The sequence below is a fragment of the Sparus aurata genome, chromosome 19 (genome assembly GCF_900880675.1).
Source record: "Sparus aurata chromosome 19, fSpaAur1.1, whole genome shotgun sequence".
NCBI lineage: Eukaryota > Metazoa > Chordata > Actinopteri > Spariformes > Sparidae > Sparus > Sparus aurata.
In genome coordinates, this window is record NC_044205.1 from 24,216,217 (window position 1) to 24,360,395 (window position 144,179).

General features: G+C 41.3%; 5 protein-coding genes across 5 annotated transcripts in view; all 5 read left to right on the forward strand.

Annotated features, from left to right (window-relative positions):
* LOC115570390 (membrane-bound transcription factor site-2 protease-like) overlaps positions 1 to 14,162 on the forward strand; it is a 14,214-nt gene extending 52 nt beyond the window's left edge. The window contains exons 1-11 of the mRNA XM_030398940.1: positions 1 to 267; positions 1,688 to 1,836; positions 2,316 to 2,454; positions 3,190 to 3,293; positions 4,217 to 4,344; positions 7,470 to 7,588; positions 8,010 to 8,190; positions 9,230 to 9,336; positions 10,570 to 10,768; positions 11,244 to 11,319; positions 12,321 to 14,162. The exon at positions 1 to 267 is cut by the window's left edge and continues 52 nt beyond it. Of these exons, the coding sequence (XP_030254800.1) occupies positions 193 to 267; positions 1,688 to 1,836; positions 2,316 to 2,454; positions 3,190 to 3,293; positions 4,217 to 4,344; positions 7,470 to 7,588; positions 8,010 to 8,190; positions 9,230 to 9,336; positions 10,570 to 10,768; positions 11,244 to 11,319; positions 12,321 to 12,543 (1,500 nt within the window). The 5' untranslated portion in view covers positions 1 to 192 and the 3' untranslated portion in view covers positions 12,544 to 14,162. The remainder of the gene's footprint in view (positions 268 to 1,687; positions 1,837 to 2,315; positions 2,455 to 3,189; positions 3,294 to 4,216; positions 4,345 to 7,469; positions 7,589 to 8,009; positions 8,191 to 9,229; positions 9,337 to 10,569; positions 10,769 to 11,243; positions 11,320 to 12,320) is intronic.
* Positions 14,163 to 18,603: 4,441 nt separating this feature from the next.
* phex (phosphate regulating endopeptidase homolog, X-linked) lies at positions 18,604 to 38,780 on the forward strand. Its single transcript, XM_030397478.1, has 22 exons — positions 18,604 to 18,955; positions 21,747 to 21,803; positions 21,894 to 22,055; positions 22,821 to 22,904; positions 23,398 to 23,624; positions 24,720 to 24,788; positions 26,785 to 26,901; positions 27,101 to 27,184; positions 27,885 to 28,027; positions 28,205 to 28,298; positions 30,260 to 30,388; positions 30,655 to 30,756; positions 31,896 to 31,973; positions 33,446 to 33,549; positions 33,635 to 33,693; positions 34,031 to 34,085; positions 34,554 to 34,621; positions 34,723 to 34,853; positions 34,987 to 35,052; positions 35,881 to 35,985; positions 37,347 to 37,423; positions 37,527 to 38,780. The coding sequence occupies exons 1-22, from the start codon at positions 18,832 to 18,834 to the stop codon at positions 37,627 to 37,629; spliced, it is 2,238 nt and encodes a 745-aa protein (XP_030253338.1). The 5' UTR covers positions 18,604 to 18,831; the 3' UTR covers positions 37,630 to 38,780.
* A 12,942-nt stretch (positions 38,781 to 51,722) lies between these two features.
* Positions 51,723 to 66,831, forward strand: ptchd1 (patched domain containing 1). Its single transcript, XM_030399080.1, is given in 6 exon segments — positions 51,723 to 52,469; positions 57,690 to 58,404; positions 64,387 to 65,117; positions 65,327 to 65,374; positions 65,376 to 65,423; positions 65,425 to 66,831. Coding segments are annotated over 6 exon segments (2,961 nt in total). The 5' UTR covers positions 51,723 to 52,055; the 3' UTR covers positions 66,430 to 66,831.
* Positions 66,832 to 70,841: 4,010 nt separating this feature from the next.
* Positions 70,842 to 87,970, forward strand: LOC115569817 (uncharacterized). Its single transcript, XM_030397984.1, has 20 exons — positions 70,842 to 70,944; positions 71,645 to 71,964; positions 74,375 to 74,472; positions 75,068 to 75,393; positions 77,754 to 78,012; positions 79,454 to 79,501; positions 79,599 to 79,682; positions 81,533 to 81,589; positions 81,672 to 81,745; positions 83,836 to 83,907; positions 84,007 to 84,044; positions 84,135 to 84,274; positions 85,610 to 85,721; positions 85,803 to 85,861; positions 86,886 to 86,953; positions 87,034 to 87,074; positions 87,253 to 87,292; positions 87,399 to 87,433; positions 87,621 to 87,748; positions 87,845 to 87,970. Exons 2-20 carry the CDS (start codon positions 71,945 to 71,947, stop codon positions 87,964 to 87,966), a joined length of 1,821 nt encoding a protein of 606 aa, XP_030253844.1. The 5' UTR covers positions 70,842 to 70,944; positions 71,645 to 71,944; the 3' UTR covers positions 87,967 to 87,970.
* Positions 87,971 to 100,906: 12,936 nt separating this feature from the next.
* Positions 100,907 to 106,896, forward strand: LOC115569818 (adhesion G-protein coupled receptor G2-like; the record flags this gene model as incomplete). Its single annotated transcript, XM_030397985.1, has 14 exons — positions 100,907 to 101,050; positions 101,140 to 101,276; positions 101,373 to 101,529; positions 101,658 to 101,813; positions 102,076 to 102,198; positions 102,354 to 102,399; positions 102,483 to 102,586; positions 102,967 to 103,091; positions 103,173 to 103,441; positions 103,575 to 103,674; positions 104,017 to 104,303; positions 104,430 to 104,531; positions 104,983 to 105,102; positions 105,203 to 106,896. Coding segments are annotated over 14 exons (2,001 nt in total), but the record flags the coding sequence as incomplete, so codon positions are not given.
* Positions 106,897 to 144,179: the final 37,283 nt, after the last annotated feature.

The following is a 144,179-nucleotide window of genomic DNA, read 5'->3' on the forward strand; positions in this document are numbered from 1 at the left end:
TCGTTTCACACACAGCATCTCTGAAACAAACCCGTTACCAATTCATATTTTATAAATAACATTTTGATTTTTATAGTGTTGCTCATGTGTTACACCTGCGGCTAGCTGCGTGATAAACAGCGGGCGGACGGAGTGATGGAGGCGGCGCACTTAGCTTCATTCTGTCCCCGGAGGGTCTGTTGATGCAGCACCATGATCCCTGTGCCTCTCCTGGTGTGTGTGATGGCAGCCTGGTGTGCTGTCTATCTCGCCGACACACTGCTCAGGGTGAATATATATACTCCTTTCACTTGGTGTTTAGTCAGATATCGGCTCACATGCGGGGATGAATGAACGTTAGCAGACGTAGAAAGACCGTCATGTTAGCTAGCAGCTAGCTCAGGGTACCATAACAACATCACGACGTGTTGATGGAGGCAGATACTCTCCCTTTGTTCCTGCAGTTGTTGTGGTTCACAATTTAACGGTGTTGGTGATCCATGACAGTCACAAAACTACAACTAGCTACACAGTTTAACACCACAGGACGTGTTGAACTGTGTAGCTAGCTTAAGACATCTCCTGACCTGAGTAGCAGGTGTGAATCTGTGCAACAGTATCGGATAAGTAATAAGACAAAGACTTGTTGGAATAAACAATAAATATATTGGATTAAAAAAAATACTATAATTAGCCTAGCTGAACTGTCCAATTGGTGACATTTTCTTTCCATGCAAAATAAGTGGAAGAAACTAAATATCACTAGTGAAAGATCAACACTAAGTTCCCATAAAAACTGTACCACAGTAATTTATGTATTAAACATTAGCCTGGTTAGCTTCCAAAACAGGGTTGTTGCCAGAATTTTAGAAATACTGAGGTCAGGCCCCCACCCATCCATTGAGAACATTTTAAAGACTATAGTATAAATCTACGCATCCATCTATTATCTAAAACCGATAATTATTTTCAGGGTCACAGGGGGCTGCAGCTGATCCTAGCGGACATTGGGCGACACCCTGGATAAGTCGCTAGTTCATCACAGGGCTGACATATAGAGACAAACAACCATTCACGCTCACATTCACACCTATGGACAATTTAAAGTAACCGATTAACCTAACGTTTTTGCATGTCTTTGGATTGTGGGAGTAAGTCGGAGTACCAGGGGAGAACATGCAAACTCTGCACAGAAAGGCCCTAACTCAGACAGGTGTGCACAATTAAGTGTATATTGTGTAATGGGCAACAACCTGTTGGTCTACAGATTAGTGTTTGGTCATGTATGACAGTTGGCAGTCCCAGCTGCAGTGTCTCTGGTCTCATAGGCGTGTTCGCTCTACCCATGACATGCACTTCTGTTGTGGTCAGCCACATCGTGATGGTGCAAATGAGCTACACACCTGTTAAGTGATTGGCTGTTTGCGTGTCACTCCGAGCTGGCTCCATTATCAAGGAATATGACGGGCTAGTTTGTTTTTCCTATCAATGACATTTCTATCACCGATACATATCGCTATCGTTTCATCTCCCAGGCCAACGTCTTGGTCACTGTCCTTTAACAACCAGATTTAATGTGTTCTGAGCAAAAATGTGTGAATAGAATGAATATTCTCGCTATTTTATACCCACAAATATGAGTATCGGTATTATCAGCATTAAAAACACAGTACGTTACCTGTCTATACTCTTTGATTGTCTCCCACAGACATCAGTGACACATCGGATCAGCTACGAGTCATGGCTGGCGAGTCGAGGGCTAATGTTGTCACCTTTCCACTTGAGGTGGCAGACCACCATGTTCAACCGACTGTTTGCATACTGCGCCCGCATCAACCCCCGAGCCCTCTACCTGTGGTGAGGACTAATGTTATCTTCAACAACTTATTCTGTTCCTGCATCTCTGTACTTTCCTCAGTCAGCCGTTCATGTTCCTGCTCTCTATATATATTCAGAACCAGTATCAATGCCAAAAGTACTTTTACTGACATCATTTGATTGGTTCCCAGTTGTAAAAGAGACTTTCGCAGTTAAAATTACACTTGTTGAAATATCACTTCGCGATTAACTGTAGAGCTGCTCAAACGTTAATTTCCTGAACTATGACAAATTGTCAGCGTTCCGCCATCACTCAACGTAATGTTTGCTGAAGTGAGGATTTTTTTTGTGGGTCTGTTCTCATTACTTAATGGACAAGTGGGCGAGTCGCCCAAAGTCTTGATTTATCCTTTAACCACAGTTAGGCTGTCGCACTGTGCCGTATTTCATCACAAAGCACGGCCGAATTGCTCCGCTTGAAAATGATTTCTCTGTGGTATCGACACGTTCTCTCCCAGGTTCAACAGTGGTCTGGTGTTCGGTATAGTTGCCATGCTGGGATCTGTGGTGCTGCTTGTCAAGACGCTGCAGCAGACGCTCGCGCAGATGACCACAGACAACCCTCGGATGGGAGGTCAGCAGACCCTGCAGGTGGTGGTACGTACACACCGAACCGGACATCTGTGAGCTTGTATAAGAAATTCACACCAGGGGGGGAATTACGCAGATTCAGGATGATTTTTCTCCAAGTTTCAGTGTCCTTGACAACATTAAAATGTGTTTCAGACTCCTGAGGTGAGATAAATCAAGTATTCACTTAAATAATCCCTTAAATCGATTTAAAGTACTTTGTATCTTGTTGTTACACAGGGTCGGAGATTAAATCGAGTTGGGAGCATAAACGTCCTTGAAAGTTCATACAGAGCCTGTGTTATTCAAATGAGGGTCAACAAACGTCCTCTCATTACGAGAAGGGCTCTTATTTAGCATTTTTCTCCCGTCCCTTTTTTATTCATTGAGGTGTCAGATCGCCGTGCATTAATGTGAGCGCTCTCCCCGGCGGACCACTGCAGGTGATTCATTGGAAGCTATTAGGGGGCCATTTATAACTGCGTATTCAGCCTGGAGCGCCACAAAATGCATCACGCAGCAAACGGACCACACAGAAAAAAGCACCGCCTCAGCAGAACATGAAGCAATCAACACGAGGGAGGAAACCAAAAAAAAAAAAAGAGCAGGGAGGAGGTTTGGCTGTGAGGCACAGATTTATTACACCACAGTTTAACGACAGTTCCACCTAAAAAGGGTTTAAAATAAAAAGGATAAACAAGTTGATATGACACCCGGTTGTGTTGCTGTTTGAGTGGTTGCTCTTCTTTTTTCTGTCTTCAGGTCCCTGGTGTCAATCTGCCCACCAGTCAGCTGGTCTACTTCTTCAGCGCCCTGCTGCTCAGCGGAGTTATACATGAGCTGGGCCACGCCGTGGCAGCATTGAGGTGAGACAAAAAAAAACGCAGGTTGCCATAACACACATCTGTTACCATGACAACCGGCAGAGCGAAGAGCAGCCAATGGCTGATCAGACAGGAGAAAAAGTGGGAGGTGACCGATGTGAGCTCATGTAAATGCACAAGGAGCGTAAAGGGTGTGATGGTTTTCTGCGACAAGTTTCCACCTCATCTCGCTCCTCCTGTTTGTTCTTACAACAGGTGTTTTATCTGAGTTTGAGTGGCTGTATCCGACCAATAAGGTGGCTTCTAATATCTCTAAGAACATTACCTACACTACACACTACAAACCAGTGAGAAGAGTGCAGTGTATAGAGTATTTTTAAAAGAAAAAGAGTCAAACTTCTCTGACTCACAGCTTCTTTAATGACATTTTTCAAAATTTTCGGACACTTTATAGACCAAACAAGGGATTGATTAATGGTGGAAATGATTAATTAATCCACAATGAGGGTAATCTTTAGTTGGGGGGATTTAAACAGTACACACAGTTTATAATATATCTGTAAAATTAGCTACAAACCTATAAGAAGAGCACAGTGAAAAGACACTTCATAGAGCGGTGTAGCGACATCTCATGTAGACACTTGTTAGCTACTGCATTTTTTAAGACATGTCAGTGCTTAATCATTGAATTGTGGGAAATTTAATGACATTCATGTTGCAGAACAAAATGTGTAAATCTCTTAAGCCTGTGGTGACCTCAGACCTTATTTCAGGCACTCAACTGAAAAAATCCATTAAAAAAACTAATTGACTTTGACCTCCCGCAGCACTCTGTTGTGAAATACAAACCAAACACGACGTGTTCGTGTAGAACCCCAACAGTAAGACGCTGACTGTGAAAATGCGGTTTTAATATCTCTTTCTCCGACCTCTTTGACCGCGTCATGTTTTTCTGCTCCTGGCAGGGAGCAGGTGAGAGTGAACGGCTTCGGCATGTTTGTGTTCGTGGTGTATCCCGGGGCGTTCGTGGACCTCTTCACCACACACCTCAACCTCATTTCACCCACTCAGCAGCTCCGCATCTTCTGCGCCGGTAAGATCATCATCATCCTGATTATTTTGCCTGCTAATGTGATCACCGCTATTAATCACAGTTATTTCAAGCGTTTTTCGTTAAATACCGGGTTTGTGTTTTGCCAGTAAAGGTCACTCTGAGGTCTTTTTATATCTGAACGCCAGACAGCTGCTCCACATCAAATCATTTCACTCTGCAATTAAGAAAATTAGATTTTAATGAATTGATGGTGGAGCCGGCAGCTATTCACGCATGAATGTGACTGATGTCTCCTGCGAGCCACCGTAGGGAGCCAGTTAAAGCCTGATTATTTTTTTCGGTGCGGTCTGTGCGAGAAGAATGTTGCAGTTTTTTGTGATTAGAAAGCGTTCGAGAGGGCGGCAGAGAAAATGCTTCATGATATGAGATGGCGCAGAAACAATATTACGTAAACTCAAAGATCAGTTAGAGAAAAGGGACAGTTTATTTAGATAGAATTACTTTAATGATCCCAGACAGGGAAATTATTTCTTTCTCTGAGTAATTACAGAGGAAGTGACATTATCACAGCAGGTGCAAATTTAGCGTTTATTTGCTGGGGTTTGGTGTAATAGTGTAACAAAATGAACCGTGACAAGAACCAACATGCTGCGTAGACATCAGATCAAGATCATTTAAGCTGGTGTGATGTTGTTTTTACTGATTTTTGTCAGTTTTACTGGTGCTAATGACTTTGAGTGGTCGGCTTTTTCAGTCAGTTGAAGATATCCACCTCTCCATACTAATTTTGTGCTAACCACAGACTAGCTTTCACTCCAAAACCAAAACTAACATCTGGCTTTGCCTTCAGTGGGAAAAGGTGCGATGGGCATTCACTCCCGGGTCAAATGACTCCTCAGCAGTCAGAAGTTATTTTTTATCGGCTTCAGCTTCGATCCTGAGTGATGGAAACTCAACACCCGAGCGGACACGCTAATTTTCCCCCCTTTTTTTTTCACATCGACGCGGAAATAGTTTTCTATTCAAGCAGCACTGAGACATCGTTCAGTAGGAGTTGAGTTTGAAGAGAGACTAAAGTTAAAGCTATAAAAAACAGTTTTAAAAACCTTCATTAAGCCGCTAATTTTGATCTATTAATGTTTCTGTTGATGAGAAGATGGTTAACAGCCATGAAGGGAGGGAAATGCAGGGCTAAGCCTCCAAAAAACAGGGGAGCGGATGTCAGGACGATTTGGTGGCTAAAGTCCCGACACGTACGAATGTGTTCATCAGCTGTCAAAGTGTGAGAGAGCATGAACACACACTGCTTGGTTCTTCCGCCTGGGAGCCTTTAGAGGGCAGCGAAGAGCTGCTGTAAAAAACGAAACAAAAAAAACATATACAGTATCTTTTGACCAGGTTAAAAGAATTCCTCCTCTTCTGAATGTGACAAGAAAATTACGGGAGTGGGCGACGGCAGGCAGCGAACTGAGACGTCCAATCAGCTGCTATGATGAGAGAGCGAGTGAGCGCGGGGGGGGGGAGAGAGGGAGAGACGCTGTTCCCATCAGGGGGGAGGTGACATAAGATCATGCTGTGTTTATTTATCTGCCTCTCTCTCTCCCCACAGCGGAGGTCGCAGCAGGTTTCTCTCACATAACATGTTTATTATTTATTCCTGGAGAGGGAGCTGACGCAACTTTTAATAGTTTGTTTACTGAATTAAGTCCGAATGGGAAATATACGCGCCCTCCCGGCCTAAAATTAGAGACATTTTCTTCACTTTAATGTGGATGTAGTAACCAGCGATGCCGACACTTTTTCAGACGTCACATTTTTTTTTCCCAAGAGAAAAGAATTTCCTCGAACCTTCAGCTATTCATTTTCACATTTCCTGTCTCTTGATGCTGCTGTCGCCACGTTTGACGGATGGCTGTGCTTGTTTTTTTTGTTTTTTTTTTAAGTTTCAGGAAAAATAGGACTTTAAAGTTGTGCCTTGGCCTCATCAGGCAATGAGACATTTTCCTCATGTGGTTTTTGTGAGACGGATGGTATAGAGAGTTATTTTTAGTCGGCGGTGGTTTCTGCTCTGCCACGACATCCTACGCTCCTACGACATGTGGAAAACAAGATTGTTTCAGTAGATTCAGCATGACGTGTTGGAAAGGTTCATGCTTTTTATAGTTTTCAGAGTTATTTTTGTGACGGTTGAAGCCTTTGTTTATATGGAGGACTGACACTGTCAAAATCAAAAATAATAAATGAATAAGTAAAGTACAAAAAGCATAAAAAAGCACAACTACATTTATGTTTCATGGCGACCAGCGTTTATCTGCATAACTTCCACCTACTAAGACAAAGTGGGGAAGTATTATTTACATGATGATAATGTTTTGTTTTTAAATATTATAGTTATTATCAATACCGCCGTATTGTGACACCCCTAGGCTCCATTAAATAACCAGGGTTCGTACGGGTGCTTGAAATCCTTGAAAGTGCTTGAATTTCAATGTTGCGTTTTCAAGGTCAGAAAAGTGCTTGGATTTTAGTTTAAGTGCTTGAAAGTGCTTGACATTCGTTCACAAAATTGGGATCAGACTGGATAATTAATTTCTGAAGTTTTTGCTATTATGAAACATAATTTTAGATGTTTACAGCATAATACACTGTACACAATTGTGATAAAAAGTGAAGAAAAAAATCAAGAGAATATATATTCCTGTAGATACGTATTTCACCCCAGCAATAAGGTGCTGGAAAATCTTGAAAATAGCCTTTAAAAATGCTTGAAAAGTGCTTGAATTTGACCTTGAAAAATGTGTATGAACCCTGAATAACTGAACCTGTAGCTGTCAGATTTTACGGTGCTCAGTAGAAAGAAAACATGATGTGAAATGTAAAACGACGACCCAGACATAAATAAGTAGGGAGAAAAAATGCAAAGATGAGCCAGAAATGATTCAGAAGCCAGAAAATACATTCATAAATAATGAATACATTAAGAAGTTTAGCAGACTGGCTGATCTGTTGAGGCTGTACAGACTAGATCATTAATAATTAATGCTTAATACTCAATGAACAGTGAGTGTTTTCTTAGGTTCATTTAGTTAATTTCAGATCATGAGCGCAAATTTGTTAAATGTAATATTTTAGAACTAAATAATGTTTCTGTTTCCTCTCTGTAGGAGTGTGGCACAACTTTGTTCTGTGTGTGGCAGCGCTGGCCTTCCTCTTCCTGCTGCCCATCCTGCTGTTTCCTGTTTACTACACCGGTGCCGGCGCGCTGGTCACCGAGGTCGTCCAGGTCAGTGCAGCAGGTGTATTAATATCATTACAATCAGTGCTAAGTGATTTATTCAGATAAGCTGAATGTGAGTTTGTTTTGTTGTTGTTCATCCAAACTTTATGTGTGTTTGTGGAGGAGCATTTTATTTTCACATTGACCTTCATGCAACAAAATGTAATAATCCGTCAGTCGTTATGGAAGTCACTGCAGCATTTTGTCCAATGTCACAATAAATAATAACTTTATTTATCCGATTTGTCACCATTGTAGTAAATCAGCTACGATCAGTTGCTGAAGTAGTTTGGTGTGAACTCATTGGCTGTAGTTGTGGGAAAGTGTATTTCTTAATCTACGTCTCCACCCGGAGTTTCCAAACTAATGCAAGACCAATTATTTATCTTTAATATCTTTGTCTTTAATATCTTTGTCTCTGGCGCAGGGCTCAGCGGCCGACGGTCAGCGGGGTCTGTCAGTCGGGGACATCGTGACGGGGCTGGAGGACTGTCCCGTCAGGGGGGTGGAGGACTGGAGCAGCTGCCTGTCTCACCTCTCTCACACCCCACAGACGGGTTACTGCGTCCCCGTGTCCAGCCTGCAGCCCAGCTGGGCCCACGGGCGAGGTGAGGGTGCTTTACGACGACACGAGCTGATTGTTCTCCAAGTTCAGTGAAGACTCAGCCGTGTGCGTCTGGAGCTGAGTTGTGTTATAATTGGCTCATAAATTGATACTTTTCATTGATTAATTAATTAAAAACTCACTGTCAAAATCAATTACCCTCTGTCCTGCTTCAACATTTAATTGGTTACCAACTCAAAATGAAGTCAGGTCAAACCAACAGAGCTGCAACGGGGGCTGTGATTGGCCAGCTGTTAACTGAGTTAATGATGTGTGAGGCGAGAGCAACAGCTGGCCAATCAGAGCGCCTGTTGCTTCTATGTGCTCTGTAATTATTCCAGTGGCACATCGGACTAATTATTATTATTATCAGGTACGTATGTTTTACCCTGGGAAGTCTGGAAAACGCTACATTTGAACTGTTTTCTTTTCAAGATTAAGAAAAAATGCTTGGATGCAGCCCTAATTTCATCTTAAAGGTGTAATACGTATAATTTCTGCTTTTAAAAGTCTAAAACAAGCAGACCATTGTTTTATATATTGTTGATTTGTGAGCCTGCATTATCCTGAATGTTTCCGAGACCCCGAGTGGTAGAAATTATATATTTTGCTGAACTTAATTAAAGACAGAATCTCTCATCTTCCCTCCATTACCTCACCACGTAAAGCATTTTCACCACAGCCAGTACTAAATTGATATCATTTCATTAACCACTCAGGATTTGCTGCACACTAATTTATTGTGCACATTAATATGTAAACAGTCGAGTTGTGTGAGTCCACAGTCGGAGGTCCTGGTGACGGACGAGGAGTCAGCAGGATCGTCTCCGTTATGTCATAAACCGTCCGATACGCTGTCCTTGTCTAATCGTGCGAGTAGATTCACCAGCTGAGAGTCAAACCATTAAACCTCAGCGTCATCCATCTTCATGTGTCCGACGTGACACCAGTTGTTTTTTTTTGCGATACTCTATGTTCCAGCCTGACACACGCAAATCTAATCACCCGGTGACTCTGTGTCCTTTTTATTTTATCTTTCAAAGCTTTCAAGCGTCTGGATGGAACGATGGACTGCTGCAGCAACAACAGCCTGACAGACCTCTGCTTCTCCTACATGAAACCACAGGGCAGGAACGGCAGAGAGAGAGAGGTGACACACACGCACAGACACACATACACACACAGAGACACACACACACCATTACAATCACAGACACAGTAACAGGTCGGATGGGTCTTCTAATGATTGCTCCAGCATGTGAGCAGTTTTCTAACTCTTTCCAACCGTCGAGCATATTTATATATTTCTTCTTCCTTTATTTCATTCACTTCCTTTTATTATTATTTTTTTCACTTTGAGCTGCTTTGTTTTTGCAGCTTCATGAGTTTAATCCAGACGGACAGATTAAACATTAGCCCATCCAGATATAAGAAGGAAATTAAACGAGTTCTTTTTCTGTTGGATTTTCCTCGATTTACTCATGTTTTGCTCATCATTGTCAATTTTATGGAGGCATAGCAGTGCCATTAAAAAAAATAATACATTTGTAGAAAGAATAAGAACATTAATGTGGAAATATACAGTAAAAAAGAAAACAATTAAATTAGATAAATGCTGAAATATGAAGACAAATAAAAAAATAATTAATAATAATTTAATGCATTTTTCTTTTTTCATTTATTCATTTAGTGTTTTCTGTTTGTTGATATATTTTTAAAAACATGGTTATTTATATTTTGCATTGGAAAATCATTTTATTTACTTTTTTTTTTAAATGTTATTTTTCCCCCCTCTTTATTTTTTCTCTCTTGCTATTCCCTTTCTTCTAATAATTTCTCTTAAATGTCCACATTTCTTGTTTAATTATTTATTATTGTTTTATTTTTCTTTATATTTGCTCATTTATCTTATTTATTTCCTCACTATTATTTAATAGGCTTTTTTAAGGCACTCCTGTGATTCCACGTCGTTTTATTTTTTCTCTCTTGCTTTTCACATTTTATTTATTATTTTTATATAATTTAATTCTCTTAAGGTCCACATTTATTTTGTTCTTATTTTATTTTTTTCCCTTTATATTTGCTCATTTATTTTATTATTATTTTATAGATTTCTTTGTTTTTATGGCTTTGGGATCAGGTCAGGGTCGTAGAAAAAGACAAGCCAGCAAGATAACCGACGTCACAAATGGACACAAGAATAAGAAGTGCGATATTAAAAGTGGTTTATCATGAATAAAGACGTGAAAAAGAAAACAAGATAGCGCAAACCGTCAAGGAACAAAGAGATGGATGGACAAGAAAGCAAAAAAGAAGGCAGCCAACGTTTGAAACTATAAACTCCTTCCTGTTTGTGACTTCTCTTTTCCCTCTGCGGCCGCAGTACGCCTGTATGCCGGTGCGTAAGATGGTGACGGGGACGCGAGTGTGTCGCAGCGAAGCCGACTGCGCCGCGCACTCCAACGCTCCCAGCGTTTGCGTCACGCCGTCTCTGGAGAACCAGACTCGCTTCATCCGCGTCACGCACCCGCCCAACACACACATGCTGTTTGTGGGTTATCCGCCTCACCTTCAGTACTCTGGTACGTACGGGATGTCGAGGTTCTGTGTTCGTATCGGTGTTTAGTGTTAATTGCTGTTGAAAAATTTTTAAATGAAAGAAAACTCTCACTGAAGCAGAAGTTTTCAGGCATTTCGAAGTAAATTTGATTTGAATGATTGTCAAAGAATCCTAATTTTTCCTATAAAGTCAGAAATAATGTTCTTATTATTTCTTTTTTGGAAATATTAAAGCAAAAACTGGCACATAATTTCAGTGAGTTGCAGCAGCTCTCCTCTGGAATTACTCGTATAATTACTGTTTACAGTGTCGACGTCGAGCTGACTCTCCAGTCCTCATTGACGTACGATAAATGTGCAGGAAGAGGCTTGTTGTCGTGTCTGCTGCTGATTCGACAGTTATCTGTCTATAATGATGAACCGCACAACCACACAGTGTTTGTGATGAATCCCTGCAGTGTGACTCTGACACCTCCTGTGTTTTTGGTTCTCTCCCAGTGAGTCTCACCAACTTCGTGCCCCGTCTTGGTTTCCTCCACCTGGATCTGCCCATCTTCTTGGAGACCTTCTGCAAGTATCCTTTCATGGTTGAAGGACTTCGGTTGTAATCAGATGACGGAGCGAGGAATGAAAAGTGAACGCTGCTCTTCTGTCAAAGTCATTTATTAAGGATTTGAGCAAACGATGTTACAATTTAGGGTAAGACTGTGTATGTGTCGGCTGACGAAGCACTATTTACGCTCGACTTGTGATCAGAACTGATGAAACAAGGTAGTTAATTTGTGTTTTCATTCGTTGGTCTGACCTGTTTTGTCTTCTGGTGTTGTGTTGACGCTTTATACTGACCTTCACCTGCATCCTGTGGTGCAGTTAAAGGTCATTCTAGGAGGCACAATACTAACAGGAGGGCGACTTTGACACAAACGTCAACACACATCTTACTCCGCATCAGTGACGGGGTCAGAGTGTCATTAAGCGTTTGGGTCGGCCCCACAAGAGTTTGTGACCGGCTGGTCCAAATGATAAACGCTTTACTAAGGCAGTATTTTAGACTTTAAGGCAATACTACGTAACATTTGAAAACTGGTACTAGATTCTTTTTCAGTCACAAGGCAAAAAGACTGTAGAGTACTGATGCAGAAAAAAGTCCCTGAACGCAACATAACACACAGTAGACAAGGTTAAAAAACAGTCATCGTTAAAGGTTGATGTCATTCGACACCGCAATAATATTGTAAATGGATCATTTAGTGAAACAGATATCCTGACAGCCCTAATACAACTAATGTATAAGCACTGAGTAGAGTGCATACCTCCACCAAGGCCCAACAGTCCCCTTTTAATTCAATCAAACCCTGATCCTGTATGAAACCTGACAGACAAGAAATCAGATTGTACTCACTCATCGATACCAATCGCCTACATCTGCCTGATGTGTTTTTTTTTCAGCAGAAAATGTGTGTGAATGAGCTCTAACTCGATGGGTGATCAGTAAAGTGTGTGTGTGTGTGTGTGTGTGTGTGTGTGTGTGTGTGTGTGTGTAATCAATATTCTCTTTAACCTCCTGCCTCTCAGGTATGTGGTGTCCCTCTCCGGGGCGTTGGCAGTAGTAAACTCAGTGCCGTGCTTCGCTCTCGACGGTCAGTGGATGCTGAACGCCCTGCTGGAGGCCACGCTGGTCACTGTGGTAACGGACCGACAGAAGCGTGAGCTGATTGGTTTCTTCCTGCTGCTGGCGGGCAGCGCCCTGCTGGCAGCCAACGTGGCTCTGGGCCTGTGGATGGTCACGGCGCGGTAGCCTTTCACAAACGCTGAATGAAATAAATCCTCGTGTGGACTGAGAGTCGTGTCTGACACGCGTGGACCACTAAACTGTGAACATGCAGGAAAAAAAGAACTAAATTACCCAGAAGTGCTGCCCTGTTTCTGGAAACTGTGGAGCAGAATGTTTCTCTGCTTTTTAAGGCTTTACTGGACCGACAGGGAAGAAATAAATACACAACTGACTTCCACCTTGTTGCCACCATACACACAAAAGCACATACACAATAAACAAAGAATGCACTTGCTGTAAAGCACTGTCCCACGTGACTGTTTACAAAGACTGCACAATCTTTACAAATCTGAATACCTGTAATGTACGGAGGACCGAGACGGCCGAAACCAAAAGTACACACAACTGAATTAATGACTCAGTAAATAAACATTAAATTAAATGCACAAAGAAATAATTTTGAAATAAAATGTAGGTATTAATTTTGTTAAATGTGACAAAAGATCACATTAAATTTTCCATTTTATTTATAAATATATACATTTGAACTGTGTTTGTGTATTTATACATCATGTACGAGTAAAACATTTAATTATTGATATCGGCAAATATTCAGAAAATTTTTTTCGTTCAGTCCTATAAAGTGATTTTAAACACTTGTAATGTCACGGAGGCAAGATATAACAATAACAATAAACTTTATTGTCCTAAATGCCATCAGCGCACTGTAACAGTAAACTTTGCCCGGAATTTAATAATTAATGGTTACTCGGAGCGACTTTTTCAGCATTAGTCATAAAACAAAAGTGTTTGTCTTGATATATGTGTTGCTAGACCAAAATCGGGCCAGTTATAGTATCGTTCAGGTTGTAATTATTTTTTCTTGGCTTATCCCTCTTTTGTTTATTTATTTATTTATTTCCTGAAGCTTATTAATTTCCTCACTTTCCCTTTACATTCCTGCTTCATTATGCGAACAATGGGGCTGTCACTCAAAGTCGACATCAGAGTTCATAGATCAACATTCAGGCTCACCAGAAAATAATAAATCATCAATAAATTAATAGATAAAATGGAAAAGCAAATTTAAAAAAAGAATTAATGCCTACGTTTATTTTTAGTATTATTTTTGGTGCATTTTAACGTGTGTCTTGATAACTATTTATATATAGTTTCTTGATTTTGGCAGATTCGGTCCTCCATACTTCTGTGTTTCTGAAGGGTTTTGATGGTTTGATGGAACGACGGTCAGGTTTCTGTGTCTGTTTTGGCTTTTGTTGTGCTGCAGAGAGAACAAAATGAATCCAAGCCATCTTTGGACTAAAAAAAAGCCTTCATTTTATCAGCGATTGCATGGCAATATTTTAATCTTGGGACTCCACATCTATGTTGGCAAATAAACGAAACTACCTAACATTAATGTATTAAAGAGAACTGCCTCGGTCGGTGTGTCCTGCACATTATTCAGTCAAGTCAAGTGTCTTTTCTCCTACCCGGGTATTGTAGTGGGAAAATGAAAGTTTTCTCACCTTTTCTTAGAGTGTAAATTTAATTTTTATTTCTCTCGGCCTGTCACTGTCTGTGGTTTTTTTGTCAAAACTGTGGAATAAAGGTCTAATTTAATTGAAGCGCTCTTAATAAAACACTTTGTTCTTGTCTCATTAACTGAATCGTCACATTGTAGTATCGTCGAGGCGCTGGAGCAGAAAACGACCTCACCTACAGTAACGGGAGCGACTGAAAAGGTCTCTGTGGGGATTTTCTGGAACAGCTTTGCTGCACATACCCATCCCAGGACATAGAATACATCCTGGGCAGATCAACAGTAACACATGTTGTTACACAAACAGTCACACCTCAACTCAGTTCAATACAAAATACATTCTTTGTTCCTTAAAGGGCGTCTTGAGCAGGCGAGCATGCAAACAGAGAGAAGATTCACACAGACGATCCAGTTTTCAGTGTATTTGTCAAAAAATATGGCATTTCTGTCATAATGATATGAAATATGTCTTTCAAGGAGAAGATTTAATCAAGAATAAATATCAAATGTTTCTAAATAGCCCTAGAAAAGTGACTTTATATGTTTAAAATGCATCTAATTCAGTGTAGAAGGTCACATTTAATGCAAAGTTTCTCTTAAGCTGGTGTGAATAAATTAAATAACTGGATGTGTGATTTATCTCAGGAGACAGAATAATCTATTTGAAATGCATTACTTTGATGTATAATAACTGAATATTAAACAGGTTATGTTAATGTAGAAGTTCCCCATAATAATGGAAAAAGTCTGCATTAATTTTTCATTTAATCTCTGCATATATGTGAGTCTTTACATTGAAAGTATGTAGTAAAATTACAACGGCAAAGAAAGGTTAAAGGAACAGTTCGGCCAAAATTGAAATTCAGTCATCCTCTGACCCTCACGCTGATGAAAAGTTAAGGGAAGTTTTGTAGTCCAAGAAACATTTCTGGAGCTTCACAGCGAAACAATGTTGCAGCATTGTTCTAAACAACAGAAGTAGATGTGGACTTGTTTTAAAACAAAGTAAAAATCAACTGAAAAAAAACATAAAATGGATCCATTCAGCTTATCCAACAAAAAAAACCCAGAGATTTCTGCTTAGAAAAGGGTAATAATAACATATTTTAAAATCTATTTGGGATCTTGGGGCTTCTGAAAAACTTACACTATGCACAATGAACTCCACATCTACTTCGATTATTCAGGAGAAGTCTGCAACGCTGTTTGTGCTGTAAAAGCTCCTGAAATGTTTCGTGGACATACGTAACTTCACTTTCCATCAGCATGACGGTGAGCAGATAAAGACTGAATTTTTCATTTTTGGGTGAACTGTTCCTTTAAAACTGTAACTACATAAGGGTTTATTATAAACTTTTTTTGAAACGGGATCATTTATTTTTGTTCACTGTGCAGTTAAGTCTTGGTTTATATTATATATCTGCTCACATGAATCCAGAAACAGATGTAAAACTGTATCGAACTCATGGCCTCTGTCAGTTTCCTTGCTGACTAACATCGTTTATATTTAGTATCATTTGAAAAAGGCCTTGAAAGGTGTTGAAGTTGCCTCTCTGAAGCACAGTGGTGGCCCGATGTTCCTCCTGGAAGCCTCCACTGCGGATCGTCTTTCTAATTCTATACTCCCCAGCACATTGGCACATTGTCTTCCTCAGACACAGACAAAAGCCCACATGCTGCACTTATAGTAAGAGCTCCACACCGCAGTGTTAATTTGGTGTTTTCAAGGAGTTGTGCAGTGATTACGTTTCCTGACTGTGTGAGCGTGAGACATTGACACGTGGTAATTTGAAAGGGTGTTTCCCGCAGACATGTAAATGCTGAACAACCTTCAGCGCAGCCACTGAGGTGTGTTTACCAAAGATGAGCAGACACTTCTGTCAGCAGGTTCAAAATCGTTGCCTTTTGGGAGGCTTTATCGCAGAATAATTATGGAAATATGTGGAGGATGGGACGCTGTTGCATGCAGCAGTTGGCGACTTGCGTGTGTGTATGTTTTTGTTCAGATAAGACTTTTCGAAGGCTGGTTTTCTTTCCTAATCCATGTGAAATGATTGTGTATACGTCCTTGCTTGTGTGTTTCTGTTGCTTATCTGGCGCTAATGACAGCCTGGAGGGTTGTTTGGGTAAACAGACATGGGAGGGCGATGAAGAGGAGGAGGTAGAGGGCATGAAGGAGGCATGTTCTAGCTGTCGGCTTCATATTGACTGATGGGCCCCTGATGTGACCTCCTGTATGTTAACAGGACTCGCCATGCTGACAGCCGCTGTAGCATGTGTATGTTCAGTAGGGAAATGTTTATCATGTTCACCTTGATTTTAGATTTTAGCAGGCTTACATTTGCTAATTAGCAGTAAATGTTGCTATGGCTAATGGGAGTATCCCAAGTTGTCAAAGTATTTGGTCATAATCCAAAGTTTCGGCCGAACTGGACCCCTGAATTTTTATCTTGCGCCTTAAAAATGACAAAGTAATCAATCATCTTCTGGGGATCATGACTCTTTGTTCATAAATTCATGAAAATCCATCCAAGAGTTGTAGTGTTTCAATAAAAACAAAAATGTCAAGCACACTAGCACTAAAAGAAACATCTGGGCTGTATTTATTCCTTGGAAAATATAAATGTCTGTATACAATTGAATGGCAATCCCAAAGTTGTTCGGACATTTCATTGTGAAGCAAAAAACAACTTGTTAGTGGTGCAACAGGAAAAAGCAAGAAATTACCTAAGTGAGTGGGGTTTATCCTCTGGGGGCCATGATTGTTTGAACAAAATATCAGCAATCCATCCCACAGTTGTGGAGATATTTGAGGGACAAACACACATTTCAACCTCCCTGTTGCTCTTAAAGAAAAGTCAGGGGATCGCCAAAGTCAGTAGGGTTGATCCTCTGGGTACCATGAATGTCTGTACGAAATTTCATGGCAACCGATCCGAGAGTTGTTGAGACAATTTAGTAAAAAGTGTAAATGTCAAGCTCATGGTGCCGCTAAAGAAAAAAGTCAAGAAATCATCAAAGTTGGTAGAGTTCATCCTCTGGGTACCATGAATGTCTGTACTAAAATCTCATGGCAAAAATCTATTGAACAGTTGTTGAGATTTGTTGGTATAAAACATAAATGTCCACCTCATTTTGGTGCTAAAAGAAAAGTCAAGGTATCAGCAGGATTTATCCTGTGGGAAACATGAACGTCTGTATTTAATTACATACTAGACGACATTAGGATACGTCATCTGGGAACCATGAACATTATTACAAACATTTTGAGCCAATCCATGTAGTAGATGTAGAGATATTTCACTGAATAAGTGACGAGTTTGACCTCCTGGTGACACTGGAGGAAAAGTGAAGAGATCACCAAAGTCACTTGGGTTCATCCTCGGGGGACTATGACATTTCATGGCAGTCTATCTGATATTAGTTCAGATAATTCTGTCTGGACTGAAGTGATGTACCAAACAGTGAGAGTACAAGATGACAAGCTCATGCAAGAATCCATGGAAGTCACCAATCAGTGTCCAATGGAGAACTACCAGTGGCCAGGTTAGCACAGATGCTGCTGTAGTTAGTATTGGACTGTATTTCATTGAAAGATGAGCAAAGGTGATGATGGAAAAAAGTTTCTGCTCTTCCCCCAGCTGACCTCAGCGAGAGCTCGATTTTTCCAATCGCCTGTGTTGTACGTGATCCAGAGGTGGTTCGTCCAATCAAGAGAAAGAACTACTTTTCAGCTCATGTATCGGGTGGGAGTCACCCCGGGAGAAAAAAATTAAAAATTAGACGCTAAAACAGCAGCAGAGAAAATCACAATTGGAGCAAAGAGTCCCAGTTGAGATGTCAAACAATAAGAACAAAACAGGACACAAGTGAATGTGACTCACAACGGGGAACAATAGCGTTGTGGTCAATGTGTCCGCTTGATGAATGGGTGTTTTCGGCAGCACAGGAAATCACGTCTATATAAGGACATTGTGGCCGACGCCCCAAACCCTAATGAGCACGTGTGGATGAAGTTCTCACCACAGCTTTTGGGGGGGGAGAGGATGAGGACCAACCAGGAGCTGTGGTGTAGCTGTCACCACCACCTCTGTCTCTTCAAAGAAACTATCGACGCGTTCTGACAAAAACACTGATGTGTTTTTACAGGCGGCGGCGACGTCATCATCATCAGATTAATCAATTGTAATCAGTACTGCGTGTGTGTGTGTGTGTGCGAGTCTAATTTTGTTCTGGTCTACTGACTGTCTGATCTGATAAATGTTTCAAGCAGAGCACCCTGCTGTTTTGTGCATGAGATTAGCAGCACACACACACACAAACTCACTTCATATGTACGGTACTCACGGGGCCCTGCAGCCTTTAATGGTCCCGCAGTAATACACAGATAATGTTCGGCTGATTTTATTAAATGATCTCTGTACATCACTGGGAGGCCCGGGGGAAAGGGGAGGGTAAGGGAGGAGAGGAGGAGTGCTGTGGGAGAGGAGGAGTGATGGGAGGGAGGGAAGGAGGGACAGTTTGAAGAGCCGGGGTGAAGTTAGAGTAGCTACAGATAGACTGATAGCAGCAGAGAGGCAGGAAAGTGAGTGAAGTCAGGAGGATGTCACTTTAACTTTTTGGGGATTTTCATTTTGCACATAAATTAGATTTAAAATTTTTTTTTCCTGATTTTGTTGCTTTCTGGGCAGTTTTTCTGCAAAGTAAGATTGTTCTGGAGAGTGTGTGTTTTTCATGTGTGTGTGTGTGATATAGTGCAGTAAGCAGCTATGGAACGGGAGTGTCTTGGCGGCAGCGGGGTTAAACCCGAGAGCGGCAACATACGTCTCTTTAAGGTCGCGCTGGCCATGTGTGTGTGTGTCTGCGCCGCTCTACTGCTCGCACTCATATTGGGTAAGTCCAACACACATGACATTGCACACATTTTTTTCCCCTCTTTCCTCAACCTGCATTGTAATTTGCAAAGGAATCTGGTGGTGAATGTATCGTAAGGTCCACGGATTATAGTACACGCATAGACTGTAAATAACTGGTGGGAGAAAAGGTCTTTGTGGAGGGCTGGCGGGTAACTTGTGTCAAACTATTTTTGGTTCATATAAGGTTTCAAACACACCCACATGCACATGAAGAAAAAAAAAACACACAACCTCTCCGTATGCACTGTGGGAGTCAAGTTGAACTCTGAGAAAAAAAAAGAGGAATGTTGACACTTTGTGGGTTTTATTTCCAGCAGAATGTAAAATTAATTAGCAGGAAACAGTGTGGTAGAGTAATGAGAAGGGTGTGTTTTTTTGTTTATTCACAGGGGGGCAGCGCACATTAATTTACACTGACGTTTAAAAAAAAAATGGCTTAAGAATACAGTAGACCTGCCAGAAACAAGTGATTTGCTCCAGTAGCGCAGCCAAAAACCAGACAGAAATGATAGTTATTACACACTGTGAGCATAAAAATAAGAGAAAATGTTACAGTGTGAGTGAAAATGAGGCAAGGCAAGCTTATTTTTACTACTTTACACGAGACACATGATGGTTCAAAGAAAGACGAGAGCATGAACAGCATATAATGAATCAAATTTTATAAACCGTAGCCCAAGTTTTGCCAGATTTAAGTTCCTCCAGTTCCTCTTTCAGTTCTTTATTTAAACAGGTGGGGTTTCCAAATGTTTGTTTCTGTCAGTGAGACTGGAAAAATGCAGTAATTTCTGGCAACTTCCCTTATTTTATTCATACCCACACATCTTCAGGAGCACATATATACATCTCTAAAATATGTAAAGAAGCCAGCTTGTCAAGTGCTAGCTATATTAATAGCAAATACATTAAACGCACGTATGATTTTGCCCAATAATTCAAACTTTTCGAACGTTTTTTGGAACTTACAAAAAATCTGAGTCCCAATAATCAGCCACTATTTGCTTAGACAGGGAGTTAGCTTAGCTTAGCTTAGCACGGAGAATGGAAGCAGGGGAAAATACATTGTCCTGCTGTTGACCGTGGATGTAAGATGACAGCTGGATCTACATTCATTCGTCTGAGAGCTGGTCAGTGGATCATGAAGCTCCACAGTCCGACTGGCAAAAGATACAGAAGTAACCACAGTTATCCCTTAAATGTTGAACTGCTCCTTTAAGAGTATTCGTGTTGACTGTTTCTGCAGTTCAGTAGTTTCAGTAGTTGTGATGATGGCTGTGGTCGGGAGGGGGGGTGTGGGTGTCTGGGGTGGGGTCGGCGTTGATTGTTTTCTTTTGCTATTGAGGGAAGCCTGAATTCTTGTGGTGGTATTGAAGTGTCGTTATGTTATGTGCCCATGTATGCACCACCAACCCTCCTCTGCTCTCCAGCCATGCGAATGACCAGACACAAGAATTTTAAGTAGTTTGAGTTTTTTTTTTCCCATCTTTCTTCATTTTTAATGAGTTTAGAGACAGTGGCTTTTGCATTTGTTCTTGTTTGTTTTGGTGGCCTGTTTGGTATCCGAGTAATGAACCTGAGGTTTGCAGTGACACTGGAGCCTCAGACATCTGTGCATGTGTGAGTGTGTTTTCGTCGGAGCTGTCGGGGTGGAGGGGGGTTACTGAGGTTGTTCCAGGCCAAGCGGGTCGTGCAGGGCTGAAGTTCCAAGCACTTCCACTCAAAGTGGGCTCCGCATTAAGCAGCTTTAACTAGACAACAAGACCAGTCAACCTCCGAGGTCAGACATTGCGGCGCAGCTCGGTAACGCTCCACTCATTCGTTCACAATAGATTCAGTTGCTAAATATGCCCCGTGGTGCCTCTGTACGCCCTCGGAGCCACATCACACAGCAGTGGTTTCTGCAGCGGTTAGAAAAAGCAGGAGCTCGTTCACCTTCTAGGAAAGGGAAGTGAACGGGTAAACCTGTGGTCACACTGCGAGGAGCATAAACAATGGGAGGCTCTGTTCTGTCGTCTTGTGGCGCTCTGATTAGAAGCGTGTGAAGCAATTTTTGACTTGACAGACGGCACAAATAAAGATTATGTGGTGCATCGAGTGATATCACACGGATACGAAGTTACGTGGCGATTGTAAGTGGAGGCTTTTCGTCCGCGCAGGCAGGCATGAGGTTAAAAACTGAATCCACTGACTGTTTACTCTGTTCCTATCCAGCTGTATCAGCTGCACTTTGGTCTATTTTGTCCTATTAGATAAAGAGTGGATTGTGGGAATCTCCCTCACAGACTTTCCTCTGATAAGCTGTATCATTTTGGGTCACATGAAAGTATGATTTGCAGACACGGTTCTCTGTTCTTCATTCACTGATAGCGTGTTATGATAATAATATATAGAAAATAACTCTACGTTAAGGTGCAGCCTTGAGGACAATGAATTGTATTCCTTCAGGTAACAGGTAATGTTTTTCAACGCTGTTCTGATGAACCACATGCAAAGGTGAAGTAAGCGAGGTTTCCATGAACACACATGATTGTTGATCTATACATGAAGTAACCTATTAATGCAAATACCACTGGTAATGTATTGATTATGTTTATGCTTTCACAAAATCTACATTTGATGATTTACTGAGCAAAGCGATAAATGTCCCAACACTTCCTGACAGCCACCAAGCATTAGAGGACTATTTGCGTATTAGTGTGAAGTGCAAAAGAAGACGCATGCAACCTAAGTGCTCTACAAATTAATAAAAAACATTTCTTCTCCCTCAGTTGCTCAGAAATCCAATCAGGAGGAGTTCTGTCTGAGCCCAGAATGCATCGAAGCAGGTGAGGAGTCTTCTTCTACCGGATGTTCAAAGCTTCTTATTCGACTCGCCGGGTTGTGGGTTTCACTTCTTGTCTTCTTCCACCTCACAGCCGGGTCCATTCTGACTAAAATGGATCAGTCCATTAACCCCTGCGACGACTTCTATACTTACTCCTGTGGCGGTTGGTTAAAGGAGAACCCGATCCCTGAAGATTCCTCCTCGTATGGCATCTACCCCTGGCTACGGCAGCACGTAGACATCAAACTCAAAGGTGTGCTTGATCATGAATTTCCCAACAATGCCTGAGCTCATCCACCTTGATGAAAACAGGCTGATGTAGCCTTGAGTTGCTAACCTAGTGTCAAACACAGTTAAAGACCAGGCCACAGAAGTCCAGTGAGCTCACCTCCACACCCCCAGATTTTTTTAAATGTTCGAACTTGTAGTCTTTAGGACCATCCAACACTGATAAACGTGACATCACTAGAGGAAATGCATCAGAGTTCACAGAGCTCCATCTGGAGCCACAAAAAGGCTTTATACATATTATCACATATGCAGAGGCTGTACACAGAACTGGAAAGTCAAATGTGTAGGAATTAGTGGCATCTAGTGGTGAGGTTTCACATTGCAACCAACTGAATACCCCTCTTCTTAACCTCCCCTGAGGTGGTGTTTGATTTGTCCAATCTGGGCTCCTGTAGCAGCAAGACCCGCTCCCTCCGTAGATATAAAAGACTCATTCTAAGGCGACGAGAATGCAAAGATTCTTAGTTTCAGGTGATTATACACCAGTGAAACATAATCATGAATATTATGTTAGATTTTTGCTGCTAAATCCTTCAGACTGAACCCCAAAAGTATATAGTCAGTGGAGTAACTTGTTATTATTAGGTACCTACAAGGTGGTTATTTCACAAAACCAACCACGGATTATGTTTCTTCCACAATGAAAAACAAAATCACCTATACAGGATGTGTTAAAGGTTTAATTCAGGTAAAATCTTTGTTTACACTGTTTTCTTTTCTCTGTCAGAGTTATTAGAAGCTCCTCTGGACCCTAAAGAACTGGAGGCAGTGACGAAGGCCAAGATTCTCTACCGCTCCTGCATGAACGAAAGTGAGTCTTGCACACACATACTAACATATTTTTGTTGTTAAAGTGGACATAGCATAGACACAACCCATAATTCCCTGGAGACTTAGCTTACCATTATTCTAACCCAACCGTAACAAGGGAGGTCAGTCGCCAAGTCGCCATAATGTGACGTTTTTGCGACCTGATTCTGTACCTTCTTGTGGGGACCGTTGTTTACATAAGGCCTTCGCCCGGCTCCTAACTCATCCTGAATCATCCAGACTACATGCATGACCCCAAAACTCAACCTGACTTAAATATAAACCTAAAACTTTCTGAAAAAGTTAGAACCAGCCAAAAGGTCCCCACAATTCAAAACGTCCCCACTTTGCATGTATACAAACAGGTCCACACAAAGATACTGCAAGTCAAGAGCCGACAAAGACTCAGTGATTGTCTAAATGGTAGATATAGGTCATCAAACAAAATGCTGTACATAATTTCACTTTCTTCTTTTCTCTGTGTGTTTACATAGCTATACTGGAGCACGTGGACGCCAAACCAATGCTGAAAACACTCAAACAGGCTGTGTTCCGGTGGCCCGTTGTGGGGGAAGGGCTCGGCGGAGACTACCAGTGGTCCGCAGAGCACTGGAGCCTCCTGAAGACTCTGGCCGAGATGAGGAACCAGCACAGTAAGAGCGTCCTGATACGACTGTACGTCTCCCCCGATGACAAAAACTCCTCACACTACATCATCAAGGTAAGACATCGACAGTTCACTGTTATATCTACTTATTTGTGTTTGTCTACATATTTAGAGTTTATCCTTTGAGTGATGTGGAGATTAAATAAAAACTATCCGTTTTGTTACTGTTGGTTTGTACCACACCAGCTGTTCCTTCTGTTTCCAGGCTTTATTTTATGACCTAAGCTAAGCTAGCCAGCTGCTAGCTCCAGCTTCATAACCGTTACATGGATTGTGTCACGTCTAACTCTGCAAAAAAAATGAATTACTATGTTTCCCCGAATGTGGAAGCATTATTTTCTTAAGGCAACATAGTTTTTGTTAGATTTCAGCCAATTTAGTGCATGTTGTGAATACTTTATATTGCTACAGAAAATTATCGCAAACACACTGTCTTTTTTGCGGTAGCTGTTGGTTTCTCTTGAAGCCAGAACAGTTAGGAAATGGACAAATATACCAGACTTACAGTAATCCACCACCACTATGATTTTATCAGATATTTTCACATTGTGTGATAATGCATTTGTTCGCAGGAACTCTATTGAAAATGTTCCCTGCTGCTGCTTTCAAGACAGCGTTAATGGAATCACAATACTCAATTTGAGAGGCAGTGTGATAGTGTGGTTGTAATGTTTCCTGCCTTACAATGGTGCCTGAAACAATAATGTCTCTTTGACTAAAAATCTTGTTTTGCCATTTCATGCACCTCGTGGAAGCCATAGAACCAGTGTTACACAAGAACTATTTAAAAGAGCTGGGCGTTTCAAACAACTCCAGCTCTTTTTTGTTTTTGGTTAAGCTTGACTGCTAGCTGCCAGTGATCAGATCAGATTTGTGGTAATGACGAACTCATGTTGTAGATGCGATACCCTAAACAACAGATTTGGGTTAGCAGTCTGAATAAGGCGGAGATGTGCAAGTGTCTTAATAAGGACTCACAAAATATGTGATGGATTACTTTCAGATTTTAAATACATAGATTTTTGTACGATAGAATTGAGTGCAATGGGTTCCTGGAAGGTAACCAACAAAAAGTTACAAACAAACAAACTCCCAAAATATAGAAAAAACAGCATCAGAGGCTCACCTGTGCTCTCTGTCTTCATGTAGCTCGATCAGGCATCCTTGTCTCTGCCCTCGAGGGAAGACTACACCACCAACTCTTCCTCTGCCCTGGCGGTGAGTTTCTCCTTCATCTCTCAGCCCTTTTACTTGTCATCTGAAAGCTTCTCTTCCTGCAGCAACAATTTCCTTCCTGTTTGAGTGATAGATTGCAGCAGAGGAGAATGTCAGCCCTTGAAATACCAGCTGCTAATGTTGAGGTTTTATATCAGACTCAACACACAGGTATTCGCAAACAACAGACAGTCAGAGACATGAATTGTAGAAGAGCAAGTTGGTGCAGATTGTAACTGTTATAGGCCAGAATAACAAAGTAGAGTATGCAATGGCTAATTTTCTGATATCTATAAATATACAAGGGGCTACATGAAACAGTGACAAGAAAAGAAAAAGAAGACAAAGAGAAGAAAGAAAAGGAAAAAGCTCAACTTGGTTGAAAGAGGTGCTAAAGTAGTTTGAAGGGCCTCACATTTTTAATTATTAGCCAAAAATAGATATTTTTAACCATCTATAAACTTGTAATATGTTATTGTTTATTTCTACTATGATACTTTTTGTGTTCTCAAGTTAATAATGATCTTAAGAGAAATGCAATAAGACTGCAACTCAAAATCTGACGAGAAATAATTTCTCTCTCAAAGTATATTTTATTATTTCGTAGCCAACACATCTACATCATATATATTAGACAAAACAAAAAAATATTTACAATAATACCTCCTGTCCATCCCAATCCCATCAACCCAGAGAATATTTACAACAAAACTACAAATAAATACAAACACATAACATGCCCATTTTGAACCAATGAATCTTCTGGGACCCACCCAAAATTTCAGTCACATGTTTGAGATGTAGATTATGTATTTTCCTAAAAATAAATGAAGAATAAGGCCTTATTTAACTCCCTTGTTTTATCAGTTATGACTACTTTTAAAGGGACAAAGTAAATCATAAATAACTTACAAAATTAAAAATGTTTATGCAGCTATTATAAATTCACCTGTCCACTGTTCTATGACAAAAACAAAAGCAAGTCGCAGGTAAGACAAAAGGTCAGCTTAACGCTAAAACGAAGCTGAAAAACTCAAATAAGGAGAGTATTTAGGTCGTTGCTTCCTTTCATAGTGAACATCCTTGGTACATGTAAAAGAAGATGTGGGATATAGTCAGTCAATCAAGGTTATTCCCTAAAGTAATTGTCTTTTCTACAAGATTAAGGTAGGACTCCATATTTGATTAAATTTCCTTTCACTGTTAAGGAGAAGAATCCTCATCATTCCATTGTACTACACTTTAAATTGCAGCTCAGACTCAATCTATTTAAATAATATACATTTTCTGTCGAGTAACAAAAGTTTCCCTAAAAGTCATATTTAGTTGAAATGTCCCCTTATTAAGATTAATACGAAAAAAGGATGGATGAGCATTTACATTCCGACGGAAAATTAAGTTCCCACTGAAAAACTGTCCCAGAAAGAGATTTAATTATCGGACAAGACCCAAAACAATGTGGATTAGAAGCAGTATATAACTTTAACATTTTATGCACAATGGAGAGACCTGCGAGTTGAATTTTCTTGACAATGATTCAATCCTTTCATTCAAATGAATCACTGCTCGGGAGGAAGCAGAGCATTTTACAGAACTCAGACAGAAAGTGTTCACTCACTCTTTTTTTTTTAACAGGAATTCCTCCACATTGTGGATAAGATTGTTTATTGTCTAATACCTTTATTGATAAGTGCACGCATGTGTGCATTTTCTTTTTATTCTTTCTGTTTTCTGTTTGAGTGGTTAATGATATTCAAGAGATATTTTCTGTTTCTTTGTATCTGTCCCTTAAACCAGTTTAAGTATACCAGAATGCCTCTTGCTGATATGGCATCACAGTCATATCTGAGTGTGGATGTAAGTCTTGATTAATGTCTGGTGGCGTCTGTGTTTGGTAGCAGCACTGACAGTAGCCTAAAGCAGTAAAAGAATACATGATGTTCATCTTTCTTCCCTTTTTTCTGCCTCCCTCTCTCTCTCTCTCTCTTCCTCTCTCCAGTATCGTGCCGCCTTGCTGAGTTTGATGGTAGATGTAGCCGTCATGCTGGGCGCTCCAGAGAAAGCAGCGCTGACCCAGATGGAACAGGCTCTCGCCTTCGAGACCAAACTGGCTCATGTAAAGACGTCATGTCAGATAAATATAATATATCACTTAATGTATAAAGAGGATTTGATGGGCCCTCGGGGGGCTCGCATTGTTAACTTTAAAACATAGCAGTGATTCATAAACTTCGCCAGCAGTATAAAGGTAAATTATCGTACTTTTTAATTTATGATCAATCACGTTGGTTAAACATCGCTCTCTGTGTCTGCAGATCCTGATTCCCTATGAGAACCGCACCAGTGAGAACATGTACAACAAGATGTCACTCTCTCGGCTGCAGCGCTCCATACCAGGGGTACTTTAAATACAGACAGATGCATAAACAACTGCAAAATATATTCATCATAAACATATTGACTGAAAAGGCAGAACATCCTCAATTTCACACACGTTTTTATGCTCACTCAGTGTGCGTTTTGCATTTTTTTGTAATAGTTAATGCACTTAATGGGAGTTGGAAACACCCTCCCCATTTGTATACATTGTTTAGACTGCCACTCTTTAATTACATTATCTCGTCCCGCCCACTGACAATTGACCGGTGAACCACCTTTCATAATTGCATTAAAAAGAAAGGATGGAAACAAGCGTAACAAAAATAACATGTGAGATACATCTGGATGAACACACAGCTAATAGATGTAAGGTCCCATGAGGGAAACCAGAAGGGGCGTGGGTTCGGTTTGTCTTTCCACAATCACCTTGGGTTTGGTCTAATGAAATGTGAAATGTATGTGAAAATATTCCAGCTGTACACGCCCATTTCACCCACCGCTGATACCCGACTCTTTGTCATTGTCTTGATCGAAGACGCTGTAAATCGCCTCCTTACCACCTCCATTTGAATTCTGTCTCTGAAGCTCAATGATAGTAGGAATGAAACATTGGTGGAGTAGTAGTTTAGTACCTTTAGTTTAACAATATATTTCTTCTTCTTCTATTTTACTATATAAGTCATGTTCACTGTATATGTTTCCTCCTCTGATTGTCTGCAGTTTGATTGGATCAGTTTTGTAAAAACTGTGGTGGAGTCCAAAGTCGAGCCGGTTCGATCCATCCACTCCTCTGAGCCCGTCATCGTCAGAGCTCCGCACTACTTCAAGGAACTTGTCAAACTCATTCAAAACACAGATCCCAGGTACACACACACCCTCACACACTCTCTCACAGCTAGACAGAGAACACACACAGACTGATGAGCACACACTGGAGCTGGAGGGCTCCTGCCTCTCATTATAAGTACATTATAGTGTATAATGAGATCACGTGTAGGCTTTTAATTAATTTCCCTCCTCTCTCTCTCTTCTCTCTCCAGGACTGTTGCTAACTACGTTCAGTGGAGGGCAGTTTTTTCCAGGATCACCACTCTGAGCCGTCGTTTCCTGTACAGATACCTGGACTATGCTCGGGTTCGTTCAGAGAGAATCTATAAAATCTATGTCCATGATGGGTCGAATTTTAGTTTTTAGATTAGCTGAGGAGTAAGATGATCCTTCATGGGTTCAGAGGCAAAAAAAAAAACAGTTTAATTTAGTAAGAATTGTGCTGTAAGAATGCTTTTAACATGGCCTTTTGTCTTGTTGACATCTTGCAGACGGATGGTTTGCATACATACGGAAAGTATTTGGCTGTGAAGCTGTGGAATTTGGTTTAAATCACACAATGAGGCTCGAGTGTAAACAGGAAAAATGAGTCCTCAGGAATTCAGCTGCTGACATTTGTTCCTTACTCTAACTTGAATATCAACTCTGACAACACAAGATTTTCCTTTAATTAATCCTGAATTACTTCCTCACTCAACAAACCATAAATCTGACGTAAACTCAAACTAATTCAGGGATATTTTTAAGAACATTTTAAAAGTTTAAAAACCGAGGTGACTCCCTTGACCCGAGCCTTTAATGTACGGCTAAAGCTCTGAACAGTAAACTGCCGTGCTTTGTGCTCATTTTCTTTTCAATTAATAGAATAATTAAAGTCCTTCAGGTCCTAAATCAACAAACTATTCAATATATAGATATAGATTCATGTCAATGTGAACAAGGCTTTGAAACAACGTGTAGGCCTTCACCTTGGGTAATAAAATGTACAAATAACTGAATAATTCAATTCCAAAAAATCCAAACAATAAAAAACAACCATCAACATACTTCTTACAGTCTTACTGTCCTCAGGCCTCATTTATAGACTGAGAGTTTGTTTCAGATCATTTCGATAGTGTACTTAAGTTCAATTCAATTCAAGCAAATCCAAATCACATTTCTATTGTAAGCACTTGTGACAAATATCAAACCTCAACTTAATCAACTTAAATTGACAGCGCCTGCTTGGTGTTTTCCCCTTATGCAATGCCAGAGCAAATCAAGGTTTTGTCAGAAATAGCCATGGAGAAAATCAGAGAAAATCAAACTTTTTGGAAGATGAGTCCACCGTGATGTTAGAGGAGACTGAAGCCAGACAACATGGTTAATTCAGTCACACAAGCTCCTTGGGAGAGTGTCACTGTTGCATATTTTCTTGCAAAAGCTTATATGTGTCCCAAACTGCAATACCTGGACATAACCAGCAGGAAAATCACTAAAGTCGAGTCTCGGTTTCCAAGTCAAAGTAGGGATTTCTGTACATGAATGTAAAGGAACAAGTTATGGCCACAGGATATAAATCAAACTGTGAATTTTGAATGACTGAACATACACTTTTTCCCTCCTAAACTCCCTTCTTCTAGTACGAAAAGCCTGAAATTAAAAAAAAAATGTGAGCAGCAAACCCACACTCTTTTCTCAGCATCTGTTTTTATGTCCTTAAACCTTCACAACAGCAATTAGAGAGCCGGGAGAGTCAGTCAAACTTGTAGCACCGCTCCAAAAAACACAGTAAAGAACCTTTGAACAATTACAAATAAAAGACAAGTGAAATTGAGGACAGAAAACAAATCAGGACATGTAAATAATACATCTTAGGCCATTTAGTATGTAGTTAGTCTACATATATTGTCACTTTTGCAGTTGAAATTAACTGCTTACATAAAAGCTGCTTTGAATCTTGTCTCATATCCTGTACTCCTTCTTTCAGGGTGTTTTAGCTTTTCTCAATCTCTGTTTTTATGTCCTTAAATGTTCCTGACAGTAATTAGAGAGCCGGGAAAGATATGTGATTTGAGTGGCACAGTCTCCATTTTTAGAATCTCAGACAGAACTCCAAATTAACTTTATAGCATGAAGTAAGCACAGATTATGTCATATGTAAAAGAATGTTATACTTAAAATAAATATCCATGTATCAGTCTTGATTCCCGGGTTGTAAAACAGTGTAATTGTAGCTGAAGAGACAAAAAGTCACCTTGCATCTGCGTCTCTCACGCCTCCACCAGGTGACCACAGGAACCACCTCTCTGACCCCGCGCTGGGACAAGTGTGTCAACTACGTGGAGAACTCGCTTGTTTATGCCACCGGTCGCCTCTTTGTCAACACACACTTCCAGGAGGACAAGAAACACATGGTGCGTGGGACGTCCACATCATGACATCACCTCCAAAACTGTGGCCAATTTTCAGATATGTTTAGTTGCGTGTGGAGTTGTAATTTGTCTGCACGTTGACTGGAGATGATGTCAGACTTTTAATGCTCGCTTGGCGACTCGTGCTTCAGTGTGGGTGTGTTTGTTTACGTGGCGGTGACAGTAAGTGTTGTATTTTGTTTTTGTAAATGCTCTGGTTGTTTTTATATGGAAGTCACGTCACACCTTGTATTGTGTGTGTTGGTCAGATGGAGGAGCTGATCGCGGGCGTTCGCTGGGCGTTCATCGACATGCTGGAGAAGGAGAACGACTGGATGGATCAACCAACGAAGAAGAGAGCAGTCGAGAAAGTAAGCGCACCTGTTAACTTCATCGCCATGTTTCTCCAAACTCCATTATTATTTAGGTGCATCAAAATATAAAGTTACGAAAGGGTAAAATATGTAAATTATCTATTATTTAATTTTTTATTTAGATGTCTTTAAATGTCCTGATTTGCCTTTATTTTCTGGTATTGACAAAAGTTGCAAAATCATGTAGAAAATACTTGTGAAAAAAAAAACCTTAAGGATGCATTAATATTTAATGACCACTTGGGGGCAGTGCATGCACAAAATCTGTCTATTTAGCTGCTAAGTGCTTGATTTTTCTCTAACTAGCTGCACACTAAGTAGCAGATGGCACAACAAATAGTCATGTGATCCAATGAATCGGTCTCTCATTTAAACCATATTCTCTCGACCTAAAGCGAACTTTTTTTGACCATGTGAGGAAAAATAGCTGCTAAATGGGACGTCAAACGGAAACAGTGACATCAAAGAGGCTAAAAAGTGTAGCAGAGCTGCAGAGTGCTCTCCTCAACAGGAAAACAACTATTTGTTTCACTGGTAATTCAGGTTTTTGTGTTTTTTGTCAGTGGCGACCTCTAGTGGCCTGTTACGGCAGCAAGGGAGGAAGTCAGGACTGGTAGTATAAAGAGTGGTCAGGATAAACAAGCACAGGACTTTTAAAACAAGTCACTGTTCATGTACATTGTGAAACCAAAAGTGAGTTATTTTTTGACCTATTCAGTTGTTTGGGTATGAGGGTGTGTTGGAATTCTCTGAAAATTCAAAATGTTTTCATGGAGTCCTTTTCTCCTTGAACAGGACTATTCTGCATTCACCAAACACACATATTGAAACATTTAAGCAAACCACCTTTTATTACCACCACAAGTAATGTCAGACTTTCAGTGTTTTCAGCGTGTCACACAAAAACCTAAAAATCCCCATTATTCAATTTAAACTAACCTCTTTATTGTTCCCACTGGCTCTTCTTGGAACAAAACCATTTCTGGGACTCAGGGATGTCTGTTGTCGGGACACCACGACTCTTTCTTGCTTGTCACGCTGCTTCAACTCTTTCTATGTTTGCACATACTGAATAAGTTACTAACAAATCAATGTATAATTTAAAAAGCTGTTTTTCCTTTGTTGTCTCTCTTAAGGCTCATGCAGTCTTGGCTAAGGTCGGCTACCCCGAGTTTATTCTGAACGACACCTACCTCAATGAAGATTTAAAGCAGGTTTGTATACTGTAGCACTGCTGTAAGATAGTAAGCAAAGCAAGGGGTAAAAAAATGGGAGTAAGGAATGATGACTTGGGAGAAATAACCATTCAAGTGATTCGTGGGCTAAACGAGCGCCCACCAGTTTGTCTGAAGCTGTATTCACACAGGACTACCATTACCACTAGACCACATCCACAAGGGTCAAGAAAGGTCTGTATTTTTCTCAAACTCTTCATGAAATGGTTGGTTGTTAAGGTTCTGCGTAATATCAATGTTTCAGAAGCGTTGGCAGCCACATTAATAATACAGTTTAGAGCTGTTTTGCCCACTTTCTGGTTGCGTTACAGGCATAAATACACACTTAGATCAAGTAACAGATGCTTTGTGGCTCGACTTGAATATGAGATCCTTTTGTTACTCTTGTACCACCAACTTGAATGTCGTACGACCAATCTCAAAGAATATGGTCATGAGTTCTGAAAAGAGAAAACAGATTGTAGCAGTCCCATTATGTAGTACCTGCTATCTTTTTAGTTTCAGTTTCAGTTTTTGAGTTTCAAGGTCCCTCTGGATTGATTGCAGTGGATTCAGATCACCTGTGTGCAGAGTCTGGAGACTGACCCATAATTAATGAGTGGATCAGCTTGGGGTATTCCCCTCCTTGCCAATCAGGGTGTGACGACGGCCTGTCGTGAAGGCTTATAGATTGTCATTCTGACTAACTGAGTGACTGTCAAAAGTCACAGTTCAATGAGGCTACCATGCTTCTTTGTGCATGGTTGTTGCAAGGCCTGGCGACTTGTTTGTAGCCATTTTCTGCCATTACCACCACAACAAAAACACAAACTGTGCCAATTCACACAGGACAAACACATGACCTATGTGTGTGGTGAAATATGGTAGCCATTTTTTTATTATTTTTATTAACATGATCTATTTGCACAGGTTCAAGATAGGATCCCTACAGGTATTACGATATCCTGGAGGTCTCTTGGTAAAACTAGTCTTGTACGAATGGGGCTGAAGTCAAATTATATTAATTCTGATGCGTTTAAGTGGCCAAAATCTGAGTTTAAAACACTCAAAACATGAGCTAACATTATAGATAGATAGATAGATAGATAGATACTTTATTCATCCCCTCAGGGAAATTCTATAATAATTGAAGCTTCTGTAAATCGCCTCCTTACCACCTCCGACTGTGAACAGACCCAGTCTGGTGTCCATGTTCACTGGGAAGCATCTGAGCCCTGTTACTAACGGTGTCTGCCCCTGTGATTCGAGGCAACGGTCAAAGCTGACTCAACACAGCCAATAAGGCCACTTAGCTCCAAAGCTGACTGAGCTACTTTCTAATGGTAGCTAGTCGCTACATCAAACAGTATTGTGAGCAGCAGCTACAGTGGTTATGCGGCCCTCAACACTTTTGGAGACATCATTTAATATACTTAATAACAGTGGGTGTTTGCCTTTGTGTATGTTTTTAGCTAGCGTTCAATGAGAAGGACTACTACGGGAACGTGATGCAGACGTTGAAGTTCATCGCCCAGTCTGATATCAGCTGGCTACGAAAGAGCGTCCCGCGTACAGAGTGAGGACTAATATATCAACCAGCTGTGTCATATCTGGTGCTTTACTCATGAACGTGCCTTTTATTATGTGTCCTTGTGTTGCAGGTGGTTTACTAACCCAACAACAGTGAACGCCTTCTACAGCTCGTCCACGAATCAAATCAGTAAGCTACAATATGTGATTGATTACTGAGATGCACATTTTTTATTTAATTATTCTGAAATTCAAGACAGGACGACGCTACACTGCACCTCAGTGATTTCAATTAAGTAAAATGGCTGAGTGGGCATTTCAGTGTCAGAAATGATTAGAATAGAATTAGAATAAACCAAATCTGACAGGATTGCTTTCTAAAAAAGGTGAAATGTGATCTGTTTTATAATAGTTTCTCCTGTAAGAAATTACACTTTTTTATCACAAATAACTGAGCCTCACATGGGGTGACGTAGAAAGAAAATGAGCCTCTGAAAATAATTAATATTTTTGATCTTCTCATTTAGGATTCCCTGCCGGGGAGCTTCAAAAGCCTTTCTTTTGGGGAAAAGAGTATCCGAGGTGAGATTAAAGCGCTGTGACACGCTCAACTAACAGACCAAAGAAATGCTACCTCATGCTTTACTCAGGAGCTCTGAATAACTAACCTGACATGAACCTCAGACAACCACAGAGGGGATCTGTTGTGTTAAGGCCTGGGGATAAACAGCACAGGTTTATACCTCATGCTCTACTTATCATGACAAATATAAATATTTCACAACAATACATAATTTAGTCCTCAATACTGTCAGACATTAGGCTATACAAGTGTTGATGAAGGTTCTCGGTCATCCAGGTCATGGTCATTTCTATGTGCTGTATCATCGGCAACTGGACTTCTTCAGTTCTATCTAACTGGGTTGTAAACTCTGTGTGGGTGTTCATACTTATTCCAATATGTACTTGTTCAAACATGGACAACCCTTTCATGCAGCAACAAATTAAAGGAGCTACTTGACTTCACGTCATCCTCTCGTCTGTTTCCAGATCTTTAAGTTACGGTGCCATCGGGGTGATAGTGGGACACGAGTTAACGCACGGCTTTGACAATAACGGTAAATGCTGATCGCCAATAACAACCTCAGATAATACATCCACAAAAACACAGTAATTTCGAAAAAAAAATGTTGTGGTTTGTGATTCCTCTCATGAGCAGGTCGCAAATATGACAGCAACGGCAACCTCGACCAGTGGTGGAGCAACTCGTCCGTAACGGCCTTCAATGAGAAGACCCAGTGTATGATTGACCAGTACAACGATTACCACTGGGATGAGGCAGGCCTAAATGTGAGAAAAGAATATGATCCCAGCACAGATATGCATATTTAAAGAAGAATCCAGTCGTGAATGTTCTTGGATAGTTTCCAGAATTACCCTTTTGTTAATTAATGTGTTTGCTTTGTGGATGTTTGTTCCGTAGGTGCGTGGCAAGAGGACCCTGGCAGAAAACATAGCAGACAACGGAGGAATAAGAGAGGCTTTTAGAGTAGGATCTGTTTTCTTTAAAGAGACTCACAATCGCATTGTCAAGCAAAAATTGTTAAAGGGATATTCCGGTCTAAGTTTAATCCATGGTCTATCACACCGTGAAACTGTGTTAGACTCCCTCTCGAGAGATCAAGTTTGCAGACCGCTAACTAATGTAGTTTTAGCATCCTCAGAAACGACCGCACGACAACAATACACTGCAGTAAATGGGTCCAAATGTAACACCATCATCAAAAAGCCACAAATAATGCTCAGAACAGCACCAAACTTCAGCAACATTAGAAACAGGGTCCCAGCACATATTTCGAGGCATCAAACATTTGATATCATCCCTACAACAAGCAAGGCTTCTCGGGTGATGAGATTCGTTCATATTTTCCGACAAAAACGGCAACTATATCAAATGTTCTATGCCTCGAAATATGTGCTGGGACCCTGTTTCTAATGTTGCTGAAGTTTGGTGCTGTTCTGAGCATTATTTGTGGCTTTTTGATGGCCGTTTTATATTTGGACCCATTTACTGCAATGTTTTGTTGTCATGCAGTCGTTTCTAAAACTACGTTAGCTAGCGGTCTGCAAACTTGATCTCTCGAGAGGGAGTCTAACACAGTTTCACGGTGTGTTAGACCATGGATTAAATTTACACTGGAATATCCCTTTAAATAGGCGCATATAAAAATGTTAATTATGATTTTACTGTATTTATAAGTCACCTGGATCTCACAACTCAGAGTGTCCTTGTTGAGAAAGGTCTATTTATAAGACCTCCGAGCTGTCATGTTAAGAATTCCAGCGGAGGAAACTTTCTCTTTTTATCCGTGTGCAGGCGTACAGGCGGTGGGTAGATGAGAGCAGAGGTGGTGTGGAGGAGCCTCGGCTGCCTGGAGTCGGACTGAACAACAACCAGCTCTTCTTCCTGAGCTATGCGCATGTAAGGACACACAAATACACAGATGCAAACTATTTTTGTCACGCTGCCAGTGTTTCAACCAGGAACAGCACTTCTGTTGTCATGCAAGGGTAATGTTGAGGTATACTGTGTTCAGTTTTGGTCAAGTTTCTGTCTGAACTACTTAAATCTGTTTCTGTTTATGATTAAACAGTTGAAACAATGCAAATGTTTACTGACATGGAAACATTTATCTGATTGCTTTGGTAACTACCTACCTTGCAGATTTGGATTTTCACAACGAAATATAATCAACATATTCATGTGTTACAATATTATATGTTATATATGTTGTGTTATTAAAATTAGCATCACCTTTGTCAAATGCAACACTGAAGTGATGATGATAATAACATTTTAACATACAGTATTATGAAATGGCAATTTTGCACAAGGTTAGCTTTTACTTTTGGCGCTTAAATTGTATTTTTACTTCACTTTGACTTGTAACAAAGTATTTATATGCTCTTGTACTGCTACATTTATTTAATGGTCCCTTATGCTTATTTTCAGGTATCTATAAGAAAATGTTAATATGCTTCAACGTTCAAAAACCACATTATTTTTCTAATTTTGTCCGTCATTGAAGCGTCTCTAGTCACCCTCTAAACACTCTGTTTTTAGTGCCTGTCTCTTTAAGGCCCAGTCTTCTCTGATTGGTCAGCTCTGACAGGCCTGAGCAGTCATCGCCCACCACTGCTGTACTGTGGGCGTGGCTGACGGGGGGATGACTGTTTAGTTGTGACATCACAACTTTTAAAGCCGGCTTGTTTAAAACCACAGTTTGGGAAACTCACTTACTACAATATGGGGCCTTTAAGTAAAAGCTGTATATGAAGAAAAACACACATACTTAATGCGAAACTTCCGCCAAAATGCATCCTTTGTGTAAAAGCATAATTACGACGAAAGAGGCACTTTTAAGATTTACGTATTTTCGTTTTTTGGGTCAAACTCATTTTCAATCGGAGTACTTGGGGCAAATTAGCGATAGCATCAAAATCTCTATTTTTAAAACAGTAAGAAGGCTCGACACAACATGAAACTTTGCTCGTAGTATCACCAGGGTCTCTACACATGAACACGAGCATTGAGAACATTGTTTATGTACACAGAGTTTACTAAAAAGAAAGTTTTTGAACAACTCACTTTAGCAGTAGCTTGTTCCGCTAGCTGCCGCCCTGCCAGCCGAGCAGTATTCTCTTTCGTCGTAATTATGCTTTTACGCGAAGGTTTGACACGGGTACATTTCCAAACAAAGCCTAGGTTGCATTTTGGTGAGAGTTTCGCTTTAATGCACTGAAACAATCAGATCACCCCTCTGATCTGTTTATACTCTGTAGGTGAGATGTAACTCATACAGACCAGAAGCAGCAAGGGACCAGATCCAGAGTGGAGCTCACAGTCCACCGAAATACAGGTGAGCAGACACACACACACACACACACACACACACACACACACACTGATTAATGCCCACAATCTTGTCAACCTGACCTTTTTTCATCGCTGTTGCCCTGCAGAGTTATCGGAGCGATGAGCAACTACGAGGAGTTTCGGAAAGTGTTCAGCTGTCCCGAGTCGTCGGTCATGAACCGAGCGGAACAGTCCTGCCGGGTGTGGTGACCCTTGACGTCAGCTTGACCCCCTCAAAACCAGTCCAGAGCTGCCAGCAGGACATCTGTTCAACAGAGGCTGATATTCCTGGACTTTGCCAACGTATTAACATGTTGTGGGAATAATGAAGCACAATGAAGCTGAGTTGTTCTCACAGATAAAGATGCAACCTGACATATAAGCATGTCAGGGGTACGAGCCCCTGTCAGCGGGCTTTTGTATAGTGTTACTGCAACAGAGATGCATTCAGTTCCGACTGAAGACGTTTTCTTACGGACCATAATTTATATGGATTATAGGTATGTTGGGAGAGATTTTCCACTAGCCCTACATGTGCTTTAAGTGCGACTTCATTAATCTAGAACCATTCGTATGGGAGCAAAACATTTCTATATTAATGTAAAGGTACGACATTTTTACAGGAAACTGATATTTCAGATGTTACGGTAACTGTCAGGTCAATATCTGTGTATTTTAATTAGCAGGTTTGATGTAGATTTATTAATGTTCAAGCGTAAGAAGAAGCAGAGTGAAAAATGCAAACTAGAATACGATGTTTGTTATTTTACAGTCTGATTATATCTCATGTTAAGTCTTCAAACCTCATTTATCCTTTTTCCTTTTTTGAGGGGAAAATAATTGTGAACACTTGGTATCGTGCAAGAAAACTTATATCAACCTGCTGGTTTATTTTGGAGACATAATGTGTATTTTTTTTGTATTGTGTTTGTGTGTGTCCGTGTGTGTGTGTGTGTGGGGGATTTGCTTTGATATTCTCACTTTGTTTTACGTCTTTCTGTTTCGTGTCAGACATTTATATTCATTTCTCCTGCAGTTCTGCCCCGAGGCAAATGGAACTTGCGGAATTACAAGCACTCAAACCACAACATGCACTCGCTCCATTTGTCTTTCTGTCTCCTTCGCTCAAGCGCTCTGCCGAGGGTGCACTCACGCGTCTGCTTTGTTTGAAATACGCAATGTTGCTCTGAAATGAAGGAGCGTGTTTTACATGACAAGATTTCAGAAGTTACGGTCAGATGATGTGAAGGTTGCGTCTTCTGAGCTGTTGTTTTATCAGGAATCATCGTGAAAACACAACTGTTAACTCCTGAAGCCAGTGTTCAGGTGATGCTTTGTAGATTAAAACAATTGACAACAAATTTATCGTCATCTGTTTCTTTTTTCACTTTGAATTTGTTTTTCGAAGCACTCGCACTCACAAACTGATTCCTCTTGTGTCTAAATTGATCTTTGGCACTACCGAACGGTTGCCAGCTCTTCGTAGGTTCCAACTTTGCCTAGTTTTAACATTAGCTGCCAACTGAGTGAACACTACGTTAAATTAAAAAGAGTCCCACTATAGAAACCAGCTGTTGGTTAATATTTAAAACTAAACTAATTGAAATCAAACGTACAACTTACTGCCATACGTAGCTAATTGAACTGGCTAGATCGTGAGGTACGGGTATTGTATTACCGTATTGATACTTACCATATTTTCCAGACTATAAGTGGCACTTTTTTCATAGTTTGGCTGCCTGCGACTTATAGTCAGGTGCGACTTATATATCAAAATATATATATAATTTAACTTGTTTTTAAATGGTAATTCATACTGACTGACGTGAACCAAGGAGTAAACATTACCGTCTACAGCCGTGAGAGGGCGCTCTAGGCTTGTGACAACTATATGCTGCTCCTGTACCACTGAAAAAAAATGAACTGAAACATTAACTTAAAGACAACTGGGAAAGACTGAACACAAAAAAAATTTGTTACGTTAACATACCGGACACCTATTAAGCCTGTTGTTCTGTGTGCTTTTTTTTTCCTCTTCATGACGCATTTTTTGATTGATGCGACTTATACTCTGGAGTGACTTATAGTCCAGAAGATACGGTAAATACAGTCTAATAATGATGTGATGATTTTAAGTCACATTTCACATAAATAACTATATTCTTCAAATTATAAAATATTACACAATTGATGTAAGACAAAATAACTAAAGTAGGAGGGGTGAACGAAGTGTTTCTTGAAACCAAGAGTTATGAGGACTCACTGTCGGTCCTTTTCTTTATAACATGCATAAAACAATCGTAATTGTTATCCTGATGTCTCGGTGGCTAACTAGCTAGCCAGCTAACGTTACACTTTAATTGCTGTTTTCTGCAAGACAGTCTCACATTTTGACATATTTCATAGCATATCAAAGTATTTGTAGCATTTTGAAAGTAGCTGATTGTTACCAAGAATTCAGGAACTGTTGCACACACACTTTGTATTGGATTTGCACCCATTAACATGATGGTAACAAGAGGATTAATGAGAAAAATAGATTGTATACCAAACCTGTCACATCTTCTTTTGAATAAGAAATCTGTTTTCATTAATATTAAGAGTTAAGTTCTGAAATAACATAAAATGAATATCAAATCTAGATCATTTTTGAAGTTCCTCGATATGTTCCATGTGTTATTGACACAGTAGGGCCGGCTGCATCTCCCCATTGATCGGACAATTATTTGTATAACTGATCTTATATTCTGTAAATGTCTTGTTTTATTGACTATCTGTTTTAAACCCAAAGATATTCCGTTTGCGATGATATAAAACAATAAAACACAGCAAATTCTTGCATTTTTAGAAGCAGAAAATTGATAATTGACAAATTTTGTTTCAGCCATACAAACAGCATCACTTTAAATTCAATTGAAACTGCATATGTAAAACAATGTTGGTACTTAATTTACATTTTATTATCAGCAAGTGTTTTCTCTATATATTTTTCTGACTTAATGGGATGGTTTTTTGCTTTTCCATCGTTGAAGTAAATCTTTGTGTCTGTCTTCTGTGATTTTGGTGCGCTGTATTGCTGTTTTGGGTCGTGCATCTTTTTTTTTGTCAGGTTTTAATAAAATGCAGAAACATTACGCTGTTGCTTCACCTACTTTCCTGTGATTGATAAGCTGAGAGAGTGAGAGAGAAGCGGCAGTCAGTGGATGGAGCGCGCTGACGGATGGACCAACGACAAAGAGATTGGGATTGCATCTGAAAGCGGGTCCATTTATTGATTTTCCTCCACACACACGCACACACACACACTCATATCATCATCATCTCATTCATGTATGTCAGCAGTTCCCATGGCAACTTGTGTTCATACAGGAGGCTCTTGAACCCTTCACTGTGTCTGTCCCTGTGTTTTACATCGCCAGGCAGGGGGTAACATTAATGACTTGTATCTGTGGCAACACCAGCGGCAGGGTCATCAATACACACCAATTAGAAAAATAACAGTCCCTCAGTCTATAATGGCGTTGTGTGTACTCTGTGTGCGTGTGTGTGTGTGTGAGAGAGAGAGGAAGTGATAATGAGCAGCGATGTCATTTTTCTATATGTGTGAGCAACATCATGAATCAGGCCGCTGGCAGCCCGACTCACGCTCTGACATTCATTATCAATGGCAGATTCGACCATTGACGTACATTAAAAAAAATAAATAGATGAAACAACTGTTGTTTGCTCTTTTTTTTTGTTACCTTCTCTTACCATCACATTGCTACAAGCATCCATCCACTTCTGACACCCAGACTAAACATTTCTGAATTGTTGTTTCTCTCTAGTTTTGATGGTTGACAGCGTTTCACTTCTAACTTTTCAAGCTCAACTCTAATATTTCAACGCTGCATCTATAGAAAATAACCAAAAAAACGTGCAGGAATAATCCAAAAAGTGAGGCTATCTCAAGAATAACATCTGCTTCTTCTCTCCCATTGACGAATCCAGAGAAGCAGCAAAGAATCGAAGCTTCTGCGAATAGTGGGCGTATATTAAGGTTTTGATTCCGAGTGTGTAAAAATCTCATGTTTGAAGGTTTAAACTGATTCCATACGGCCATTGTTAATCACGGACTAACACGAGGATCAGTCCCTGAAGCCAACTTGATGCACTGTTAGTAGAGCATTTAATAATGAGTCTGCCGCCTGCCTTGGTGCTATTACTTCATTGAATTGTGATAAATCTTCTTTAATGGCCGGTGTAAAGATGACAGCTATGGTGATTAAACCCCTGATTTGTCACCTGGACCCGGTCCCTGTTAAACAACTCCACACCAATCTGCACACATTAGTAAATCACGTCACAGGGGGGGCAAAGATAGACCTCAACAATCTGTAAATAAGAAGAGATTAGACGCAGACTGTGGCGACCGGGTCAATGAGGAGGAGTTTTTATTCCTTGAGTGTTTGACTTTTTATTCCGCTGCTTCTGAAGGAAGATAAAGAGTTGTTAGGAAATTTTGTCGCTCTTTAAGTATGTTTGGTTGTATTTCAATATCGCAGGCAATGTTGCAAATCAATAATCAGAACTGGTAATACTGGCTTTTTACAAAGTATTGCTTCAGCCAATATTGGATGAGCCAAAAACTACGGTGGCCCTCAAGTGCAAATCACAACAGCAAAAAGAAAAACACAACGACATTAACTTCTACAGGAAGTTGTGTTTTGTGAGTTGTAGTTGTAGTTTTTGTTATTTGCTGTTGTGTTTTCCTATTTGTTGTTTTTGTGAGTTGCTGTCATTCATATTTGTTGTATTTTATATTTGTTGTATTTTCCGACTTGTCGTTTTTTTGTGAGATTTTATTCTCATTAGATTTTTTTTATTTTTGCATTTTCCTGTTTGCCTGCTTCCTGTTTCTGATTGGCTCTTGTGCTTCCTCTTTAGTTAATTAGATTTTTAATTTGCGGTTCTCTTTTTCCTGTCTGTCTGTTATTTTTTGTGAGTATATGTTGTTGTGTTGTGTCATTTTGTCTTCATACTTGTTGTGTTTTCCTTTTCTTTTGTTGTGTTTTATTCACCGTTGTGTTGGTTTTTGCATTTGTGTTTTTTTCCTATTTGTTGTCATTTGTTGTCGCGTCTTCTCTTCATTTAATTTGATTTCCAATTTGTGTTCCCTGTTTGTTACTGTGTTTTTGCATTTGTTGTGTTTTCTTGTTTCCTATTCCAGTTTGTGGCTGTATTTACATATTTGTCGTTGTGATTTGCACTTTCAGAGCCACCGTACAAATCCGACACTCGAATCGGATTTATCATCTATAAGCTGTTTTTATATAATATTTCATGTTTGTATACATTATCACACTATACAGTCTTATCATTTATGATTTATACATCAGTAGTTCGATATTTGACTACATATGTTTGAAATAAGAGTCTTATCCATAGCTCCCAGCCCCCCCTCCGGTTATATAAAGCCTGCAGATTTGCCAGGCCGAGCAGTAAATGGCTCGCGAGTGGATGTCAGTTTGCAACAACATCAAAGTGCTGCATCTATTTCTGCCGTCAGAGGCTCAAACTTTGTCGGCTGCCCGGACCGCAACATGCCGCATCTTTTCATGTCCTTCAAATTCTCCTCACGTTGAGGCAGTGACGAAAGGTGAATGATCCCGAGACACACGTCCAATCACTTTAACATTAAAATTTGCTATCAAGGAAATCCACTAAGCACACACTGACATTCAGTCCAGACGTGTAGTTCTTGTTTCTAACCAATAGAGGGCAGGAAATCATGCCTTCAGGGCCTGTTTGAGTTGATGTACATGTTGCAGATGGGCCCAGTAATCACACAGATTAAATTTAGCTCTTCTTAGATGTGAAAATGCCTCTTCTCAGATATCACGCGCTGACCTTTCAGTGAATCTGCGTTTCCTCAGGCCCTGTCAAAGTCATCGGGCTTCTCCCAGGTTTTCTTTACAAAGCTTGTGGCTCTCAGCTGCTTCGCTCTTCATCTTTTTTTTTTTTTCCCCCGCCTGAGATTGTGAAGGGAAGCAGAGACCGAGCATGTGCTGTGCATCTGCATCTGCATCCATCTTCTCTGTTTCTGGCCTGTAAACTGTAATCAAATCTTGAGTCTCCACGAAGCCACGGAGACGACTTTACTGCGTTTCTCATCTCGTGCCCCTCCTTGTGACCTCCCTCCTCCATCACCCTTCCATTTACAGCGCGCTTCCTGGCCTCATGAGCTAATGTCTAAATGACATTTAGAAATTATGAATGTTGCTGACCACCGAGAGGATGCAGAGAATGGACAGAAATAGCAGAGGGAAAAATAAGGACTGATAAATTGATAGATGGAGATGCAGAGGATGGAAACTGTGGAATAAAGCGCACTCAAACTCTCTTTTATAGACTTTTAAATCTAAGTTTTAAACATTGTGCTGATATTGAAGATGTCTCCCTTAATTAAAACCTCCAAAACGTAACTGAAATTGCCATGTTTAGTGATTGTTTCTGAATCCTCATACAGATGGGAAAAAATGTCTGGTGGGGATGCCAAATTGCACAAAATGCCAAGGAGACATAATGTGGCTTTGTAGTTGCTCCAATTGATATTTGATGTGTTTGGACGATGGATGAAATGAATCCACAGGAAACGAAAACTCTCAACTCTACAAAATATTTTGGCATCTTTCAGCTCTTTGTTTTGGTCTTTGGTTCCCTCTCACCACATTCATCAACCCAGTTTTCAGATGCCATAATTTTTCATTAAAACAAATCCCACTCTAACCGGTGAACATATTATGAGTATTTAACAACCAGATATTCTTCTGAGGAGAAGGTGGAGACCAAAAACAGAGCTAGAAGAAGAGTGATTATTGGATCTGCTTACTCATTCACCTTCTCAGCTCGATATGGTGACAGTCCCTCTTGTCTCATTTCTTAGATGTACATCCCTGACTCCATTCCTCGCATACTCTCCTTCTGTCTTAATCCCTCCCCACTGAGATGTGAGCAGAATGGGCAAAGGAACAGACAAGAGGAGGGAAACAAGATTTCAGGCAACAGGCGCTGAACAAAATGAGACATCTGTGCTTGTGAGGGAGCCATATTTTCAAGCAGCATCAATTAAATATGGCGTGTCGTACAGCTGCATCACCTCTCCATTGTTTTGTTGTGGTTTGCTGCTGTATTTTATGATCTCTGTCAGATGAGCAGAACAGTGTTTACGACATCTTTAATAATGTTCACATTGATTTATATTAATGTGCATCTTGTATGTAAAGCTCCTTCCCCGTTCCTAGTGTTCTTCCAGCCAATCAGCTCCTTCCCTGTTCCTCATGTTTTCTCAGCCTATCAGCTCCTTCCCTGTTCCCCATTTTCATCCAGCCTATCATCTCCTTGTTCCTAGTGTTCTTCCAGCCTATCAGCTCCTTCCCTGTTCCTCATGTTTTCTCAGCCTATCAGCTCCTTCCCTGTTCCCCATTTTCATCCAGCCTATCATCTCCTTGTTCCTAGTGTTCTTCCAGCCTATCAGCTCCTTCCCTGTTCCTCATGTTTTCTCAGCCTATCAGCTCCTTCCCTATTCCTCATTTTCATCCAGCCTATCAGCTTCTTCCCTGTTCTTCGTGTTTTCTCAGCCTATCAGCTCCTTCCCTGTTCCCCATTTTCATCCAGCCTATCAGCTTCTTCCCTGTTCTTCGTGTTTTCTCAGCCTATCAGCTTCTTCCCTGTTCTTCATGTTTTCTCAGCCTATCAGCTCCTTCCCTGTTCCCCATTTTCATCCAGCCTATCAGCTCCTTCCCTGTTCCTAGTGTTCTTCCAGCCTATCAGCTCCTTCCCTGTTCCTCGTGTTCTTCCATCAGCTCCTTCCCTGTTCCTCATGTTCTTCCACCAGCTCCTTCACTGTTCCTCATGTTTTCTCAGCCTATCAGCTTCTTCCCTGTTCCTCGTGTTCTTCCAGCCTATCAGCTTCTTCCCTGTTCCTCGTGTTTTCACCCTCTACTGTGTTTATCCACATTTCTCCTCCTGCACTTCATCCCCCTCTTAAGTTTGTATTTCAGTCCAGTCTTCATTGAGTCATCTGTTGCATTTCTCTGATCCTGGTGTTCCTTGCATTGCCAGTATCCTCAACAAAACTTAATCCATTGCATTTGTCCCTTTTGTCTCCTGCATTTGGGTCCAATCTTGACAAAAATGTGCTTTGTTATCTGGAGATATCAACATGAATTAACCATAATGCACGATAAAAACAAAAGCTCATGTGTTTTATATATTTAATGATCTAATCTTTGAAGTACTTTTCTTATAATAAATCATCTCATTATCTTTTAAACAACATTTCCTGTCGAGACTCTTTTAAAAGTAAATTTTTGGAACATGTATTCCCAACCAACCTATATGTTTAATCATCCAAATCCTAAATAGGACCAATGAGGTTATTTTACATAAACCAAACTAAGACTGAAACTACTGATGATGTAGGAAATACACAAATATCATCTATATTGAGACTATTTCAGGGACAATAATTAGGGTTAAAATGTTTCAGTCTGAAAGGTGAAGATTTGCAACTGAAATGGGCTCCATTATTCAAATATGTTCACAGATGTGTCAGGAAGACAAAAGTTTTAAAGTGAGGCGTTAATTACAGTAATTTCCATTTAAATTAACGACTCCAGCCATCACAATTTGAGTCCCCTGGGCTGAAGTTCCTCTAATTGTGTAGATTCGCTGCGTTTGAAGTCACACCTACATTCTGAGATTGTATTTAAATTAGAGGAGCTGTCAGTTCAAAGTGTTCATGAAGGTTTACAGTATTTTGATTTAAGACATTTTCAGGTTGAAACTTTACCGGATCATACGTGCGTAAGCGGTCTGTTGGAGTACTTTTACACTCAAGGATGGTCGATCTGCTGCGTCCTACGCGGGCGACCATATCTGCTCGCCATCACGGCGGATGGATGGGTAAATAAATAATACAGAAGGAGGGGAAATAGAAATGAAAGGACAGACTCTTTATTAATGGATGGCCTCCACCAAAACAGATGGACTGGGGGGATGGGAGGGGTGGAAGACAAGGAGGGTTGGGCAGGTTCCTTCGGGGAGTAGGAGCTCATAAAGAAAAAGAGAAGAGACGCCTTATTCAAGAATATCTGCGTCCATATCGCTCTCGTTAATTATGGAGGGAGAGATGTCAAGCAGACGGATGACAGCCCGTCCGAAGTTGGAATCAGAGGTGCTCTCCACTTTGCTTGGCTTCACCGTGCCCCTCATCCGTCCGTCTCATGCGCCTGAGTGTGTATAAGTGTAAGTGAATTTGTTGACTGCAGTTGTTTTTATCCCCCGGAGGATTTCCCTGCCTTTTTTTTTCCGCCCTCCTTCGAATCTGTAGGTGCAGAAAATAGCCTGGCACGCTTTCAAAGGGATCCATTCATTCTCTCCACTTTCTACTCACACACACACACTCACACACACACTATTTCTGATTCCTATAAATCCTTTAGCGACACTAATTAGTACTTTTGTTATCAGAAAACTGCCCCGAGCCCCCTATATCTCTGCAGTCTTTCATTTTCTATTCTGCTCTTCCCTTCTCCCCCCGGGAGACACTTACTCATTCATTTCACCGCCGCTCATCTCTCACCGGACTGGTAATGGGGATTAAAGGCTAATTGAGGCTTAATTGAATAATGGATAAGAACATGCATAGGCACATGGACGCAGATGTTTTTTTCTTTTTAGTTTTATCTAACTTTTCGGAGGAAGCGTTCGTCATGGGAGCATTGTTTTTCTCAGAGTGATTAACCCACAGTTGCATGTTAACACCTCGGCTGAGCGGTTTGCCGGTCGAGACCTTGAGGACGAAAGTTATTTTGAGCTCGACTGCTTCGATTTAATCTGTAAGATTTTTGGTATTTATTTTGATAAAGGACTCCCATCTTTGGCCCGCTAAAAAAACCCCATCCCGTTGAGCCTTCACGACCATAAAAATCATAAATTTTCCGCAGACAGGAGGAGAAAAAAGCAAGTCATCGTCCTTGTGCTTGATGGGATAATCCAATTATCTTTATTGAATAAATGAATTATATAGGCGTGTCACCAATACATAATATGGAAACATGACACAAAATTGATTTGTTTGTCATTCTGAGAACATTGAAGCTTCTTTCAGCCCTCATCTAGCGTTACCACAGACTTAACGAGCAGATTAAAGGCCCAGCAGTCTCCTTTTGTACGCATAGACGACAGCAACCTAAATACGCCTGATTTCTTTTCATAAAGATCCGTCAATTATGCACTCAGAAATCAACAAAAATGTCGAAAGAAGCTTATCTACCCACGTGAAAGAAAGTGAGAAAATATTCCTGGTTCTGTCCCTTTATCGGGATCTGCACCAAAAGTTAAAGGGGTCTATTCTGGGCCGAGACCCGTCCTCCATCCAAGTTCTGTGGAAATCTGTTTAGCATTTTTTGAGTAATCCTGCTCACAATCCAACAGACGACAGACACGGGTGAAAGCAAAACTTCCTTTTTCATGTATGACCCTTATAAGCCGTACAATGCTAGTTAGCTAGCTAGTTGCTCCATCCAGTCCATGTCAAAAGCTCTCATGTTAGCATTGTAAACACCAACACTCCTCCGGTGCTCTGGGATCACAATCCAGGACGCTAGCTGCACTGCTAACTGAGCTAAACAGTTAACAGCAGCTATAGCTAGCAGCAGGTAGGTAAATTACCCTATTTGGTTTGAGTATGAATTCGACAGGTGGTCAGTTTTTACACACTGCACCTTTAAACAACAAAACATAAAATAGCTCTTTTCAACTCACTAGTTCTTAAGTCAAAATCTTCACTTAATCTGCTAAAGCTAAAGCTAAAAGTGTTAGCACACACACTCTGAGGTGGATGCACGAACTCGATTTCAATTGATTGATCAAGTCTACTTCAATTGTGTCGGAGAAGGCTGCATCGCTGTTTTGCTGTGAAGCTCCAGAAATGTTTTGTGGACTACGAAACATCACCCGACTTTACGTCAGCATGAGGTAGAGCAGATGCAGATTCCTATAAGGGACATAATCTGACACCACGGTACCGTGAAACTTATTTTTCTGAGACGCTTATAGCTCTGTGAAAATCTCACACTTTTGCAGCCTTTCTTGCCAAACATGTTGTTTCTTCTGAACCCGAGCATCATGCAGAGGGAGTGCAGACAAAGTATTTGTTTTTTTGTTTTTTAATCCAAACAGCCTTTAATTCAGATTATCTGGGGAGAGAAGACGGAGCCATTAGTTGGTCCCATGCAGACACACTAAAGGCTGTTTGGCTGTTCTGTTTCATGGGTCTTAAAACAAAGCCGGACCAGCAGAGAGACAGGCGGAGTGTGATCTCGGCCTGTCTTCACTCATTATTTTTTCCACTGTCTCTCTCTCTCTCTCTCTCTCTTTCTCTCCGCTGCTTTTAACGCCACTCGGTCAAACACCTCCACACCATCAGCAGATTGGGAGTCAGCAGGTGTGTGTTTCTGTGCGTGTGACAGAGAAAGGAGAGTGTGTGTGTCGTGTTGTGTGTGTGTGTGTGTGGTGCATGCGTGCTTTGGGGGGGGATGGGTGGCATCACTATTGCCATGGGAACCACGGCTTGTAAAAAAGAAAGTCTGGTTTCTATGGCAACGTGCTACACAACAGCAAAGCCTGAGAGATGCCTCGTGCATCTGCAACCAGGCTGAGGACACTTAACGTTATGTATAATTATATTGAGTCAAATCAGGCAGCTGCTCAGATGCTGCAGGACAAAATCTGCATTTTATCCTGCAGGAGAGGCAGTGAAGATGTTGTCATAACGCCCCTGACGACAGGTTTTTAATGATTTAACACCAATAGAGTACCATAAAATACGACTCTTTGGGCTTTTTTTTTATGATACTAGGGGCTACAAATAGAATAACAACCCTCCGCAGTGAGGAAAGAAATATTAAGTAGCATTAGTTTTCAAAGACAACCCTGCTGAAAGAAACAGCATAGACCAAAATGATTTCCATGCTGGTCTATGCTGGTTAGTGCTGGTTTGGTGCTGTTTAGATGGAGGACCAGCACGATGAAGCTGGTCCACCAGCAAAGTCCCATTAATTATGATGGCCTAACAGCAAAGTCTTGGGGTGAAGTTGCTGGTGAGCTGGTCACCAGCACCAGCATGGGAAGTTCCCTGTGCCCGAATCCTGTTTAATCAGCATCTTGATCTGCCACACCTGTCAGGTGGATGGCTTATCTTATTGGATTTTAACAAATGTGTGCTCAAAATCTGAAAGAAGTAATTATTTTGTCTACATATGTATATATTTGTCTCTCGTTGTGAAAGAAATGGGAGCAAAAACAAAGTGTTGCATTCATATTTTTGTACATTTAGTGCAGTATTTACAGTTTGTTTTGGATGCCCTGAAATGACCCCAAAATCTTGCAGGTTTGAAGTTGGTGGTCAATAAACTTGGTGTACTGTGACAACCTCACTGACTCTGTGTCCTGTATTGGACTTTCACAGCCAACTTCACTGCTCCGATATATGAAATAAGCTGCTGACACATCCCATGCTGCATCCCATCACCAACAGACCATGCTGGCACCATAACAGCACCAAAATACAACATATGCCGGTCTGCTGGTTTTTCGTGCAGGGAAACCAGCAATTTTATAGAAATGAAAGCTGCACTAAGCATTATTCCTCTATTAAATTGTCCATATGCACTCAAACATGCACAGAGCAGGATACTCATGCTTACCGAACATGGCAGAACAGGGTACGCTATCACTTCTAGCATGTAAGGGAAAGGCTAATACGACCAAACAGGCCGAACAAAGAAGAAAAGAAAGATGCATAGTGAGCCGTGCAAGTGTGGTGACGGGATTGCTAACTGCAAAATGGACAGGAAGTTAACTAAAATGACGACAAAGCTAACAGCAGCTTTATGGTATTTTTAAAGGTGTAGTTTGTTCAATATGGCCAGAATTTGAAGGAAGCTGCTGCTCTTTGCTGGCTGCAGCTAGCTAATGCACGCACATAAGCCATGTCAGGTTAGTCATTTTTCTGGTGTTGTACGCTCAAAAAAATGGATCCACTCGTCATTCACACTGTTAGCTTATGGGAGAAAGTCTTGCATCGTGCAAACTTCAGTAATCAACATGGCCGCCAACTCGACACAGAAAGGGTACTAGAAAAGATAAAAATCACAATAAATCTGCTCATATCGACTGCAGTTATTTGAAAGGTAAGCTCATCAGTTATGTCAGCTTTTAATATACAGAAGCAACTCCGCAATGTTTGAATTGCGGGTTTTGCTGAGCGTTCAACGCGACAACATCAGGACTGCAGGGGCTAGCATGCTAACTTCAGTAACGTTAGCCGTCTCCGCGATAAAAAAAAATGTCAAAACTGTTGTTTTTCTACACTCTGGTGATAATGTAAGCTTATTTTTTGTGAGTGTTTTAGACTAAATTGCTCCTTTAAAGACACTACAAACATCAACCCACAGAAATATTTGCACGTATATAGTTTTTTGATAGACAAACATTATTTTTTCAATAAATATCGTACAAATGTACGTATAAAACATTATATACTTTGACTCTGACTGTATTTAAAATATGCTCTATTGTTATAAATCTCCCACACAGGCTGTCAGTCACTGGTGGACAGAGTGTGTTCGTTTCTCTGCATTGTACCGGCGCGGAACGGAGAGGGGCGGGGTCGTGAGGGCGGTGCAAGAAAGAGAGAGAGACCTCGAGAGAGACAGAGAGGTTAGGGGAGAGAGAGTAAAAGAGAGAGGGAGGGAGGGGGGAGAGAGACGGTCCCCGGTTTGGAAAGCCGGTAATTAGTGACGTGCCTTCCCAAAGAGGAGAGCAGTCGCTGCTGGGAGAGCAGCCCGGTGGAAGATGAACCGGGGCTCCGTCACACCGCCGGGGCGATGAGGAGCAGAGGACGGACGACAGAGAGGCTTCTGCCGCAGAGGAAACCCACATAAAGCTGCTCTGACAAACAGCTCGACCGGCACTCACCACCCCACCCACCGTGACCACCCATCACACCAGGCTGAGTGTGTGTGTGTGTTGGGGGGACTTGATGCAGGGAGGAGCTGGACGCACGGACCACGAGCCGGCAGGAGAACATCTCGGTGTGAATGCGTCTCAGATGAGCTCCGTCATCACCGGGTCGCCCTCCCTCCCCCCCACTCCCCCTGTTTAGGTATGTACAGCCTGGCTTCAGTCAGCCACAGTGTGTCCTCAGTGCAACCTGTCCGAGTGCACAAACACAACTCCTGACTCGGTGCCGGAGCTTTTCTCTGCGTTTCTCTTTTTTTTTTTTTTTTTTCTCCGCTCCTCTGTTGCGCACAGAGCCATGCAGCCGGAGCGCAGCAGGGTTGTGGCTGTTAAATGTAAAGTAGGCTCTCAGTGTGCTCTGAGCGGAGAAGTGCTGCCTCATTAACAGATTTCTGTCTCTGCGCTCCTCCAGCGGATGAGAGAACCCGGGGCGAAGCGGCGCACCTGTGACCGGAGGAGGCTCGGATTCCTCCCCGGCTGGTGACCTCCTGCTCCGGGAGATAAAATCCTCCCCACGCCTCCAGCAGCCTGACACAGACGGCGCCCACCGATGCGTCCGGCGGCCCCTGATGCTCGGCAGTGCTCCGGGGCTTTCCGGTCGGTGGGAGAGGCTCGAGCCGCGGCCGCGCGCTAGGATGCTGCGCCAGGTGTTGCACGCGGGCCTGAGGACCTCCTTCCACGCGCTGGGCAGGTTCGTGGCGGGCCACCCGGTGTTCTTCGCCTCGGCGCCCGTGCTCCTCTCCATCCTGCTGGGGGCCAGCTTCAGCCGGTACCGCGTGGAGGAGGACGTGGAGAGCCTGCTGGCGCCCAAACACAGCCTGGCCAAGATCGAGGGCAACCTGGTGGACAGCCTGTTCCCCGTGAACCGCTCCAAACACGCGCTCTACTCAGACCTGCAGACACCGGGCCGCTACGGGCGCGTGATCGTCACCACGCGGAAGGGGAGCGTGCTGGACCCGGTTCACCTGGACACCATACTGAAGGTAGCACACGCGCATGAACACGTCTGAAAAGACAATGATAAAAGAGGAGGGATCAATAAAAAGTGTGGATACATTTTATATTTATTATCTTACATTTCTGGCTGTCATAAAGGGGCATTATGTAGTTTTTGAGGAGAAACTCAAACTTGAAATTTTAACATTTACAACATTAATGAGGTAATTATACAAACTCAAGTACATTTATATATTCCATAAGTGTATAAACGAGCTGTTTTCAGAGAAAAATAAGGTCTCAGAACACTTGTTTGAATAAAAACAAATTGTGCTATCCTTTATGCTCAGTTTCTTTATTCCGTTTATTCACTCATGAAAATTAAGAGAGTTTGACTATTAATTTGTCAATGAAGATAAAAATAACATACAAAGTGCACACATTTTGGTGAGGATGTTTGCTACTTTTTCTATAATACACAGTATACTTGAATATTTGACCATGGATAGAATGATCAACCAATCACCAGGGCCAGAATTGTCATTTTTCTGATTATTGGTAGCTACATAGCAAAAAAAAGTACGAAAACACTTCCTGTATCATCCCTTTAGAGCCCGACCGATATACTATATATTAGCTATATTAGCTACGATATATTATCGGTTGATATTAGTCTCTCCATGTCTAAAAATCTATGAATTTTAATGGGCTCTGACAAACAAAGTGGGATCAATAAAAAGTGCTTTAACCCTCATGCAACTGTTGATACATTTGATGATTTTCTAACTTTCACTGTTGGATGCTTTTGGCCATGTTTGTACTTCAGAGTTACCAAAATAAAAGCACCATCAGTATATTTCTCCTCCTCAGTTGGCCTCGCCTCAAGTGTTTGTGTGGAGCTGTGTTTATATCCTGCAGATGCTCCTTCAAATTCGGAGTGTCGCATTGATTTTTGTGCACCAAAACACAAAATAAAAATTCAGATATGTAACAGTCAAGTGAAACACTAAAATATCCGCAAGTAATTTTGAGTAGTCTACACGCAGACAGCCCAGTGAAAAAATAGCCTTCAACTAGGACAAATGCTCATAATAAGTGGCATAATTTATGGCTGTCTTGCAACCTCGGAGACTCAGATGGCACACATTTGTACACAGTGCTAGAATATTCGACGAGGCATACACTGATCACCAGAGCTCGTATTGGCAGTTTTCCGTGTAAAGAAAGTGAGAAAACAAGTCCTGGATCTGTCCAATTTTATAGCCCTACTGATATACAGTTAGCTGTACAGTTGGTCTCTGATAGTTATCGGCAAATACGTTGTCCAATATGTGCTGATAATAAACCTTATTTTTTTGATAATGCAGAAAAATATGTGTGGGTTTATTTGGAATGATTAGTTTGTTATTTCAGTGCACCGATGTAATTTGAGGCAGTTACGTTTATTGTTAAAATGTAAAATATCCCACCTCTGTTGCATATCTTCGATGGAAGTGTTTGATAACCACATTTAAGGGATCGATATCAGCCCCAAAAACCAAGTATCGGTCGAGCTCTCGTCCCTTCATCCGGATCCAGACAGGAAGTTAATGGGGTCTACTCTGGGCTTAGTGTCGTGGAAATAATTTCAGGAGTTTTTGTGTAATCCTGCTGACAAACAAACAAAACACAACCTCCTTGGCGAAGGTAAAAGATGAGGCTGTTTTAGCTCTAATGTAGCATTTATTATGTATGCATTCACCACTGTGTTATCTCACCCAATGTCCCGCCCACAACGCTATCTAATTAAATTGTAAATTGAGTAAATTGTAGTTACATTCTATCTCTTTACAGCCATTGATTTATTATTGTCAAATACAGTTGGTCCATTTTAAAAGATTTGATATGAGCATTAGGCCTTAATGGACCAGTAATAGGCCATTAATGGGAGTGCAGCAGCACTACAGTCCATCAGGGCAACTGTGACATGTCGTGTTTTAATTTCTCACAACGACAATGTAACTTGTCTTCTTCTAAAGTTTAGCATCAAATGACATTTCTAGTTGTCACATGTGACATTGCAAGTCACTGAGTTTTTCACAACGAAAGCCTTGTTTAGAAATTAAGGGTTTCTGTCCACTTAAACACAAGAGGGCTTTTAATTTGAAGCTGATACAGGAAGTATCGGTAACTGTTACAGGGCAAACAGGAGCAGGGAATCAAAACTAGCCTTCATACTGCAGACTACAAAAACTGCATTTAGTGCTGATAAGCTGCAGCATAACCTGAATCAACTCGATACTGATGAGAGTTTTTCTCTTGTGGACTTCAGTCTGTGTACATCATACCAAGACATAAGCACCTCGCCACATACGGAGCTGAGCTAATCGGCTATCTGCTATGTAGCCACATGCTGCTAGTTCAGTCGGTTGGCACAAAACCAGAAACCTTCCGGACCCTCATTTCGGGAGGTGGACACATCGGTCGATCCGTGTTTTTGACAATTTAGCTTCGGTGCCTTTTAAAGTCACAGCAAATACACCATAAATTGAGCTGCAATGCATCTGCAGAGTCGACTTAGAAAACAAATCAATTGAAACACATACACACACACACACACACACACACACACGGAGGTAAAGGTCAGTGTCTGCAGGCCAGAGCACATATGCAAACTGTCTTCCTCCTCCTTCTCAGTGATTGATAGTCATTGAGCAGAGCAACACCGTCGCATCTTAAATAACCCCGTCCAACTCTTTAGTTATGAGACAGAGCAGTTTAATTACAAAGTGGAGTTAGCTGCTGGAGCTCAGAGGCCTCCGTCTCTGTGTTGGTATTCCTAAACGGATTTATGAGTATTAGCTCGACACCCCTGGAGCAATCGGCCAAATGATTTCATGAAGTTCTGCGGTTGTAATCAGAGCTTGCTGACTAATACACTAGAAACACTCGGCTCTATAGTGTAGGCTTTTTGTGTGTTCACATAATGCGTCCATGCATGTGTGTGTTTGTTAAATATGGTTATTGTGACCCACTTAACATGTGTCCTCAGAGGACTGCCACCGTTGGAGACAGGCTGCTTCAGAGCTGTGCATCATTTACTGCGAAGAGGCTGCGAGACACGCGGTGGTGCATAAAGAGAGCTGTGAGAGGAAAAAAAAGAAAAAAAAAATCCCTGTTACATAATCTTACACTCCCAGCCTGCCTTGTCGACTTGTGCATCAGTCTGTGAGTTTCCTACGCTTCCCCAAATGTCATCGTACAACCCTGTGAGAATAGGTTTGAACCTGTTGCACGGGAGGACAATCGCAGCGATAGCCAGTATGAGACAGGAGTATCACAGTCACAGAGTTGTGAGTCACGCCCAATGATTTCATCCAATTTCAGTTAAAGGAAGCAGTAACTCTTCCTCTTCTATTATGGATATGATCCTTTTAGATGATTCATTGGTGTCTGTGCAGCTTTGTGAGTCAAAGGATGCTCTTTGATTCTGAAACAGAAATCAACCTTACCATCGACTCTGTTGTTCAGGGAGATGAGTTTTCTTGTTTGCCCCATCTTCACTGGAAATACCTTGGTGTAATGTCACTTAGTATCCAATCATCCAGAACAGTACACAACCGAGAACAACAGGGGCTCAGAAGTGCAAGATGAATCTTAAACTGCTTGGTTAAGTCGTGACTCTACGACTGCCAGTCTGCCAGACTGCAATATCTTATCGACTGTAGGGTGTGCTGTCAAGATAATTTGTACACATGTGCAGGGTCCCAAGAGGGTGAAGCGTCCTGACCATCAACTATCTTTTTCAGAATTGCTTGAAAAGATTGCCTACTAAGCATTGCCTTAATTGTCCGCAAGTATTTAACTGTTTCTCTCTCCGTGTATCTGTCTGCTCGGTTGACTTTCTTCATCACCTGTTTGTTTTATAAAGTTGCCAAAACACGTTTTTAGATTTCTTCACCCCAGATTCTGTTTTCACAGCAGCAGGTAAGCTGCATGTGGAGTGACGATTATCGTTAATTATGCAGCCCGTCAAAAACCCAATGTGCTACTGAGTTAGGTTGTATCAACCAGGTGCACTAATAAGCTTGTACGAAACAACAGCATACGTAAACTGGTAGTACCGGAGAACATCCCTCTCTCTCAGTAACCGGGCAGATTGTCCAGCAGACAAAAGATAAAATTAAAAAATTGTTAAAATGCCCAAGTGAAGTATATGTGTGGGAAACACAAATGTCTACATTTGAATGTCTAGTTCTTTGGTTTATGAAAAAAATACCTGCAAAACTAATAATATATTCCCATCAGCCTCAGCTCTACTTACCACTACTGTTATTAGCAAATCTGAAGATTTAAAAATGTAACCTGCAAAACATGCATGTTTAAATTGTCTTTGTGAGCATGTTAGCTGCTAGCATGACTTTAGACACTTAGTTTGGATAAAAGATTTCCACTGTGGAGTTAAAGTTAAATCCTCGATCCAAAATGTATAACTCCCAAATTCAGGTCGTATCACTAGACAAGAGCTGAATCTGATCAGTTAACGATCAGGAAGTGTTTATAGATGTAGTTATTCATCTAAACTCATGATGGGATTCGGATTGCAGGGGTGTGGATAGCTGCAGTTAATATAAAAGATTGTGACTTTAAAGTTAATTAAGTGATCTGAGGCACCTCGATAGGATATTTTAGTGTCTCACCAGGTAGTTGCAATAAATAATAATGACAGATTGGGATTTATTGGCAGTAAAAAGTGAGGAATTTGGGTAAACCTCATTACAAGACGGTGGAAGGAACGAACTTTGAAAACTCATTAATTTTCAGGTGACATTCCCCCCCCCCCACACACACACACACACACACACCCTCCCTCTCCGAAGTCAATGCAGTATTCGGAGGCACGAGAAAGCTCTGTCCATGATCACTGTGGCACAGACTGGCATCAGGCCTGTTGCTTAGTAACCAGCGCTGTGGATGCTGGCACTGTTGTCCTCTCTATCTCACACACACATACACACACACACACACACTCGCCCACATCTCCCTCTCTCTTATTCACGAGTACAGCTAGAAATTTGTAGCACACGAAGACAAATGAGCCGTGTTCACTGTCGTCCTGCAGTGAAAAACTTTGATGGAACTTTTTTTCTTGTGCTCTTGCCGCAGTTTGTTCATGCTTTCATCACTTTGTTATTAAAGTGTTTTTGATGAATAAATCATGACTTTATTTCAACTATCATCTGTGGCTAACTGTCTTCCGTGTTCGTGCGTGTTTTCTCGTCACGCAGCTCCACAGGCGTATCTACCAGATGCAGGTGACGGTTCCGGCCACGGGCCTCAACAGCTTCAACTACTCCTTCTCCTACCTCTGTCTCCCCGACGACAAGAACGTCTGCATCATCGATGACATCATCCGTGCCATGGAGGAGATCCAGTCAGCTCGCACATCCAACCGCTCCATCCCCATCCTGCGGTACCCAATCACGCAGCTGGCGGATGGGCGGCAGGCGTACATCGGCCACCAGCTGGGCGGCGTGCAGGGTTGGGGTCCCAGCGGGACGGTGCGAGGCCCTGGGACAGGAGCCAGGGGGGAAGGTGTACGTTCAGCCCGGGCGTTGCAGCTCACCTACTACCTCCAAGCCCGTGGCGGCCTGATGGATCGGGTTGCCAGTCAATGGGAGAACGCCTTCTGCACTGAGTTACAGCACTTTGCAGCGTTGCATCCTAAACTGGGGCTCTACCCGTCCACTTCCTCTTCTCTGAGGACAGACTTCCAGTTCTCCTCGGTGCTGGCGCATCGCCCCTTGTTGGCCAGCCTGGGGGTATGTGGGGTGCTGGCCATCCTCTGCTGCTCTATGAGGGACTGTGTGAGGTCTAAACCCTGGTTGGGACTGCTGGCTCTGCTGTCGATCACACTTTCAGGCCTCACTGCTGCTGGGATACTCAACCTGACCGGGACCACCTACAACTCCACATACCTGGGCATCCCTTTCGTCATGCTAGGTAGGTTTAACAACAAATACACAATATATACTCTTAATTCTATATATTCATGTGTTTATCTTCCATTTGTCTGATACTGGCCTCTTGGTTCAGAACATTTTTTGGATCTACACTCAAACTTGTTGAGTGCCTTGAGAACAAAAATCCAAAAACATTGGATCAAAGCTCAGACAAATCAAAGGAAAGTGCAGCTTACACATGCCAGGTTGCTGCAACGGTGAACATTGCCATTTCTTTCATATCACAGTGTTCACCGTCTGCTTTTTCAGTACCTGTGATGGGTTTTGCAGATGCCAGCCTCAGGCTGGAAGCCATTTCAAAGTAGACAGAACATCAAAATGAGTGACATGTGGCAGGGCATGAACCTGGTGTACTGAGAGAGAGAGGATGATGGTACGAACAATACATTTTGTGACTCAGGGCAGAAAGTTGATAAGAAATAAGACATTTTTGGGTTCTTGAAATGGAGTCTGGAACAAATTCAGAGCTGGAACCAGAAATGTTCACAGTAGAAGTAATGCAGTTACTTCGGTTACGAATGAGTGCAACATGCTGATCGTCTCTGGGAAGAGACAGTTAAAATGTGCGCCTGTATGCTCAGTTCTTGACATGGTAGGAATACACATCCTATGAATCATTAAAGTTGAAACAGAGAACACTTTACCCCCCTAGCATATCGAGATGTTAGTTAAAAATTCTAGGAGACAGCCGTAGACAAGCACAGATATTTGTTTCTTTTGTTATTGGCCTCCTCACAGCTCCTGGTTTGTTTTCTGGCTGCTAGCGGTAGCATTAACAAGATGGCTACCACTAGACTACCACTTTGACCTAGAAACCCTGATCTCAGCGCTATGATGAAGGCAGAGTAAAACAGCTGTTTGTATAATTAAGTAGAGAGGGTTTGTGACTCACTGATCTAGAGGAGAGAAGACCAGTTTTCGAGCGCTATCCATTGAGTGAATGGCTTTTGTTTTACCCAAGTGTGTATCACTCTCCCTCTTCCCTGTCTTTGTATCCTCCATCAGTGAGTTTCTTTTGCTTTTGCAGTGTCGAGTTTCTACAGTTATTCCAGCTGTTCAACGGTTACCTGGGGATAGCGACCGGGGAAAACAATGCCTCTTCTTGTTTTGGTTGCTTCCGTTCCTTCTCCGGGAAGAATCCCACTTGGTTGCAGACAGAAAAACACAGTGAAAGTGAGGCAGAAACCAAGCTAAACGCAAATGATGTCATTTTTATATAACCACAACACTATATTTTCCTCATTATAATATAAGCTTAAGCAAACAAAAGTTGAGTATTTTGACTTTAACAGTACCTCATAGCAGTTTTGCACTTGGGATGCACCAATCAGATTTTTTTTTCTTCCAATGACAAATCATATTCAGTACTGATCCACCACCGTTGCTCTCTTTTTCCTGAATCTAAAATAGTCACTGTCTACGCCACTGTGTGAAACCGTCTTCATTTTTTATGGAAGGCAACATTAGGCCAGGGATCACTGTGGCACCAGAATCTGAGTCAGCAGCCAACTGTGACTCAGTGAATGTAAATCACAGCAGAAAAACAGAATTTTATGAAGCAGTGAAGAAACTGTATTTACTGCGGATCGATCAGATCATGGCCTTAATAAGGTGAGTATTCTCCATCTATATGGGATTCAGACTTTGTTTAAAAGATTAAACATAACTCATGGAAATATTGCAGAGTTGACGTCACAGCACTTAGGACCAAAGTCCTCAAAGGGCCGGGCTGCAAATCTGCAGGGTCGACATTTTCAGTTAATTATCGGAAATAAAATACTTTAAAGGGATTGTAAGTCTTACACAGGCTGCAGTGGTGATAAACTTGCGGTAAATACTGGTATTTTTTTGATGATTGTGGTTTGGGTATAAACTTCTAAATCAAACCGTCTTTGCTCTTGAAATCACACAAGTTGTTTAAGCAAATCACTGTGAGTGCACCTGCAATCCTGATTATTCTGTAGCTTGAATCTGGAATAGAAATCATAAAATATGTATCTACCTTTTATTATTTACCAAGTTAAGTTGGTAATTTAGTTTGTTTGCACAATGATGAAATGAAGGAAAGGGTTTGAGAGCAAAAAAAATAAACCAAAATGCACAAAATAAGGATGAAAGTGATAGAATGAAATGAAATGCACGCCACATGTGTGAAGACGCTGCAGTTTATCTTGAGTAAATACTGTAGGATGTGCTGTACATGACCCCTCACGCACATGTAGAGTATACCATAATTACTCTGTGACGTGGAGGAGGAAAAGCTGCTGTTAGTCTTAAAATAACTGTAGAGAGAGCTAGAAGAGACGGGGGAATAGAGACAGAGAGGGGGCTCGATGAAATATCACTCCAAATGGGGATGGAGGGAAGGATTCTCTCAGCAGAAAACAAAGTTAAAGTGTAGTTAGAGGGAAGGAAGGGAGGCTGGCGGGGAGGATTTTTCAAAATCAAGTGGGCAGACAGAAGAAAGTGGGAGGAAGTGTGAGGAGAGAAGGAAGGATGTGGTTACACAGCAGAGAAAGAAGGAATATAGAGTACATATTCGTTTTGAAAAATGTGGTTTTGTACCAATATTTTGCATCTTTTCTCTTTCAGAATCAAATAAAAGAAGTGTTTTATAAACGGCATATCAACTTGCATGAGACAATGATGTGCTGATGGGAACAAAAAGCAAAAAAATTGCATCAAATTAACTAATTTCTGACTGGAAGTGTGTAAGTGGGTAAGTTTTCTCATAAAAGTATTCCATTTTAAGACAAGGGAACAAAGATGAGCTTAAATTCGTAAATGCACTTCATTCAAACTCAACATAAATCACAGTTTTTTTCCCACAATCACCTCTGGTTTGACCTTCCTCTTACTCCTCCTGTGTCCCTGCCTGATGGGACTTCTTGTCTCCGGAGGTAAATCGCCTCCATACCTCCATACTGTATCCCCCATCTTCAAACTGGTGTCGGTTCATTTTGGAGGATTTGTTTGGTTCTGTTGCCCACAGTGGAAACACTAACACAAGTTGATACAAGCCAGTCAGGGATAGGGCCACTAGCTACATGGCTAACAGAGATAACAAGCTAACAGCAGCTAGTAGCTAGCAGCAACGGATCAAGATAACTACCAGCTGTTAGCGGTTAATGTGGTGAAATGATGCCCTCTAAATATTAACCAGGGACCTTCGACAGGTGTTCTTACGTGATGCACTTAATAACTGTCCTGTAACATGTATCAGAGTTCTACCTATATTGTAAATGAAGAAACTATACCCACCATACTGTTTGTATTACAGTTTAAAGTGTCTGAAATCCATTTTGTGACACATCAGTATTATAGAGGGACTAAAAGCATTCTGGCAACAAGACTCATCTTTTATATATGGGTCTGTCCACATGTGTTTGAACCGGGATGTGTGTGTCTATTTGTGTGTGTGTGTGTGTGTGTGTGTGTGTGTGTGTGTGTGTGTGTGTCTGTGAGTGCACATTAGCCTGTCTCAAGCTCTGGTAAATATCAAAATCCTCGGGCAAGTGCTCTCTTTCTGCTCTCATCTTCTCTCTCCTCCACATTAACCTCTTTACCTCTTTCACTGTCTAATTCCCTCTCTTACACACACACAGACACACACAGACACACACAGACTCACACACACACACACACACACACAGCAGAATCACAGATCAGCAGACTTTCTCAGTTGCACCCACGCCTGAAGTGTCGGTACGTTGTGCCTCTGCTAAGGTGTTAAGCGTTACACCATGGTGAGGTCACTGGAGAGAGAGGATGGGGGGAAATTTGTGCCACCGGTGACTCACGGGCGCCATGGCAACCACAGGAGAGGAAACCATTAAAAACCATCTGCTGCACATGTACAGTATAAACATGTATGTGCAGGCACATGAGACTCAACTGGCGGTGCTCTCAGAGGACATTGATCGGAATTATTGAATCAAAAACATATTAAAACATTTATGTGATTACTGATGTTTTCAAGCTATGAATCTATCCAGGAAGGAGGCTTTGTCTGTATGCATTTGTGGGATTTTAACTTGTTCTATTCCCCAAATATTTTACATTTGTTTTAATCGATATCTGTATGAGAACTGGGCATAAGTTAAACTCTCATTATAATAGTTGATTAATCGTTTGAGTTATTCTTTAGGCAGAAAAAGTCAAACATTTGCTGGTTCCAGCCTCTTAAATGTAAGAATTTGCTGCCTATATTCGTCATTTATGACAGTAAGTGAAGAGTCTTGTTGGCAGGACAAAAAAAGCCATCTCGAGACATCACGTTATCCTCTGGGAAATTGTGTTGAGCATATTTCACTGTTTTTTTTATTGACATTCTGATGCCCTGCTGCTGCAGTGTTCCAATATCTCAACTCTGATTGTTAAAGTCACAAGAAAACTCCATTTCCATGGTGTGCTACATCCGTCATTTCACATATTTCCAGCCCAAACAGGATTGAGGTGTGAAGTTATGCAGAGAGACCAGTTCAAAGGCAGGCAGGCGGAGTTATTACACTTCTTGTGCAACGTTGTGTTTCTCCAAAATGAGTAAATCAAAGCCAAGCGGGGAGCAGTCAAAGCATTCTAGAGAAGTGTTGGTTAGAAATTAAGAAGCATTTCTGTTATTTCTTTAGAGGCTGCTGGAAACAGGCTGTTCAGTATAGATTCTCTGGTAGCGTGAGTGGTTTAAAGATCCAGTCTTAAGCCTCCTGAACTACTCACAGACTCATTGAGGCCGCCCAGATAATAGCAAACATCAGATCTGGATAATTACAGCAGTACTTTACAAACCCCAGACCACAACACCCAATGAATGAGGCACCCCGGAGTGTAAACTGTAAACATTCTTGCCCTTGAAGCTAACGTTAGCGAGCATAATACTGTTGATGGCGTCTCCCCTCTCATCCTGACTCCTTTAACATTTCTTTTTTTTATTCCTGAAACGCGTTACTGCAGCAAGTTGCTGCACCACACTGATGTCCATTTTGTTTACGTCTGTTTCCCCACGAGAGGAATCACATGTGCAGCTTCAGTCTCAAAGCCAGGAAGCCACACCCCCACTTTTGCACAAAGCGGCAGTATTCGCTGTTAATTCAAAAATGCATTAATATTAAATATGTAGCTTGTCCACATTACACCCAATCAGACACTGCATTTCCTTTGGTCCTCAGCAAGAAACCTGCCAGGTTTGAAATATATGGGATGAACGGTTCTTGAGATATTCGAATAACAGACAGACAGAAAGAGAATCCTTATAGTTGGATTGTAAAGTCAAAGAGATAACTGTTTTTGAGAAACTCTACATCTCACCATGCCTGATCTTTGTGACAGTACAGTTGAAAGGTATGCTATCAAGCAGTAAGTTTAGTGAAGCGTAGCTAAAGTTCAGTTAAGTTCAGTTCAGTGGCAGCTTCTCCCTAAAGAATAGAAATACATTGTTAAACTTCTTCAAACATGGAAGGCTGATCCAACAAACCAAACGTTGTGATTCAAAGTTCTCTTTGTTGAATTTTAATGATTGACGTATTATCCTCTGAACTTATTATGGTGAATTAGTTGTGTCTATGCAGACTAATATTAGCATTCATTAGCAGTCATGTCCCAGCTGTGTGGAGGGTTTTTGTGTGTGTTGGAAAAAGCTGCCTGCTGCTGTTGGAAACAAGGTTGGCGAGAGCCACCAGGGTGTAATCAAGTCATCCAAGGAAAAAGGAAATAGGTTATTTGGAAATTAGCTAGTTTCTATGTTTGGAGACTGAGCAAAATGCTAAATTTGTGGGCTGTAAAACCAAATCAGTGAGGTTTGAAGCAACGTCTTTTACATGTAGTCATTTAATCCGTTCTTGATGTAAACATATTGATTAGTTTAGCTTTAGGAGTCATTCGTTCTGGATAAATCGTTAAAATAACACAATCCCCTTTAACCGAACTATACTTGTAAGGTGTCATACCTGTTCCTGTCTCCCATCAGGTCACGGGCTCTTCGGCTCCTTCGAGATGCTGTCATCGTGGAGGCGAACGCGGGAGGACCAGCACGTGAAGGAGCGCGTGGCGAGCGTCTTCGAGGACGTCATGCTGCGTTTCTCCGGCTCCACCATGCTCCACCTGATGACCCTCGGCCTGGCCGCCTCGCCGCTCACCAACATGGAGGCTGTCCGGCTCTTCTGCCGCACCGCCGCCTTGGCTGTCACCATCAGCTACGTTTACATGCTGTCCTTCTACAGCTCCTGTCTGGTGTTCACCGGATACTTAGAGACCGGGTACAGGCACGGCTGCTTCTGCCGGAGAGTCCCAAAACCGGACCGGCTGGACTCTAAACCAGCCTGGTACAGGTGTCTGATGCACACTCGCTACCAGGACGAGACTCAGGTGACCAACCCGCCGCACGGGGTCGGGCACAGTCACGCTCACACACCGAATCCTAATTTAACTCACACACATGCGCACACGCACCCGCACACAGTGAACAACCCTGCTGTGCACGGACACAGCCATGTGGCCAACTCCACACACACACATCCACACCCACACCCACACACACATTCCCCGGCCAACATGGACCCCCATCCTCAGGACTCTCACCTTCTGCTGGGGTGTGTGAGGCGCTGCTACGGAGACTGGATCACTAACACCTACGTCAAACCCTTCGTGGTTCTGCTGTATCTGGTTTACATCTCGTTTGGACTGATGGGCTTCCTGCAGGTGAGGCAACAGTACAGTCATTTTCACGGATGTTGTTCTCACGGACGTCTTGTGTTTTTATTTTATGTTTAGCATCTTCTACCAAGCATTCAGATGGAGAAAAGACAAGTGCAACTGCTAAAATGGAACAATGTGAAAAAGGGATGCAGACTGATAAAGACCGTAATGTTCAGTTCAACTTCTGACTGATATGTTTCTGTTGTCGACAGGTCTCCCAGGGTTCAGACCCCAGTGCACTGGTTGCCATGGATACAGCTAACAGTACTGTACACCCGTGCCCAGCAGCGTTACTTCAGCTCGTACTCCCCCTGTCATTGGATTTTACATCTATGAGAGCGCCCCCTACTGGAATTCCTCTGTGCAGCGGGACTTGCTGGAATACGCCAAAGGCTTCCAGCGAATCAGCTGGCTGGAAGCTTACCTGAACTACCTGTCAGACCGCAACCAGTCCACCAGCCAGCCGCGGGAAAACTTCACCCACACGCTTCGTCACTCCTTCCTCCGCGAGCCGCAGTTCGCTCACTTCGCCGATGACATCATATTTGCGGAGCGCGGTCAGGGCGAAGAGCCCGACGTGGCGGCGTCCCGAATCTTCCTGGTGGCCAAGACGACAGAGAACAAGCGCGAGGAGATGTCAGTGCTGCTGGACACGCTGCGACGCCTGTCACTGACCTCCCGCGTCCGCTTCCTGATCTTCAACCCCTCCTTCGTCTACCTGGACCGCTACGCTGCAGCGGTCAGCTCCCCCCTCAGACACTCACTGCTGGCGGTGCTCTTCCTGTTAGGTCTGTCCTCGCTGGCCGTCGTGGAGCCGCTGGTCTCCGTGTGGCTGGGCCTCACCCTGCTCTCCGTCCAGTTCGGGGTGCTGGGCTTCATGACCTTGTGGGGTGTGGAGCTGGACTGCATGTCTGTGTTGTGTCTGATCTCAGCCTTGGGGCACTCGGCAGACTGCAGCGGCCCCCTCCTCTGCGGTTTCGCCTCGGGTCGGGGCGACAGCAGGACTCGCTGGGTGAGGGTGGCGCTGGAGAGACACGGGGTCCCCTCTCTACAGACGCTCATCTGCTACAGCGCCGCTCTGGTGCCTGTCGGCTCTGTGCGCTCCAACCTCACACGCACACTGTTTCGCTGCCTCACCCTCACGGCCGGATGCTCGGCTCTGCACACGCTCGCGTTCCTGCCCACCCTCCTCACCTTCCTGCCTCCCTCCAAGAGCCGGGGACACCGGCCGGATGGAGAGGGGCAGAGGCAGGAGGTGGAGTGTGTTGAAATGAATGACAGCACTCGAGTGGTCGACCAGATAACTACCGTCTGAGCGTTTGTGATGGGATGTTGTCTGAGCAGCTGCTATGAATCCTGCAGGCAAGAGCGCATATACTTGAGAGAGAAAGATAGGGTGCGATACAGAGATCGAAGCTCAAGAGGAAACAGATTCAGCCAAGTACAGAGAGTGGGAGGATACTGAAGACAAGAACAGAGAAAGATCAGCAGAGGTCAAGCCTGTATGTGACGTCACCACAGAGGAAAAAAGTGCCACATTTTTCACCAAAACTTGCTTTAGATCTGATCACATTGTTTGGCTACTGCTATTTGTTCGCCATATCAAGTTGCACAAATACAGCTACAATGACATGAGGCAATCATCTGTATGACCTGAAGTATTTCTACTTTAATGCTGGACAAATAAAGTCAATTAAAGAAAACATGCTCAGAATTGGTTCTGGCTATGATGCAGGTTTTGCATTAATAATCATTTTTGAAACATCGGAGAGAAAAAAAAGAGTGGTTTTAGGATAATAATAATGGCTCCAACCTTTTCAGAGCGCTCTGTCTTTGAAGTAAAAGCTATGCATTTAAGGTAATGTCACATCAAACACTGAAGTGGCTGTGTAATACTTTGACATTGGGGTCATGGATCAAACAATGGAAACAACACATTTCATTCCTTTAGAAAATGTTAAACTGTTGCTAATAAGTCACAGTTGTTGCTGTATAAAATGGTCGGTCCATTTAAATTTGAAACATGTCTCACCTGCCACTGATGCCTCACATGCAAATGGTTGTGGTGTTTTCAGCCCAGATTAGTGGAAGTGAATGGGTTTTTGTGGTTTTCATGCAACACTGTCCTACTTTGGGACTCTTTTTACTGATTACCCATAATGACTTCCCTCTTGTGTCCCAGTGCTAATGATGCTTACTGTATGGGCTGAGGTAACCGACTGGCATCATTTTCTCACTCCTCTTCCGCCTCATATTTTGTCTAATCTGTCCAAATTTGATTCAATCCAGCCCTTACAGACACAGTATGTTCTTTATGTTGCAACTTCCAGTTTGGCATGTGTTCTGGTGAGCCTTAGGCACAAAAACCACATGGTTATTAGGAAAAGTTCATGTTTTGGCTTACCTGGTTCTGTTGGCACAAACATGGCTGGAAATATACCCAATATTCGGAGCCAATCAACTCAAAATCACCACTAAAACAGATGGAAAGTGGAATTGGATGGAAAGTGGCTGTCTTGAACAGTGATCTCTCGCTAGGCAGCTGTCTTCCCTTGCTGTTAATGATCGGAAACATTAGCACAGATGTTTGAATGCATCTCAATCATTGGTCTCTCGCTTGGCAGCCATCTCACCTGGCACTAATGTTTAAACATTGTCTTGAAAAGCCATCCCACGCTTGGCAGCCGTCTGGCTAGCACTACTATTTTAACAGCATATCAAACAGTAATCTCTCGCTCGGCAGCTGTCTTGCTGAATACTAAGGTTAAAATCATCATCTCGAACAGTGGTATCTTGCTTGGCAGCCGCCTGGTCAAACACTAATGTTAAACAGTGTCTCAAACAGTGGTATCTTGCTTGGCAGCCGCCTGGTCAAACACTAATGTTAAACAGTGTCTCAAACAGTGGTATCTTGCCTGGGAGCTATCTCACCTAGAACCATTGTGGTCTCTCGCTTTGCAGGCAGCTTGCCTAACACTACTTTTTAAACGGCGTCTCAAACAGTGGTCTCTCGCTTGGCAGCCATCTTGTCGAGCACTACTATTTAAACAGCATCTTGCACAGCGGTGTCTTGCTTGGCAGCTGTCTCGGATAGTACAAAGGTGGATGCGCCATCTCAAACAGCATTGGGCAGCCGCCTTGCTTCCCGTTAAGGTTAAACGCTGTCTCAAGCAGCGGTCTCTCGCTTGACAGCCGCCTTGTCTTGCCGTCATAACACCACAATCCTCTCCACCTCCTGTCAGTGATAGTCAGCTTATTTACATTTAATCTGACAGTGATATGATACGTATGACACCTACCTGTGATTTGCAAAGACATACAATGCCAGCATTATATTCTGTCTACTGGGCTTTCTAACACAGTGCTATTTACAGCCGACTTTACCATCGTAGATCGTCAATATTAAGACAAAAATAGTTGGAACTGTCTACAAGTGTTAGTCAGGAAGCAACAATATGTGCATGGAAAAGAATACTATCTCCTGAGAGCACATCAATATAAAACACATCACTGTAAAAATGCCCCCTTACGGCCAGAAAATGTTTTTTTTATGTTTTTAAAACCTGGTTACAGTTTTATTCCCTATAAATGTCAGAACGATCAGAGCTTTAAAAGTGTTCAAAGTATTACCATGAGAGCTATAATCAGGAAATGTCAGCAGGCAAACGAGTGTTTCTCCTCCCGTCTTTCCGACCCGTAAATCAGTTTGAATGAAAGTATTCTTCTCTTTCAACCTCCTACGATTCTTCACCCTGAAGGGCAAAATACAGGTCGCCCTTTTTTTTTTTTTATTCCTGGATTCATCTCTGAGAGGTCTGTGTGTGTGTGGGAGTGCTTTCTTTTGTTACTCCAATGCTTCTCTCTGACACTTGAATGAAAGTATTGTTCAGGCTCTGTGCAGCCGCTACAACCATTAGTGAGACGAGGGTACGATCCCTCACCGGCTTCCCACCCAACGAGCACCACCAGTTGTTTTTTTTTTCTCAAGGAGCACAAGCACGACCGTAAAAGCCGGAGGGGGACTGTGGGCTGCTTCGACTTTTGTAAAACGTGGTACTTACACGATTACGTGGCTGAAGACAATCCTTTCTAAATATACTCCGCATACAAAGGGAAGGGGGATGCTTTTGTCGAATTACATAATGGGGGATTTTCTAAACTCGAACATCCTGGAAAACAGTGATTCTTCAGCCAAAAAGTCAAACTGGTAAATCGAAATCAACCCTTTCTTTCCACAACCAATAGCCTATTGGTTTGCACTAAACATCGAGCTCTCGGGGCGCAGCGGGACCGCCAGTAACCACTTGCAGACCAATCAATTGTGCTGTCAATCCAAACACAGTTTACGGCTGCTTCCGCTGCATCGCTGTTTAGGTTCACAAGTAGAGTAGATCAATAAAGAGGGGGTGGAGTTTGATGTGAGATGTAAAACAATGGGCTGCGATTTACTTAAAATGAGAAAATCAATTTTTTAAAAAAGGTAGTTGATCGAAGGACTGAGGCGAACATGTTGCTCATCATATGAATTTGGAATATTTGTGGAGGCATTTCTTCATCAGAGGTCATACGACGGAGATTTGTTTTGTTTTAGTGTCTCCCATAGATTAAAGTACAGCTGTCAGCGTCCTCTGGCCGCCAAAGCAAGATTAGGTGACATAATGTTCCTTGTTTTTTAAGTTTCTTGCCCAAGAGCATAAACGTGTGGGTTTATTGTGTCTCACTTTGTGAATAATTCTGGATGAAAAGCTTCTGACGTGTTTACGGCCACGTGGATGTGGGAGCTCAGGGTGCTTAAGGCGAGGCTGCAACATGTGCTGAATTGACAAGAAGGCCTGAGTAATTAAGAATGTGTTAGAAACAGCACTTCATAAAGCGTATAAAGTGTCAGCTACGTCAACAACTCACAAAATTGAGCGATTTCATAAGGGAGTCTGGGGAATTTCCCTCACTGCATCTCCTCGCTGTTGTTGACTGTAGTTGATGTGGCCTGTCGTACGTTGGTGCTCAAGTTTGTCATCTGCGCTCTCAAATTGTTACACATCATCATTGATAATGATCACATGTTATCCTGGCCATTCAAATTAATACAATACAGTAAATATGTGAGCAGGAAGGATGAACGAACAGCGGCAGGATCTTCCACCGGATGTGACCTCACCTCCCTGCCTTTTCTTGGAGACAATCGTGGGACGAATATTGTCTTGACATCACATTCACACATTCAAAACTCAATAACAGAGTCACACAGCACAGCCAAGACGCCTCGTTCTGCAGTAGAGAAGGACATTTTTTTGCGAAGATGTAATGAGTTTTCAGTTTGAATAATTTGTCGTGTCTGGCTGTGCCCCTGCAGAGACGAGAAAGAAGATGTTGCCGGTGGGAATTTGATTCGCTTGAGCTTGAGCTGTGCTCACACACGCGCGCGCACACACACACACACACACACACACACACATTTGCACACACACACAGTAACAACTAACTCGCCCAAAAGTGCTGAGTCACTGAAGACGAGCAATAACGTGCCGCAGTCCCGCTCTGCTCCACTGATCTGATACCGTTCTGTTATCCCTCAGTAAAAATGAACAAAAGGCTGACACTTGATCTCCAGTGGAAAGCTCGCTGCAGTCTTTATTGCCCCCTTGTGGTCAGTGTGAACTACTTAATTATCTAGATACACACACACACACACACACACGCACACACACTGAGAGACAAGTAAAGACACACTGAGATTTGAAGCGCTGTGTCGCCCCGAGGCTCCTCTTGTCTTGTTTGGATTCATTTTAGGTCTGACGTCAGATGCCGTTCCTCATGTTCACAGCCACCGGTATGTGTGTGTTTGTGTGTGTGTGTGTGTGTGTTAGAGAGTGAGAGAGAGAGAGAGAGGGAAGATGTGTGACCGGTTTGTCAGCCTGAATCCAACATTTCATACTTAAGCCTACCGTGTAATTTCTGCCTGTTTCTGCAATTTGCTGCATCCCACATACTTCTGTGCACACACACAGACACTCAGGTATGCACACACACACACACACACACACACATGCACACAAAGCAGATAAAGGCTAATACACTGTCCAGGAACTGTCTGGTCCTGCATCCTGTAATACCAGCTGCTGCCCCCCAGTCACACTGAGACAGAATAACACAGATATACAACATATAGACAGACAGACAGACAGACAGACAGACAGACAGGCAGGCAGGCAGGCAGATAGATAGATAGATAGATAGATAGATAGATAGATAGATAGATAGATAGATAGATAGATAGATAGATAGACAGACAGACAGACAGACAGACAGACAGACAGGTAGGCAGGTAGATAGATAGATAGATAGATAGATACATAGATACATAGATAGATAGATAGATAGATAGATAGACAGGCAGATAGATAGATAGATAGATAGATAGATAGATAGATAGATAGATAGATAGATAGATAGCTTAGTTTATTGTCTGTATTATCTCACATGTGTCTTCCCTCCTCCCTCTCCTCTGTGTGGGGGTGTGTCATCATAAGGTCGAGTGTCTCCCTCGGGCATGTCACAGTTCAGAATTTCTGATTTCCTGAACGCACCACCCCGACACGCTCACGCACCAAACTCTGGCAGCCGACCGTGCAGACGATGCTCTTGTGTAACAGACAGGTGGATACTGGAGGAGCGAGGAGGAGCAACTGAGGACAGCGAAGAGGAGACAACACAAGTCATTTCACTGGTCGATGGATAAAGAGGCAGCACGGGAACGATGGAGGGACAGGTGAACTTTGTGATTGGAGTGAACGGGAACACAAATCCACACACTTAAACCTGTTCCGCAGATGCTTTTGAAAAGCATCAGGTAAGCAACTCAAAGATTCCCTTAAACTGTTTGTCAAATTGTTTAAGTTGTGGACACCAAGCTTAAGACAAGAACTTGATGAAAATGTGAATACTCTCTGTAAGGTGCACTGTGTGAAAACTTGAAACCAAAGACAGGAGAGGACGAGGAAACACAAAGCAATACTTGAAACATCTCCACAATGTTGCTAGTTCAAAGTCAGACTGTGGGAACCTGACGAGAAGAATGACAATAACAGCGCAGCTCCTGTGTAGCCCCAAGGGTTCATCTACTGTTTCTTTTCATGATGCAACGCACAATACAGATCATAATCACATCCTAAAGAAAGAACATAGTTTCACATATATGATCTGGGGTTTTTCTTAAACTGGGCTGCACAATTTGAATGATTAAAGTCTTAATAATGTTTGTTTTTCGTGGGTCAAAGTCAGTGACGGACTCAATGTGTTTAAAGGGGCAAGGGAGGAAAAAAATTAAAGGGCACCAGCTGAAGATGGAGGGGCAACAGTGTGCACCCTAGGGGCACTTTATTTTTTCTCCAATGGAAGGGCACCTTAGAGGGTACTTTATAATGTTTTCTCCATTGGAAGGGCACCTTAGAGGGTACTTTATCATATTTTATCATGTTTTCTCCGATGGAAGGGCACCATAGAGGGTACTTTATCATGTTTTCTCCAATGGAAGGGCACCTTAGAGGGTACTTTATCATATTTTATCATGTTTTCTCCGATGGAAGGGCACCCTAGGAGCACTTTATAGTTATTTTTTCCATTGGATGGGCACCTTAGATGGCACTTTATAATGTTTTCTCTGATGGAAGGGCACCCCTGGGGGTACTTTATCATGTTTTCTCCGATGGAAGGGCACCCTAGATGGCACTTTATAATGTTTTCTCCAATGGAAGGGCACCCTAGGAGCACTTTATAGTTATTTTTTCCATTGGATGGGCACCTTAGATGGCACTTTATAATGTTTTCTCTGATGGAAGGGCACCCCTGGGGGTACTTTATCATGTTTTCTCCGATGGAAGGGCACCCTAGATGGCACTTTATAATGTTTTCTCCAATGGAAGGGCACCCTAGAAGGCACGTTATCATGTTTCCCCAACTTGAAGGACACTCTAGAGGGCACTTGAATACATTTTCTCCACTGGAAGGGCACCCTTTGGGATACTGTATCATGTTTTCCCCACTGGAAAGGGACTCTAGGCGACACTTTATAATGTTTTATCTACCAAAGGGGCATCCAAAGGGGCTTTTTTTTTCAAACACGGTGCACTTTTAGGGGGCAACTGGACCCTGTTCAAGTCCAACGGTGGTCCAAGAAAGAAATTTAACCCACTTCAAGTATTAATCTCCAGCTCTGATATAAGATCTCGAAGGAAAAGTTCCAGATAAGTGTAGATCAGATAAGTGTGGAAACAAAGTGACACTATTGGTCTAGTGAAGAGGGAATCAGATCACAAACTAACCACAGGGAATAATTAAATTGTATTTGATGTGTGTCTCTGTACATAATTTAAGCCAATTAGTGACACATCTGTCATCTTGTGAACCCTGACGATCAACATTTTATCATCAGGTTCCAAAAGCAGACACTCCCTGTATTACAGAATAATTTAGACACACAACAATTGATTGTTAAAAATAGAATTCCACAGAACAAACAATATGTCTGAAAGTAAAAATAACTTTAAAAAGGTACGTGTGATCCAACTTTTCTTATTTCCGTAGAGGATGAGAGACTAAAGGGTTGTTTCTTGATATATGGAAGTATTGGAAAATGTCTCCAAATTCAGAAACCTAACTTGTTATTGGGGCAAAATCAGTTCTCCATGCCGAAGGTATAAGGTTGTAACACTGCTTTAATAAAAGCTGCTTTATAAATGAACATTGGAACAAAGATCACAGTCAAGAGTAAATTGTGGTGTATGAACTAACCGTGGCACAAAAAGTTAAAATACAAGCGTGACACACAACAATAACCTGTAATTTATGAAGGTGTGAACGCAGTGAGGTGTAACCCAATCTGCTGTGCCCACCCCTGCCCTGAAGTCAATCCGTCAGCGCGGACAAAGCCTCAGATAATATTAGATTCGTTTCATTTTACCTGTTGAAAAGGAGAATTACCGCGTAATTCCGCCTCTGACACAATGATACACTGTGATCTCACCCACACCTGCTAAACACCTAACTGCACGGTAAAGGGGACGGTGGAAATATGGGAAGAGGAAGCTGGCAAGCAAACGCATTGTGATTTTTGGTCACACTAACAAGGCTTGGATGGAAATGTTAATGTGAGAGCCATAAAAGGTGAGAGCGAAGTAGCTGATATGAGCCTCGGTGCGTAAAAGTAAATGGAGAGAAGGATGTCTCATGTCTTGTGAATTTAAGTCACCTTTTGTTTCCAGGAGGATGTATGGCCTCGGCTTTGAACGACAGCGGAGATGGACACATTCTTTGGCTCTAGTCATCTGGCTGTGGCTCCTGGCAGCTACTCCACCCAGAGGTAATGACTGATTCACACATGAAAGCAAAAGGAGACAGAGTTTCACGTATATAATAGTCAAAGAGGTTACAGAGTTCTAAGTATTGATGTTGAATTAAGAGGCTTTTAACTTGAAATGACACCAGATGTTATCCGAAGCTCTTGTCTTGTTTGCTATCAGTTAGCATGTTTAGTTGACAAATGTAGGACCCACGAAAAAGTAATCGTAGTATTAATATAAAAAGCTAAGAGTCTAAATCTTTGAGCTAAATGCTAATGTCAGCGTGCTAACATGCCCACAGGAACACATGCTAAGTGGCAGTGTTTACCAAGGTGTTGGCTAGAAAATGGATGATGAAACAAATTAAAACTTTTTCTTTAAGTTTTTGGAGAAAACAGTTGTGTCACAGCGCAATGTGATGTTTTCATAAGGAAGTACACAGCGGCCATTTTCCTCTATTATCAGGCTCAGAGTGATCAGACATTTTTTAGATAAAACAACATATTTGATAAGCTGTTATAACTACGGTTAGACCACAGCTAACGTTAGCATTTTATAGTGTTAGATGTTAGGAAAACCGAAAATAAACTGTCTCTTGTTTTTCATCCATTCCAGCGGTTGGCTATTTCCTGGCCGACACCAAAGCAGTATTAAATGGCTGTGAGGACCACTGGACCCTGCAGGACAGGGCCGCCATGCCGCTCCTCTTTCAGATGACCGTGTGCGTCGACATCCGCGTGGTCGCCCCCGGAGCCTGGGTGGCGTTCTCTTACAGCTCGGTCCACGCGCCCAGACCTGAGCTGGGTCTGGAGGGAGATGACCATGCGCTGTACGGGTGGCTGCTGAGGGTTCGACACCGATTTCCTCTCCGGCTGTCCCCACAACACTGGCACAGGGTTTGTCTGAGGCGGGACGTACGGCGCAACTCCTTTAGCCTGGAGGTAACACTCGTCAAGGACCTTGTTTTCTTTAAGGATTAATAATACATGTTTTAATGCCAACATTGTCATTTGGAAAACAAAAACCTATATAATAGTGAAAGAGGAGGGGTTACGGAGTTTTAAATATTGAATTCAATTACACAAAAATGTTTTTTTTAAAGCTCTACAGTTCTGATAGTGGTGTTGTCTTGTTTGCTATCAGTTAGCATGTTTAGCCTGTCCAAAACTACTTCATTACGAAAATGAAAAAGTAGTAAAAGTAACAATATAAAAAGATGAAAAACGTAAAGCTATATGCTAGCAGTGCTGTTGATGTGCCTAGGTACAGCTGCTCTGAGCTAAATGCTAATGCCAGCATGCTAACACCCAACACAACAAAACTAAGATGTTTGAAGTATTTTCTAGCTAGCTGTTAGCTTTAAACGCTTGAGTACAAGCAGGAAAAGAGTAGCTGCTCTTAAAAATAGGTGTATTAATCAAAGGTACCACAGTGTATGTAAGTATATGACTACTTATGTCGTGCATATTTACCTCTGGGTGCTCCATGAGGTCGACACAACATCACAGTGTTTGCAGAAACAGAATGTTTACACAGCTCAGCATGTTGTTCTTGTTACATACCTCTGACTGTAGGAGGGGTTTGGAATGAAAGACAAAACAGTTCACTGTCCAACAATTTAAGACAGGCTCTCTGAAACATCTGCAGTGAAATTGAGAAGATTTTTGACACAGTAAAATACCTCACAGATCATGAGAATCGACACTGTGCTAACTGTTCTCAGCTATACCAGCTAGTAACACATAAATATGGAGCTAAATTACAACTTGAACATACGTAAATATCAATCAAATCAACAGCAGATGAGAAACAAGAGAAACAAACCAGAAGAATTTTCTCTTTGTACATCCTCACTTCCTCTCCTCACGTCTAATTCTATATGGTATTCCCCCGACTTCCATTTTAAATGCATTCCAGTGCATTTGCGAAAGTCGGACACCTGCAGCAAATGCATGTTTGCAAGGCAGGTTTGTGAACTTGACAGGCAACCACAGCAGCTGATTCAGCAGCACTTATAAAAAGAGACAGGTGGATTCAGCTCAAGTGCTCCTGAGCTATCAGAAGTGACATTAATTAAATATGAGGTGTAGCACAGCTGCAACATCTGTGCATCACCCCCGAAACAACATCCCTGTCGCAGCGTGCCAGCAACAGACACAACAGACCTTCGCCATACGTTCGATCTCTGTCAACATCGTGGTTCTTAGATTTTAATACGTCAAAATAACTCGGTTTTTACTTTTTGCCTTCTGGGTGAACGTCCTGTGCTTGTTTGACCCAACCATCCCCACCGACCTCTCTCCTATGTGGATTTTCTCACTCTTTACACTACAGCTGACGAGAAAGGTCAATACGGGTCGTGCTGCTTTCGCAGTCGACCTACATGGACATTTTTCTTCTGGCAAAAGACTGTGTTCATTGTTTCATTGTTATGCTGCTGAGTTTTATTATCCTGATGTGAACTTCAGGTCACCATTTGGCACCATGTGACATAAATGATATCAGAGTGAAATGCCATGAAGGAATGTGTTTGGAAGGGTGTTGTAAGCGGAGCTCCACAGATGTAGACAGTTTAATTGTGATTGATCATCTTAAATATGTTACACAACATTTTTCATTTGCATTCAAGCTTTATGAGTCATCTCTTTTATGTTATGGGTGCCAAAAAGATTTACGCAAAGGACACACCTGTGCATCAGGTCGCCTCCGTCAGCCTCCCCTCTCCGACGTGGTGAGATCAGTTTCTAGGTTTCAGGTGGACGGAGGAGCTAAGAGACATATTACATTTATATTCTAACTTGATTACCTGTTGCCGAATCTACTCCCTAACGCTGTGTTACCTTTACATTATGTTCATTAAGCTAGCAAAGCTTAAGACAACAACTCAAAGGATACTTCCTGTTTTAACTTGGGTGTGAGTATTAGAGCCATTAGTCGTAAAACAAAATTGTACTCACCAAAAGTGTTGCTGATATCTGGCAGGACAGGTCGCAGTTCAGTCTGGAATTTGTTCTATAGACTGTAAAAAAGCTTTGGGTCTTTGGGTCTTGACATCTTAAATGGATTTCCAGCAATGTCACCATCATCCCAGATCTTAGCACTGAACTTGGAGAGTATAATCTAATTACAGCTGGTAGAAATGATGGCCAACATGGAGGAAAACCAATAAAAATAAGCCCCAAGTTCTTTTAAAACAGTTATTATTTAATAAGCAACAGCGAATTTGGTGGCAGTGTGGCCTCAGATATTGCAGGAGTCAAAATTTGGAACTCTTTATCCCTTTATTGTTTCGATGTTTCAGGTTGATGGGAATCTGGTGGCAGAGAGGACGGTCATCGCCCGTGCCATCCCCCCCTCCGGCACCCTGTGGCTGGGCTGCCGTCCCAGAGACCGACCCCCGGGAGCCGTTCTCGGGAAGGTGGAGCTGTACCTGTTGCGCATGTGGGGGGACGTGGGTAACCACGGGCTCTGCGAGGACGGCACTGTGATCGGCTGGAACGCTAAATTCTGGGGCATGACCAGTCCAGAGGCCAAACAGAGAGACCCTTACCTGATGTGTGGTGAGACACACAGATTTGATCTTACGCATGAACGAGTTTCCTAACTAATAATAGTTGTATTTATAACAGAATGCACACAGAATTAATCATTCATGAATATAGAGAGATCTCTTCAGCCTGTTCTGTCTAATAAAGCATGAAATCTGTCTTTTTAAAATAACACTCATCAGACTTTGTCTCACGGCTCCCGAGAACTGTGGAGAAACTCTAATTCTGGTATAATCTGATGTTAAATTCCTCCTGCATGCAGAACATTTCACTCGTGATAACATTACCTCTCTAACGCTCGTCTTCACACAGTAGTTTGCATGTGTTTAGAGCATGTTGGATGTTGAATGCTGCATGATTTCATGTGTCTTGTAGAGCACAGACGGTTCAGAATGGTGTGTATTCATGTGACTAACACAGTTCCACGCATGCTGTGTGTATTTGCCTAAACGTAAATGTGTATCTGTACATGCCTGATGAATGAGGGGAAGGGTACATGCAAGGAAGGTTTTTTTGTCCATTCGGGCAAAGAATATTGTTGGTATATATGTTTCTGCAAACCCTGGATATTTTGCAACTTTACTTTTCCTTAGGTTCAATTTTCTTGTGACAACGATGTCTCTGATTAGCTTTAGGCACAAAAAACACTCAGTTATGGTTCAGAAAAGACGATCTTTAGGCTTAAAATACTTCTTTTGGTCGCCGCAAACATGGCTGAAAATATCCCGAATTCACATTACGGCTTGGCAGCCTTAAAATAATTTAGCAATGTTTTGGATTAGGATACAGAATATATATATATATATATACGTTACTTAGAAATGTCCTCAGAATCACTCCATAAATGCCTGGCCTGGGCAACAACATCAAATATCACAACATTTTTGACCAAATACCACCATAGATCGTGTAGATATTGTAGGGATGACTATTGGTACTTTAACAAAATATTAAAAACATGGCAATTTTGATGAACAATCATTAGTTATGTGGATATAACAACTAAGTGGCTAAAGACATATGCCATATCACGATATAACTAAATCCAAAATCTCAGACAGAATACACTCTCATATCAACAAAACAATACAACATCGTATAAATTGCCCAGAACTGCTTTCTGTCATTTTTTTTGTTGCCTGTCTTTAAAAATATCCAGTGGCGTCACTCTTACAAATATTGGAACACATTCTTGATCTGTGGTCAGTGGCTTGGCAGCCTTCTTGTCTGTAAGTCCATCAACATCTCCACCAGCTTCTGTTATGAAGGTCAGGTCATAAACATATCATGTCAAACACGTCTTGCAGAAATGTTCGTATGGTACGGAGCCCGCAACGTGTACAAATGTGAATGTAACAAATTCAACTGCCGATATTAGCATAGAGCTACAAATGTTATGATTTTGGAATAGAGAGCTGTAAACAGCTGTTTAAAAAATCATCTACTGTTTCAGCTATAACATCTGGGTTTGGATTTGGACGGATATTCACATCTCCCCTCGGTAAGCAGCATCGCTTTTAGATGGTTATGATTCATTAAATAATAATTCTGATTATGCCCTCTGATTGACGTGCCCTCTTCCTTCTCCCTGTTACCAGAAATGCCTTCAACTACAACTACCTCAAGTCCTGTCATAGCAACACCCGCGACTCTCAAGAGCACCCAGACAGCACAGCTCACAGGTGAGTGATGCACCTGAATCCAGATACTGTGTACAGATTGAGCTACATGCTAAATCTGATCTCTTCAGTCTGTTCTGTCTGTTACAGCATGAAATCTGTCTTTTTAAAATAACACTCATCAGACTTTGTCTTATAGCTCCTGTGGAGAAACTCTAATTCTGGTCGTAAACTTCCTCCTGCATGCAGAACATTTCCCTCATGATAACATTTCCTCTCTAACGCTCGTCTTACACAGTAGTTTGCATGCGTTTAGAGCATGTTTGATGTTGAATGCTGCATGTTTTCATGTGTCTTGTAGAGCACAGACGGTTCAGACGCCGGGCACGTGTTAGGACACGTGTTACAAATGGTGTGTATTCACGTGACTTACACACTTCCATGCATGCTGTTTGTATTTGTACGAATGTATATGTGTATCTGTACATGCCTGATGAATGCGTGCAACTTTCTAGGTTTCTTTAGGTTCAAGTTTCTTGTGATCGTGTACAGTATGAAAGAATTTTATGAAAGTATTGACGCAGTTCAGCATTTAATAAGATTATTATGTCATGTCCCGTACGGAGGCTGTAGGTCGCCAATCAAACAACTACTTTAGATTGACTCTGCAAACTAACTTTTGTTGTTTTACGAGATATTTTAGAGCAGTTTCACCAGCGCACACAACTTATTTTAATTAATTGAATTTCCTTAGTGTATTGCATTGTAGGAGAGCAAACCCAGTCGCTAGAATACAGATATGTCGAAACTTAACATTTCTTTATGTTGCAACTTTTTAACTTTTAAGTCCAATTTTCTACTTTATGTTGTTTCAGCGCTGTGTTTATGCCTCTGGTTAGGTTAAGGCACAAAAACCACCTAGTTAGAGCTCAGAAAAGATTATGATTCGGATTAAAATACCTGTTAGTCACCACAAACATGGCAGGAAATGTACCAACTTCTCCTCAGAGAGTTTTTTGTTTCCACAAACCCGTTTAGCCCTCCTCAAAAACATCCTGCAGTGTCACGCTCACAAATGCAGAAACGTAGTCTTGAACTGCTGTCAGTTGCTTGGCAGCCATCTCGCCTGTATCTGACTTTATATACTTGGATGTTACACAGCGTAGAGCGTTCAATAACAATTAAAACAATTCAAATATGTACTTGATCACAGATTAGAATCTAATCTGTAATTGTGTTTTATAACCCAGCATCAGTGATAGTATCTGAATACGTTTGGACACTTGTTGCGTGTTTAGAGCATTCAAAGCAGCCGTGAGTTCACCGTGTCTCTTTCCTCTGGTTGTTCCTGCATGTGATGCTCATTTGTTTATCACTGCAGCCGCAGTTATCAGCAGCCACTTTGCAAACGGCTGCTGCTGCTGCCGATAGAAATTAAAGTGCGTCCTGCGAATGAGAGCATTTATCTGTAGAAAACACCATTTAGACACAAACTAGTAAGTAAATAGAAATAAACTTTAGACTGAATGTCAATAAATGATCAAAAAAAGTGCTTCTGTTTCTTGTTTTGTTCTTTATTTCTGTCGGTTCTGATGACATTGGACTGACTTTTTGTGAATCTTGATCATTGTGCTCACAGTTTTACATTATATCATCTGTAAATGATGATTAGTAACCAAGAATTTAAGGATCATTTCATTTTGGGCCTATTTTCGTACAGCTTTGTCCATTTGTGTCTTTAAAGAAAACAAAATCTACACTTTAATTCACATTTTCAATTCAACTTTGTTATCATATTTAATTATGAGAAAATAAAATAATATAATATGATAATAATATTCATCTTTGTGTGGGAGTATGATAAGAAACAATCGCGACACTCTTTTACTCTTTAACAGTTTCTGTTTCTACAGATCTTTCAGGGTCGCCATTAGTAAATTGTGACATCAGCCAACTCTGTTCCAGGGAAAGTAAGAAGCCTCCACCTTTTGTCCAATCACAGCGCTTCGTTCAGGCTCATTTGTGGGGTTACAGCTTCATTCTTGTCTGCAGATGCTTACTTCTGGATGTCCATACGTGTGGAGGTCAGCGGGGGCATCAAGACTGAAAAACACGTCACCAAAATGGTGAGAGCGAAGATCTGTTTCTCGAAAACCTCTCCGCCTTTCATTGTCATTCCTTTAATAGCTTTAAAATGTCAGCTTACCACAAACAAGTCTTGCCAGCTGAGGATTAGTTAGAAGAAGAAGAACATTCCAACCCTGTGATGAACCTGAATTAAATTCTGACAGGGACTGTCGGACGTTCTTACAGTATAAGTATGTGTCTGTACAATCCACTCCCTCAAGAAGTAGGACAGCAACGTCTGCCTTTGTACATGGTGCCTTTGAAGTAAATACACGGATTTAAAGGTTGACCGCCGCCATCGTGTCCCCCAGTCAACTTGAAGTGACGTGACGCGTCACTGGCTATGGCTGCGGGATTTTTTTTTTTTTTTATATCAACGTAACATCGTTCCCCATTCATCTATTATGTATGCGGATAACTGCACTAGTGGGAACATTTAATTGTATAGTTAGTTAATGTTATTATCTGAAGCTTTCAGGTAACATTATCTTACTTTCACTTTTAAAAATTGCGTCCGTCCAATTTTCCTTCGGGCGTCGGTATCAATTTATAGCGGGTCGGCTCTGGTACGGAATGTAATCTGTGCTACTGTCGGAAAACGGGTCGGATGCGGTGACCTGTGCAGGACTCTGCTCTAAGTGACCATTTTAATCCTCTAGCCAAGTATCAAGCTAAATATCCAACATGCTAGTTAACGTCAAAGACTGTGGTGGAAGACGACGGTGAAATATTTTCACTGGATTTATTTATGCCTGAATTTTTAAGGTGTGGCGGCTTTTATTTTTTGCCGTGGCGGTGCGCCACAGTCAATTACATGTAGGGGAAACCCTGAATACTATATATATTGATGAGAAATGAACGAGGAGGAGGAGGAGGAAGAAAAAAAGACGTGTAAACGGTTATTGATTTTTCTCAACGGTTATGATTTGTTATCCGTGTATCCGTTTACACGTGTAGACGTTGACACCCCTAGTAGTAACTGACCTGATTGTGACTGTAAGTCTTTGTGCTGCATGGTTGACTTTGGACTGTTATTTGGACAAAACAAGACATTTGAGGATGATGTCATCTCGGACTCTGAGAGCTTGTCACAGACATTTTTTTTCTTTATTTTCTCACAGTTTATAAACAGAACAATTCTTTAGACTATCAAGAAAAAATGGGCAGATTTATTTAAAGCATCGCTGTGCCTCTACATTATTTTAAAATAGGGAAGATTGTGCAGCGGAGGAATGTGATTAAGTGCATTTATTGTACACATTAATATGAAAATATATAAGAAAAACATGTTTATAGCAATAATAATGAAAAACAAAAGTACAACAGTCATGGCGTCCATTTTTCTGGGTATGCTACTTTCACACTTCAGCAAAGACGTTGAAAAGGAGTCTTTTGGATCAGCGGGACTGTTCATGACATTGTGGCATTTCTTCTGACTTTCCTCAGTTCAGTCTGTTGCAGATCAAATAGTTTTTAACTTGAGGACAGGTTATAATTTGAGTAACATACTATGAACAACACCTGAGCTCACAATGGCTTTCATACAGAAAGCTACTGTAGACGACAAACACTTAAGTTCCAGATTTGGTTTCAACGATTGGAGTTTCGTTCATGTATCGCGGAAAAAAGCATCATGGCAAAGCTACAATATGTAGAATTTTCTGATTTCCATCTTCTGGTGTCCTCACGGCGGTACTATGACGGGAGAATGAAGAGCTTAAATCCAATCATAGACGGCACCAATTTTCCCCTGGAGTTGTGTCAACTTTGTACAAACCAAAAATGTAATCATTTATATCAAAGCGCCTCTTTTAGTGCAGTATATTCTGGGCCCTTTGTTGAGCTGTGCATGTCAAGGGGAACATTTTCTACAGTGCGCCTCTGGTTTGGATCTACAAATTAAAGCTGAAAGTCACGACTTAGATCTGTCATTGTTTCATTTTTAATCCAAATTGATGGAGCGCAGAGCAAAAGCAACAAAACTTTTGTCTATGTACTAATATTCAAAATGTAAGGATGTGTTCGGCTCCCATCGCCTCCCAAACTGTGTCAGCATCTCTCTGCCTCTGTCTGTCCATCTGTCACTCAGGTGTCAGATGTGTTCGGCTGCCACAATCGAGCAGGCTTTATAGATTTCTGTCAGGATGACAGACGATCTCAGGTCAGTCTGCCCCAGAAACAGGTCGCACCTTCTCACCTTTCAGAATAAAAATCTCTACAATAAACACAAGAAATGACTGCAACTTCTCTCTTTCTGCAGGTAGTAAGTGTGACCTGCGAGGAAAAGATGAACATAAGGTAACAGCAATGTCGGTAGATTTTTGTGTTCAACTACACATCCTTCAGATTTCACCTCCTCACAGTGGTGTGGACACTTTTTGTTTCCAGAAATACGACCTGCGACGTGCTGTTGCAGCTCAGCCACGCCGTCTCAGTATGTGAACTGCAGCGCGCCGGAGTCTCTGCACTGCAGCAAGCTAGAGACCGACAGATACAAGCGAGAATCATAGGAGAGGTGGAGAGAGTCGGTGAGCACACAGCTCGTAATCCTCACCCGTTCACAAAAACACTGTTTAAAGGACCACGTCAGCCTAAAATACAGTGTAATCAAAGATATTTACAGGTAGAAGAAACAAGATTGCTTATACAATATAACAAGATGAATTTTGTAGTGGTTATATGCTACTCACAAAAACAGAACATACATAGATTTAGTAATGAATAATCAACTGTAAAAATACAAATATTTTTATTCCTGCACATAAATTAGTTATAAAAAAAAAACTTTAATTGCCTCTGTAGCCATTTGTTATTTAAAAAGGTGCAATATGTGTCATATTAATATGTCAAAAATCGTCAACAGAATATTAAGAAATAACAGTTTTGATTATCATTAGTTATCATCATTGTCTATCCATTTATGTTTTGTGTTTAAAAAAAATATTTACTGAAGTTAGCATGCTAGCCAGCTATCCCCAGCTTGTCCTACTCAAAAGCTAGCTAGCGTTAGCGATGTAAACAAACAATCCCCCGGAGCTTGCAGCTAACCGAGCTAACTCGCTAACAGCAGCTACAGTCCTCAGCAGTTAGCGGCTACTCTTGCGATATGCTGCCCCGTCTGTTTGAGGTATAAATTTGACAGCTGGATAATTCTTACATAATGCAACTTTGATCAAACAAGAAACTCGTGGACGATTTGTTTAAGTTTTGCTGTTGGGGTTATGTGCCTCGTTTCAGTGTCTCCGCTAACGGAGTGCAACAGTAGCTAATGTCCACTAGCATAAACAAATCACCAGCACAACATGGAAGTTCCAGAGAGCCCTTTAAAAACAGCTTCATTGTTAGTTTGTCTATTAGAGGAAGAGGAAGTTTCAGTTAGAGGTGTTGCCATGTTGTGTCTGGTTGTTCTTCAGATTTTCATGAAATTAGAACAGAAACATCCTGCACACACGCAAATTGCACCCACGCTTGGATTTAGACAGTACGCACACACAAACAACACACCCATGTACCTGCGTGCACATGCAAAACAGGAAACACAAATTGTGCATGGACGCACAAACATGCAATAAGTTGGTTATTTTTTAGTGTATGCAAAGTCAAAATAATGTCCTCACTGTCTCCAAAAACCGTCCCCTGCCAAGATGGAAGCACACAAACACACAGTGACGAATAACTAAATCCCCAACCGTAACTTTCACATAAACCCTCCAAAATTCATCCAAACTCCAGATCTTAGCCCTCACGTGGCTCAGTGGAGATGTGAAGACAGGCTACAATGATCTGGCTTTTACGGAAACATCCTCTAAAAAACCCAAAACTCACACACACACTCATTTTGATCTTGACTCTATCCACATCAGCTCGAGATCTGTGTGATGGTGTGGAGCTCTCTGGTGGCAGTTTCGTGAGGTGCACCTCCACCTCCTCCCTGGATGATATCTGCCAGGCTAACAAACGCTCCGAGCTTACATGGTGAGTAGTACTTTATTGTTTTGTGTACACACTGAGCATATGCCGTACACACTCTTTATCTCATCACTGTTTACCCACCAGCTCAGTCGTAGAGCCAAACTCCAGCCCCGCTGCACAGTCTAATACAAAAACCTGCAGCCGTGAGTATCAAACACAGAGACACCCGTTATTATCATCATTATATGCATCAGAATTCACTGTCTGTTCTGCTGCTGCAACCGTGTTTGTCTGTGCCTCAGGGGAAGCGCCTCGCTTTTGTGACTGCACTGCTTTCTGTAACTCTGCAAGTAAGAAAAAGAGCCAGACTTCCTGCCTGTCTTCATACGATCGCACTGCAATGTCAAGCTGACATTATCTGTGTATATAAATGTGCTTGCTGATAAATGTGATTAGTCTGTACTTTGTCTGTTGGAGATGTTGGATAAACTTTTAATGGAATAGTTTGAAAGTTGTGATAATGAGTTGCCTTTTATTTCGAGAATTGGATGAGAAAAATATGACGCTAGCAGCCTATTAGCTTAATTTAGCATTGCTGAAAGCTCTGTCCAAAGGCAAAATATATCCACTTATCACTTATAAAGCTCACAAATTAAAAGTTAAGTTCACCCAAAAATGAGACTACTATCTACTCACCCTCATGCTGATGAAAACACTGCAACACTGTTTTCCTGTATAGCCCCAGAATTTTTTTGTGGACTACGAAACTTCATCTGACTGTCTATCAACATGAGGCCAAGTAGATACTGACTAGAGTAAATTTTTGGGGGGAACTATTTATTCAACTTCCTGGCTAAGAAATAGTTGAGCACTGTACCCCCATTAACCACCTCAGCTGGTCTTTTCACAGATTAAACAAATGACAATGTTTTAGTGATTTTTAGGGATGCCTTTCGGTAGGTCTTTAAGCTAATAGCTTCATATTGAATGGACAGACAATCAAACTGCTCATCTAACGTTTTTTTTTAAATGCATTTCCCAAAATATCAAACTGTTCCTTTAACTATAGGAAGATTGTTATAAAATAATGGGAGGATATGGAAAGCAAGTAAGTGAATGTAAGATTTCAAAATTAAAACGGGAAACCAGAATCATGACACAGGTGGGTGTTAGAATTAAGTCCTAAACTGAACTGACTACCTTTACTTTGTGTTTTGGTCTATTTAGGCCAGTTCTTCGCCATGAAAATCAACATTCACAGTGATTCTGTCCAGGTTAACGTCCTCAAATCATTGGTAAGTACAGTTAAGTATGTTTGGGCTGTACTTCCTGTTGTATATAGGCTACAGACTGACTTTCTAACTGTATTTGACAGCTGTCAGCAGTGAGAGTGGCTAGAGTATGTCAAACATCAGGGTAAGTCTCTATCAACTTTGAATCATTTACAGTTTATACATGTGTTTTAATTGCTGGTACCAGGTGACTTTGCCTTTGTTTTAGCTGCAATTAGAGTAAAATCAAAAATCGAAAATATCATAAATTATCAGATTTGATTGTGATAATTCACGAATGTCGACTATGTGTTGTTTTCCAGATCAATGTGCCAAGATTCAGGGATTTTAATGCGCTACCGGGTAAATCTCACCTAGTTTGATTATTCTCACAGTTTGATACTTCATAAAATCACATTGACTGACAAACATTGATCTAGAGATGATCATCTCGGCTTTCTTTATGCAGGCTGCTCATCTGGAATGCCATGGGACACAGCAGAGGTACACACCTTTCTTCCTGTTCTCTACTGATGACTTTACTCAAATTTGTGTGCAAGAGGATGTATAATATGACAGAAATTTGGCACACTGTTAAAGAAAATACCAACATTTGAATAGAGGAATACTCCTGGAATGCATGTATGAATGTATGTGAAAGATTTGTAACCTTTTAGTTGCTGCGCTCTAGGTTGTACAGCTGCATGGTGATAATGGAGATGTCTGGACCTGTGGATAGTTGCTCCCTGGCTAAACTTGTGCAACAAATCATTGACGAAAATCCTTACATAACCAGTGAAAGGCCACTTACACGCATGGGTTAGTCTGCAGGTTTATGTTTCGCTACTGTTATACAACCTCTAGCGTATAGAAACATCTATGACTGTATTATTGACGGTGCTCTTCTTCTCAAAGTGGTTTGTGGTCCTACTGGCTTGCCTGTCCGAACCATGTTGACATCCAACCTGACCTGGGTTGCCAGTGACCTGGTGGCCTCTGACGTGTGCCAACCTGACCCAACCCTGCTCAAATGGTGAATGTGAAAATCATTTCTCTGGAGGTGGCCTCGCACTTAATACAGTCAATCATGTTGTTTATGCAGAGCTGTGTTTAGAGAACATGCTGGAGCCTCTTTCTGTTTGTCAGAGAAAAATTTGCATTTCCTTTAGAGGAAAAAAGGCCACGTGTATAGATGAGTCAGGCTCAAGGAAAAATGTAAATTGCAAAACAAAATATCTGTTAGTATGCATGCCACAATCAATTCCCTCACACTAAACAGCATATCATAACCGTGTTTTTCTTTGAAAGACAGTCTGCAGAATAAATATCCACCTGAACTCCAGATCCACACTGACCAAGGACACATTGACTGACTGTAGGCTTTATTGTTTCCTGACTAAACTATTGTATCCTATGGAAGAGGATTAGGGCCACATGTGAATTTTTCTTTAGTTTTGACTTTAAAGTCAGAATTCTGACTTTAAAGTCATTCTGACTTTAAAGTCAGAATTCTGAGAAAAAAGTCAGAATTCTGAGATTAAAGTCAGAATTCTGAGATTAAAGTCAGAATTCTGACTTTTTTCTCAGAATTCTGAGATTAAAGTTCTGCACATGTAAAAATGTTTTGAGTTCTGACTTTTTTCTCAGAATTCTGAGATTAAAGTCAGAACTCAAAAATGTTTTACATGTGCAGACTTCTGACTTTATTCTCAGAATTCTGAGAAAAAAGTCAGAATTCTGACTTTAATCTCAGAATTCTGAGAAAAAAGTCAGAACCAAAAAAAAACTCACAAGTGGCCCTAATCCTCTTCCGTAGTATCCTATGTTGAGCATCTTTACATTTAAGTTACTATAAAGCTGAGAAAGAAAAAAAAAAAAAAAAACTTGCAAAGAATCATTTGAAACTTTAGGAAATATCTTCATAGCTTTACAATATTTTTTGGTGTCCTTTTTCAGTGATGCAAATGAGACACTCGCTGTACTTCTGACTGCCAGCTGCACCAACTCAACAGAGCAAAGCACAACGCAGCCTTCCGCTCCGACCAACAGCAGCATGTCTGCAACTCCTGAATCTTCACCGCCGTCTGTGACCAACACCACTGAACAAACAGCTGAAACTACTGCAGCGGTTCAACAGAGAGATGTATCACAAGGAACAGCACAGCCAAACAGGACTACTCCACTCACAACAATTAACAGTCCACAGTCCTCAGCAGCACAAACTGTCCTCCAAACCAGCACACAAAACACGACTGTGACTCTCTCTGACAGCACAACAGCACAGAACATGGCTTTGACTCAAAGCACAACGTTGTTGACACCCACCAGGAGTACACAACTGCAAAACACAACCACAGCACACCAGAACATGACAGATTCCACACCATTATCCTCTCTCAGCTCAACACAACACATAACTACAACTGCCCCTGTTGATTCAACATTTAACTCAACCACACTGTCTCCCAATCCGACAGCAGTGTCCAGTGTTACTACAGCCAACACATTTACAATTTATCCAAATGATACAACAGTAACCAATGTAACTACAGCCAGTGCATTTAAACATTCTCCAAATGATACAACAGTAACCAATGTAACTACAGCTAGTGCATTTACACATTCTCCAACTGACACAACAGTGTCCAGTGTTACTACAGCCAGTGCATTTACACATTCTCCAAATGATACAACAGTAACCAATGTAACTACAGCCAGTGCATTTAGACATTCTCCAACTGACACAACAGTGTCCAATGTAACTACAGCCAGTGCATTTACACATTCTCCAAATGACACAACAGTGTCCAGTGTTACTACAGCCAGCATATTTACATCCTCTCCAAATGATACAACAGTATCCAATGTAACTAGAGTAGACAATGACAAAAACTTAGACAACGGTACGATTACAATAAGTAACACAACAAATAGCACTTTTCCGACCTCTCCAAATGATACAACAGGGTCTAATGTAATTACAGCACATACATTTACACCTTCTCCAAATGATCCAACGGTAACCAATGTAACTACAGCCAGTGCATTTACACATTCTCCAACTGACACAACAGTGTCCAGTGTTACTACAGCCAGTGCATTTACACATTCTCCAAATGATACAACAGTAACCAATGTAACTACAGCCAGTGCATTTACACATTCTCCAAATGACACAACAGTGTCCAGTGTTACTACAGCCAGCATATTTACATCCTCTCCAAATGATACAACAGTATCCAATGTAACTAGAGTGGACAATGACAAAAACTTAGACAACGGTACGATTACAATAAGTAACACAACAAATAGCACATTTCCAACTTCTCCAAATGATACAACAGGGTCTAATGTAATTACAGCACATACATCTACACCCTCTCCAAATGACCCAACAGTGTCCAGTGTTACTACAACCAGTGCATTTACACATTCTCCAAATGATACAAAAGTGTTCAATGTAACTACTGCAGGTACATTAACACCCTCTCCAAATGGTACAACAGTGTCGCATGTCACTACAACCGACAACAACAGTAACCTACACAACGACACAATTACAACAAGTAACACAACAATTGGCATGTTTCCAGCTCCTCCAAATGATCCAACAGTAACCAATGTAACTACAGCCAACACATTTTCACCCTCTCCAAATGATCCAACAGGGTCTAATGTAATTACAGCACATACATTTACACCCTCTCCAAATGACCCAACAGTGTCCAGTGTTACTACAACCAGTGCATTTACACATTCTCCAAATGATACAAAAGTGTTCAATGTAACTACTGCAGATACATTAACACCCTCTCCAAATGGTACAACAGTGTCGCATGTCACTACAACCGACAACAACAGTAACCTACACAACGACACAATTACAACAAGTAACACAACAATTGGCATGTTTCCAGCTCCTCCAAATGATACAACAGTAACCAATGTAACTACAGCCAGTGCATTTACACCCTCTCCAAATGACACAACACTGTCCGGTGTTACTACAGCCAGCATATTTACACCCTCTCCAAATGATCCAACAGTAACCAATGTAACTACAGTCAACACATTTACACCCTCTCCAAATGATACAACAGCTTCCAATGTAACTACAGCCAACTCATTTACACCCTCTCCAAATGATACAACAGTGTCCAGTGTTACTTCAACCAGTGCATTTACACATTCTCCAAATGATACAAAAGTGTCCAATGTAACTACTGCAGATACATTAACACCCTCTCCAAATGGTACAACAGTGTCCAATGTGACAACAACGGACAATAACAGTAACCTACACAACGGCACAGTTACAACAAGTAACACAATAATTGGCATGTTTCCAGCTCCTCTTAATGATACAACAGTGTCCAATGTAACTACAGCCAACTCATTTGTGTCTCCAAATGACACAACAGTGTCCAGTGTTACTACAACCAGTGCATTTACACATTCTCCAAATGATACAACAGTAACCAATGTAATTACAGCTAGTGCATTTAAACATTCTCCAAATGGTACAACAGTGTCCAATATGACAACAACGGACAACAACAGTAACCTACACAATGGCACAGTTACAACAAGTAACACAACAATTGGCATGTTTCCAGCTCCTCTAAATGATACAACAGTGTCCAATGTAACTACAGCAGAAACATTAAAACCTTCTCCAAATGATCCAACAGTAACCAATGTAACCACAGCCAACTCATTTACACCCTCTCCAAATGACAGAACAGTGTCCAGTGTTACTACAACCAGTGCATTTACACATTCTCCAAATGATACAAAAGTGTCCAATGTAACTACTGCAGATACATTAACACCCTCTCCAAATGGTACAACAGTGTCCAAAGTGACAACAACGGACAACAACAGTAACCTACACAACGGCGCAATTACAACAAGTAACACAACAATTGGCATGTTTCCAGCTCCTCTAAATGATACAACAGTGTCCAATGTAACTACAGCAGAAACATTAAAACCTTCTCCAAATGATCCAACAGTAACCAATGTAACTAGAGCCAACTCATTTACACCCTCTCCAAATAACACAACAGTGTCCAGTGTTACTACAACCAATGCATTTACACATTCTCCAAATGATACAACAGTAACCAATGTAACTACAGCTAGTGCATTTACACATTCTCCAAATGGTACAACAGCGTCCAATGTGACAACAACGGACAACAACAGTAACCTACACAACGGCACAGTTACAACAAGTAACACAACAATTGGCATGTTTCCAGCTCCTCTAAATGATACAACAGTGTCCAATGTAACTGCAGCAGAAACAATAAAAACTTCTCCAAATGATCCAACAGTAACCAATGTAACCACAGCCAACTCATTTACACACTCTCCAAATGACAGAACAGTGTCCAGTGTTACTAAAACCAGTGCATTTACACATTCTCCAAATGATACAAAAGTGTCCAATGTAACTACTGCAGATACATTAACACCCTCTCCAAATGGTACAACAGTGTCCAATGTGACAACAACGGACAACAACAGTAACCTACACAACGGCACAATTACAACAAGTAACACAACAATTGGCATGTTTCCAGCTCCTCTAAATGATACAACAGTGTCCAATGTAACTACAGCAGAAACATTAAAACCTTCTCCAAATGATCCAACAGTAACCAATGTAACTAGAGCCAACTCATTTACACCCTCTCCAAATAACACAACAGTGTCCAGTGTTACTACAACCAGTGCATTTACACATTCTCCAAATGATACAACAGTAACCAATGTAACTACAGCTAGTGCATTTACACATTCTCCAAATGGTACAACAGTGTCCAATGTGACAACAACGGACAACAACAGTAACCTACACAACGGCACAGTTACAACAAGTAACACAACAATTGGCATGTTTCCAGCTCCTCTAAATGATACAGCAGTGTCCAATGTAACTACAGCAGAAACATTAAAACCTTCTCCAAATGATACAACAGTAACCAATGTAACTACAGCCAACTCATTTACACCCTCTCCAGATGACACAACGGTGTCCAGTGTTACTACAGCCAGCATATTTACACCCTCTACAAATGATACAAAAGTTTCCAATGTAACTAGAGCTGACAATGACAAAAACTTAGACAACGATACGATTACAATAAGTAACACAACAATTAACACATTTCCGCACTCTCCAAATGATCCAACAGTAACCAATGTAACTACAGCCAACACATTTACACCCTCTCCAAATGATACAACGGCTTCCAATGTAACTACAGCCAGGGCATTTACACATTCTTCAAATGGTACAACAGTGTCCAATGTCACTACAACGGACAACAACAGCAACCTACACAACGGCACAATTTCAACAAGTAACACAACAATAAGCATTTTTGCAGCACCTCTAAATGATACAACAGTGTCCAATGTAACTACAGCAGAAACAATAAAACCCTCTCCAAATGATACAACAGTAACCAATGTAACTACAGTCAACACATTTGCATCTTCTTCAAATGAAACAACCATGTCCAAAACAACAACTTCAGATACATTTACACCCTCTCCACTTGATACAACAGTGTCAAAAGTTACTTCAGTGGACAGCAACAGGAACCTACACAACACTACAATCAACACAAGTAACACAACAATAAGCATGTTTCAACCCTCTCCAAATGATACAACAGTGTCCAGTGTTACTACAAGTGCATTTACACCTTCTCCAAGTGATACAACAGTAACTAATTTAACTACAGCCAATGCATTTACACACTCTCCAAATGATACAACAGTGTCCAATGTAACTACATCAGATACATTTACACCCTCTCAAAATGATACAGCAGTGTCCAGTGTTACTACAGCCAGTGCATTTGCACATTCTCCAAATGATACAACAGTCTCTAATGTAACTACACTGGACAACAACAGGAACCTACACAACAGTACAATTACAACAACTAACACATCAATTAGCACGTTTCCATTTTCTCTAAATGATACAGCGGCGTCCAATGTAACTACAGCCAGTGCATTTACACATTCTCCAAATGACACAACAGTAACCAATGTAACTACAGCCAACACATTTACATCTACTCCATATGATAGAACACTGCCCAATGCTACTACAGCAAACAGATTTCCACCCTCTCCAAATGATACAACAGTGTCCAGTGTTACTACAGCCATTACATTAACACATTCTCCAAATGATTCAATATTGTCCAATACTACTGCAGCAGATGATATCAGGAACCTACACAATAGCACAAATACAAGTAAGGCAACAATGAGCACATTTACACCTTCCCCCAATCACACAATGGCAAACAATGTAACTACAGTATCTCACGATTACACAACCATGCACAATGTAACTACAGCTGCCAACAATCCCAACGTCACTGCTACAACCAACAATTTCACAACAGAGTACAATGTAACTACAGTGGACAGCAACAGCACAACTGCAGAAACTACTACAACAACGAGTACATTCACACCTTCCACCAATGTCACAGCAACAACCAACAATTTCACAACAGAGAACAGTGCAACTACAGTGGACAACAACAGCACAACTACAAAAACTAATGCAACAATGAGTACATTTACACCTTCCACCAATGTCACAGCAACAACCAACAATTTCACAACAGAGAACAATGCAACTACAGTGGACAACAACAGTACAACTACAGAAACTGATTTAACGATCAACACGTTTACACCTTTGCCCAATGCCACAGCAAAAACTACCAACTTCACTACAGCGTACAATGTAACTACAGTGGACAACAACAGTACAACTACAGGAGCTAACGCAACTGTGAGCACGTTTATACGTTCTCCAAATGTCACATCAACAACTAACAATTTCACAATAGAGTACAATGTAACTATAGCGGACGACAACAGTACAATTACAAAAACTAACCCAACAGTCAGTACATTTACACATTCTCCCGATGTCACAGCAACAAATAACAATTTCACAACAGAGTACAATGTAACTACAGTGGACAACAACAGCACAACTACAGAAACTAATGCAACAATGAGCACATTTACTCATTCTCCCAACGTCGCAGCAACAACCAACAATTTCACAACAGAGTACAAAGTAACTACAGTGGACAACAACAGTACAATTACAAAAACTAACCCAACAGTCAGTACATTCATACATTCTCCCAATGTCACAGCAACAAATGACAATTTCACTACAGCGTACAATGTAACTACAGTGGACAACAACAGCACAACTACAGAAACTAATGCAACAATGAGCACATTTACACCTTCCCCCAATGTCACAGCAACACCTCGCAATTTCACAACAGAGTACAATGTAACTTCAGTGGACAACAACAGCACAACTCAAGAAACTAACACAACAATGAGCACATTTACACCTTCCACCAATGTCACAGCAACAACCAACAATTTCACAACAGAGAACAATGCAACTACAGTGGAACACAACAGTACAACTACAGAAACTAATTCAACAATCAACACATTTACACCTTCGCCCAATGCCACAGCAACAACTACCAACTTCACCACAGCGTACAATGTAACTACAGTGGACAACAACAGTACAACTACAGAAGCTAACGCAACTGTGAGCACGTTTATACGTTCTCCCAATGTCACATCAACAACTTACAATTTCACAACAGAGTACAATGTACCTACAGTGGACAACAACAGCACAACTACAGAAACTAACGCAACAGTGAGCACGTCTACACAGTCTCCCAATGTCACAGCAACAACCAACAACTCCACAACAGATTACAATGTAACTAGAGTGGACAACAACAGCATAACTGCAAAAACTAATGCAACAATTAGTACATTTACACCATCCACCAATGTCACAGCAACGACCAACAATTTCACAACAGAGAACAATGCAACTACAGTGGACAACAACAGCACAACTCAAGAAACTAACACAACAATGAGCACATTTACACCTTCCATCAATGTCACAGCAACAACCAATAATTTCACAACAGAGTTCAATGCAACTACAATGGACAACAACAGCACAACTACAAAAACTAATGCAACAATGAGTACATTTACACCTTCCACCAATGTCACAGCAACAACCAATAATTTCACAACAGAGTTCAATGCAACTACAATGGACAACAACAGCACAACTACAAAAACTAATGCAACAATGAGTACATTTACACCTTCCACCAATGTCACAGCAACCACAAACAATTTCACAACAGAGAACAATGCAACTACAGTGGAACACAACAGTACAACTACAGAAACTAATTCAACGATCAACACATTTACACCTTCGCCCAATGCCACAGCAACAACTACCAAGTTCACCACAGCATACAATGTAACTACAGTGGACAACCACAGTACAACTACAGAAGCTAACGCAACTGTGAGCACGTTTATACGTTCTCCCAATGTCACAGCAACAACCAATAATTTCACAACAGAATACAATGCAACTACAATTGACAACAGCAGCGCAACTGCAAAAACTAATGCAACAATTAGTACATTTACACTTTCCACCAATGTCACAGCAACAACCAACAATTTCACAACAGAGTACGATGCAACTACAGTGGACAACAACAGTACAACTACAGAAACTAATTCAACAATCAACACGTTTACACCTTTGCCCAATGTCACACCATCAACTACCAACTTCACAACAGCGCACAATATAACTACAGTGGACAACAACAGTACAACTACAGAAACTAACGCAACTGTGAGCACGTTTATACGTTCTCCCAATGTCACAGCAACAACTAACAATTTCACAACAGAGTACAATGTAACTACAGTGGACAACAACAGCAGAACTACAGAAACTAACGCAACAATGAGCACATTTACACTTTCCACCAACGTCACAGCAACAACCAATAATTTTACAACGAAGTACAATGTACCTACAGTGGACAACAACAGCACAACTACAGAAACTAGTGCAACAATGAGCACATTTACACCTTTGCCCAATGCCACAACAACACCTCACAATTTCACAACAGAGTACAATGGAACTACAGTGGACACCAACAGCACAAGTACAGAAACTAACACAACAATAAGCACATTTACACCTTCCACCAATGTCACAGCAACAACCAACAATTTCACAACAGCGTACAATGTAACTACAGTGGACACCAACAGCACAACTACAGAAGCTAACACAACAATGAGCACATTTACACCTTCCACCAATGTCACGGCAACAACCAACAATTTCACAACAGAGAACAATGCAACTACAGTGGACAACAACAGTACAACTACAGAAACTAAGTCAACAATCGACACATTTACACTTTCACCCAATGTCACAGCAACAACTACCAACTTCACCACAGCGTACAATGTAACTACAGTGGACAACAACAGTACAACTACAGAAACTAACGCAACTGTGAGCACGTTTATACGTTCTCCCAATGTCACAGCAACAACTAACAATTTCACAACAGAGAACAATGCAACTACAGTGGACAACAACAGTACAACTACAGAAACTAACGCAACAATCAACACATTTACACCTTCCACCAATGTCACAGCAACAACTATCAACTTCACCACAGCGTACAATGTAACTACAGTGGACACCAACAGCACAACTACAGAAGCTAACACAACAATGAGCACATTTACACCTTCCACCAATGTCACGGCAACAACCAACAATTTCACAACAGAGAACAATGCAACTACAATGGACAAAAACAGTACAACTACAGAAACTAAGTCAACAATCAACACATTTACACCTTCACCCAATGTCACAGCAACAACTACCAACTTCACCACAGCGTACAATGTAACTACAGTGGACAACAACAGTACAACTACAGAAACTAACGCAACTGTGAGCACGTTTATACGTTCTCCTAATGTCACAGCAACAACTAACAATTTCACAACAGAGTACAATGTACCTTCAGTGGACAACAACAGCACAACTACAGAAACTAACGCAACAGTGAGCACGTCTACACTTTCTCCCAATGTCACAGCAACAACCAACAACTCCACAACAGATTACAATGTAACTAGAGTGGACAACAACAGCACAACTCAAGAAACCAATGCAACAATGAGCACGTCTACACATTCTCCAAATGTCACAGCAACAACTAACAATTTCACAACAGAGTACAATGTAACTACAGTGGACAACAACAGAACAACTACAGAAACTAACACAACAATGAGCACATCTACACATTCTCCCAATGTCACAGCAACAGCCAACAATTCCACAACAGATTACAGTGTAACTAGAGTGGACAACAACAGCACAACTCAAGAAACTAACGCAACAATCAACACTTTTACACAGTCCACCAATGTCACAGCAATAACTAACAATTTCACAACAGAGTACAATGTAACTACAGTGGACAACAACAGAACAACTACAGAAACTAACACAACAGTGAGCACGTCTACACATTCTCCCAATGTCATAGCAACAACCAACAACTCCACAACAGATTACAATGTAACTAGAGTGGACAACAACAGCACAACTCAAGAAACCAATGCAACAATGAGCACGTCTACACATTCTCCAAATGTCACAGCAACAACCAACAATTTCACAACAGAGTACAATGTAACTACAGTGGACAACAACAGAACAACTACAGAAACTAACACAACAATGAGCACATCTACACATTCTCCCAATGTCACAGCAACAACCAACAACTCCACAACAGATTACAATGTAACTAGAGTGGACAACAACAGCACAACTCAAGAAACCAATGCAACAATGAGCACGTCTACACATTCTCCAAATGTCACAGCAACAACCAACAATTTCACAACAGAGTACAATGTAACTACAGTGGACAACAACAGAACAACTACAGAAACTAACACAACAATGAGCACATCTACACATTCTCCCAATGTCACAGCAACAGCCAACAATTCCACAACAGATTACAGTGTAACTAGAGTGGACAACAACGGCACAACTCAAGAAACTAACGCAACAATCAACACTTTTACACAGTCTACCAATGTCACAGCAATAACTAACAATTTCACAACAGAGTACAATGCAACTACAGTGGACAAAAACAGTACAACTACAGAAACTAATTCAACAATCAACACCTTTACACTTTCGCCCAATGTCACAGCAACAACTACTAACTTCACAACAGCGTACAATGTAACTACATTGGACCAAAACAGTACAACTACAGAAACTAACACAACAATGAGCACGTCTACACATTCTCGCAATGTTTCAGCAACAACTTACAATTTCACAACAGAGTACAATGTAACTACAGTGGACAACAACAGTACAACTACCGACACTAATGCAACAATGAGTGCATTTACACCTTCCAACAATGCCACAGCAACAACTAACAATTTCACAACAGAGTACAATGTAACTACAGTGGACAACAACAGTACAACTACAGAAACTAACGCAACAATGAGCACGTCTACACTTTCGCCCAATGTCACAGCAACAACTACCAACTTCACAACAGAGTACAATGTAACCACAGTGGACAACAACAGTACAACTACAGAAACTAATTTAACAATCAGCACGTTTACACAGTCTCCCAATGTCACAGCAACAACCAACAGTTTCACAACAGAGTACAGTGTAACTACAGTGGACAACAACAGGACAACTACAGAAACTAACGCAACAATGAGCACATTTACATATTCTCCCAATGTCACAGCAACAACTAACAATTTCACCACAGTAGAGAATAAAACCAGTACAACTGTATCTCAAAACAGAACAACCGCAGACAACGTAACCACCTCACCCAGCGGGGAAACGGAACAGAACACAACAATGTCTATCACTGTTAGTCAAGTTGTCAACAACACCATTACACCCACTGGCACTCCACAGAACAATCAGACTGGAAATTACACCACACCAGAATCTGACAAGATCACAGAAACCAACCAAAATGACACCAACTCAACCACAGTTGCAACTGGCACCACTCCCACTATTGATCACAACCAAACCACAGGAATCAGCTTAAACATGAGCTCGACAACCAAAGGACCAAGAGTCAATTCAACGACTACAGCAGCTAGCACTTCTGTTGATCATATAACTACAACATCTGACACAACCACAAATAGTAATCTTCCGGCCTCGATAAACACCACAACTCCAGAGGTGTCCACGCTTTCTTCAACAGCAGCTCTCCAAGTCACCACCCTTACCAGTACAACCACACCAGAATCTGGTATGTATAGCAAAGAATGGTTAAAGTAAAACTCTCGCCAAAAAGCAACTGAGGCTTAATTTGTGATTGAATATGAGTCAAACCTTTTTAGATTTACCGTAGTTTCGTTTTCAGGGAAGCTAATTTTCAATGGAGTGCGGGGGCACTGGTACGCTAGCATCAAAATCGCTATTTTTAAAACACTAAGAAGGCTCGACTCAACATGAAACTTTGCTCGTAGTATCACCAGGGTCTCTACACATGAACACGAGCATTGAGAACATTGTTTGTGTACACAGAGTTTATTAAAAAGAAGGTTTTTGGACAACTCATATTAGCAGTAGCATCCCCGGCGCACTGCTGTCATGGCAGACAAAAAAGTGTCGATAAATCTGAAAAGTGCCTCTTTCCTCGTTATTATATTCAATCACAAATAAAGCCTCAGTTGCTTTTTGGCGAGAGTTTCACTTTAAAGCTTTCAGTATGGTGGATCAAACTGAATCAAATGACAATATATGTATTGAGAGTATAGTTCCTTAATCTACATTGATGGAATGGTTTTCTATGTAGAAGCTCCAACTGGAGGTCGAACGTTTTGATAAAAGCCCTGACTAGTAAACTTTACCCTTTTTTATATGGATTGATTTATTCTATATAATGACGATCATACATCAAGAATTGATTAACGCGATTTGACAACTTATCATACTTACTCACCTATCAAGGTGCTGAAACTACCCTCACATCCACTGCAGAGACAACACAAAGCCAAGAGGAACAGGAGGAACAAGCAAATGAGCTGCTGAGCCAAACACAGGATGCTTCTCAGCTCAATTCCTCTCAGGTGAAGCTACTGATCTGTAAATACTTTGTGTGAGTCACTGTGTTATTGGACTTGTCACTTATTGTATGAAAATTTGATGGATGCTGCAGGTGGCACAGTTGACCGCGCAGTTAGAAAAGCTCCTTGACGGCCCCACAGTCTCTCGGTCAGTGGGACAAAAAGCCATCAATGTAATCAGCAACCTGATAGAGGGCGACTCACAGGCGATTTCCGAATCTGCCAACAGGTACAACTCAAACAACACTCACCTACATGGACACATACTGTATATCCACATACATTTGATGTACCTAAAGTGATTTGTCACCTCTCCTGCTGGCAGGCTGGTTCGGTTGGTAGATGAGGTTGGTCTTAAACTGGTTGTCGTTGGTGACAGCGAGATTGCCTCCTCTAATTCGCTGGTTCTGGCAGTGAGGACAGTTGATGGGACCAACTTTCCGACAACATCTGTCGACATTTTCAACACAGATAATGTCGAAGTAGGTTGGAAACAATGGGCCTTGTGCAATAACCACCTGCACTATCAGATTTGTTCTGATATGAGCACACAGAAGAGAGGTTCTTCCAAAAATGCAATTGACCATTTCTTAACTTTTTCTCTACCCAGCTCCGCGCCCTCAGCAAATCCAGGTCCAAGCAGTCAGGGTCCGCTCTGGGCTCTGTATTCTTGCCCTCCTCCCTCACCTCAGGACTCAGTCCTGAGCAGCAACAGCAGGCCAGCAGAGTCCAGTTCACCTTCTACACCAATCCTGCCCTCTTCAAGGTACTTTCTCATCCTCACACCTGGAATTGTTATCTGTCATCTCTTTAGGATTTGTTTTGCAGAATGCTGACGTATTTATTGGTGTTCATTTAATGATCCTCCAAGCAGCATTTTAAACTTTTTGTTTTTCATTTTTAAACCAGCTGTGGCTTTATGGAAAAAGGAAACAGCTGTGGGATTTTTACACCACTGCAGTTACTGCAATGAAATGAACTTTCATCTTCCATCAAACTGATTTCATCTATCTGCTTTGTTTTTGCAGGATTCAGCATTGGATAACCAGATCACTGTCAGTCCAGTTCTGGGCTCCAGTGTGGCCAATCTGTCAATAAGCAACCTAAATGAGAACATTTCATTTACAATCCGAAAGACCAACCCCATTACTGTGAGTGTGGTAGCCATCCATAATAAGACCATAAAACAATCACACATTCTAAAAAATCTGCTTTTTTTCAAACAGCATTTAAAAATAAACGTTTACTTTTATATTACCTACAAATAAACTCATATAAATGGTTTAAATTGCTTCTTTGTTCTCAGGGGGACTTCTCGGCCTCCTGTGCATTCTGGGACTTTGCTTTGAATGGTGAGTGCATGCTCGCCAAATGGAGTTGGTTAAGAGCCAGACTGCCACAGGTGTTTATATCCCTGTTCGTTTCTCTTGTTCAGGCGGTCGAGGAGGCTGGAGCACAACCGGCTGCATTCTCGTTAACAACACGCAGGAAGACACGACGTGCAGCTGCAACCATCTCACGGCCTTTGCAATACTGCTGGTTTGTGTGCATGTTTCATTGTATCTGTGGGAAATATTAACAATACTAGTACCCATGAATTCCTTTAAATCACATGTACATAGGGAATTAAATGAACAACTAAAATTACAGGCTAAAGCAGCAACTAGGTCTGCACCAAATGTCATCAGTCTCAAATCTTCATTTTGTCATTATGGTACGTTGTCTGTGACACATACAAATTTGAACGTGTCACAGTGGTTTGCAGAAATATTACAATCCAACAATTTATCCTGATGACTGAGCTGAGTAGTAGCAGTAACAATGTCTTTCTGTATTGTTAAATTGTGGAATGATGAAGCTCACTACACTCTACTGTTGCACAATATGTGTTTATGTGTATTTTTGTGTCCTAATTACAGGATTTGTCCAGAGATGTAGAAATAGACCCTCAGCAAGTGCAAATCCTTACTTTCATCACATACATCGGCTGTGGAATCTCTGCTATCTTCCTCTCTGTCACATTACTGACATATCTCTGCTTTGAGTAAGAATATACAAACCTGAGACTACTTAAATCTGAGCTTTATTACTTTATATCACATCCTAACAATCTCTTACCATGCAGAAAACTGCGGAGGGACATTCCTGCTAAGATCCTGATCCAGCTCTGCATATCCCTCCTCCTTCTGAACCTGGTCTTCCTGTTAGACGGCTGGCTGGCGCTCTACCCAGCCATCGGGCTGTGCACCAGCACCGCCTTCTTCCTGCACTACTTCCTGCTGACATCGTTCACCTGGGCGGGGCTCGAGGCCCTGCACATGTACCTGAGCGTGGTCCAGGTGTTCACGCCCTACCTGAGCAGATACATGCTCAAGTTCTCACTGGTGGGCTGGGGTGAGTTACACAGAACTCTTCCTTCCTTCTTTATTTTCTTTGTTTGAATAAAAGTATAACTGAATACAAATTAAAATGTTTTTGGTTGTATATATTGAGATGGTTCTGCTGGATGACGTGCTGGTCTTTGCAGGCATTCCTCTTCTTGTGGTGATCATTATAATATCAGTGGACAAAAACAACTACGGCCTGGTCACATATGGAAGAAACACAGGCGGTCCTACAGGTGACTTGTAAGTAACTCCTAAATCAGAACAACTTACTGAAAATTATTCCTGAAACTGACCCATTTGACCACTAGAGGGTGGTACTGTGCTTTATCTATGGTGCCCAACATCCAAACAAAATCTGTGCATATGTTTCCTTATCGAGCCTCTAAGGTGAACATCAGGGTTGAATGCCAATTTTACGTAGTAAATGTGAAATTACATCGCAGCCCAAAAAGACTTTTCCCTTCAGCTTAACTCATTAAAGAAGCAGCTGTAAAATGTTGGATACATATTTTCTGGAGCTTCACAACCCTGTGAATAAAAGTCTGTTAAGTAACTAACGTCTCATTTCTGTCCCGCTTGTAGCTGCTGGCTGAGTAATGACATCGCCTTCTACGTGGGCGTGGTGGCCTACTTCCTCCTCATCTTTTCTCTGTGCCTGCTGGTCTTCATCTTAGTCATGGTCCAGCTGGCCCGGATCAAGAAGCAGAACCCCCAGAACCAGTCTCCTAACAGGGGAGTGATGACAGACATGCGCAGCATCGCCGGCCTCATCATCCTGCTCGGCCTCACCTGGGGGTTCGCCCTCTTCGCCTGGGGACCGCTCAACTTACCCTTCATTTACCTTTTCACTATATTCAACACTCTGCAAGGTGAGACACTGTGAACTACTGACGCATTAAAGAACAAACAAATCTTCTCTGATTAAACTGATACAAGTTTTGCATACAAACGAATCCCCAAAACTAATTTTCACTTGTTAAATTTGTCCTGTGTAGGTTTCCTTGTCTTTGTCTTCCACTGTGCTGTGAAGGAGAACGTCCGCCGGCAGTGGAGAACTTATCTTTGCTGTGGGAAACTGCGACTGGCTGAAAACTCAGGTGGGCTCCTAAATGTTTTCCTGTAACTCTGTTTATGTGATTGAACAGAAAAGGAAAGGCGATTTATCATTGCAGATTGTCCAGAAAGATGGAGTGGTTCACAGCTGGGTTACAAAGGAGGGGATACAATTGCACCAGAGCGCCTTTCTGCATAATGAGTACTTTTACTCCTAAACAGAGTATTTATACACTGTGGTATTACTGCTTGCGAACATGCATATGAAAGAAAAGTGTGGCGTGTGTTCTCTTCTTAAATGTGTTTTCTCAACAGTTAAATGTTGTGTTCTCATGACAAAATGCTGAAAAAGACTTTATTTTGCGTAAGAAGTAAGACACAGAAAAGTAATGAGAGCGAAAAGGTCCATTATTATCCTAAAATTAATGGATGTTACATTGACATCCAAATGTTCTGAATTCCTTATTAAGTTGGTTCTGATACGTTTTCCTGCAGAATGGAGTCGGACGGCCACTCAGAACAAAAAGAATCTGTCGCTCAACACGGCGACCACTAGAGCGCTGCACTCCACCTCTCGCAGCTCCTCCGTCATCAGCGACGCCACCAATAGCAGTGGTACGTTCACATCACAGTCTGAACGTCTCACCTGCATTTATTTTTACACATCTTTTACATTTTATACAATAACACTGTGTTTGTTTTCGTCCCCCCGCAGGCTCTGTGTTTGCCGACAGCGGGATATCTGACGGCTCCGGCAGCGACGTCGTCCTCAACGAGATTCACAGGCGAAATATGTCACTCGCGGCGGTCGCCTCAAGCGTTCACACGTCAAGTGCTGATTTGTGATTACAATAATTATCTACTCTGAGGGAAGAGTCAGAGAGTAGTGATCTCCTGCAGCTGGAGTAAACAAAACGCTATTCACAGGAGGTGGAGATGCCGACAGGAAAATCCTCAGTGTTACATAAAATGAAGGTTTTAATGGTGAAATGAAGGACAGAAGACAGAAGAGGTGAAATGAGACTGAAGTACTTTTTTTTTTTATATATATATATATATATTTTTTATAATTACTGCTTTATGCGACTATTTGATGCCTTTTCTACACTGACAGAAGAATATATGAACACAGAAGGGACTTGTTCCCAGCGAGAAGTGTACAGTCGGTGTGTTTCTGACTGAAAAATGTATTATTATAATTTTTAACATTATTTATTGTTTGTATCAAAGCTCTTAGAATTATTACCCTAAACAATAGAGATACGGTATTCTGCAGAAACAAAGCTGTATTTAAATATCAGCCTACTTAGAAGGACTTTTGCTGCATTTTTATTATATATTACTTTTGTTCACAAGCAGATAATGTAAAAGATGAAGATGTTTCCATTTTGTTTACATGCTCCACTGACCTTTATCTCTACATTTTCAGTAAACAGTTGAATTCCAGAGTTAACCTGTTGTTAGGGAGATGTCAAAAAGGCATTCTGGGAAGGGATTCTCTAGAGACAGAGTGGATTGAAGGAAAAATGCCAAAACTTAAAGGTGCAATTTGTAAGGATTTAGTTTGTAACGTTAAAAAAACAAAGTAAAATAACTAAACAGAATGTGAAGAAATAACAGTTTTGACGTAATATCGAAGACCTCCATGAATTGTGTTGCAGAGGAATCTACTGAAGTTAGCACGCTAACCAGCTAGCCCCAGGCAACCCTGTCTTATAATACTGCTCTGAGCTCCCAGTCTGGACCGCTACCTTTTACAGTTTGCAGCAATTAGCGGTTACTCTGGAAATTTGCTACCCACTGATTGTTTCAAAATAAAAAATCCAATACTTACACATTTGTACCTTTAATTAAATGTAATTAACAGAATGTGAAGGAATAACTATTCTAATGTTAAAACAAAGACATTTATAATATCTGCTCAAGTTAGCATGCCAACAAGCTAGCCACAGGCCTGATAACCGCTCTTTCCCAGCGGTCCAAAGCTCCGGTGCTAGCGATGTAAACAACAACACTCCCAAAGGAAGTCCGGCTAGCTGCATGGCTAATTGAGCTAACCAGCTAACAGTAGCCACAGTCAGTAATTGTATAACCAGAGTACAGTTAGCAGCGGTTAGCATTTACTCCGGTGATACCCTGCCTTACTTACATATTGCACCTTTAACTGCTCAGTCAAATGATTTTATTACAAATTGATCACATCTCTCTGTCAGAGTATTTGAGGGTGAATTCCTCCTTTAATGTGAGATATTGCTTTATTTTGCTACAGCACAGTGTTAGTGTTAGACTCAGAGTCTTTAGATTGTTTGTATATTTTACATTAGAAATTTTTTATAATTGTGAAAGACATGACGTTTGGTCATGCAGCATAGTGGACCGGCGCCCTTGTGCAAGAACATGTGCATGAAAGAGAAGATAATAAAAATGTCAGCTCATTACCTGTCCGGTTTCTCTTGCCTGATTCAAAGAGTTTTACATCCACATGACATCTTTTTACACCTTTAATCAAACATGTTCACTGGGAAACTCGCCAATTATAATCCCAGCAGATTCCCCGCTCATCACAACATTGTGTAACCTTCAGCCGAGCGTCTCACGCCCACCCAGCGCCGGTTTCAATCACAGCCCGTGAAGGTCGGCCGCAGAGGTTGGCGTCAGCTAGCTATTAAAAAGTTTTACATGAGTTCAAATCGCGGAACAGCGCGACCTCCAGCATGAACTGAATGAGAGAGCACGCTGTGAGAATAATGTCAGAGACGCAGATGTTACAGAGATGAGCATCGGTTCATTTCAGTCCTGATTTCAATGCAGATGAGAAAGTTCAGAAAGTATTTGATTTATTCTCCCCGGGCCGTCTTCATCAGCTAGAAATAGAAACACTGAATGTTGTTTTACTGTCGTAACTTTCCTTCTGTTCTCAGAATGAATTATTAACAGGATTTTGAACTAGTGGCATGTTTTAAAAGTTACAGAAAGTTATTGGAATTGTATCACAGTGTGTTCTGACTCATGGGTCTGAAACATAAGCACCAGTTAAGTCACTGTTCAGGTTCATATTTTGTCAAAAATGTTTATTTTGGGGTCACATTTGTTCAAGAACAGCCAATGTAACATATAGCCGTGCTCAAAAATATACGTACAAAACACTGAATGTTTCTTTGCAGCACAGCTTGTTAACTTCTTCTGAGTGGTTCTGATTGATAACAGATGATGACTTTACTGGGCCCATTTAAACAGAGATTGTTTGACACAGCCAGAAACGCTACAGTGAGAGTCTAAGGAGCTTGCATCAATCTGAAAGAGCACATTACTGATTTAACCGGGTCATGAAAGTCACTTGGAGCCATTTCAAAGCAGTTACAGGTCCAAAGATCAACTGCAGTTGTCTAACTGCCAAGATCAGGAAGAAGACATAAATCAACACCAGCTGATGAGAGACTCTGGTCAGGATGGTGAAAATATAGGTCAGATGTCTACATACGGGTCAAAAGTTTATATACGGGTCAAAAGTTAAAGGAGAACTTCGGTCGATTTAAACATGCAGCTTCATTGCTCAAGCTACCCTTGACTTGCCAGTACCGAAGACGCGAACAAATTTGGTCCAACCATTACAGAGCTCCGTGAACGGAGACGTAGCATTGAACGCTAACAGCATGGGGTCAGAACTTTAGACTGTGTTTTAAGCGTCTTAACATGCTCCACATCTCACACCAAAAGTTATGCAACATCAGCAGACACCTTAGCACACAGCACTGTAGCGTGTATGACTCAAAATGAATAAAAAAGTAGTTAAAACAGTGTGTTTGTCGAGCGTGCATTTACTCCCTCACTGGCGGAGACGGAAACGTATTCCAGCATTTTCGTGTGTATGTTCATAATGTACATGTCCATGTTACAGCCTGTCATGAGCCATGAGCCTTACAATAGCCTGTTAAGCCTGTTAAGTGCACACTCGATGGATATGCTAGTTTGGTCTAGCTACCGGAACACAAGGATGTCAACAAACAGGTAAGTAGCTGCTTGCACAAACACACTGTTTTAACTACTTTTTTATTCATTTTGAGTCATACACGCTACAGTGCTGTGTGCTAAGGTGTCTGCTGATGTTGCATAACTTTTGGTGTGAGATGTGGAGCATGTTAAGACGCTTTAAACACAGTCTAAAGTTCTGACCCCATGCTGTTAGCGTTCAATGCTACGTCTCCGTTCACGGAGCTCTGTAATGGCTGGATCAAATTTGTTCGCGTCTTCGGTACTGGCAAGTCAAGGGTAGCTTGAGCAATGAAGCTGCATGTTTAAATCGACCGAAGTTCTCCTTTAACATACGAGTCAAAAGTTTACATACGGGTCAAAAGTTTACATATGGGTCAAAAGTTTATATACAGGTCAACAGTTCACATACAGCTCCGCATCAATCTGAAAGAGCACATTACTGATTTAATCGGGTCAGGAAAGTCAAAGCAGTTACAGGTCCAAAGATCAACTGTGAGAACAGCTGTACTGTAAGAACAGAACGTGTTCTCTATATGTGTCTTTCCTCAGATGATCCCATTACACAAGTTTTAAAATTATGTTAAGTCAACATGGAGGTAACTTCGCTAACCAACCCAGGTCACTGTACAGCACCTCACATTTACAACCTAAAACCATATTACAATTATGTTGCATTACCACCAACCAAACATTTACTCTATGCAAACTGGTCCAGACTTCAACTATCTTTTGGTATTAACTAATTTCTTTTGCTAAAGTTGCTGGTCACATGGTAGAGTCAGCTGTCAGCATCACAGGCATCAATACTTCACAAATAATGGCCTTATTGGCAGAAGGATAATTTGTCTTAGATACTCTGCACTCTCAAACGTCTTCCAGCAGATGTCAGTGTAAGCCTTTTTTATCCCACCACATCAACTCTGACCAGGACTACCTTGATCCTCAGCAGCATTACTGCAGTCATTTTATTTGAATGGCAAGAGAACAGTCAGACATTTCTAACAAGAAAAACATCCTTCTCACAATCATGATTCTCTAAACGGATGGGACGACCTGAAAACCGATTTACATAATCCTTAAACCCTGATTTCCTTGTAGATTATTGATATGCGCGTCATGAATCATGTTGTGATCCCGTCACATTCGGTGTCACGGCTTCCTGACGAGCTGCTCGGATGCATAATAAATGAAGCTGTCCGGTTCGCGGGACTAATTTACTTGCAGATTTTACTAACTAATCACACATCAGTCAAGTGGGAAGTTTTCTTTTTCTTTTTTTTCCCCCCCACGTCTGGAGTTTTAATTAAATTTGAAGGTTAACTTTTAGTGCCGCGCGGCCCCTACATGCCTTTTACAACCTCGCTGATAATAAAAGCTGGGTGGAGAAACACACGGATGCATCAAAATCGATTAAAGTTTCATTTGTAAATGGACGCTTTACGACTCGTCTCGGGTCCTGGAGAAACATACAGGGATAAATCGCTCTAAAGTTCATTAGTGAATGATGGAGCACCCTCCTCCTCCTCCTCCTCCTCAGCGTGCTGTGACAGAGACATTTGCGCTCTATCCTCTATTATCGCAGGTCGTCAATATTTAATCCAGGTCAAACGAAAGGTCTGCCTCTCCCCGGGGAGGGATGGTTCACGTCAGCATCTGAACACCTGACCGCCAATTTTCATGCAAGTCACACCAGCGGCCTTTCATTTTGCTCTGAAGAAGAGAAGAGCGAAGAAAAGCTGTCACAGACTTGAAGCATCTCGTATGTTTCACTGTGATTTATTGATTAAGTTGGAAACCTTGAGAGCTCAGACAACAGCCCGCATGTAGGTGCGGTTTTTCAAAGTGTTTCAAACACCTCGGAGATTCACTCCTCACAAAAAAAAAAGGAGCCCTTTCGCGTCGTGTCCTCTCGAGGAACCGAGCGGATACAGGAGGAAATAAAAAAACCACCCTTTGCCTATAATTTGCACTTCTTGAAGAAGAAGAGGAAGAAGTGCTCCGTCGAGTAGATTTTTGAGAACTGATGTCGGAAGAAGCCGTCCTGTTTTCGTCTCTCTTCACCTTCGCAGCTTTATCTCCCGGCTGAACTCAAATTACTGATGCTCAGGCGAGGCAGCCTGCAGCCCTGAGATTGCAAAAAATATCTGGTTTTACATCACACAGCTCACTTGACACGCTGTGAGGTGGAGATGTTACATCTGCGTATTTTCCAATTTAAAATGAAATATTACTGCCGGTCCACCTGCACCAGGAGAACTCATCAGAATTTCAGGAAAGTGTAAATGAAGCCCTATCATGTCATGTAAAAACAGTCGAGTTGTAGTGATGGAGTAGTTTTGGGGAAGACATTTTAATCAGAAGAGAAGGATCTCAAAGGACGACACAATTTAATTCTGTTTAACTTTGTTTATATGTGGCGGACCCTGCCACCTTTCTAGCTTCAAACAGCGTTCCAGGAACATTAATTTCCTCTGAGAACAGCTTGTTAATTCAATCGCTGCAGCAGAGAGACGCACCTGACGTCCATCAGCTCGTTCCTTCCTGCTGCATCACTTTTCTTTTGTGGTAATAAACCTTTTGACTCAATACCACATGTTATGTTCACGTTTGTGTGTGTCAGAGAGGAGATCGTCTTGTGTACAGCAGACAGCACAGAAGACCAATCAGGTTGCACCGACAGTAACTGTGATAAAATAAGCACAAAGTACGAACAGAACCTCGTATAAAGTACGTACAGTAGGTGGGTTTGTTTTGGTAATTATTACACAACATGTCCCGGAATAATATCTCAATATCAGCAGAAAGCTTTAGAAGACGGCGGAGGTAATGAAGGGTGTTGGATAATCGTCCTCCAGGGAGTTTGTTTCTGTGTTTGTCTCCAGTCGCCTGTCTCATTATCGTAGATATAATAAAGGGATTGTGTTTGAGTTACCGCCTGTGTGAGCTTATGTGACAATGGAGGGCAGTAAAACACAAGGAATCTGTGCTCGGGCTGAGAAGTGTGTGTGTGTGTGTGTGTGTGTGTCCATGAATCTCTTTTTATTTGATATCAATTTTCCAAACAGGTCAGAGGGCGTTATGTCTGAACTCTCCGTTCTCTTTGACTGCCGTGATACAGTCTGTTTCTGTTTGTTCCACCTCCAGCACTTTTTTTTTTTACTCTGAAAGGCTGTAAAACTGCAGTCCAGCCTGCGTGAATAGAGGCGTTTTGTATTTGGGAGCAGAACAGAATGGCTGATAACATGCGCGCTCGTCGGCATCAGCAGAAACAAAAGCCTCCTCCGGGAGGGCGTCGGATCAATGAGGTAAACCTCTCAATCAAACGTTGATTGAAGGGAGTCACTGAATCAGCAGGTTTCTGAATCTGTCCGCGAGCTTATTGTCCTCCAGCGATAACCGGCCTTTATATTCACCGAGACGCCGAGTGTGTGTGTGTGTTCACGCGCCAGGGTGTGTTTGTTCGGTGTCAAGCGGTGACGAGAAAATCGGAGCTCGTTAATAAACGTCAGCGCCTCGGTAACATGACTTTCAGTGTCACAAGAGGTTAACGGACCAGTGAAGCTCATTTGGGTTGAACAGAACAGAACTGAACAGCGTGGTTGACACAACACTTAATGCATATTAGAAACCCTCCATTTTAGAGACTGTCACTGTATTTGTGTCTGCACTATGTGAAAACACTGAGTGAACATTAGCGAGCATTAATAATAATAATAGTAATATATTTAATTTGTAAAGCACTTTACATTTAAACAAATCTCAAAGTGCTACAGGAAAAGCAACAATAAAAGAGAAGACATTAGTAAAAAAAACACCTAAAAGTCAAAAGCAACTTAGAGGTCATAGGATCTGCTAAAAGGAAAGTTTTTTAAACTTTTTTAAAACATTCAACAGTCTGTGGTGCCCTCAGGTAATCAGGGAGGCTACCTAGCATTAGCCGTTAGTCGACTGAATAAAGTGTGAAAGGACAAGTTCAACCAAAAAAAAAAAAAGAAAATTCCATCATTATCTACTCGTCTTCATGCCGATGGAAAGTTTTGTAGTCCACAAAACATTTCTGGAGCTTCGCAGCAAAACAGCGTTGCAGCGTTTTCCGAGTCTCCAGAAGCTCAAGCCTAGTTTGGAACAGGGTGCATGCTAATACTTTTAGCTTAGCGGCTACGGTGAGGATTAAAACACGTCTTTTTTTTAAATCAGTTTGGCACCTCAGGGGGCTTCTAGACACTTGGATCACATCAAACGAGCTGTACGGAGCAAATTACTGTTGTTTTTATTGCTTTAAAACACGTTCCTGATCCACTTCAGTCGTTTAGCAGAGCGCTACAATGCCGTTTTTGCTGTGAAGCTCCAGAAATGTTTTGTAGACTGCAACACTTCCATCAATCAATCAATCGGCTTATTCTTTGATTTCTAAACATTGTTTTGTGCCAGTGAGACTAGAAAACAGGAGGATTGGGGCGGTCAGCTAGCAGAGTTAAACTAGCTGTGTCAGCCAGCCTGCAGAGATAACAGGGTCAGCAGCACTAGCAGGGTCAATCAGTGAATTGAAGCGATGGGGAACAGTGTCGCTGACTGTTTTTATAAATACGCCCAGCACAGGCAGCCCCGCTAACTGTGTGTTGCACCAGAGTTTCACTCCGAGCTTTAGAAAGACGAGGCAGAAACACAGCAGCTGAACACGAGCGTGAGTCCGTTTTCTTTCTTTATAACTATGAGTAACAGCGCGCTCACGAAGCTGAATGTTCCCTCTGCCTCTCTGTGCACTCCCATCCCAGACAATGTGATGTGTAAAAAAGAAAAGACAAAGAACTACAAAGAGTCAGACGGGAGAGAGAGGAAGAGAAAAACACGGTTACACAATACGTTACGAGACAAGAGGCGTGTTGCCTTCGTCCCGGGGGACGCGCTGTTCGATACCTATTTGTCCTGCTCTCGTCTGCGGAGGGGAGGACGCTCTTCACCGAGAGCTCGCAGGAGGAACTCTGAGAGAATGGAGAGCGTGTTCTCGCTTCTTTGAATCATGAAATTAGTGTTTTTGATTTCCTGACGTGAAGGACGGACGTAAGTACTGTGAGTCGACGGCATCTATCGTAAATCAAGGAAGAGGAAATGGGAATGTTCTCATACATGCAGACAGATATGATGCCTCTGTTGGTACAAAACGATCCAAAGAAGGTGCTGCCTAAAAAAATGTATAATTTGTTGTCAAGGCTCAGTCTCATTTACAATCTTTACCCCTACCTCTCGTCCTTACCCCTCAAACCAGATCCACGAGTATTTAGACGTGCACATCCTCTTCTGGTACCCATAAAATCATTAATATTTATATGTGGCTGTCTGCAGGAAACCATGTATTGTATCTCTAAAATGTTTTCCATGTGATAAGAAAAACTGTTTTGTGACGATCCAGTGGGTTTTTAAATATTTCATGTCACACAAGAAGAAGGAAAATTCAAATGTAGACGGCAACATTACAACGAATACAGTTTTTTGTTTATTCGCTAACAAGAAACATCTGCGTGTTAAACTACCGCCGCCCCTCTGTGCAGACGATTTGCCCGCGCCTTCATCACAGTTAAGAATATTAATAACATCCTGAAGTGGCGACAAAAAGCTTCTGCAAACATTTCAAAGTGCGCGAGACAAACTATCAAAGTCCCAAACAGAAGCTCCAGCAGGAGGGCTGAAACAGAACACACAATCTGTTGATCTGCGCTGTTTTATTAGCCGTCCTCGCGCACTTTATGTCGTCAACAAACATGTTTTTTGTCTCAGAAAAAAAAAAAAAGGGGATTGAGAGCGGCCGCACGTCTCCGAGACAAAAGCGTTGGGATTTTTTCCACTCCTTGGAAGCACCTCATGTAAAGATCAAACTCTGTGTTTTTTTCCTCCAGTAAGTGTGACAGTGAAATCTTCCAGTCAGTCGCGCCAAAGCCACCACAAATAATCCCTCCAGTAACAGTGAGGAAGCTGCTAGATTGGCCGTCGCCGCCTGCGAGAGGAACACAACACTCGTAATCAGAGGATGACATTTAAATCAGGCAAAACACGCTCAGCGGGAGGCGTGATGAATGAGCTCACAATGAATACACGGCTCAGAAGAAGAAACTTTGGCACTAAGTAGAGGAATCAAAACTTGGACGAGCGGGACAAGCGTTTGGATCTGAGCCGCCGCTGCCGGAGACGCCGCCGTTATCTCTAATGTGTACTTTTTAATGAGCTGAATCTGAGTGGAGAGTCGCTTGATGTCATGCAGTCGAAACCACTCAGACTGCTGCAAATGGTCAATATAGTCATTATTAGTTAAAAATAAACCGCTGCTGTTTCCACGGCCCCATGTTTACTCTCCGCCTGGGAAGCTGTTTTTGATGCTGCCTCTTCATTTGGTCAACAAATAAAAACCTAAAATCACAGTCTATGAATATAATGAAGAGAAACTCTGTTTATATGACACATCCTCACATCTTATCCACCGAATAGGTCGAATGACAGTGACTCCCTGACTCCCTCAGTGAAGTGTAGCTGCGAAAAATGGACGTGTCGTTCATCTTAAGCTCACAATTTGGCGAGGTTTAGGCTTTAAAACTACTCGGTTAGGTTTATGCCAGAATTCCACTTGTTGCATGTGCGTTGCCGAACGCCATGATCCAGCATCTGGCAAAAAATAGAAGCCTTGTGTGCTGTGGAAGGGTCTGGACTGTTAGAGCTGCAATGGAGTTGATATACGCAATGCAGCAGAGCGGTTGGAAGATCGGAGGCGGACCGAACACGGACCCAACACGGACCGGACACATATCTGGTGGAATTTGGGGGTTAGGTACCAAAAATAAACTTTACAACTTACAACTTTGCCTGACATCCTTCTTTGCTGTCGTAATATAAACCATAGCCACTGGAGGCTGCCGCTCAACAAGAAACGTAAATAAGGGTCTCAGTAGGTTGATAAGTTCATGGCCTAATGTAGCGTCGGATTTCAGAAAACCTAGTTTTCAGCACAGTCCCCACCTACATTTACACACTGAAGGATCCCTTCTTTGTCCTGGACCTCCAGAAAGTCGTTACAGCAGTTACAACGACATCTACAGTGTCAAAATGACAACTACTGGGCTTCTTCTTCATGGGAAAGAAGAAGCCACACCTGTCCCTCATTGAGCTCCTGTGTATAAATATCAGCCAGTTCTCGAGCTCGTCTTTGTTGAGCACTTGAAAACAAGCTGCTCATCTTGACTTGTGTTGTCTAGAATAATTTATTTAATTCATGCTTCTCTGTCTGATTGTTTGCATTCTTTCTAAGACTACCACACCTAAACTTTGAACTTTGTTTAAGTTTAAACAGGTTGAACATGAACCACAACTTGAGTAATTACGTAGCTCATGATAAGAACCTACATTAGTCTCAGCTGTAGATTTGCCGGCACTCTCTTCATCACTTTAAAATGTTTTTTGCAAGAATTCTCCCTCCAAAGAAGCGTCCTTTCAAAACTCTATTATACATTTCACTTTGACATTTAGTCAAAACCGTTTTTTTTTCTTCCCTATGACAGACATATTTTTAAAGTGTCTGGTTTTTCTGACAAGCAGACTCATTTAGAGTTGAGTTGAGGAAAATTACATCCTCCTTTAGTGCTGGCTGTCAGCCGTCCCGGGGAGGGGATGTGTCGTATACTGTTGGCAGGGTGATAAAGAGACATTTGAAATGCAGATATTAAAACGACATCAATCGTGTTGCGCGGACGCCGTCCGACTGCATGTTTGTGCATGAATCATCTCCACAGATCTGCGGGATGTGTACGGTGTCCGCTGATAGTCATTTTAGCGCAGTGGGGAGATGCTCACTGAATGCTGCGCTGTAAACAGAACCAGTGGGGGTTTCCATGCAGGCGAAAAATTATTATTTGGCTGAGACGCTGCAGAGAAACTGGTTAAGGTTGATCGATATAAATGTCCAGTAGCTGTAACTTTGAGAATATTCCGGGCGCAGTAATTGGGATATTGATTCGGCTTTAATTATTAATGAGAGTAGCCTCAGGTGAGGGAAATAATTGGAAGGGCATCTCAAATTAAACAAACTGTTCCAGCCTCCAAAATGTGAGAATGTTTCTCAACTTTAATTATTCTAATCATTTGATTGAGGTGTCACTTCAGGCTCCTCCAGACGACCGTCATGACATTTCACACTTTTTTTTTTCCTGAAGGTTTACAAAGCAAACAGTCGAGAAACTAATCAGCAGATTAAAGCTCAATGAGAAAAGTCATTAGTTGCAGTCATGTTTAGAGAAATTAGCTTAAAATGAGCTAAATCCTGCTTTTATGTGACATCCTCCATCTTTTTCTTCTTCTTTGTATATTTGTGGACTGCAGACCAACTCTAAAGGTGCATACTGCCACATCTCTATTGGACTGTGTAGACAAGTTACCTTAAGTTAAGTCAAAGTTGGATAAAAGCACCTCCTCCTGTCGCTGCACTCACAGCTCCCCCCTGCTTCTGTACCGTATATGAAGGCTTATGAATATTTGACCTGCTCCTGCCGACAGCCCATACGCTCTCTAAGGAAAACAGAAGGTCAGCTGAGGGACAACATGGCAACTGATTTCACAACTTCCCCTTTCAGAACCATAAACTGTGAGTGAAAAGTGTCCTCCCACCCAGCGAATGTCTCAAGGTTGACTCCAAACTCCAGCGATAACACATAATGAGCTTAGGTTTTCGTGCCGGCAGTGAATCTAAGGAGAGCGCACAGGCAGTTTATTTCCATGTTCTCATATTAGGGAGGAAACACATCCTACCTGGGGGTGCCGGGAAATTAACCGAATTAATACGATCGTATAATTGCGAGCTTTCAAAAAGCTCCTGGTCTGTTCTGAAAGTGATTGAGAAGTAAATCAACTTTTAACGTTCCGTATGAATTTCCAGTGTGGCAATAAAAAAAGAGAAATGTGCCTCTGATTCCAAATCTGAAAAAGAGCAAACTCTTTTGCGATCAGTGCGTCGGAGAAGAAGCGCATGTTCTCAATAAATCAATAACAAGGCTTCGGAAGACGAGCCGCATTGACTTTGCATTAAAGAGCCGCGGGCAGCTTTACAGTTCTCTGTGGACTTCTAAGCCAACCTTGAGTCCAAGTTCAACTCTTGACACAACAAAGCTGAAATAAATAAATAAATAAATAAGTTGGTAAAAAAAAAAAAAAAAAAAGCTGCTTAAATCTGTCCTATAGGAACCAGTGGCATTATCTGTCGCTTGAAAGCCCTACCTCCAGGCGAGGCTTTTATAAATGGACTCTCCCTCTCTGTGTCTCCTCCTGCTGCATGAGTTTTTTTTTTTTTTTTGCTTGCAGGATAAAAATAGCCCATCAATTTGACATGCTTACCATGTCAGCGAGCGGCACACATCTTACTTTTTAAATGCTGGGAGAAGAGCGACAGGAGAGGAGGAGGAAGAGAGGAGGGGGGAGTTAATGCGGAAGTTTTCATTGAACCTCTCGACTGTATCTCCTTATGTAAGCCCGGCATACTGTTTGCCTCATCGTACTTTCACTTCTGTACCTTTTTTTTTTTTTGGTAAAGACACTCAAATATTCTGAAAGTTTTGAGCTACAAAGATCCGTGTGCTCATTGTTTTGCAAAGAAAGCGACGGGGGGAAAAAAAAAGTCCTTCTCTCCGGATGATGCAAGTGTTTCACTCTCCCGCCGCTGCTTCTTCTTCTTCTTTTTCTCCTCACATTGTTCTGATCCGCGGCGTCACGAGCCACATTGATTTATTCTGTTCAATCAGCCATATCGGCGCTAAAAGATAATAAGGCAGCCGTGTCTTTATGGGGGTTTCTAACATTTCTAATTTAGAGGAGAATCAATATATTAACAGTCAGATTCATAATTATAACTAATGGCACTTCCTGAGCACAGGAAAGGGCATGTTTGGAGGCAAGTGTCGCTCCGATAAAAATCCACACCTCACAAGTCTCTGTGAAACTTTTAATCAATGCTGAGTACAGTGATGAATATATAATTAGCTGGTGCTCTATTGATTAGGAGCAATTTCTCCACGGCCTCCAGCTGATTAAAGCGTTTCGTTTCATGAGTTCTCGGTACTTTGCTGTAGTTTGCAGGTAGGTGTTGCACTGCAGCTGTCATTATACGGACTTCACAGCGTCTGGAGAGTCGTGATCTTTTGTTCCCTGCAGCTCCCGCAGCATTAGCAAGATGTTGTTGTAATGAAGATGGAGTTATGTGATCAGCTCTGCTTTGAGGAAATATGTCAGGTAGATGAAAAAGGTTCTAATGATTCCCTTCAAAAAGTTTTGAACTATATTCTTTTTAAAGGAAGTTGTTATTGAGTCGCTTAAACACTGGACCTTGTTGAAAGTCATCGTTTTCTGGGCTTTTATGAGCAGAATAGTGGAGTTGACTTCAGTGACACAAAGAACGACACATATCAACAACACAAAACAACACAATTCTTGAATTGTACCAGCGATACGCGCGTCATCATTCACTTGTCAGTTTGTTGGTTGGGTTTAGGCAAGAAAACGCCTCGGTTAGGTTTAGAAAAACATCCTGGTTTGGGTCATAATAACTAGTTTACTTAAGTATGACCGTTTGACCGTATGACTTCCTCCTTTGCTGTTGTAATAGGTATCGTGGCCACTAGAGGTCGCCACCCAGCAAGAAAAGTCAATATGGGCCATAATACCCATAATAGTTTTTCTGATGAGGACACACTGACCGAACCAAACCAAACTTTAACCATACTAGTGTCGTATTTTAAAGGTTTTACTTTCAAAATGGTTTATAGAGGCGTCAGATAAGAAAACACAACGACCAGTGGTGTATTTCATCATGTAATTTGGATTAATTGTTGTCAGATGAAAGTGGTATCAATCCTCTCATCTCACTCTTGGCAAGAAAGCAAATAGCCATCGTTTCCAAAAATGTCAAAATGTTCCTGTGAAATCAAATTTTCAAAATGACCGAGTTTAATTTTAGATCACAATAAGAATCTTTCTCCACTTGTACCTTCACGTTTATATCTGGTTCAACACACTCTACACACAGTCAGTGTCCTTTGTGCTCCAGATACAGAGAGGTCTAGAGCCCCTGAGGTAAGGTGGACCCCTCAGGTCCTGACTTAAAACCCTCAGGGGCCTCATTAAAGCTAAGACTTTGGCTTCCCTTCTGTGAAAGGAGTGGAAATATCTTCTTCTAGCCAAGGCCGGGAAGAGGAGAGTACATGAGAGTCAAACAGACAGCGAGAGAGTGGAGCGTAACTACTGTGAGTCCATCCATTAATGTCTCTTCGCGTTTCAGCTTGTCTTTACAAGAAGAACCAAGGTCAGCAGATTGCAGAGTTCAGCGCCGGCCCCCCCACTTTAGTCCTCCCTCTCATTCCGTCTCGCAAGCTTTTACCTTTGGGCTGTCGCGCTCGTTATGCAATCGGTTCAGATTTGATTTTCCCAGGGCCAGAAATGCTGCAGACAAGTGATGGCTGGATAAGGACACGTGTGCTCTGCGATAAGGGAATCATCAGTTGCACAACATTAAACGTATCGCAGCTCTTAATCTGTTGTAAAAACAGTGCTGTAGAGATGCTGTGGATGTGGGTGATGGTTTTTAAACTGGGTCAAGGAGCTGTTCATTAAGAGGAAGTAATTATCTCATCACTGGTTGATTATGGCGGATCGTATTTGTTGTTTTGCTGTCATCGGGTTCATTAGCAACTCATTATGTGTTTGGGTACGTCCTCAAGTACTACTTGCCACTTTATACATTTTAATTTGGCATCTACTTAAAAAAATAGTCTGAATAAGGAGAACTCATTAGATCATGTCAATATTTTTCATGTTGTTGTACTCTCTTGAACACTTATAATGTTGGTTCTATTAACACAGAGTCCTCTTAGCCAACATAACCATCTATTTTTATCATTAATCAAAGGGAGGTATAGTGAGTGCCCTCTATCCTCTTCACTTATTCCAATCTGCATCTGTTAACCACTGATTTTCAAACACAATTAACAGAAGAGGACTTGACCTGGTGAGGTCTGGCATTCATTATATAGTTAAGAGCTTTATTAAAAAATGTGCAGCAGAAGTTGTAATCATTGTATAACCATGTGCTTCAGAACTCATTAGTCTGGATTCTGTCTCAATAGACCATCTGCCCCTTTATTCTAAGATGAAACGCTAACTACTCTGTAAGGACACTCCCACACAGAGTTTAAAAGTTGAAACTTTAGGGGTTTAAGGAAGAAAATGACCTGGTTAGGTTTAGGAAAACATTGGTGTTTGGTATAAAATAACGTTACATTGGTAGCTTTAGTTAAGTAATGTACGTGATGTGACTTAGAATAACTAAACGTTGGCTTTCGCTTTGACACAGGACACAACAGCGCTGCCCTACTAAGGCAAAAGACCTTAACTCTGCAGAGTGTGAAACTGAGAAAAATATCTTTAAAGTTATCTTAATGTCCTGACAGTTGGGTTATAGGTATGATATTATAATTTTCACAGTTTGTAGTGTATACCTGTATTAATCTATCTACACATTTTTTTTTTACTCAAATTTGACCTTTGACCCTTTTTCGGAAGTTACTGTATTCTGCCTTTGCATTGCCCATAAAATGACAATTGGTTATACCAAGGCAAAAGACCTTAACTTCTATTTTATAGCACAATGTTATGATAACAGTGACAACTTTCACTTAAAATGTAAGCAATATTGACCCTATTGAACTCACTATGATAAAATGGCTTTATATGTATCAACATCATATGAAAATGATAGATTAATAAGTTTTTTTCTATATTTCATACTCATAGTACCACACAGGAGGTCGCATGATTTTCTGCACACTCTCTCTGACAGACGTCAGTATTAACAATGAAAGTGTTTCGATGTTTTAATGCATATAAAACATGTACTTCTGTTTGATATGAGGCACTAATATAGACTCATTGTTTATGTGGATAATCAGCAGCCTAGAACAGCAAAGATATTTCATAATCATCCCATTGTAGCATCTTAATCTTAATGTCTGCTGAAAACATAGCAGGAATTAATATTTCTTGGGATTTTACTTGGAGTATTTGCATTATTATCATAAATACAGGAATAAACTTTGATGATGTGTGTAGGTCTTTTTAAAAATTATGAATAAACACTGTATTGATATATTTTCCTGTCTTTACAACGTGTCACCTGTGACATCAACGAGTCACATGGTGGATTCATCCAATGATCAATTTTATTTTCTTTCTTTGCAAATCAAGACGTGACATCGAGCTGAGGAAACTAACTGCTTTGCGACTAGCTTTAATTTCTCCATCAACCCACGGCTACACCAAACTGTAGGGTTGCAAAGATAGAATTGACAGCCTGTTGCTGACAACCTGGGAGTTTTGACTAGCCAGCAGCAAGTTTAAAAAACTTGTGGTGGATTTAATGGATTTGCTTTTTCATCGGATGTTTTGCATGGATTTTAACCAGGGTTCAGCAAAAGGTAGGCTGTAAATTACTACATTCCTGCTGCTGGTGTGTGTGTGCGTGTGTGGAAGGTGTGTCGTTTCAGCTCCAACCAACTCGCACAGTTTTCAGTCAGTGGACCGTCATTGGCAGGCGAGAGCTAGCCTATGAGAAGCACATTTTATTTCAGTTGTACGTGTAGCCTTTTATTACGGATTGTGAATGAAGATATCCTACAAGCAATGCTCTAAAGCACCGCTTGTTACTGGATAAGTTGTTGATTATGGCTTACAAAGTGTTTGTGTCTAGTTTGTGAAGCAGGTTAGCCTACTAGTTTGCATCGCTAGCTTAAGGCTACCGCTAGCTATTACTGGACCGTAACTTCATTCATGTGTTCAGGAGCAGCGTGAAACGAAGGCAGAAAGCGGTATCTGAAGTTACGATCTTCTGCCACAGTTTCTCCTTGGTTTTTTGAAGTTACGGCAAAAACATAATCTTATTTTCCCCCCAAAACTACTGAATTGAAACTTGATGTTTGTCTACATGATAAAACTTATGTTTATTGTCCCAAAAATTACAATAACTCATTTTCGCCCAAAATCGAAGTTACGACCTTTTGCCTTAGTGCGGCAGCGCAGTCTCCTGGGTAGTAATCTTCCTTCCTTTGCCAATTTTTTTCACTCTGTCCTTCCTCCTTTGCTGCCATAATATTAACTACAGCCACTAGATGTCCCTGTATAACAAGAAACGTAAATACGGGTCGTAATAAGCTGCTTTCCCAGTTCATTCAAGTAGATGTTTTTCCTGATGAGGACAGCCTGGCTGTCTAAATATCTAAAGTTGTTCAACTAAGAACTGGTATTCTTCTGATGTTGGAGGAGTGAAATGGATTTCAGAAGCTGTGTGATCTGATCTCTTGAAATTAAATGCACTCTATTTCTATATGAACCTCTTCTGTTTGGCTTTGACTGAGGACGTTAGGCCTCGCTCACAGAAAACACACAGACGCCCTTGTGGGTTTTCTCATAACATCGTTACAGGCTGCGCAGAATACATCTACAAACACCGACTTTATGCAGCAGCTTTTGAAAGTACACATTCACCTTCTCTTTTCCCCCACTTCCCTCACAACACATAACACATCTCCTTTTAGCCCCAAATGCCTTTTGAGATTTGCCAAACGCTGCTGTCTCTATGCCTTTTTTAAATCTGCTGTAACGAAACATCATGCCCGATGGCAAAGACAGGGAGGGAGCGGTAAAGGCCCGTCATTGATTGGACTACAAACAGTCGCTGCCTGTGCTATCTCTGTCGCATGTTCAATAACAATGGAGCGTTTCGGATGTGATCTCAAGGTCATCGGGATGTCTCTGTGTGAACTTCAAAGTCTGTCTCATGTTACTTTGATTCGGTGCGAGGTTACAACCTGAGATCTATATGACCTGAATCGGCTCTCATTTCTTATCCGATCAGTTTGATCTGAAATATTTGAAAGCATGTTCAAAGGCTCTGTCCAACCTTGTTCTCGCATCTTCCACCAAGGATGTCCTTTCACTGGTGGGCATATGAACATATGCTCACCACGTCTCCAATCAGACAATCTACCTACAGGATAGACACTAATTAAAGGTGGTAGTCTTATATGGAAGAGTCGTTAATCAAAACATTGTGCCAGTTTTAAACATTGCATTTTAATGTGTGATACCAATTCTGAATGGGAGCTTCTGACTTTTAATGCATTTCTGTGTGGACGTCTCATTATGACATTTTCCCTTGTGACCGACAGTTCAACCTCTCAACACCAAAACCCCCTTTTTGGGGATAATGGACCATTTTCAGCCATTAGGGAAGCCAGTGTCAGTCAGGCGCAAGGTCACTCAGTCAGTAGGCTGAACACTTTTATATTCGATATATTTTGGACTGGAACAAACGGACAGAATGGACATCTTGTGCAGGTATTCATGGCCCCAAGAAAATGAACCTCACCAGGGATTGTTCTTTACTGAAGTATACTTGCATGTGCGACCAGCAGTGGAGGGAACACTGGGTACATTTTCCATATCAAGGACAGCTCAAAGCTCCAAATGGTCACAGTAGGAATAAAGCCTGTTGTTGCCTGAGTGTGAACACAGACCGACTGTATCCTCAATATGCATGAATATATGGATGTTCAGCAGACTGAAAACACACTGCTACTCCCAGATCAATAGTTCTGCAGCCTCCGTCAGCTCGTTACTCAAGGGATGAAACAAGTTGATTCTGTACCTGCAGCACTACATATATAACTCCCACGGAAGGCGATGGTTTTTTATTGAACAATTCCACAAACTTATTACACCGCCATGTATCCACTTTCCCCAGATAATAAAGCTCTCCATCTGCATTTTACAGCATGTGGGAGGTATTTTACTCAAAGTGATTGCGTCTCCTCTCTGGTGACTGGTGGTGGCTCTCGAAAAACTACCGACACACTTCAGGGAGTTTGTTGAGAATGTTCTTCTTTTCATTTTGCTTGTCAGCTGCTGGAAACCTTGACAATAAGTTTTATACAGAAATACTGTGGGTTTAGTTTTGTGTCTGTGTGTCCTCCTTCCCTCTACATGTCATTGCACAAAGTTTTTTCTGTTGCCATTATTGAGTACAAGCACAAAGTAATTTGAAATGAAGGGCAGAAACCTCACAGTAATCATGTTAACTTGAATATCTCCAAAGGCACATTTTAGGTTAATTACAGTTTGATGAAGCCAAAATGTGCTAATTACATAGACCTTGCCATGGGGTGCAATTTAGTTTTTGCACGCACAAACTGCCAAATTATTTATTGTTTCCTCCGCGCTTTCACCCAGTATGTCCTGCAGGTAAGATATCAGGACTTCCCCAAAAACCTGCCATGTTGCTTGTGTCTTCGGGTGCCTCTTGTATAATACATCACTATTAATGGATTCAGCTCCTGGAGGAGCACTTGACCTGCAATTTGAAGAGGAAGCATTTTTCTGTCAAGAAAATGTACAGGGTCTTGACGAGGGCACTTCTTCTCAGTATGCTCAGCTAATAGCTTTCTCTTCCAGAATAAGAAGATATGCGTTATAGAATATAGCTTAATATCTATCGGTGTATTCACAACCTGACACAGCTCAGGTTGTGAATCTGAGACAGTGTAAAGACACACAATGGTATTATTATATGGCTCCATACAGATGCATAAACATTTTATCTAATCGAGTATGAGTTTTTTTCTTCTCAGTGTAACACCTTTTTCTAAACTATCGAGTTGTAGAATATGGCCAAGCATTCAACAAACTGTCTGACAACTGTTGCTCTTTGCTATCCTTGGCTGTAGCCAGCTCCCGTTAGCGAATTAGATCTTGGCTCCATTAGCATTGGATCCAGTGGGCTCAGCTCAACCAGATTTGGCAGCCTTGGGTGAGTGTGAACACGACTAGACACTGAACTGGGACCGGACACAGCTTCAGAGATCGTCAGAGGTCAGTTTGAAGACAGGGGATCCAGTATGGAGGCGATTTACAGCATTTCGGACCAATCTTGGAATCCTGCATCCAGCATCCCGAGTTTGGAAGTTATTCTTCTGACTTTGGTGTGTTCTCGAGAGTCAAGTCGGAATGTGGGAGCAACATGAACATTATTTTAGATATCATTGACATGATATCCACTCTGTTGTCTCAATGTTATAAATAAAATAGCATTTCAGTTTATTACCTGAGGCAAAAACTATCGTTTTATCTGGGACGGCTGTGTTTTGGCCAAAGTGTCCACAAAAAAAAAATATGATGTCATTTAATATTCATACCCATGCACCCTTTTCTCCTCTGTTTTACGGCTTTTATCACCCGGCTTCATGGGGTCTTTGAAAAAACTGCTTTTATGAGTTTCTAAATATTGACCAGAGACCATTTTTATCTCTCACCAGCTTTTTCTCCACCCCATCAATCCCTGACTGTTTTTATGAGTCTCTCTTTGAATGTCTGTCCTTTTCTCTCTCTGTTTGTGTTCTACAAACGGTTGAAGGATGGGTGGATAGCTATGTTATTGACCAGAGTATGATGAACTGCGGACCCTGTGTGTACTTTGCGGGAGACCCTGTTGGAGATCATCTGAAGGTAAAACCTCATCTCATCGTGTGTCCTCCATCCCTGAGAACGGCTGCAGGTGGAAGACAGAGGACGGCGATGACGGATGTGAGCGAGGTTAGCAAGAGATAAAAGCGAGATTCAGTTTCAAATGCCAGATGTGGCTGTGTGCTGAATAACTATTGAAAAAGCCATGGCTGAATTATGGGTGTCCAAGATACAGAACAAAGAGAAAATAGAGGTGGCATTAACAGAACCTGAAATTCAGTTACATTTTTTTAATAATACTTTCCTCTGAGCCCACTGCCAACATAGTGCTTTGTTTGCCAGCCTCAGAGCTCACTGCCATCTTTATGCAGTCTGTTTTTTGGGTGCATGTGTCTCTGCTGATCCAGATAGAATGCCAAATACCTCAAATTTACAGGAATAGTTTAGCATTTCGGGAAATAAACGTACTTACATTCTTGCCTGGAATAAGAGGAGAAGATTGACGTGACTCTCATGTCTGTCCACCTTATATGAAGCTACAGCCAGCAGCTGGTTAGCTTAGCTTAGCATAAAGAGTGGTAGGAGGGGAAAAGCCAGGCATTCTCCAAAAAGAGTCTACTGGCAGCTCAGAAGCTCACTAATTGGCACTTAAGTACTTGTTTGAGCGGTACAGTGACAACAAAACTTTACTTTAAGTTGCACATAACCTCCATGATTAGTGAGTTCTTGAGGGGCTGGTTGCATGATTTTGTTACCTTTTTGACAGAGCCAGGCTAGTTGTTTGCTTTTACCAGTCTTTATGTTACAATACACTAACTTCATGCCTGCTGTAGCGCTATATTTAATGTACAAACGATGGCTATGTTTGTATATAGTCCGTCTAGTTTGTCCATCTAGTTTGTGCCTGAGCAAACTCTGGCACAAACTAGATGGTTCTTAAATGCGGGGGGCCGTTGGTAAATACAGTTATTCAGAGTCGAAATGTCGGGAACAAACTTCACATTTCAAGATTAAAGTCGATCTTTTGAGAAGACATCAAACAACTGCCTCAACAAAATGTCTTTTGTAGATGAATTGGTGAAACTACTTCAGGATCGGCTTCAGTAACAAAGAAATTGTTTCTCTTTTTTCTCATGAACACAGTGTTGTTGTCAGTATTATGACTTTGAAGAGATTGTGCTGAAAACTTTCTGTTCAGAAAGAAAAAACACACTAGCTTGTCGGAGCCGGTTGAACAAAATTGTATTTCAACTTCTTTTGTCGACATTTCGACTTCTTTGCATATTGAAGAGAAAAACTTCCTCCTCATTTTCTTTTTTTCTCACCCCTGGCCCTCATACTCTTCCGTACGAGTGCTTTTATCAGCCATACTCTCATTTTCACCGAACAGCGTCAGATTGGATTTACGAACGCACCCACAGAGTGATATCAATCTCTTCCTGGCAAGAAAGCAAACAAAGCGTGTCCAACGATTCCTTCTAAAAAAAGTTTGATGACACTGTGACAAAAACGAAAGAGTAGTGTATGCCTTGTGGTGCTTTTTTGTCTGAAGAAGAAGCACATTCCTGGAAATGCTGGCAGTATCACACACAAACACACACACACAGTTTCTTGATTCATGTTTTCCTCACAAACCCGCCATCATGCTTGACTTGCCTCATTTTGTCGACTCAGCAAGCCTGAAATCCAATGACTGTCAACAAGATTCCCCGACACGGCTCGCCACTGGCATTTTTTTTTTTCAACACAAGGGAGAAAGCCAAAGTACGCTGCTCATGAATAAAGAAATGTGTGAGTCCTTCGAAAAAATGTCTTCAACCCAGATGAAAGGTTTGCGTAGCCCTCCTGTAGGGGAAGGTCTTCTACGACTGGCGGTTCAACCTCTCCCATTTGCGGGTTCAACGTAATGGCATGCAAATGAAGAAAAGAAAAAGTAAAAAAGGTTTTCTAATCTAACACTGGGGAAAACGCTGTCAGGCCAAATAGTAGGAAGATTGATGACGACTAATGCGACTGCAGTCAAGCCATTAACATCCATTTCCCCTCAGCTGTATGTGGACACACGAGGCTACAGCGGTTCAGTTTCATACTAAAGCAGCCAGGAACTAAATAACTTTTAATAGTTAGGACTATCAAGCGTTTCACAGGCTTCTTTAAAATCATGGCAACTTTTAATACCCAAGGCTTCAAGTAATTCACCGCAGGGGGAATTCATATCGTAAGGCGCAAGAATAACTGCAGGTTGAGGACGTCGGAGGGGGTTCGATCTTTGCATCCGCAGTATCTAATTCAGGAAGATGCTACTTTTAAAAGAAAGCCGGCATAAACAGATAAATCTATAGAAGCTATAGCCCATCTATTATTCATGGCCTTTCCGTAGGTCTTACACCAAAGGTCAAACCATACATATTTTAGCATCCTCTTCCTGATCTGTCAGACGCTAACACCTCAGCTTGGCGAAAACCCTTCTCGCTCATCAGTGTGTTGTTTTTCACCACGAGACACCTTTAACTGCAGGCGCATTTGCTGGAAATGGAATCATTTTTTCTAAGAGATTCTTCTCTAAGCGTGTTTCTGAAAATGGCTCCACTTTCACAGCAATCATGTGAGGTAAAGCTTCTTCGTGGAGTCTATAAATCTGTCGCCAGAGGAGAGGAGTGGGGTTTAAGGGTGGGAGATTGGTTGTAAGGTCACTAACCCTATGATTTTATACTATCCCTGACATATTAATCTCAGTTCTGAAGATATAACACAGTTTGTTCTGGCAGTAAAGACTGAAAACAGCTTCAACCTTGAGAGAATTTCTTTCCTTCTTTAAGCCAAAATTCTGTTTACAATCAGTATTTGTGGAATAAGGTTAAAGGTTAAAACTCTGTCACACAATACATGATTGTAAGGCTGATTATAAAACCAATTCCAACACGATGATTGATTTTTTTTTCAAGAATGAGAAGAGTCTGTTCTGGTCGGTGGAAAGTAGAGAAGGACACCAGAGACTGTAAACACACATTAAGCTTTTATTATGCATGAGAACACCACTTTACAACTGTGCAGACAAACCACATCAACATATACGATCATTTTAGTCGTGACTGTGGCAACCATTTGATAAAAAAGGCAAAATATATTTTTCACTCATTTTCACAGTCAAGAATTTGTATGCTTTCTGGTGTGTTGCAGACAAGAGACAACAGAGAGAAGACGGAAGATTAAACAAGACAAAAACAAAAGATGAAACAATTGATAGGAAAAAAAAGACTAGACAAAAGACAGAAGACAACACAAAAAAAGAACACTATACAAGAAGTGCGATGAAATACCAGAACATGAGAACATCTGTGATGAACAAAAAAATTACTCAAGATAAGACAAAAGAGACAGAGGCAAGACAGTAAAACACAAAAAGACAATAAACAAGAGACAACAAAAAAGATAAAAGGCTTAACGAGAGAAGACACACAAGACATGACAACAGAAAGCAGAAAAAAAGAGAAAACAAGACGAGACAAAATATGAAACAAAAGGCCAATGTAAAAAAGACAAAATGAGAGACGAGACAAAAAAGACACAAAAAAGAGAAAAGGCTCAACAAGACAAAGGAAAAAAGACACGAAAAGACAAAAAACAACAAATAAGAGACGACAAAATGCAGACTAACCACTAAACAAGATGAAAGATGTCGGCAGACAACAGAAAGAAAGATTATCTATCTATCCATCCATCCATCCATCCATCCATCCATCCAATAAGTGCTAAGTGTCTGTAGCCTATTTACGTCAGTAGGAGCCCTCATATCGGTTTCTAACATACTCTGTATGGAGGTTTAGATGATAAAGTAGCAGCATGTTGGGTCACTTCTTGGTTCACCACTCTCCATTTCACTTAATTTGCAAACACAAGAATCAATCGACCCTCAACAGAGTGTGACACTCACGCAAAAAACGACTTAAAGACTTTTTTACTGGATCACTTTGGTCAAAAGATTTCTGTTTCTTCAAACGCTCTGTTGGGTATTTTTTGCTGGTTCAATAGCAAAAAAGAAAAATCCACAAACGTATGAAAATATTTTTGCCTTGCTCTTTCATGACTACGCTGGCAATCATTTTTAAATTTAAAGTCCTTTGAATGACAAAGAACAAAGTGGAGGCTTTCAGGGAACATGCTGATCACACTGAAGCACTGCGGTGGAGCTGACTTACTTTATTCCCTCACGAAAGTGTTTGAAATTTCTCCACAAAGCTTGTTGGAACAGAAGCTGCAGCCAAAAAAAGAAAGAGAGAATAATTATTCTGGTTTGATGTCTGAGACCAATTTTTTTTCCCCAGCTGCAGTTAGTTTTGGGAACCGTTGAGCTCTAATTTGAATTAAACAGCTAAAGGAAACACAGAAATAGAGACTGGTGACGTAATAATGTGATTTAAGGTGACATAGTTGTATGTCAGTAAGTCTGTGACTTTAGTCAAGAGGAAAACAATTATAAGAACTGTTTCATTTAATTGCTGTGACATTGTGTCAAGACATTCATGTTCCCCAGAGGATAAACTCCAATGACTGTGACGATCCCCTGACGTTTCCTCGAGTGCCACAACGATGGGGACATTTTTAATTTTTAGTAAAATATATTGAAAACTGTTGGATGGACGGTCATGACGTTTGTGAACAGACATTCAAGGTCTTCTGAGGTTGAATCTTCTTGACCTCAGCCATCCCCTGACTTTGCAGCTGTAAGCCAAAACATCTATTTATCAAGTTAAATATTTCAATTTATACTAGATGGCTTGGAAAAAACTTGGTATTCATGGTTCCTAGATGATGTACCGAATGAATCTAACAAATTCGAGTTCTCACTTATCTTGTAGAAAAGTTGGTATCTACTGGACAGATTGAAACAAAACTTTTTACAGACATTCATGTTCCCCAACTGATATCGGATGGCTTGACATAAAACTTGATATTCATGGTTCCCAGATGATGTACAGAATTACACAAATCTATTGACTTAAGGTGATCTACTTTACTTTCAATTATCCATGAGAATATATTGGCATTTGCTTGTTGGATTGGCACAAAATTGTTTACAGATATTCATGTTCCAAAGAGGATAAATTCCACTGTGATGATCCCCTGACCTTTCCTCCAGTGCCACAATGAGATTTTTTTTTTTTTCCGTAAAATATATTGAGAACTGTTGGATATACTGGCATGACAAATATGCGACTGACATTCAAGGTCTTCAGAGGTTGAACACATCAAAGTTTTGACAACATTATGAAGACTAGACACAAACACATCTCCTGGAGGGCCATGAATGACTTTGGGGATATCTTTTAAGATATTTCTTTGTGGACTGACTGATCAAGTTTTAGACTTTCTTAATGATCACAGAGGTTTCACACCAATTTCTTGTATGACAGTTAAGTGCGGTGAAATTAGGACAAGATATTACATTCGCCATACATTAACACTTTCAAACTTATCCTAAAGATGGCGTCAGTTGGATAATGAAATACTGTGTAAGTGTTGCATTTACAGTAAATGAATGGGACCTCCTTTATTTGTTAATTATGAGACGTTAATAATGGAAGCCTTCTCAAATGTCTTGCCACATTTCCAAACTACTACAAGATGTTGTTTTGTGTTTGAGTATAAAATATGAGGAGCAACACAATTGTGAAAGCGTCTAGGTGAATGTCAGAGTGTCAACCATCTGATTCAAAGCTCTATGCTCTTATTTTCCTTATCTGGCTAATTTTATTTCTCGTGCATAATCCATTTCTTAAGTGGGCTAATTGAATTTTCATGAGATTATAGCTCCCTTCCCAAGTGTGCTTAATTCCTTGATACTCCATTCTCTGTGTACTATTTGCAAATGTGCCTTGTGCCATCACTCATTTCTTATTAATGCCTATTAAGATGGTAATCACAGGCCTCATTATCTGTGGAAAAAAAGCTGCGTCGGGCTCCAAAGTGGCTCAGCGGCGTCTGGTGGTAAACAACAGATCACAGTTTGAACCAATATTTGACCAATCAAAGCAGTTCCACTTACACTGAATGATAAACGGGTCAAATCTGTTGGAAATACATTAACATAATAGCTTCCTGACGGAAAAAAAAAAAATCGACAAGGTCTTTTGAATGGCAGATGCTGTGTTTAATGGTTAATTCATGAGGAAAGTTTCCAGTCGATGGAAAGCTGGAAGCTATGCTGCTAATATCAATGGAGGACAAAAATACAGCCATTATCTACTGTTTTAAACATGTGCTGCTTTCACAGCGTCAGTGGCACAAATATTGAAAGTGTCGCTGAACCTTTCTGGGTTGATTTCTGTGGCATTTTCAGACTTAATGAAACGAAATGTGAAGCGTGTTGGAATTAATGCACCTGCATGGTGTCGATTCTGATGGTGGTTATTTTGGGAAGCATATGTGGGATATAACGCGCACACTGCTATTGTAGGTTGTTGCAGGACAATGCAGTTGAGTTGGAGCTTGACCAAAAGAATGTATTAACTTATTTAATAATGAATTCTTCTTTTCTTCCTCCTTATCATTCACGCAGCCCGCGGGTCCTGCCCATGTCTGTGAAGGGGGAGAATACTTTGGGATTTCCTCTGCCCTCATCATTTTTTAACACAAACTGCTCATGAATTGTCTTTCAAACCAGCATGAACACATTTTCTCATGCGCGCATTTGGCAGCAGTTGAGCTCAGCGGGAGGCTGATTAATAGATGAATTACGACGGCATTCAGCGGTAACAATAACCAACAACGTTTTTAATTTTCAGCTGTGGATTTTATTATTTTTTATCTGGTAACAGTGGCAATAAAACTGGTTATAAGTTTTTTTACTTACTTAAAATATTTATTTTCAAGGGAAGAAAACTTTATATGACTTAGTGTTGGAGTTTTTCAACTCATGGATGTGTAAGAAAATGTCCGAGAGGTTCTGCAACCTAGACAACAACAACAGACACCTATGGTTTTTCACTACAACTACTTGATTAAAGAAAAGGTTTGAGTTCAATGATCAACATGTTATTTCTTGTGGGTTTAATCTGTTGGGTGCAGTGACTACTAGAGTTACTGGAAACCTCACAGTGACACCAACAAGACTTTCTAGTACTGAAAACCTTTAGTCTAACGCAGTTTAGATGAAACGATGAACTCAACATTACTGCATGTTAAACGTCAATTCTGAAGCAAACAGTTTAAAGCAACATTATGTAGAAACTGGCATTTTGTGCGGTTTGGTGCCCTCCACAGTGTCTGAGTGCAACAAAAATGTTGCAAACAGAAATCCCTGGTCTGTTACTGTTTGACATACGTAACGTAGTTGTAAATACAAACCAAACTCAGTACGTCAAAACTATGTGATGTGTTGAAAACTGTGATCCTACTCTATCACTCAAGTTACAAGGTGCAGAGACAATATCCATCCTGTTATAAGACACTGTACCATCAACATGATTTTTAGATAACATAATGTTGCTTTACAATAAGCATAGAGGCTGTTATCTCTGGTTAAATCTGTGTTTTTTGCTGGCTGGTCTGTAAAAAGAAGTGCCAGCGACGGTGCTTACACAGCAGATTGCAAACTTCAGTTTCCCCAGTAAACACACCGACTTCTTAAGCAGTCACAGTCGTGTCTCAGCAGACAGGCTGGCTGTTTGCAGGGCAGACTGCCACTCCACAAACTGAGTGTGGAAAAAAAAAACAATCAACACAGCCACAGCCATGCTCTTCCTGGGCCGGAGACACTCTATCCCAAGCTATCCCAAGATGATCTGCAGCAGAGATACAAACTAAAGCTCACTATCTGCTGTATCAGCGTTGCTGCTGGCTGTTTGTCACCAGAGCTACACAAACTGTGCCTGAGCCTCTAACCCGTCAAACCCATCCAAGGCAACCAATGAGAGGCAGAGTGCAGTGGGTCCAGCAAGAAAAACGGTGGGATTCTCTATAATTTAAACTCAGACTGAACAATCAGCTTTTTCTTGAGCTACCTACGGAAAAAAAGGGGGTTTCTAATCCATCTCAGCGCTATAACACATCACGATATATCATATGCACACAGATGGCATATAGACATTTTGATATTCGCCATGAAGGAACGGAACTGAAGACAGACACAAAACCTCCTGCTCTAAGGCGATGCTTACACTCTGTTACAGTCGAGCATTAGAGTGGGAGAGACGAAACACTCAATAAAGAGTGAGTCATAGAAAAATGAGACATCCTGCAGATGGAAACGAATGAAAGAGCAGGAGGAGTTCAGACAATTACAACAGTTATAATTAGAAATAGTGTAAGTGATTAAATGTTGTACAATTTAAGTGAAGAGTTTGTGTCTTGTTTCACTTTCTATTTCCTCCCTTTGTCTGTTTTCTAATTTTTCCTTATCACCTTTTGATTCCCCTCATTCATCCGGATTTGTCCTGTGTTATTTTGCATTTATTCTTTAATTCCTTGACTTTTGCTATATGCATTTAGTTTCATTCTACTTTTGGATTTTACAGATTTGGATTTGTCTGCCTGTTGGTGTTGCGTTTGGGTCCCTTTGTTTAAATCGTAAGATAAATAGACCTCACAGTAGTATATCGACAAGTAAAAGTCTACATTTTGCACTTCCAGCTAAAGTTCTTTTTGGAGCAGATTGATTGTCTATAAAAACCTTTAACTTAAACCAGGGTGAACATTGTAAAGCATCCTAAATAGTCTGGAAGTTCCCGTATAATGGTGTTAAAAGTAAGAATGTGCCAATGAAGCCCTCTCTGGTATCAAATAGAAGTCAGGTCAGCCCTCTTTCACAAAAGCAGTTAAAATGGATCCAACAGCCAGAGCCGCTTTTCAGAGACAAGAAAATGAAACACATCGAATTGAACTCTGAAATGTCGGTGCGCTCTCCCGCTGATCTCCCCTCCCGCACACATGATCAGTTTACAATAATGTGAGTAACGCAATTGCTGCTTTCCCCGGCTCGGGTTTCCACCGCAGCGCTCAATCCTCCACCGCAGCAGCGAGACGGGAAACTACATTTGCATTTCCTGTGGTACGGATTAGTAAACGAGCACAGGCCTGGCGGTATACAATCCGAGCATTTTCCGATACGTCGAGCTTGAGGCCGTTTTAATTACCGAGACCACTATTATCTTTGGCTTTCTATGGGTTTCCTCTTTTGTTGTAAATGGAGTATGAGGCCTCGGTCTCAGCTGCGCGATCAGCAGCAGCATTAACAGAAGGTAAGATACAGACACGGCTCATCTGGGGGTTTCTGAGGTCTTACGTGAACACACTGTACTACGTTTCAACACACATACGAGCATGTATTCCTTTGATATCTCATGTGACTGTAACCTGCACAAATGATTAACCTTGACCTTTACAGTGCTTACAGGCCTGCTGACGGGCTCCGATGGTGAAGTTCTTTGTGCGTTCGCCCACATAAGCCCAACACTGTATCCCTTTATGCCTGGTTTGCTGATCTTGTGCATGAATGAGAACTGAAAGATGTTCTCGAGGTTCAGTCACAGAGCAAGTCACCACCACTGTGGCTCTATAGAAGGAAATATTGATTGGTTGATAACTAATACTTTGTTCAAGACTGGATCATTGGAGATGTCCTTAAGATGAAGCTCAACATCTTGGGTGATCGCTTAACCTTGAAAACTGACATCATTTGTATTGGCACTAATCAGCAAATGTGAGCATGCTCAACTGTAATCTGCAAACATCACATGGACACAGTTCAGCCCCGCTCGACTTCATGGCTATAAAATTACCCGCAGCTTCCTCGGCGTGCGGCCCATGCAGTGTGCGCCGATTGAGCCAAATAACTTTCGGTTTAGCACCTGTTGTTCAGCCGCTTCTTTCATAAAAAAGTATATTTGGTTGCAGTGCATCACGTTGTCATTACACAGTTTGAACACAACGCAAGTTGGCTTCAAAGCCACGCACTGCGCTAACACGGCATTCAGACGGTGCTCACATGGTTCCATTTTCCCATGTCGGAAGTTGTTTCAACTTCAGTTCCTGATCTTTTAGCTGCTCATGTGGAAACAACATGACTTTAGATAATAAGTTTTGTTCATATACCATATTTATAGCTGCTTGAAGTTTGAAGCTTGTTATTACAGCCTGTTTTTGTCCCAGACGTGTTTCTGCATCAGTACATTTTCCTTAAACCTACCTGACTTGCTAGATAGAGTCAACAAGCTCTATCAAGGGCTTAAGAGTAGTTATTTGTAACATTTTTACAACACTTTTTCATGCCAAATTGATACATGACAGTATCGATAAGGCCCAGTGCTTTAAATGAATTGCCAGGCCTCCTCTCATTCTGCAGGAAGCAGTAAGGCAACATAGCCACTTCATCTTAATGTCATTAATTTCCTTGGCTACAGACTTCAGTGGAACATCAATACGTGCATCTCTTCTCTATAACTAACCCCAGAGATTTAACAGTGTCTGTGAGGAAATATTCAATTTGTCTGAGCAAACTAAACCTCAGCAGAGAGCCGTGAACTTTGGCTTTTCCTGAAATTAGATTGGAGGAAAACGCATCTGCTCCGCCGGAGAGACTAAACAGGATGACGCCACCAGCTGTCACACATCTGTGTCAGGTTTTTACAACCCATTGTGTAATATTTTGGGCAGCCTCGAGCGATGAATGAAATATTAACCTGAGGACCGTGGAGTGGAACACAAATGTGTCCGAAACCGAAATTCGAAGTGAGATAACCCAAAAAGAGCCTTCAGTAATGATGAGCACATTTTCAGATTTCCTCTCTAGTATCTCTGAGGGAAAACTTATTTATTGATGGCGGATTAAGATGTTAATGCCATAAACTGAATTAAAGCAGCAAGCGTGCTGTGACTTCTATCTATCCAGGAATTTCCACTTGTACAATCCGATCTGGGTGTTTCTCATCCTGTCCTGTGTCTTCAGGTAAATAAAACACAGGATCTGCGAAATATTTCCTCTTAAATGTAAATTCTGCATCCTCCAAGCTGCCGAAACCTCTGATCTATGAAGCGTGTGTGTGTTCGGTGTGTGCTCACTCACGCCACACCAGGATAATTGCTCTGTGATGTTTCCTCGCAGCGTCTGTCTCCTCTACAGAGAAAGGAGACTTCAGTCGGAGAACGGAGGGGATTGGACACATTCTGATGTGCACGTGCAACGCAGCTTCTGCCTCCTGCAATTCTTTACCTCTCGAACAAAACCGCGGACATACGCGGCCGCTGCAGCTTCGAAATGTAAGAAGTTTACTGTGAGAAGTTAAAGACTTTTCTTCCAAGTAAAGCAAAGAGGCGCTTGTTTCGATCACCCCCTAAAAAGAAGAGTTTGGGTGAAGGCAAGTCAGTGTATGTCTCATACGAGCACAGAGGAGGCCACATTTCTTTGCTGTGCTGTGAAACACGAGCAGACCGAATCCATGATTATTTGATAAATGGCGGTCCGCGGAGGTCTGAGGTGCTCTTACGTCTTGAGTGCTCTTCACTGGTCATTTATGAGAGAGGTGGTTAGATGTGTAATGTACAGTGTGGCAGCGGGAGGAGGAGGAGGAGGAGGAGGAGGAGGAGGGAGGCATCTCATGAGCAGCACACACACCTCAGGGAACTGACAGTCCACTCACCCTCTCCTCAATGTAGGTCACACTTCTCTTTCTTTGGGGATGTTGTGCTGCGTAGTGGTGTTTTCGCTGAGGGGGGTTTGGGAACAGGAACACCGCCACAAAAGCTCCGCGGAATAAAGTGCACACTTGATACACCGAGGCTGCTTTTTTATCCGAGGCTATAAACCAGAACATCCTCAGAAAAAAAGTTGATTTTATTATTGTAAGCTCTGTTGCTTGGTCTAATTCTGTTCCCTGGATTTCCACTGCTTCATTGTTAGCTTTTAATGATTTTTTCTTTTTCTTTCTTTCAGTTATTTCCAGCCTCTGCACGTTCCCCTCATTTCCTACTTAGTTCACTGCAGAGTTTTTCATCTGGCTTCAGGCACCCCGAGGAAACGGGGCCAATTTTCACCAAGCAATTAGACATTTCAACACAATAACACCTACGGTGCAATTACACTGGCGTCCATCTGATGTGTATTTAGCCGCTGCTTCACGTGTGCGTATACTCCAGAAATATGTATGACAAATTGACTTTAGCTCACTAAGCAAGTACAGTCGTTATTAAAACAAGTCATGTTACAGAAGGTCAAAAGCAGAACGGTAGCAGGAGTTGGACCTTGGCGTGTTTTCTGCTTCTACTCGTTAGGTTCTTATGGGATATGATGCAGTCCTGCGCTATTAGTCTACCCAGTGGTACACAAAGTGGCTCAATATCAAACATTAAAACATATAAGGATAATGTGTTCCAGCCCAGTTTTTCTTGTGATTCCAGGTCAGTAGTTTGTGTTTCCTGTTTTTTTGTAGTGTCAAATCTCTCGTTTTAAGATCCCCCTCCTGTCCTTGTGTGTTTCTCACTTCTGTGATTGTCTCCCTGTTAATAATCTGTGTGTTTCTGTTTTTTTTTGGCTAACACTGCCCTTGTTATTTATTTGCCTGAATCTTTTTTGGATTTCCTGTTCACCGAACTGTAAATTTAAATGTTGGCAGTTCTGGTTTTGTAGGTGTCATAGGCCTATGTAGCATATCGACATTTTAACAAAACTTGTCATATCACGTTTACATTACATGTATAAGACTTGACTGTCATATCAAGCGACGGAGGAGACAGCGGTGGAGTTACGGACAAAAAGGCCATCAAGCCAATGACCTTGGTTCTAGACTGTGTTTTAACATTTGTAAGGGTCAAACAACTGGACATTCTGACAATTTTCATCCCTGTTTGTGGTGATAAAATCTGTTTGACAAGAGTATGAACATCTCCAGCTTTGTTTTTGGTGACAAACAGGGAAAAAAATGATTTGAGGTGAGGTTTTTAAATCTCGTGCTGCTTTCAGTCAGAGGAAAAATACCTCAAGAAAGGACTCTGGCTTTCTATAACAATTTTTATTTTATTTTATTTTTTATAACACTGATGTTTTGTACCATTGGAGAACAGGGTTAATTTTGCTTTTAGAGAAACTCGACTTTCGATGTGGGAGTTCAAAATGTGCAAACAAACAAAAGGATGCTTTCAGGCTCGAGCAGAGAAAGTCGGTTTCTCAGTTGCTTCTGATTTGACATGAGGGCTGCAGGAGGCTGACAGCAAGTACAGCAAATAAGGAAATTTTCAAGCTGCGCAAATACACAAATCAGCGGGCTTTTATAACCGAGTTTCCTGCAGATATGATTGAATACTTCACATCTATTAGAGTGTGAAGTGGCAAAGTGAGGTAATTATGTTGAAAGGACTTAATTCGATGTGTTTGCCCTTGATGTGATGTGCAACACTCCACTCTGAGTTTAAGCACATTTGCAAGAAAATCAGGAGTCATGATGTCAAAAACTGGGGAATTACAGCCCGCGATGAAATGAGCTGGATGCGTCCTTTAAATATTTAGCCTCAAACATTTACTTTGGGTCGGCCTCTGCCTAATGAGTGTGGTTTGGGCTCAACGGGAGCTCTTCTAATGAATACTAAATGAGCCGTGTCTCTACAGATCGGCCCCACAACAAGTTTCCTGGGGTAATGGGATATTTGGTTTAACAGACTCACGCAGGAGCTTTAAAAGATCATAGACGATGACCATTGATGAGTCCATTTAAAAGCAAGCAGTTAGCTCCGACTGGTTATTTTGCCATTGTGCTAATTCAGCATCGTTGCCGACCCTCACAGAGGAGATGCTAATGATAGACACCAGAATCAGTGATATTTTTATTTACAGGACAGCCTCTGCGTCTTCCCAAACCTTCCTCCTGACTTTTGTTTACCAAGAAAAGCTGTCTGCTCTTAATATATCTTCAACCCGGCGCTGTAAAAATAAGAAAAAATTACTCATATCCACCGCTGGCAGATCTCTAACATTGTCTGGGAAGAATAAAGTGTGTGAAATAAATCCAAGTTGTTTTTGCATGGATAAAAATAAGCTTATCTGACTCCTCAGTTGCTTACTCTTCGACCTGTGGGATATTTACACTTCAAACGTGTCTACCTTACAACAGCCGTTATTCCTGGTGGGGGCTGGGTCCTCCGAGCACAGGTTAGACACTTGAAGAGAAAAAATAAGGCAGAACCGTTCAGATCATCCATCCTCCCGCTGGAGGACTGTACTGCAAAATAGCCGATCAAAGGTGGCAACAGGGGGGACTTTCAGCTGCGCAATGAAGGACACTACAGGTTAATAGCATAAACATGTTTAATTCATAGACATCGACATGAAACTTCCCCAGGTAATTACTAACATTAAGACACTGTTTATTACAAGTTTTCTGAATTTGTATGTTTAAATAAGCAAACAAGTCATCATAAAGTTAAAAATTTCCCAGCGTATCAAATACAGCAGACTGGTCAATGGCTACACTCCCCTTGACGATGTAGGTAACCCTCTAGTGTAGTATTAATAGCTGAAAGTGGTTGTTGGATGGTTTATACATACGATTCTATCAAAAGAGAGAGTTCTTATGTCATGCAAGTCACATTACTTATTAGATAATGCAATGTTAGTTATGTAAGTGACTTGACGGAAAGTATGTAGTCACTTTAAACAAAATATGACATTTTAACCAAGATGTTCTGGTTTGTAAACCTAACCAAGTAGTTTAGTTGTCTAATCCTAACGAGGATGTCCTGGTGTCTAAACCTAACCAAGACGTTCTGGTTCGTAAACCTAACCAAGTAGTTTAGTTGTCTAAACCTGACCAAGTAGTTTAGTTGTCTAATCCTAACCAGGATGTCATGTGGTCTAAACCTAACCAAGATGTTCTGGTTTGTAAACCTAACCAAGTAGTTTAGTTGTCTAATCCTAACGAGGATGTCCTGGTGTCTAAACCTAACCAAGACGTTCTGGTTCGTAAACCTAACCAAGTAGTTTAGTTGTCTAAACCTGACCAAGTAGTTTAGTTGTCTAAACCTGACCAAGTAGTTTAGTTGTCTAATCCTAACGAGGATGTCCTGGTGTCTTAACCTAAACAAGACGTTCTGGTTCGTAAGCCTAACCAAGTAGTTTAATTGTCTAAACCTAACTAAGTAGTTGTCTAAACCTAACCAAGACGTTCTGGTTTGTAAACCTAACCAAGTAGTTTAGTTGTCTAATCCTAACGAGGATGTCCTGGTGTCTAAACCTAACCAAGACGTTCTGGTTCATAAACCTAACCAAGTAGTTTAGTTGTCTAAACCAAACTAAGTAGTTGTCTAAACCTAACCAAGTAGTTTAGTTGTCTAATCCTAACGAGGATGTCCTGGTGTCTAAACCTAACCAAGACGTTCTGGTTCGTAAACCTAACCAAGTAGTTTAGTTGTCTAAACCTGACCAAGTAGTTTAGTTGTCTAAACCTGACCAAGTAGTTTAGTTGTCTAATCCTAACGAGGATGTCCTGGTGTCTTAACCTAAACAAGACGTTCTGGTTCGTAAACCTAACCAAGTAGTTTAGTTGTCTAAACCTAACCAAGTAGTTTAATTGTCTAAACCTAACTAAGTAGTTGTCTAAACCTAACCAAGACGTTCTGGTTTGTAAACCTAACCAAGTAGTTTAGTTGTCTAATCCTAACGAGGATGTCCTGGTGTCTAAACCTAACCAAGACGTTCTGGTTCGTAAACCTAACCAAGTAGTTTAATTGTCTAAACCTAACTAAGTAGTTGTCTAAACCTAACCAAGACGTTCTGGTTTGTAAACCTAACCAAGTAGTTTAGTTGTCTAATCCTAACGAGGATGTCCTGGTCTCTAAACCTAACCAAGACGTTCTGGTTCGTAAACCTAACCAAGTAGTTTAATTGTCTAAACCTAACTAAGTAGTTGTCTAAACCTAACCAAGACGTTCTGGTTTGTAAACCTAACCAAGTAGTTTAGTTGTCTAATCCTAACGAGGATGTCCTGGTGTCTAAACCTAACCAAGACGTTCTGGTTCGTAAACCTAACCAAGTAGTTTAGTTGTCTAAACCTAACCAAGATGTTCAGGTGTCTAAACCTAACCAAGATGTTCAGGTGTCTAAACCTAACCAAAAAGTTCTGGTGCCTAACAATAACCAAGACGTTTCAGTGTCTAAACATAACCAAAGATCATTTCATCACGTTCATGACAGTCAAAAAGTCATAATATGTGAAATGTTTGTCAAGGTTTATTTTGAGAATTAAACAGGACGGAACAATGCATGCACACTGACACTAGGGGTTCAAAGAGTGTGTCATATTTCAAAGCATATGGTTACTAACCAAGCTGCTGTGTTCAACACAATCATATGAAGAAAGTGTTGACATTTTCAGAAAGGAAATCTGAACATTCTTTGAAACCAGGTTGCAAATTCTTGCTTTGCTTTGCTGAAACATTTGTTAAAGGTTTTTATAAAAAGCATTTTGAATATCTCTTTTTATCAGACTGCTGTCAAAATAATAACAATGTTTTTGGAAATCAAAATGTTATATAAATCAAACTTTGAATTATATAGAAACAAACCCTTCTGCAAAAACCTTCAGAATATTGGTTGCAATTATTTTTCACGTTTTCTTGTTAATTTGTGTATCTAATTAAATGTGTGAAGTTGCATCAATCTTCAGAACAGAACATCTGAACTAAAACAAGACACTACATTTTGCACATTTCCTCTCAACTAGTCTGAATGAAGACATGTTGTAGAAGCAAAACACTTTAATCGATCGGCGCATGACAAAGTGGCGTCTTCACCTGCAGCGTTTCCTCCAACTGAAAGAAGATTTGTGTAAACTGTGTCATGGGTATTTTCTTCTGCGGGGATCTTCTTCGGATAGCAGCTCCATGCAGGGCCTAAAATGTCACTCCAGTTTCCATAAGTAACAAAGAGATGAGCGTATTAGCGGTCGACCGCCTGCCTCGGATGCCATTATGGCTCCCAGAGGAGACATTACGGAGTGGAGAGAGAAACAGCAACGGAGAGGAAGATTGCCATTACTCACCTTGAACTGCAGTAAGTGAGGAACATCAATTACGCTGACAGAGGTTCAGCCGTCTCAATGTAATTCAAAAAGGAGGGTAACGGGCGAATTGTTAGCCTATCTGAGACTATTAACGGTAATGAGCTTCACCTTACAAGTGGCTAAATGTAAAGAAGCACATTTCTATTCACTCTCCGGAGCTCCTTTGTTTTCCCCGTATCCCAGCTCCACGCGGAGAGACATTTGCGATTCATAGAGCGGTCCTCAGCTTCTTCGGGGATACTGAGCCTGGAAATATGAAGTATGAGAGCGCTTGTGACAAGTAGTTTGGCAGCTTGAGTCCCAAGCCGGCTGTTTCATTTGAATACGAAGCACTCTGACTGCCCTTAAAATGCTCTGTGAAACTCATTTTTAATCATTAATTCAGTGAATATGGATGTGTGTCACATTCTACTGCTGCTGCTGCAGAAAGAAAAAGACTTGTTAAAGTTTTGATACAGTTAATTTCTGGTCCTGGGTGTAATAAAAAAGGCATTTAGAAGAACTTCGTCTACTCGACTGATCTAACTTTAGCAGACTGTCTAAGTTTAGATATCTGAAACTGTTTCTCGCTCCCTGGGTTCATTTTAAACTTTTACTATTTGTCTTTAAAGCACTTCATTCTAGTCTGTCTTGACTCTGTCTTATCTGACCTTTGATTCCCATCCACCTGAACAACACAGGTCCTCAAAGGAGTCACTTCTAATCGTCCCTCAGGCTTGTCGGAAGCTTAAGGGCAGCCATGTTTTCTCTGTTATAGGGTCGGTGGAATAAACAGCCTCACCACATCAGCCCTGACGAGTCATTCAGAGCACAGCTCACAACCCGGCTTCTTTCTTTGGGAACTCAAACGGTTGTGTTTCCCTGGGAATATATTTTATCGTCTGTTCTGTTGACCTTCTTTTCTTTTGCCTTTGTTTGCAAAGCACTTTGCTCGATGTGTGTTGCTTTAAAGGTCGTAGTTATAATATTCTTTATGTCGACAAGCCACATTTCAAAAAAATCACACGTCCACAGAGCTTGTAGAAAGGTGCAGAATAAAAGCATGTTGCTGTCTCGAAAACATTGTTATGAATGTCGGGTCCGAAATGATTGTTTTGTTTCAATCTGTGTGAGAATTCT

Excerpts from the sequence above, each read along its gene's own strand:
- phex (XM_030397478.1), top strand. The coding sequence starts at position 18,832 with ATGGAACGGGAGTGTCTTGGCGGCAGCGGGGTTAAACCCGAGAGCGGC. Across the intron at positions 30,757-31,895 it reads AGAAGAGAGCAGTCGAGAAA|GCTCATGCAGTCTTGGCTAA; the intron begins GTAAGCGCACCT and ends GTCTCTCTTAAG. Across the intron at positions 35,053-35,880 it reads GAATAAGAGAGGCTTTTAGA|GCGTACAGGCGGTGGGTAGA; the intron begins GTAGGATCTGTT and ends ATCCGTGTGCAG.
- LOC115569817 (XM_030397984.1), top strand. The coding sequence starts at position 71,945 with ATGCTTTTGAAAAGCATCAG. Across the intron at positions 84,045-84,134 it reads GAGGAAAAGATGAACATAAG|AAATACGACCTGCGACGTGC; the intron begins GTAACAGCAATG and ends TTTTGTTTCCAG. Across the intron at positions 84,275-85,609 it reads AGGAGAGGTGGAGAGAGTCG|CTCGAGATCTGTGTGATGGT; the intron begins GTGAGCACACAG and ends TATCCACATCAG.